Source organism: Mytilus californianus, unplaced genomic scaffold (genome assembly GCF_021869535.1).
Source record: "Mytilus californianus isolate M0D057914Y unplaced genomic scaffold, xbMytCali1.0.p SCAF_9, whole genome shotgun sequence".
In the NCBI taxonomy this organism is placed as follows: domain Eukaryota; kingdom Metazoa; phylum Mollusca; class Bivalvia; order Mytilida; family Mytilidae; genus Mytilus; species Mytilus californianus.
In genome coordinates this window covers 8393854-8497504 of record NW_026262745.1, presented here as the reverse complement: position 1 = coordinate 8497504, position 103651 = coordinate 8393854, and the positions used below count along the sequence as shown (strand labels likewise).

Here is a 103651-nt window from a genome sequence, read left to right as displayed (position 1 = left end):
TGCGCTTTCTCAATAATATTTTTACAGTGTGGTGTACTACTTTTGGGACAAATTATATTAAAATTTTAGAAAAGTTCATCAGCTCTAACTCAAACTATGGACAATTTTATGTTAAGGGGTCTTGAATTCTTTTGACAGCTTCCGAAATACTAATTTTTAACCTTTTTTAGCTGGACCAAATCACTACTTTACTTTTAAGTGTAATTTCACCCCTACCAGCTATTTGAGGTATAAAACATGAAGAAATAAATTTGGAAAGGGTATAACAAAATGGCAAGTAACACACTGTCCACAATAGGGACTATATTTGTAGACAACGAAAATCAAGGGACGATAACTGTGTTCCCAGACCAGCTTGTAACCGAGTCCTTAGATGTAAAAATAATAAGATGTGGTATGATTGCCAATGAAGCAACTCTCCACAAGAGACCAAATGACACAGAAATTAACAACTATAGGTCACTGTACGGTTTTCAACAATGAGCAAAGCCCATGCCGCAATGTCAGCTATGTTTGTCTGAATCTGTCACTAGATTTAAATTCAAAGGCTCCACACACTCTTTAAAAATACTGCAAGTAGGTATCGTAATGATGCAATGTGATGAAAATTAAGGTTATCAAGAGCTGTCATCTTTTCAATGGTTACCTTTTTTTTAATTCGAATCATTCGTTCTTTCTCTGTGTCAGATTTATTTCTACTCTAGTTGTCATTGTTGAGCAGCGGAATATAACGACTGAATTATTCGGGTTTCCTTTCATGTGAAAAAGAATCAAAACGTTTATTGTGAGACAATTTTTGCTTAGTTGATATATGCATGAGAGCTTCACATATTTTTCTTACTTTTCAGTGTAGTTTTGTGGGTTATCGTTGGTACTCTTGCGCGTGACTCGCCTCTGTCTTCAGGGATTGTTTATGAGTGTACAACGAAAATGCTTGAGTTAATTTGTCCAATTTACACATAAATATCCAATACATGTGCATAGTGCAATATATTTCATTAATTTAAATAGCAAATGGATGTAAAAGGGAATCAAAACAGGGTAAAAAGGGGTAATTCAATACGATCTAATTCGTTCATGAATGACATGGTGTCTTATTTGGGAAGCACACACATGTACTTATTATACGTACTTTTAGATAGTGTTTCGAAGCTAAATAAAGATTTTAAAAAATTAGCTGCGAAATCAAATGCTCCGGAAAAGTAATAAGTTCCTGTCCAACTGGAGACGCCAGTAATGTTTTTCATAACAGGTACAAATCCGACGATAGGACGCATATGGTGATCTCATACACGTAAATATGTAGAAGGTATTGTTGCACGATAAATTGTACACATCCATAGTTATCTGTGAAATTGGTCAATAAAAAGTTTGAAGATAGGAGTACACCTTGTTCTATTTAAACCACATGATTAATAATTTCATTGTCAGCATCAATCCTCTTTTAATGAAATCATAGTTGAAAATTGGCACTGTCCATGTTTAATTCAGAATATGAAGCAGAACAAACTGCTGTGGATATACAACTTCAGAATAAATGTATGTGTGGTATTATTTCAACATGAATGGAATAGATGCGATCAGTATAGCCATTAAATAAAGACTTATTCAAATCAGGGCAGCAACTTTAATAAAAGAAATTTAAAGTTACTTCTTACTCCTTTTGTGTAGCCCTTGTATGAAGTTTGCCTCATATGAATAAAGGAACTTGTCGGCGAGAAGAAAACTCATTCTGTTGGTTCCAATAGGAATACCGACCTTGTGTTGCAAAATACGAACAGTAAATATGCAAAATATGTAATTGATCAGAAACAAAGTATTTTGTTAACAAAATGATATAAATTATCCCAAAAGACCTTTTATCCTACTCCTTATGAGCCATACGTCACATATTACAGGTAATCAAATCAATTCGGTCCTGGGTTAGGAAATATGCACAGCATATCTAGTCACAGGTTTCAACTTCGAGTAATAGTTAGTGGATTTATGGATTTACTTATTTCGTTGATTGATGGAAAATTGATTTTGCGCGAATACTTGATTTCGTAGTTTTGACAAAATCTGCACACAAGCCTATAGGAAGAATATACGTTTATCAAAATAAAGTTACATGGGATTCCATTTGATCCAGTTTCATCAGCAGTTAGGTCAGAATTCAGCATAACGTGATTTCAGCTTTAATCAGCAGATGGGTCTAACTGTTTTAAGTATTGAGAGGTTATAGAAATAGAGATATATGGAAATGCAAGAATTTTAAAGTAACGCGTGTAGATACTTCATTTTTTCAATTTGTACATGTTAAAAAGATTTGCTCCCATTAGAAGAACAGGTACAAGATACAGGTCTGGATCAACTTTGCTAAAACTTGTCGACCATGACAGCTATGAGACATCATACAAACTAGATAAGTGAATTGAAAATGAAGAAAGATGTACTGTATTTGAATAGCCAGCACTAACACAGAAGATTTGGTATTGCGAATTAAATCTAAACGAAGAGTGGTAACTTGTGATTTGAAAAAAAAACAACCTTATGCTGCTTCGCATTCGACAATCGTCGTATTGCAAAAAAAAAAAAAAAAATTAGTTAAGAGTCAAAATAGTGTGACGTTCCTCGGGGATTATGCGAAACAAGAGTAGATTGTTGTTTTTAAATAAGCTTCTACAGCTGGGTTTTTTTTATATAAGGATCATCTAAAGCGCTTTTACAGTTTTGTTCAATTAAAGATTACATATTACACTATACAAAATGTTGTATCAGTTTTCTTTTCTTTCTATGCGGTATATTCAAAACGTTTCAGTTCTTATCATGTAGACTAATCAACATAGAAAGGAAAAGAAAGAAAAAATATATAGAAACATCAACAATTCAGAACGGTTGCGTTTACCAATCAGTTAAGTAATAAGATTAACGGTACAAATTGTACTGCACCAGCAGCGCATTGCGACAATAAATGACTCTTCAGTGATGCTCGAAGCCAAAATATGCGTAAAACCTAAACTTATACAAACGTTGAAGAGATGTTCATGCCAAAAATTAACTAAAACATAACAAAATCCGGACAGGAAGGAGGGAGATCTATACCTTAAATTTAAATGATTTCCAAAATTTGAAACAGAAAATTTCAATCAAACAATATCCGTACGTTCATGCCAGTACCGAAGTACTGGCTATTGGGCTGGTGATACCGTCGTGAAATAGATTCACCGAAACGGCCGGTACAAATATTTGGTTATTTGAAATAGAACAATGCTGCTATTCGAAATATTGTATTCAACAACAGGAGACAAAAACCGATTATTGCGAATATTAGTATTTGATATTGAATACCTTTCACTGGCAGATCGTTTTTCTCTCCAAACAATTGTTGTTATTGCAGCGCTCTGTATTGATACAATATTATTTACCATTGTTATATACTATAATAATATACTATTATATGAGGGAAAATAATGGATTTAAAGTCATTTATAAAGATATAAAATCATTGTAATGATAGGCACTGCAAGTTAAGTGATATAAAAATAAGAAGATGTGGTATAATTGCCAAAGAGACAATTCTCCACCAGAGACCAAATGACATAGAAGTTAACAACTATAGGTCATCGTACGACCTTCAACAATGAGTAAGACCCATACCGCATAGTCAGCTATAAAAAGACCCCGAAATGACAAATATAATACAATTCAAACGAGAAAACTAACGGCCTGATTTATGTAAAATAAATGAACGAAATACAAATATGATATACAGCAACAAACGACAACCACTGATTTACAGGCTCCTGATTTGGGAAAGGCACATACAGAATGTGGCGGGGTTAGACTTGTTAGCGGGCGCCCAACCATCCCCAAACCATGGACAGTGGTGTTACAGTACAACATTTAAACAAACTATAAAAACTAGTTGAAAAGGGTTTAACTCATCAGAAAAACACACAAAAACATAGACCGGATGTGGCAGGGTATTTATACATCCCTACAACAAAAAAGACACTAAGTAAAGGTCTGAGAGTATTCGCAGTTACTGACAGCTAGTTTAAAGCCAATAACAACTAATAAAAAAAATCGTGTATCTTAGATTAAGTATCAATCAGCACACATCCTACATCCAATGAATTAAGTGTAAAGACGTCAGAGAAAAACATGACCTTGTGCAATGCCAAAATACAGGTATCGACAGATTGTAGAACCATGAATGTGCATATGTATATGTATATAACAACAATAGTAGTTTGGTTTTAATTCACCACTGATAACAAAATCAATATTTATACCAATAAAAAAATGTTTAAAGATCTAATTAAAGTGTTGAATTGGTAACATTTTAGAATAAATTTACTTAAATGATCGATTAGTTTACCCGGATCGTATCTAAATTTCCGGTCTCAGTAAACAACATATCCGTAAAAATTAGGATGTGCTATCCCGTTTAAAATAAATTTTCAGTCAAGGTACAGTCAAACTTACAAACCAAATCTTTGTATCTATTGAAGAATTTAGTAAAAGTTATTTACTTTAGTAATAGACTGTTTTTATTCTAGTGCCACTGATGACGAAACGCGCGTCTGGCGAACCAAATTATAAGCCTGCTATTTTTGATGAGATTCAAGCATGATTAGGATAGATCAGAAAAAATACTCCTTTATCTTTAGACTTAATTTATAAACCTAGCTGAACAAAGCTTTAAAACTGCATTTTGTATATCATAGAAATGAAATTATCTTGATTAATAGAAATGATTATTATCTCCACGAAGAGCATCGTAAAATATCTTTTCTTCATTGTTGTACTCTATTAAGTGTGTCCGGTTTCGGTCAGCTTTGAATTATCAATATTATTAATGGTCTGATCGATATCACTTTTAAGTATGGGAATGTCATACGGACAGCTACCAGAAACTTTACTTGCCGAAATAGTTGCTTTTACTGTATCTTCGATTGGCGCTACCGAGTAATCTTTCTTCCTATGGTGATTGTCTTCTCTTCTGGTTAAGTTTTGATCTGAGAAATGGACTGTTAGGTCGCTGTCATTTCAACAACCTTGTCCTTTGAATTTGCTTTGTTGAACATTATTGGTTTTTATCAAATCAAAAAATTGAATGAATGCACTCTTTATTTGCAAAGCAGTAGTTACATGCTATAGCATCACAAACATATTTACATTGTCACACACAATAAACAGCAGAGAACAATATTCTAATATAGTACAATAGAAAAATAATCAACTAATTAGATGTGATCTAATCTGCCAAGCCGATTTCAAATAATTACAAAATTTTCCTACTAATGATCTAGATTTTTTTTCATACAAATACCTAAGTTTTGTCATATAAGGCCACGAACAATAATATTTTGTTAAAACTGCAACCTTACAAATCTATACACAGGACACACTAAAGTAAAATGGTAGTCATCCTTAACACTTTTCATATTACAGCAAGTACATAATCTGTTTTCTCTTGGTACATTTGTATACCGCCCAACCTCAACATTCAACTTCATAGTACTACGTAGCTTTGTGAAAAAATGTGAATTATAATTATAATATACGTAATCTTCAAAGCAAAAATCTAATTTTATAATTCTGTACATAGTAAGTTTCTTACAATTCTGTATAGATGTAAACCAGCTTTGAATATTTTGATCTTTTATCCTAGTTTTTATAACATCTAATGATATGTTTATATTAGACTGCTGATACCATACAAAGTTTAAACGAACATTAGAAACCCAATTATTTTTACCATTATTTGCATCTCTGAGTAACAATATATAGATATCATACACAATAAGTGGTTTATGAGTTACAATATTTAACCAGTATTTTATAATTTTTTGTTTTCTAATTACATACATTGGCAAACGCCCTAACTCCCCATATAAAAAACAATTTGGCGTACTTTTACCCAGGTTCAGAATAGATCGGCAAAAACAGTTATGGATGATTTCAACATCATTTCCACGATGAAAACCCCAAATTTCCGAAGCATAATTTATCACAGACGCAACCATACTATCGAACAAGTAACATTTCTTTTTCTTTGTCAAGTATAAACCATGTGTAGAATTATTTAGAGTTGCCAAAGATCGTGAACCTTGCAAGGCTAATCGCTTCTGTGTTTGTAAAAATTTTCCATAAGGGTGTATCAGCATACCAAGAGATATGTAAGAATCGACAATTTTCAGTTCTTCGTTGTTGTAAAAAAATTTTAACAGTTACCGGTTGCCAGCAATTTTTGAATACAACAACTTTCGTTTTGTTAATATTCACTTCTATATTCCATTTATTACAGTAGATAAGTAGTCTTGAAAAGATCTTTCATAAGAGTTAGCGACACGGAAGCTCAGATTTTGTTGATTGCTTACGTGGTATTTACTGTATGTTACTCTACTAGTGTCTATTTCATTTGAGGATTTTTCTGCTGGAGTACCTTGAAGAAAGATCAAATTTTGTTGATCGTTTTCTTTACATTTTCCTTTTCTGTCTATATTATATGCATCCGATTTGTCAGTAAGACCACCATCAAATCCAAGAAAACCACTTGAGTACTGCTGTCCGTATCACCGTCACATGTGTTATTTGCAGTAGTTACATCTGAATACATTTCTGAATATAATTCCTTAGATTCTCTTTTTTGTAAAGTTGTTAATATAATATGATCATCATTATTAATCCAGGGTGTTGGAATGTGGGTTTTTGTCGTTTGATATTCGCAGAATCAGACGTGGTTCCAGCTAAAATATTACTCTGTATTATACTGCTATCTTGCAAATTATCCACAGAAAATTTTGCACTCACTGGACTTAAGATATTCCTTTTATAGTATTTTTGTCTACTGTTTGGGACATGGATTTTTCTCCTTATAACTTCTGTTTTTTTTTATTTTCTCTGCTGATTGACTATAAAATTGTGATTGTGATTTACTTTGAATATCGTTATACTTGCTATTTCTGTGGAAATCGTTTTGTTCCAGACTTTGAGGATTGCTGGTTACATATGATTCAGTTTTATGTATTATACCGGATCCTCTATTCGGAGATATATTGACTGTTTTGACAACACCATCCGGTTCGAAACATTATTAACAGGATATCCAGTATTTGTTTGGCAACTGTCGATTTATTTAGAGTTCCTGGGTTTGCGGATTATCTATCAAGAGAAGTTGTCCCTTTTGATGCTTTCGTAGTTTTGCTGTCATATTTTACTCTAATAGTATTTGGTTCAGATTCCATATTTGCCGTTTGATATGTTTCAGTAACATTTGAAGGATGGATACTGTTAATTTTGTCACTTTTGTTACTCATTTCTGATTTCTTCACATCCGATTTTGACAATGGTTTATCATCATCCACTGATTTTGTCATATCAAATTCTGTTGCTTTGGTGAGTTGATGTCTTTTATGGTTGGTCTGATTCTTACCATTAACAAATAAACGCCCAGATGTGTCGTCTTCGTTATCTCTCTATTACCAGTGTTTTGGGTCTTTTTATTTCGAAATTATAACATAAGAGTCATGGTTGTCGTTCATGTCGTCAGTTGTATTATGGTTGTGAATATTCCAGGATAAAATTGAGAATGGAAATGGGGAATGTGTCAAAGAGACAACAACCCGACCATAGAACAGACAACAGCAGAAGGTCACCAACAGGTCTTCAATGCAGCGAGAAATTCCCGCACCCGGAGGCGTCCTTCAGCTGGCCCCTAAACAAATATATATACTAGTTCAGTGATAATGAACGCCATACTAAACTCCAAATTGTACACAAGAAACTAAAATTAAAAATAATACAAGACTAACAAAGGCTAGAGGCTCCTGACTTGGGACAGGCGCAAAAATGCGGCGGGGTTAATCATGTTTATGAGATCTCAACCCTCCCCCTATACCTCTAGCCAATGTAGAAAAGTAAACGCATAACAATACGCACATTAAAATTCAGTTCAAGAGAAGTCCGAGTCTGATGTCAGGAGATGTAACCAAAGAAAATAAACAAAATGACAATAATACATAAATAACAACAGACTACTAGCAGTTAACTGACATGCCAGCTCCAGACTTCAATTAAACTGATTGAAAGATTATGTCTTCATCATATGAATATCAGGCACAATTCTTCCCGTTAGGGGTTTAGTATCATACCATCATAACATATATGAGAAGAACATAACCCGTGTCATGCAAACAACTGGGTTTTGAATAAATGTGTTTAGTGCCGATGCAAAGACCCTATAAGTGAATCAATATTAACGCCAAAATATGCAATCTTTAATGACCTGACAACAGTATTGTAACTATATCCCTTCGTAATAAGTCTATTTAAAGGTTTTGTTAGCTTCAGAGGTGAATACTGACATTTTTGTGCTTTATAAAGAATATTTCCATAAAAAATTGGTTCACTTGATAAATTGTTAACATCTCTATCGGAACTGTCCGTGTACATTGATTTTGTTCTCGATGCGGTTTATAGCGATTTGGTGTTTATTTTCTTTCTCTTTTATCATCGATTTGGCTGTTTTCGTCATATTTTTAACTTTCATCAATATCCGTAACCAGTTTGTTGATTTTCAATTTGTTTGTACTACTTCCAATTTGGTGTTCATCTGTAGCGTCTGATGTATATCTCTTCTTATTGATCATGATTTCTTCCTTCTCATGATCATGAAACCTGTCATTTAAGTGACCATCACGAGTTCTACTTGTATAATCTGTCTCCTCATATTCAAATACCACTTTTGCTTTATCTACCCTATCATTATCATGTTTCTTTTTCATAGACGGCTCTCTTGTTTATTCTTTGTAATGTTTTCGGGAGTCGCTTATATTTAGATCTCTTATCTGGATCTGGTTGTTTTCATATTCGTCGTGTTTCTCAGAGTAATGCATCTGCTTGTCATCAACATTATTTTGTTTGTTCTTTGTACCCCCACTGCGATCCCGTAATTCCTCTATATTTCCTTTACCATGTTAACTTGTATTGTTATTTGAGGTTGATTGCTTTAGTATATCTTGCTTTTTTGTTTTATGTTTCATTACAATACTTTTGTTTTTCTCCGACATGCTCACGCCTGTCAACTCGTTTCTTTTTTTATTTGCATAGCTTTACTGTCTTTCAGGTTCAGTTGATTAGATGTCTTCGAATTTTGTTGATTTTAAATGTGATCATCGGTTTCTCTTTCGCTATTTTCATCGGAGTTGTTATTATTATCCTGCATGTTGTGATTATGACGTCAATTTGGCTATGTTTTCATCACCCGGCGTTCGTCGTTGTCGTCCATAATCCGTCAATCGTCGAATACTTAAAACAAATCTTCTCCTCTGAGGCTGCTTGGGCAAAAATACCAAACATTACCTAAGAATTCATTAGGGTATCAAGTTAAGAAATGGTATCCGTTGATTTGATCTTTCATCAAACAAAGTCGTTGTTGCTTGAAATAAAACATTGAGGTAAAATTCAGTTTTGGCTTATATCTCAAAAATTAAACAATTAGCGCAAATCTGACGGAATTGAAATGTTCAGCAGGTCAATGTCAATCTCTTGCCATATTTTCAGAAAATCGGACAACCCTGCTTGGTGTAATTGCCCTTTAAAATCTGAAGCAGTTAGATCAAATCTGAAGGGGAAGAGTTAATAAGTTACGATTTTGTACGATTTTTGCTTTTTTTTTTAGGAAACTTTCGTTGATAGAGAGAATCTTTCGATAGTAAAAACTTTCAACAAATTAAGATCGTCAATTGACCCCATATAGGAGTTGTTGCCCTTGATAAGACAAATTAAATCTTTTTGCCGTGTTTTCCAAAAACTGCAATAAATCCAATAGAGAGAAATTGTATGAAGCAAAAGTGTTCAGCAAAATACGATTCACAAATAAGTCAACTTGACCGAAATTGTCAATTGACCGTTTATATGAGATATTGCAATTGAAAGATTGTTTTATCTAAAAAAAAAATTGCAGAAACCATTATATAAAGAGAGAAAATTTAAATAGCAAATATGTTGAGCACAATGAGACCTACAAATCAGTCGACATGGCTTAAATTGTCAACCGACTCATAAGTTATTTCTCCTGAATGAAAATGTTTATCCAATTTTCCTCCATCTATGGAAGAATGCGAGAAATAGGGATGCTAATTTGTCGGGGCTACGGCGTAAACTATTGGTATAAAGCTTAATACAGTAATATTATCAATGATCCATGAAGATAATGTCAACGTTAGACGAAAACAGTCAGACGGACATGGTCCCATTACTATCATTTCATGCACCAAATAAATTTTACCTAAAATCCGTCGGCGGAGTAATGATGGATACATAAGTCTGGGAAAACGTGGTTTATTTATTCCTGTGGATTCATTATTAATCGTAGGATGCCATTTTTGTGGATTACGCAGATACAGGTAAATCTCGAATTTAAACGTTTAACGAAGTACAAATGATCTATATTCCTGTATTCAGACTTTGTCAAAACCACGAAATCAAGTTTCATAAAAAATATCGTTTTTTGCTCAGTCCACGAAAATTGTTATCAACGCGAATTAATGATTTCACAGTAGTTGGAGTTGCTTTCAGTAACTGTGAGTACTCTTAGATCGGCACTTTGTGTATTTTGTTTTTTTTACAGTTTGTTTTATTGGTGTAATGTGACACCACTGACCAACCTTTGGGAGACCCGGCGCTCACAGACAAGTTTAATCCCGGCAAAGTTATTATTAAGTTTGCATGTTCCCAGCCAATAGCAAGTTATACAATGGTTGTCGATGGTCGCCGTCTGTTATAAACGTTTTTGCATTTTGTTGTCAATTTTGTTATTCCAGAGGCGTACTACACGGTGAGATTTGCTACTTATTTGTCCTTTGATCTACTGTGGATAGTTGTCTCTTGGCGATCGAACTACATTTTCTCATTTGTGTATTGTACATTAATATCAATTCAGGAAAATGAAGAACCTTACATCCGTTTCAAGTAAATATTTTAGTGCTTTGTTCCTATTGCTTTTATTTTAAAAATTGAGAACGGAAACGGGGAATGTGTTAGTTGTTTTGTGCCTCGTACCGATATTTTGAGTTAAGCTAATTGCTTCTGATTTTTACAGTTTGTTCTTGTGTTGTGCTGTTACGCCACTGTCCCAGGTTAGGGGAAGGTAAGCGCTAACACACTTGTTTAATCCCGTCACATCCTTTATGTGTCCCAAGTCAGGAGCGTGTAGTTCAGTGGTTATTGTTGGTTCATGTCTGTCATGTTCGTTTTTCGTATATTGTTTTGTTATAAATTAGACCGTTGGTTTTCTCAATTGAACTATTTCACATTTTTCATGTCGGGGCCTTTTATAGACACCTATACAGTATGGGTTTTTTTCGTTGTTGAAGACCGTAAGGTTGTCTATAATTGCTTATATCCACTTAATTTGAACTCTAGTGGATAGTTGTCTAATTGGCAATCATATCATATCTCCTTATTTTTTATATATTTGTTTTGTCACTCGTTGGCTTGTAAGGACAGTATAATTTAAGTTGAGATAAATCAATAGTATAACATTATTTATTACCTATATAGAATAAAGTTATGTCGAAATGCGAAAGATAACAAATGCAAAAGACTGTTTTATGCTTTAAAACCATATGAAAAAAATTGGTGATGTAAGCAAAATTTACAAAAATGAAATGCATATGATTACAATGTCCATTTTATGGTCACGCGTATTGAAACACCGTTCAAAAGATAGATTATGTGAATAATCACATGGTGTTTATCTACCCATAGTTAGCTTTTATCACTGATTTAAAACGAGGTAAGCTATTTATATATTTGGGGGTGTAGAAGCAAAATGGCGTTATGTAAAGCGAAAACAGATAAAGAAGATTTATTTAGTTGTCCGATATGTTCTGAAGTAATAATACAACCAAATATCTTACCTTGTATGCATAGTTTTTGTAAACAATGCATCCACGAATATATTTCAAATATGGGACGCAACAAGAACAGTGAATTAACCCAATTTTCATGTCCAGTTTGTAGATCAGTCGTGAAACCGAGAAACCCGGAAGCACCGGTTGATGAATGGTCTTCTGCACTTCAAAATAATCTGATCCTTGCTATCATGATTTCTACAACAAAGGGAGATAAACAGCAAATTTGTAATGTGTGTGAACAGCACCAACAAAAATCAACTGCCAAGTTCTGGTGCAAGGGATGCGAAAAGACTTTGTGCGAAAAATGTAACACAAAGCACAACTGGCTTAATTTATCTTCACATCCAGTAATTGCATTGGAGAAATTAGGATTAACTATATCTGGACTAGATTTGCATGCAGTGTCTGAGAATTGTAATGAACACCCATCCAACAGTATTGGAGCTTTTTGTTTCAACCATGAACAGTTATGTTGTATTCAGTGCGTTACTACAAATCATCGAAACTGTAAAAGCCTCAAGTCAATAGAAGACATAGCAAACTCTAGTAATGTGTACGACACACTTCAAGATAAATTAGAATGCATTAAACAAGCAACCGTAAGACTTCTGAACGAAAAAGAAAAGCAAAAACGCGATCTTAAAGATAAAATGGAAAACACAGAGGATGATGCAGCAAGGTTTATCGAGCAAATTAAATGTAAGATAGACGGTTTATTTCAGACATTTAAGAAGCAGTTAAATGTATTTCGTGACGAACAAAATACAAATTTTGATATTCGAATACGTTTACTTGAACAATTCATTGGAAATTTAAACCACTGGATCAATATTAACACAGTCGTTAAAGAGTTTGGAACCAAAACACAGCATTTCATTCATGTTGAGACCATGAAAAACCAGATAAAGAAAAGCCTCAGTGAAATAGATACCGTTACCGAACATGACACAACAATTGATATCAAGTTTGCAAAGAATGAGATTTTAGAGAAACTCGAAACAGTTAAAAATATAGTTATATTTGACAAGTCAGAACATGATGTAGGCGATCAAGTGAAAGATATTCGTAAATACTGTAAAGCTTTGGGTATTATATATCAACCAAAGTTTAAGGATATCAAAGTGGAACTGATTCAGGTTTTTCACATTGAAGGATCGGACTTATCCTGCGGAGTATGTGTAGGAGAGGATCACATTATACTTGGTAACAGGTCAACAAAGAGCATATTACAGGTGCTCGACAAAAAAACTGGTCGTGTAATAAACACGGTCAAGTTCAGTGAAAATACTTGTCGTATGTGTTATGACAATGATCAAAATCAAATATTTATTTCATCTTACCAAAAGAGAAAATTATACAAAGTTGAGATAGTAGGAGCACTTGTTAAAGATCCGGAATTAGTTCTCTTTAACAGTGATTACGTTGGGGCATCTTGTAAATATGGTGAACACATTTATATAGTTGTTAACGATGCTATTAAAAGATTCGTCTCGACTGCTACACCACAAGAATCGGTAGAAATGACACAAGTCGTTTCTACTAATACATTTTGTGGAACAAATGGCATGACCATTATAAGAAAAACAATTATTTTTACAACAAAGTTGAACGAAATCAAATGCATAACAATTGATGGGGAAGACATTTACTGTTTTAAAGACGAAGCAATTAAAACCCCTATTTGTATGTGTGCTTTGTCATCAGGTCTAATTTTAGTTGTAGATCGAGATAACAACGGATCGTTACACGTCCTCTCAGAAGACGGTACTAAACACAAAACACTTCTTGACAAGTTTGACACTATCACGGGCCCACGCGATATCTGGTTGGACAATAATGATCGCGAAACATTTTACATAGCTGGTGGGGAGTATTTGGAGATGTACAGAATTACGTGTGATTAAAGCAATTTATTGTGGACTTCTTTTATATCAAAAGTAATATGTATACAACAAGCAATGAAAACGGTACATAAGCCTCATTAATTTAGCCACAAACTTTTTGAAGTTATATCATATGAAGATACTTTTATTATCGATAGAAACATGGTTTTGCGTAGTGTGTAAAATCCATATATGTATTTTAATTGATACTTTTGAAAAATTCAATAATTAATTTCCTATATTGTTTATTTTAAGATTCGTTGACATTATATCTACAGATGCATAAAAACTTACCTTTACTAATCTAAATCCTTAGAAATTTCCAAAAAATATTAGCCACCTCTGTAGACTGCACGACCACCAAGAAATTAAACTTACAAATAGAAACAATACGACACATATTTGATATCTTTCTTCTCTGTCTCTGTAAAATACCACCAGAACAAAACAAAAAAAACACAATCATACACATACGTAATAACATACATGCACAAAACAGCTATCAACAAAACTGCTATTGCTATAAAGGAATGAGGTACATACGACACATGATATACAATACAGGGGCAACACGTGTCCAACACGATTTATAATTTAGTTAATGCAGCCTTAGCTGTTTGTCTGAAACATTTTCTTGGTCTTTAAAGGTTCCTTAAACTCTAAACCTACTTTAGATATCGTAATGATGCAATGTGAAGAACATTAACGATTATCAATAGCTGTCATGACAGTGCGTCATTTTTACAATGGTTACCCTTTTCGAAACTCGAATCATTCAATCCCTCTCATTCCCTCTCTGTGACATATTCATTTCTACCATAGTTGTCACCGTATACCAGCTGAATATAACGACTGGATTATTCGGGTTTCCTTTTATGTGATAAAGAATCAATACGTATAATTGAGAGAAAATTTATGCCTGAGAGCTTCACGTAGATTTCTTTTTTTTCATTTTAGGTTTGGGGGTTATCGTTGGTATTTTTTTTTGCGCTAGACCCGCCACAGATTTCAGTGTGTTTTAATGACTGTACAGCCAAATTTCTACGTAAATTGGTGCAATTTACACATTACTCTCAAATATGCGGCACATTGTGAAGTTTATGCAATTAGTTTGTACAGCACGTGGGTATGAAGGGCGATTAACACAAATAAGAAATGAGACCACTGAAAACGATCTAATTCGTTCAAGAAATAAAATTTCAAAATACAGACAAAGAACATCATATTGCCTAGATAGCTTAACAATAACAAAAAACCCACCATATTCGATGGCGTGCAATAGGTTGTCAAGATGCCGAAACTACCCTTTACCGGTTATACCACTTGTGAATGAATAAAGAAAAAAGTAAAATAACAAAACTCCAGAGAAAAATTCAAAACGGAAAGTCCCTTATCAAATGACATCATCAAATTCACAAACACATCAAACGAATGGAAAACAACTGTCATATTCCTGACTTGGTACAGCCATTTCCTTATGTAGAAAATGGTGGATTAAATCTGGTTTTATATCTAGCTAAACCTCTCACTTGTATGACAGTCGCATAGAATTCTATTATATTGACAACAATGTATGAGCAAAACAAACAGACACAATAGGTAAAAATGTCAAAAATACGGGTACAGCAGTCAACATTGCGTTATAATCTTAATCACGATAAAAGCAAATAACTGTGTCAACAAAGAAAAACAGAATTGCATATATAGATAAACCACATAAGCAAAAATGAAGGACAAGACTACAAAAATGAACTTAGCACAATGGCACAGTGGCGAGCTACGCCAAAAAAATTACCAAACATGGACTAAACCCCAAGGTTAAAAATATACAAAGACAAATAAAAGTAAACTATGAAACGAAATTAAGATGATAAACAACATCAGTACTTAGAATCTTTATTTCAAGACCATCATGTATTATTTGTGAAGTTGATACGGAATATTTATCAACAAGGTCTTGGTATCTTCGATGAACATTTTTAGGAAAAAGGACGAGACGTTCTTTGACATAACCGTGGTTCATCAACTTTCTGCTCAGACACTTGGGGCGTTTAATAAAGTCTGAGTATCAGTTACAAACTCTTGAATACCGAAGGAGTTGGGAAATGTAGATCCCACATGCAGGTGAAGTTGGTATATTGCTGCTAAGGTGGGGGGAGGGGTTTATAATTTCAAAATTAAAATCGTCTCATTTGTGATAGATTCTGGTACTGAGATGGCCGCATATGTCACATTTGAGGTATAAGCCTAAAAAAGACGGAGGGAGCCGTGTCTATTGTTTCTTTAATTTCTAGTTCTGGAGGATATATTAATGGAACTCAATCAGAAAAGTTTAGGACATCATTAATATATCTGAATATGAAATTAACTGATCTGGCTTCTTTGATTTTCTCGTTTTTGACAAGTGTCTGAAGGAACTCCGACTCATATGAAAATGAGAAGAGGTCGACAAGGAGAGGCTCACAGTTCGTTCCCATAGGAATGCCGAAAAGTTTTTGAAAAAGTCTACCTCCAAATTCATCTAATATGTTGTCAATAAGAAACTCCAGCATACGTATCACTTGATGTGAAAAACACAAAAAATGTGCAGTACGTCATCTAATAAATGAAAGGTGGCGTCTGATTTGGAAAGTTAGCTGTGAATTAAAGTGCTCCGTAAAGGTAAGAAGTTCCTGTTCCACTAGTGGTGCCAGTCATGCTTTTCAAACAGGTAAAACTTCGACGAAAGTGACGCATTTTTTTATCTTATAAACTTTAAACTGAAGAAGGTGTTACAAGATAAATTGAACACATCCACGATAGTTGTCTTTGACATTCCATAATGGTTATCAGCCCAAATCATGATATTTCAGTAATAATTTTGAAGATATGACTACAACTTTTTCTTTTGTATTTAAACCCCTTGTTTATTAACTTCTTTGTCAAAATGAAGCCAGTTTTAAGGAAATCAAGTTAGAAAATACTTCTCAACCGATTCAAACTGTCCATGTATAATTGAGAATATGAGGCAGAACAAAATGTTGTAGATGAATTATTTTAGAACAAACTATGTATATGAGGCAATATCTGAAAAAGTCTAATTTCCATGTTCCATCTTTCACCACCAATTATATTTTTATTCAGGCATGCTTTTGGAAAATTTTAAGTTTCAGTATTAACTAGAGTATATTATGCACCAACTATTGCCAATTAAACACTCTTTCTTATATTTCTTCTAATATAATTATTATAATTTAAATGTCCAACCCCCCCTAAAAATCATGTTGTCCGGTGTTGTTTTACGACAACTAAATCATTCAAAGAATATCTAAATTAAGTAAACAGGCTTCCGATTTTCACAAATATGATATATAATATAGAAAACTTGTCCCTTAATGGTCTGATTTTGTTATAACTAAAGAATGTGATAAAATTTTGCATTTTTAAGGGTCTTTTAAATTTTGTCCCAAGGGGTAATTTCCCTCCTGTTACCACTGGGTTTAATCACCTGTGGAAACGTTTGAAAGACCAAGATTTTATTTCTTGTAATGCAATGAGAAGAGCATCATTTCCTGAATGTATGACCCATATGGCAGCCAGTTTGAAAAATCCGAACTCCCCAAAGATCAGAATTTAGAGAAAAATAATTTTGTTGTTCTCTCCTGTTACCTTCTGAGAATATTTCATTGTCAGCACTATAACAGTAAATGTGTTTTTATAGTATCTTATTAAATTGATATGTAGATGGAAGTAAACTTCTACACAATTCGAATAAAAGGACAAAAAGTACTGTGTAATTCCTTTCTGTTACATTCTGTCATGTTACCTGATAAAAAGTAACAGCATAACCATAATCAGTAACAGGAAGGATGTTAAAGACAATTTCACTGATGAATGACAAAGTTAATTTACTATCTGTAAAACATTTCATTTAATATAAGTTATGATCATCATATTAAATAAATCTCAACATAATATACAGTATATTAAATGAAAAGACAGGTTTTTTTACTTTTGATAACAGCAGAGAACATTGTGCAATTCTAGTATTAGATGGTAACAGAAAGGAATTTATTTTAGAATTTTTCATTACCTAGGCAGATTTTTCATCTTGCAAATACAGTTTCAATAGATAAATGACATTGTTTGCTGTTATCTACCAATTGTGACCAATCTGAAATGATGTATTTTTCTTAAACTATGAAATAAAGCAATTGTTTTCAAAAATGTTACCGACATATCGAACTATATTTTAGTATATTTCTTAACCTTTTGTATTGCAAATGCTAAAATAAATAATTGGCATTTGATAAACTTTTGCATGATATACTAGTAAACCACAAATAGTATCTTAAACTTATTCCTTATTCCCATTAGAAACTTTTCAAAATTGATTCACTTTGGTAACAGGAAAGAAATGGAATTTTTTGTACTTTTAAAAAATTTAAAAACAACACGTTTAATAATTTCATGCGTCCGAAGCGCTTTTCTGGATTTACCTTCATCAGGAACGCTCAAAGCCAAACATTTGAAATCCGAGGGATGTATAAGTACCGAAACAGTTGAAGAGCTAAAAATACCTAAAACAAATAGCCAAATTCATCTAATGTCAACTTTGCCTGAGGGAGTTGAAACTTTAGTTTCTTTATAATTTCAAAATTTAACAACGGACAATTTTAGAAAGGTTTGTAATAAATCATGTCAGTACCGAAGTACTAAAATTGCCATTATTACCACATTAAACATTTGTTTGAATTACAGACAACAGTTCCTAGATCCTCAATGTGTGTTCTTCGATTTGTGCTATTAAAATACCGGTTCTAAAGACATTTGTTTTGTTTTTTCCTATTGCCAAAAAATAGACTTTTTCAGATATTGTCTCATATGTATTATCCTCATTTCAACTTCAATAGGATAGATACGATCAATATAGCCTTCAAATAAAGAATTGTTCAATATCAGGGCATCATCTGTATAAATGAATTTTGAAATTAAAAGTTTCTTCTTACTCTTTTCTATGAATCTCCTGATACGAATAAAGGTATTCGTCGGCAAAAAAAGAATGCATGTAGTTGGTTCCCGTCGGAATACGTACTGTTTTTTGAAAAATACGACCAGGTAATATGAAAAAGTTGTAGTTGTAGTTGCCCTAAAACCAAGTATTTTGTCACCAAATAACACTTTATTCCACTTCGTATGCGCCTAATTGCCCTAATTCAAAGCAACTTGGAGCTTGTGTTAGGAAATATGTAGGGCATCCTCAGTCACAGGTTTCAAATTGATCTTCTAGTAACAGTTACAGTTGATTCGTTTATATTCGTTGATTGAGAGCAAAAGTATTTTTGTGGATACTTGATCTCGTAGTTTTGAAAAAGTCCCCGCGAATAAGATTAATTTAACAGTAATCAAAATTATGCATAACTGGATTCCAGCTTTCATCAGCGTGTATGTCCAGCTTTTTTAAGCCAGAAGATGTGATTGGAATGGAAATATCATAGTGAAATACTTGTATTTGAAAGTAATGCATGTCGATACATTGTTTAATTTGTATTTCATATTAAAATATTCTACTTGAATGTAAAGTAAGATGATGCAATCGTAACCGATACAAGATACCGGATCAACTTCGTAAAACTTTGTAGGACGTGATCGATACGAGACTTCACAAAATGTAGGGAAAAATAAGTAAAGGTCAATACAAATAGCCAGCATATAAAAAAAGTTTTGGAAATGCGATCTACATCTAAACGGAGAGTAGTATAAGGAGCTATGTAAGGATATTCTTATAAATCGTTTCCATCCCATGCATGGATTACTGAAGCCGAGTTTGGCACAATTTCTGTTTTCTTGTTTTGATTTCAATGCTCTTCAATTTTGAACTTGATTTAGCCTTTCAATTATCCGTGTGCTACTGATGAGTTTTATGTAAACGAAAAGCTCGTCTGGCGTATTGAATTATAAGCCTGGAAGTTTTGATGAGTTTTTTTTCTTATGCGCTTCGGATTCGGCCGTCGTATTGCCATTTTTTTTAATCAAAACATCAAAATCTATAAAATAATATTACGTAATTCAGATATATGTGAAACAAGAGTATGTTGTGTTTTTAAAATTAGAATATTCTACAGTGGTGGTATACAAATAATGATTAGAGCTATTACAGTTGTGTTGACTGATAACTTGCTTGCGTTTTATCACAGTAGGGGGGATAACACGGAGGTGTTCATTTACAAAATCCCGCTATTTGTAATTTTTTGCATTTATGTCCCTTCTTTTTTACCGATCCCACTTTTTTTGTCCCCTATATCCCACATCCAACTTTGTTCACCCCCTTAATCCAACATCTCAAAAGCGTGTCATCTCCCCCGTACAGTTTTCAAAATTGTTTATCAGTTTTTGGTTCTTTCTTTGTGGTAAATTCGATACCTTATAGTTTACATCATCATGGTGGGTAATTAACAAATAAAGGAAAAGAAATACAAAAAAGATAGATTTTTTTAAAGGTAAGCTGAATAATCTACAGTCTTTGTATGTACCTACCACTTAAACAAGTGCGTATTTCCTCGTAAGATTCATTGGAAGTACACGGTACTAAGAGTTTCCTATTTGAAACATTGTTTTAATAAACAAAGGACACAAATGTATAATGAGGATGTGTATTGCAAACTTTACACGTAATTGAATGTATTTAGTAGTGCATTCATTTGATATCCGAAAAATTGCTGTTCTTGCAGCTCAACAGTATATACCAGTATACTATAATATTATACTATTATTTGTGGTAAATGGGTGGATAAATAAAATAAAACATTGTAATGATAGGCACAGTCAGTGAATTGATAGGCTGCTTCAAGCATTGTTGGAACAGAAAAAAATACTCAATATCTTCGGCTAAGTTATCTAAAAATCAATTTTAACCCACCATTTTCATTGGAAAATGCATGTACCAAGTCTGGAATGTAACATTTGGTTTCTAGTTGTTCTATTGGTTGATATAGTCTAACGTTTGGTTTTATCAGGTTTTTATGGACTTCCCCCTTTTCAATTTACCTTGGAGTTCGTATTTATATTATTGCATTTTCTAGGCCGAACTTCTAAACCTAGCTGTATAAAACGAAACATAACTTTCAAAATTGTATTTCATTGTAAAGACACACTGTTTATAAAGAGTTCCGATATTATCTTGACTAATAGAAATGATTATTATCCCCATGAAGAGCATCATAAATACTTTTTCTCTTCACCGTTGCACTCTCTAGAGCGTGTCCGGTTTTGGTCGGTTGTGGCTTTGAATAATCAACACTAGGTGTTGTATTGTCGATCGCACTATATAGTACTGGAATGTCATACGGACAGCTACCAGAAACTTTACTTGCCGAATTAGTCGCTTTTATTGTATCTTCAATTGGTGCTACCGAGTAATCTTTTTTCCTAAGAAGATTTTCTTCTCTTCTGCTTAATTTTTGTTCTGTGAAACTGCCTGAACGGTGGCTGTCATTTCCATTTCCATGACCTTGTTCTTTGTATTTGTTTTGCTGAACATTATTGGTGTTTAACAAATCAGAAGATATATCAGAGGAGTTTGCAGAACGAAAGCTCCAATTTTGTAGATTGTTAACATGGTATTTACTATATGTATCTTTACTAGTGCTCATTTCATTTGAGGATGTTTCTACTAAGGTACCTTGAAGAAAGCTAACATTTTGTTGATCGTCTCCTTTATATTTTCCATTTCCGTCTAAAGTATATGCATCAGATTCTGAGGATTTGATAGTAAAACCGCATTTTGTTCCAAGGAAGCTGTCATTTTGGATATTGCGTTCTTTATATCTGTCACGTGTTTTATTTGTGGAAGTTGCATCGGAAGACATTTGAAAATTGGGACTTTGATATAATTCTTGAGACTCTCTTTTTGGTAAAATTTTTGATATATTTTTATCATCCTTATTTAATCCAGGGTCCTGGAATATGGGTTTTTGTCGTTTGATATCCGCAGAATTAGACGTGGTTCCAGTTACATTATTATCCCGCATTATATTGTTATCTTGCAAATTACCTACAGAACATTTTTCATTCACTTGAGTTGCATTATTCTGTGAGATGTAAGATATTCCTTTTATAGTATTTTTGTCTACTTCAATTTCTGTTTTAGACATGGATTTCTCATCGTATGACTTCAGTTTCTCTTTATTTTCTCCTTTTATATCTGCTGATTGACTATAAAATTGTGATTTACTTTGAATATCGTTATACTTGTTATTTATGTGGGAATCGTTTTGGTCCTGACTTTGAGGATTGCTGGTTACAGATGAGTCAGTTTTATTTGATATGCCGGATTCTCTGTTTGATGATATGTTGACTACTTTTGACAACACCATCCGATTGGAAGCATTATTAACAGGATATCCAGTATTTGTTTGGCAAATTTCGATTGGTTTATAGTTCTTGGTTTGTGGATTATCTATTTCAACAGAGGTCTCCTTCTTTTGTCCATTCATAGATTTTCTGTCATATTTTACACTGACTGTTTTGGGTTCAGATTCCATATTTTTAATTCGATATGTTTCAGTAATATTTGATGGATGGATATTATTATTTTTGTCATTTGTATTCATATCTGATGTCTTCAAATTCGATTTAATCATTCCAGTGGTCGACGGTTCATAATATGTTCGTTTATCATCATCCACAGATTTTGTCATATCATAAACTGTTGCTTTGGTAAGTTGATGCTTTTTATGGTTGGTCTCATTCATGCTTTTATCAACTAAAGCGTCCAGATGTGTCGTGTTCGTTCTCTGTGTATTTCCCGTGTTATGTGGTTCTTTTGTTTTCGAATGTATCACATAAGAGTCATTGTGGTCGTTCTTGTCGTCAGCTGTATTATGGTTGTGAATATTCTTGGGTGTTTCACTTGATTCATTGTTAATAGCTCTTTCGGAACTGTCAGTGTACTTTGACTTTGTTCTTGATGCGGCTATAGCGATTTGGTGTTTATTTTCGTTCTCTTTTATCGTAGATTTGACTACATTTTCATCATATTTATTACCTTCATCAATATCCGTTATCGGTTTGTTGTTTTTCATCTTGTTTATACTACTTCCAATTTGGTTTTCCTCTTCAGCGTCTGATGAATATCTCTTCTTATTGATTTCTTCCTTCTCATGGTCATGAAATCTGTCATTTGAGTCACCTCCAAGAATTTTACTTGTATAACCTGTCTCATCATATTCAAATACCACTTCTCCTTTATCTACTCTAACGGCATCATGTTTCTTTTTTATAGAAGCCTCTCTGGTTACTTCTTTGTAATGTTTTCGGGAGTCGCTTATATGCAGATCTCTTACTTGGATCTGACTGCTTTCATATTCTTCGTGTTTCTCAAAGTCATGAATATGCTTGTCATCAACATTATTTTGTTTGTTCTTTGTACCACCACTGCGATCCCGTAATTCCTCTGAATTTCCTTTACTTGTATTATTATTTGAGGTTGATTGCTTTAGTATATTTTGCTTGTTTGTTTTATGTTTCATTACAACAATTTTGTTTTTCTCCGACATGCTCACGCCTGTCAACTCGTTTCTTTTTTCTGTTTGTATAGCTTTACTGTCCTTGTCGTCTTTGAGGTTCAGTTGATTAGATGTAATCGAATTGTGTTGATTTTTAATGTGATCATCGGTTTCTTTTTCGCCATGTTTATCGGAGGTACTACCCTGCTTCATGTTATGATTATGTACAATAACAGTTTCATTACCAATTGTTTGTTGTGAAGAACGTTTATCACCAATATCAGTACTTTGACTCGGATTGTTATATTCCTTCTTTCTGTCATTTGAGTTTCCGTTCATGACAGTACTTTGACTCGAATTGTTATATTCCTTCTTTCTGTCATTTGAGCTTCCGTTCATGACAGTACTTTGACTCGGATTGTTATATTCCTTCTTTCTGTCATTTGAGTTTCCGTTCATGACAGTACTTTGACTCGAATTGTTATATTCCTTCTTTCTGTCATTTGAGCTTCCGTTCATGACAGTACTTTGACTCGGATTGTTATATTCCTTCTTTCTGTCATTTGAGTTTCCGTTCATGACAGTACTTTGACTCGGATTGTTATATTCCTTCTTTCTGTCATTTGAGTTTCCGTTCATGACAGTACTTTGACTAGGGTTATTATATTCCTTCTTTCTGTCATTTGAGCTTCCGTTTATGACAGTACTTTGACTAGGGTTATTATATTCCTTCTTTCTGTCATTTGAGCTTCCGTTTATGACAGTACTTTGACTAGGGTTGTTATATTCCTTCTTTCTGTCATTTGAGCTTCCGTTTATGACAGTACTTTGACTCGGGTTGTTATATTCCATCTTTCTATCATTTGAGCTTCCGTTTATGACAGTACCTTGACTAGGGTTGTTATATTCCTTCTTTCTTTCATTTGGGCGTCTGTATTTTTCATTATATTGATTCTCTGTATTATTGTTATTATGATAACTTTCAACGCCATGCTTTGACTTTTCTGTAGAATGTTTGGTGCCTCCATTATGTACAAGTATAGTTTTAATGCCAGTATGATGTTGTGAAGAACGTTTATCACTTATATCATTACCTTGACTCGGATTATTTCCCACACTGTTATATTCAATTTCCCCGTTATTTGAGCGTCCGTTCATTGCAGTATTTTGACTTCGGTTGTTATATTCCTGTTTTCTTTCACTAGAGCTTCCGTTCATGCCAGTAGTTTTGTTGCTTCCCTTTGCATCTTTATATGGTTTATGCGCAATAATTTCTTTGCTTTTCAAACTTGTTGCCTGTTGATGGTTGTCATTGGTATTGGACTTTTCGTTTCGTTTTGCCGAATTCTTTTTCCTAGAATAATTCAAATCAGAAACAGCACCAACTAAAAGTATATTTTGTCTTCTCTGGCCATGCGAGTTATTGCTGGAATTACTTGAATCATTTTTTATATTTCTGTTCTGTTTATTATATTTGTTCTCTGTATTGTGGTGATTATAATCATTTTCAACGGCATGCCTTGAGTTTCCTGTAGAGTGCTTGGAGTTGACATTATTGTCATTCCTATCGGCTTCTATCTTTTTATTGTGTTTTTGGCTTATCTTGTGACTTCTTGGTGACATGAACAAGATTTTATCTAGTTTGCTGACAGTATTTCTAAACGATTTAACAGTTGATTTTCTAGCGTTCGTATAAAGGCACGTTTCGTCTTCAGGATCGTGTCGGTTATGTGCTAAATAAATCAAAGGTTTTAAAAAGAAAAATAGAATTGCTACAACTAGGGTAATAGTATAGAACCCACTCCATATAGTTGCGTGCAAGCTATCGTAAAATGTTACAATGAAATACGGCAACCAGCAAAGTATTATTGTTATCCAAATAATAAAAACCGTGACAGCGAGTTGAAACTCATCATTGCTGTTTCCCAGAAATATTTTACGACTTGTTTTGGTTACTGTTCGGAATTTTCGTTGTGCATTATTTAGCTGTATCAAGATTCCATTGGATTTTTCATTTTTGAGGTTCATTGTATTGTTCGATTCCGGTTGTCCAGTATTTTTAGGAACTGGTTTCAATGTTGATTTGGTATCGCAACTATTGTTTTTCATGTCTTGTTTTGTACCTTTATGTTTATTAGCACTACATTCTTTTGTTCTATTATCGGTCGAGATTGATTCCTTTGATTTTCGTTTTTCTTTTTCGATCTTTGTATTTAACATACAAGGAAATGTGCATATTCCTATGATGAATACAACCCCTAGACTTACTACAAATATACCAACCAGGTAGTATAAACTTCTACTTAACTTAGGTATACAAGCAGCTTGGTACGTGTCGTAAGAAATTTCAATCCAACCTGAAAGTGGAATGGCGGCTATTCCAAGATTTAAAATCCAAACAACAATTGCGATCACTGCTGGTTTCCATTTAGGCTCGAATAACTTTTGATAGAAACCTTCATTTCTTACTTTAATGACTCTTTCAATGCAAAGTAAAGCTACAAACGCACAGTTTGATAGATATACAAAAATGAATACTACACCTTGCGCCGAGCAGAAGTAACTTGTAAGTTCCCATGATGCCATAATACCAACAATGCATATCGGAATTAAGATGGTGAAACAAGACAGGAAATCCAAAATGATAAGTTGTAGTAATAGCTGGTGAAATGTTGTGTGCAGTTTATTCCTTTGTTTTATCGTCGCAATCAAAAGACTGTTTAGACTGATACTCGCCATTATTACAATTACAGAAACAGATACTAAACTGTACGGAATTAATTTAGTTTCAATCCACTCCGAAAATGATATTGCCATAGCTATTTTTAAAACTTTTTTCAAAGATTCTCACTACATACTAATAAGGAATATTTTAGTTAATCAGAGACATTTACGTTGTTTAAAATATTGTCGCAATCTTCCTGATGTTTAACAGAATCATTATTATGAATGTTGATATATACACCAGCCTTCGCTAGGACAGAAAACCTTAAGAAAGAAGTATAATATACTACTAACATAATGCAGTTTATATATATCTAATATATAAACATTTATTTAATTTAGAAAATAATCTTCTTTTGATGAATTGTTACTGAAACAATATTTTCTTATAGAATGGACTGGTTAAATATTGCTAGACTTTTATTGATAATTGGTCATTATTTAACAATAAAACACATTTTAATATGATCTGGAATGTATAGCTCGTCTTAAAATACACAGCATATGCGGACGAGATAACGAGTAAATCGTTAAGTTACAATGTTAGTCATACTAACAACAAAAGATTAACTAAAAGTTTGATAATTATCAGTATGAGGTTACATTTAGACATATCTAATAAATAGAGAATACTATATGGCCTTTTCAATATCACATCGGTATCAACCCGAAGCATCAATATAATCTCAAGAGCTCTGCTCGAGGGATTATATTGGTTGAGGGTTGATACGGTGTGTTATATTCTAATTCGTAAACTCAAACGAACGTAAAATATTTATCAAATAACCACAAACTCTAACATCGGAGACGCCACTTGCAGAGACAAGTGCATATTTTATTATTCATATTTGTATAATGAAATAAGAGAGTAAGTTCGTGTAAATACACCGAACATTTTCAGCTGGTACTGGTTGCCGCATACTAGTGGTCAACAAATCTGAAAATAAATACTAGTAATATAAATTATTATATTATTTATTTGGAAAAGTGCTACTGTTCACTTTGACTGCAATGGCTCGAATGACTTTAAACTACCCAAATTCACTCGTGCATGAAACTTCATACCCCGATTCAAACCGACCTTACTATGAATAACCAAACACGTGATAACTATAAACAAACGACACTCTTACATGTTCGAATTTTTGTACAACTTTGATAAATACATTGATATTGAAAAAGCCATATCATATACACTTTATTATAAACTCAAGGAGATGGTTTTCTTTCACGACACGTTACGTAACATAGATTAGGGTTTTGATAAAGCCTTTGCCACCGTGACTGATATCGATGACGTAACGTCATATAGATTAAGGGTATGATAAAGGCTTTGCAACTGTGACTAATATCGATATCATCACAGAATGCTGATACAGCACGATTGCCATTGGTTGTATTACACATGCAATTTTCATGCATTCACTATTGAGTATATAATAAATGAATATATCTGAAAGCAAGCTGAAAAATGTTGTTAAAGACCATGTGTTGCGCTCAATTTATCATTTGGTTTTTATGTCGTTAGGTGACTGTCTAGTTAATATATTAGCAACATCTCCTTGTATTTATATGCACAAAATGTATTCATGTGTTGTTTTTAGTCTTTGTTTGTGTGTCTTACTTTTCTCGGGTGGTGGTGGTTGGTGAGGTCTGTTCTACTGTCCGATATTTTTGATAATTTCTGTTATACTTTTCAATCAATATACTTAGTAAATAGAATCAAGTTTGTGATTTTATTGCATTTTACATTTTTTAATTTTCAGAAGAAGAAGAATGCGTTGTCTTGCTAAGTATACCACTCTCATGCAAAGTTTCTACAAACAGGTCTGAGGAAGTGGTGAAATTGGGTGATAGATCCGAAAAGCCCGCTCACATTAGAACTTAATATCACTGTCGAGCTGATGACCAAATAAGCAGTCATTTTGTTCAGCAGTTCCATGTTCAGTAGTTCCTGAGAAATCAATGGTGAAAATATTTTGGTTTCAGTAAACATACAGAGAATTCAAAGTAAAGCAAACAGATATTAGTATGCTGACTGATCCGAAAGCCCACACATGTAACAAATCATCCCTGTCAAACTGACTGATCCGAAAGCCCACACATGTAACAAATCATCCATGTCAAACTGCTGACCAAATGTGAAGTAATTTTTACTGAGAAAAGTGTAACAAAAACATTGTTGAACAAACAGAAAGACTGATATGGTGATTGCAATATAGCACTCCACGCCTGGATCGTTTTTTTTTTTTTTTTACAAATGTTCATAAACAAATCCGGGTCAGTTTACAGTCGGGTAAACGGTACGTCCTGAAACCCGGACCGGACTGGACTCCGGACCCGGACTTTGGTATGAAACCCGGACCCGGACCGGACGCCGGACCCGGACTAACTGCCGGACACGGACTGGGTAAAAATTATTGGGGGAAAGTGAATTTTCTTCGAATTATGTTTGCCTTATTTATTCATGAGAAGGGAGATAGTTTTTGGAGAAGTGTATTAAGATGCATTATGATAATAATAAATCATACCTACAGTATGTATATTTACAAATAACTTTAAAACACATGGAAATATTGTTTGGATAAATTTGTAGGAGGAAAGTGAATTTTCTTCGAATTATTTTTTCCTTTTTTATTCAAGAGAAGGAAGTTAAATTTTTGGAGAACTGTAACAAGATGCATTATAATTTATAATAATAAAAATAAATCCTACCTACAGTATGCATAATCACAAATGACCTTAAAACACATGGAAATATTTTAGGATAAATTATAGGGGAAAGTGAATTTTCTTAGAATTATATTTTCCTTTTTTATTCAGGAGAAGGATGGTAATTTTTGGAGAACTATAACAAGATGCATTATAATAATAATAATAATAATAGATAAATCATACATACAGTGTGTTTATTTACAAATTTGTTATACATAAACAAGTGGTAGTAAATTTGCCTCATATGAGTTAAGAAATGTATCGTGTATCACTGTCGGACTCAAAACAAACAAAATGTGTATGTATATTACACCTGAACGTTCCAAACTACCGGCCGTGTATTCTGATGTATACACAGTGGTATATATGGTCAGTAGTCAGCGATGCATGAACCAGCATTACGTAATTGTATAATAAGTGTTTTTAGTCCGACAGGAAATCGCTTGAATACGTGGTCATGTCTCCTCACAATACCTCTGGCAAGAAATCCGTAGCCATATGCTGATGATCAAATTAGGGAAGGACCGAATTAAACAAATTTATTAAATTAAAGCGTTATGAACAAAATCAGATTTTGAAAACTTTGTTTACACGGAACACCGCTAGTTTGACTTTGAACTATGAGATAATTTATAAAGTGATTTTATCTATTATTCCCATACATTTTAAAAACGACTGACTATATTTATTTAAAAAAAAAACCAACTTGTTCCGTATCCCGTATGAAGTTTATTATACAAATAGCTTGCCGATAGGTAGAAACCTTGTCTGATATAATTTTTTTTTAAACTGTGTATGCCTATTTTTTCCGATGACAATCAAATAAGCAAAAAGTTAGATGAATAAAACTGAAAAACCTCTTTTTATCAAATAATGTGTAAAGTTTAATATTTCTATCGATGTCTATATTTTGCAAATACACCTAGTCCGGGGTCACTTCAGGTCACCACCCGAACTCGCCTATTACGACCAACATTTGATTATTTCTATTTACACATAAAATCCAGCTGTCATTAATGAATAATAAAACACAAATTATACGGACTAAAAACTGTTTATTTCAGACCTTCAACCATCCATTGCCTCAAGCAACTTTAAGCGTTTTATATATAGTCTGTAGCACATCTCCCTAGTTTTGGCTTCTATCTTGTTCATTATATTTTTATTTGTTAGTATTTGTGAGAAATGACTGCAGTCTATAATTAGCCTGATAATGTTTGGTTTGTATTGAAAGACACTGTGCCAGACTTCTTCTGTTGTATGTTGAGTAACATAGTCCTTGATCGGTTCAAAATATGTGTTTCTAGTTTTGGATAACAGAGGACAATCTAGGAGAAAATGAGAGATGTTTTCCTCAGAAAAGTTACATAATTGACAAATTGGAGAAGGTGATTGATTAAATTTTGCTCTATCTGAATTTAGTATAAATGTTCCTGAAACTATTCTAGTTTTAATAATAGCTTTTCGAACTTTTGTTTTGTCAAAGATATTCCAAACTAGATGGTTTTTGCCAATAAGTAGATGTTTAGTTTCCATATATCTTAGGGTTGATTTAGATTCAGCATCGTCTTTTAAAGTATTTAGCCAGTAGGTATTCAATTGCTTTGTTACCAAAGATTTCCATTTCATTTTTGAAGGGAGAGATTCCTGAAGAAGATGAATCGGAGGCAGTCCATACTTCAGTAAGATTTCTCGAATTGTAGAGAAAAAGCTGTTCGGGTTATCATAGTTAATCGACATTTGTCTAATGATAATATCTTTAACTCTTTGAACGTTCGAAGAAAGTAAATTGTGAAGAAAAGACAATTGCTTTTTGTGAAGTTCCGCTTCGATTGGGAGTCCGCCAATCAAGAGGTATATTGCAGCTATTGCCGTACGTTGAGGAAGAGATTGGAAATGTCTTAAATTCTTTCTATGAAAAGATTCCAGCTGTGTTATATTGGTCTTATTTTAAGGAATGGCTTCCAAACCATAAAGGAGTCTTGGCAGAACATATGTGTTGTAGATTTTATAAGACGTTACTGGATCCAAACCATTTGTCCCATGCACCCCAGAGCCCATTAGTGCATACAAAGTTCGTCTTGCAAGCTTAATTCTATTTGCCACATTTATTTCTCCTTCCTTTTCCAGCTTCTAGTTATACCTAAATGAGTTGCTTCTTTTGATACTGTAACCGGAGTATCATATAGAGTCCAATCAGGGTTTGTGACCTTTCCAAATGTGGCAATTTTTGTTTTTGTAGGATGAATTTTGTAGTGGTGTTGGTTAGAATATCTTTCTGAAACATTGAGCATAATTTGAAGATTGACTCTATTTGTTTCAATAAAAGCCATGTCATCAGCGCAGGTAGGAGTACCGACAAAAATATTTCCAGTGTTTAAGCCTAAAGAGTTTCTTTCTAGTTCTAGGAGTAGATCTTGTGCGAAGATTTTGTAGAGATGAGTTGATAAAATTCCACCTTGTCGTACGCCTTGGTGGACAGAAAATTTTTCGCTAAGATCGCCTTGCCATTGTACTTTTGTTGTCAAATTAGAATATAGATCTTTAATCACCAACCAAAGAAAGGAGGGAATATTTGAGTCTAATAATTTATCTAGAATAATGTCATGCTGTACCACGTCAAAGGCTGATTTGACATCCAAGAAACCCATATAGAATTCACTGTTTATTCTTGTTTGATCATATTTTGATTCAGATATAATGAAGCTAGAGATAAGAGGATTCAGGCCTTTGGTGAAGCCAAACTGTAAATCCGTAATATTTTGAAGATTGAGTTTTGGTAAAATGCAGTATTCGAAGACTTTTCCTAGAACTGGGGTTACTGTGATACCCCGGTAGCTGTTTACATCAGAGGGATCCTTATCCTTTTTTAAGACGGGGAAGAGAATGCCAGTTTTAAAGGTACCTGGAGTCCTTAGAGTTACTATTATATTGTTGAAAAATTTAGTTAGATAAGGTGCTATTTCGTTTTTGCAAAATTTGAGATGTTCAGCACAAAGTCCAAATTCGTCACTACTTTTATTCATATTTAATTCTTCAATAGCTTTAATTATATCAACAGCTGTAAAATAATTGGAAGGTATTTCCTGGTCTTGTATAGTTTTCATCATTTCTTTTTGACGGATTTTGCATAAATTTACATATAGATCATCGTATTGTTCAGGTTTTGGAGCACTTAAGTCTTCGTAATAGCTTGCAAAAGCTTTCCTTTGGTCTTTGGCCAGAAACAAATATTCATTCCCATCAGTTTTTATACAATTTATTGCTGATTGAGAGTTGTCACCATATTTCTTCTGATGATTCTATGGAACATTTGTGAGCTAGAGGTGTTCATAATTTGGCTATGAATGGTATTTCTGTCGATAGCTTGTTCCATTCGTTGGCGTTGCCGAAGCTTTGTTTTATGGGTCCTTAATTCAAGAGATAACGGATGTCCAGTTGGTTTGCCCAACTCTGCCCATTTGTTGTAGAGAACTTTACACATCTTAAGCAAGACTGTAACTTCAGGGGAAGCCTTTCATTTTGGACCTTTCAACTGTGTTATTTTGGACGGAATAAACTGTTTTTGAGCGTTTAAAAGTGAATTTGAAATAATATCTATTTGCTGATCAATTTCCAGTGTTGGAATATCCTTATGAAGCAACTCATTTAGGATTGTTTCCCTATATTTCTCTTCGTCCCTTTTTTCCCACAAGACTTTCGTTTTTGTGATTTTCTTTTGACTTATATTGTTGACAAGAAGAGGGATGCTGATATTTGTTTGTAGAATAACTGCACAATGTGCTGAAGTGTTGGCATAAAATTTATCTAGAATACAGTACTTTTTAGATAAATTATTCCTGTTGGAAAGAATATAATCAATCTGTGAGGAACCATGGTGAGCATGATGGAAGAAGGTAGGTTGATTGCCTATATCGGGTCGAAAAAGAGAAACTTCCTGGACAAAGTCCCTCAACAATCTATCGTGTTTGTTTGTTCTAGTCTGAAGAAGGGTCCCATTAAGATCGCCAGCCAGAATTATAACATATTTGGATTGATATTTTTCAATGATGTCGAAGATTATATCCAGGCATTCAGAGTATTGTGTTTCAGAGTTAGTATTTATTGTAGGCATATATGCGTTGATGATACAAAGCATAGGATCGGTTGCTAATAGCAATGATTCGTTCATTTCCTACCTCCAGTTTCTTAATTTTGCTAGACCATTGTCTGGGCCACAAGATTGAGACACCAGCTTGTCCTCTTGGTGCTTTAAAATTTGAGATAGGTTCATTAACATCATGGCATCTAGTAAAATTTTCCAAAGATGGGATTAAATTTGACATAGTTTGTTTTTGGAATTCCCAGAGAAAGTGTTCTTGGAGGCAGATAATTGTATTTTGAAGATCCAGAGTGTGTAGATATTGATGATTTGACTTGATGCCTTCAATATTGCAAGAAAGAATATTTATAGTCTGGTAGACCTCAGTATTACCCTTTGATCTGGGGGATATATGAGAAAGCTGGTTTGACGAAAAGGATGAGTAGTGATCCCTTTAGTATTGTCGTTTGATGTTGCTTGTACATTTGAGTCAAGAGAGAGTTCATTTGATTTCGTATCATCTAAACTTGGTGTGAGTGACGAATCCTGAGAGATAACATTTGTAGAGCAGTGGGAGACTGCTTCATCCTGTATTATGGTTGTGTCTAAGTCTTTGGTATTTGAGGACGATTGTAAGGACGTTTTGTTTCCTATAGTTGGTGTAGGGAGGAGTGCAGGACGACACGTCGTGGATAATCCCACTGTTGGTTGACCTGACTTCCCCAATCTTTCATTTGAAGGAAATTGTTCAGTTGCAGATAGTTTTTCAGACTTTTGATGAGCCTTATGCAGAACTTGGTTAGTTTGATGATCTGAAAGTTTGTGTTGAGAAGAAAAATCCACGATGTGAGAGTTAGTTGGCACACCGGAAGGCTTATTTTGTGAAGATTGTGAATGAGATTGTTGTTGAGAATTATTCACATGAGATCTAGGTTGTCTTGTTTGACTTTCAGAATGTGGGAACGGAAATTGTCTTAGAAGTGGTCCGATTTGTGGATGAATGTGTGGCTGTGGGTGTTGTACCCGATCGTGCAAACCACTGATGTGCGTAGGATTAGTTGTTGGATGAGCCATATGGACGTTGTTTGGATGTAGTCCATTTGTATAGTTATAGGCTGGCGGTTGAAACTGATGAGGAACAAATTGATGCTGATTATAGGCTGGAAAAGATGAGATAGGGTGCATAGGTATGTGGCTAGCTGGAAAATAACTAAATGGAGATACTGGATGTTGAAAATGGTTTGACGGTGGTGGACCCCAATGCAAGTTTGATTGATGTGCCGACATTGGGTAGATTGGTTTTGCTTGCATTGCAAGCTGTGTTGTTAGGGCTGTATTAATACACATATTTTGAACCATTTGTGTTTCGAGCATTCTGATCCTTTGATCCATTAGTTCCTCTCTAATTTTTTGTTGACAACACGTGTTTTGGTTGTGTTGGCTTTCCTTTTGACCGTATGGGTTAGAACTTTGCTCTTGAATTCTAGTAGTATCAGTGTTTAGCTGAAGAGGATTGGAGTTTGAAGATTTTATAGCCAGACTATTCACTACATTTTTAAGTTGATTAATTTCATTTTCTAAGGTGAGAATTCTTGTCTTTTGATTAATTATAATATCTTCCTTTTCATCCTTTGTTTTATAAGCTCTTTTTGTACTTTTAAGTTTATTTACCTCTACATTAATGGCAGTATTCGTCTGATTATGGTTCTGGGATAACACAGTGTCAGATGTTGTTGACGAAGGGAAGTCAGGGCAGCTCGTCGTGGATAAGCCCACTGTTGGCTGACCCAACTCCCCTTTAATGTCATTAGAGGAGGAATTTGCTAAAGAGTTTGGCAACACCTGTTTCTCAGTATCGGAAGACTGTTCAATTGCATTTGCATTTGGTAATATAGAACTTTTATGTATATCCTCATTATCTTTGTCAATTTGACATAAGGTCTCATTTGAGTTACGGTCTTCATATAATAAGTCATTGTTGCAGAGCAGACATATAAATTATTCCCCCTGAATGCTATTTAGGTTTGTTTTGTCTTTGTTTATGCCTGTGCATTCAAAATGGAGCCAGTAGTTACATTTGTCACAAGCTATACCCTCCTCAACAACGAACTCAGAGCACATGGGGCAGATTTCGGTTAGAGGCTTAGATACGGACGAGTTCAATAGAGCAGGTTTTGGAGAACCAGTAGAAATGTCCAATGTTTGTGAAGATGGTGGAGGGGAGAGTGCAAGGCAACACGTCGTGGATGTTCCCACCTTTGGTTGCCTCAACTTCCCTTTCAGAATAGATGAAGCGGAGTTTCCCAAATTTTGTTCTTTATCGTTATAATTAGCATTCATCTCCTCCAAATAGTTTGAGATTGCATTGTTTAAAATATCGAGAGAATCAAAATGTTTGCTTAGGTATGCACAGAGATCTTTGAAGATGTCATTTACAAATAACTCAACTCTACTGCCATTAACGTTTATAAGGCTAGTTGTATTGTAGACGTTTACTACATATTTCAGTTGTGAGCCAATTTGACCGTTATTTTTACGATTAAATATACGGTAACAGTGATCTACAGTAATGTGAGTTGAGTCAATATTTTTCTGCTCTTTAACTGCCAAGTTGTTGTTGAAATTATCCGAAGTAAAATGGGATAATAGATAGTTTCAAAGAACCTGCGCCACTTCCAAATTGTAAACCTGCATATTGAACTTGTCCTTTGTGGCTTTTCTTTTAGCTTTTGTTAAAAAATAAAAGATACATTGTATGTACATTGTGTGTATGAAGCAATAAATATAATTTTAAGCAACAGTTTATATTATCTTGCTTGTGCTGAAGTCTTACATAGTCTTTGTAATGTTCATTAAGCTGTTAAGGGAAATTTAATTTACTGTTTTGCAAATACATACATACACTGATTTTACTGTTGGAAAACCAAATCTATATTTTATTAAAAATAAAATGTTTTAAAATAAAAAACAAATTGTTGATTCCAAAACCTGGACCTGAACGAAAAAATGAAAAGACCTGAACGGACCTAAAAATCTATGGTCGGACTTATTCAAACTTCAACAACTTTTTAAATATTCAATGGATTTCCTTCAACTTTAGATTTTGTAAAATAAAAAATATAACATTTTATTAAAATTAGAAATTAAATAATAAAAAATATGTTTTGGGTGACAAAACTCGGACCTGAACGAACAATTAAAAATCTGAATGGTCCTGAAATTCCACTAATATTTTGCTCATTGTTGTGGGCCATATGGTGACCTATAGTTGTTAACTTCTATGTCATTTGGTCTCTTGTGAGAGTAGTCTCATTGGCAATCATACCACATATTCTTATTTTTATATTCATATTGTATGTTTGTGACAAAACTAGTACCTGAATGAAAAAGGAAAAGACCTGAATGGACCTGGATATATATAGTTAATTCAACATAGCTTATAAAACATTTCATTCCAGAAGAGTCAAAAGTAACTTGTGATAAAATATTTAATTTTAATGAATAAGCTTAAAATGAGCAGTTGTAAACGTGCAATGTCGTTTTTATCAGTTACACATTATTACATAATTATACACAATTAAAACACATTACACTTAACAATGAAAACACCAAACAATTATTATAGAACAAGCTAATTAATTATCATGTAATCACGCATATATACAAAATAATTTCAATCTAAAAAGTTAAATCCTAGGCTTTAATTTCATCAATATTCCTCGTAAATTATTATTTAGACTAATGATACAATTAACACCTTATATCAATACAAGGTGTGAATTACAGCCGGCACACGTTCATCATACGGTAATTAAAACATTCCAATCGACGAACACGCGTCTTTAGATTACATGGTTTATGTGCAAAAATGATACTTTTATTTTCAATATAGATAAATGAGATTTTATTTTCAATATATAAATAAGACCTGTTTATATAAATACAATTTAAACAAGTTAGTTAGTTTGAATAATTTCCACGGACAATCCTGTTTTCTCTTTAGGCCCGGCCAGGTTTCAACATCAACAAGGTATTTGTTATTTAAATATGTTCCTGTATATATATATATATAAAGTCATTCTTTCTCTTAAATATAATTTAATTTAAAATAAAAACAAATTGAAAAATTAGGTTCTGTCAGTTTAAATACATCTACCAGTATGATCCATTCAGGTCGGTCTTTCAGTTTATTTCCCCGACAAGGTCCGATTTTTGGAACTAAATAAATATTTTTTTATAAAATTCTTTATCATTTCAATGAAATATTACACCTTTTCTATAACAAAATTCATATTTCAAGGAGATTGATTGAAAACTAAAACAATTATAGAACTTGAATAAATCTGAGCGCAGATTTTCAGGTTAATTCAGGTAATTTAATTTCCCGTTCAGGTCCTATTTTTGACACCGGAACAATATTTTTATACAATTCTTTTTTTAATATTATTAATACATTAAATTTTTCGTTTCACAAAATCTAAAGTTGAAGAAAATCCATTTAAAAAACAGTAATTGAAGTTTGAATAAGTCTGATCGTAGAATTTTAGGTCCGTTCAGGTCTTTTCATTTTTTCATTCAGGTCCAAGTTTTGGCATCAAAAATTTGTTTTGTTTTTAAAACATTTTATTTTTAATAAAATGTGGATCTTTACATTTAATTAAATTCTAGCTTGAAGAAAATCCTTTGACAAATAAAAAAGTAATCGTATTTTGAAGAAATCGAGTAGGATATCTTCAGGTCTATTCAGGTCTTTTCATGTCCACTTTCAGGTCTTTAGTGTAACCCTGTAAAAAAGATAAATAATTTTCGAATCAATACCGGTTTATAACAGTTGATGAAATACGTATGAAACTCAAACTGATAGAGGATACATAACTATAATTGAATTCATCGATCATCTTGAGCATCACATGTTGCTCTTCATAACTTTCATAAAGTACATTTATGTATTATTCACAAAATAGATTAATACAGTGAAAATAACGATTTATTAATTTGGTGCATCCTTATTCTTTTGTGTATAAGCTTCCTATGACAGGAACACCTCTAATAAGGTAATTTTGTTAGGAAATAAATATACTTGTTTATTTATTTATTTTGTTGTTGTATTGTATTTCGTCAAAATATGTACAACACACTTCACTCTATGTCGATTTGTTCCATGAATTCACTTTAGAAGTTATTTCTTGGCCGTGCCGCATGATATACACAAGGTCATGTTTTTCTCTGACTGTTAATGACGTCTTTACACTAAATCCATTGGATGAGTACTGATTGATATTTAAGTCTTACAATAATGATTTTTCTATTAGTTGTTATTGGTTTTGAACTAGCTGTCAGTAACTGCGAGTACTCTCAGATCTGTACTTTGTAGTGTCTTTTTGTTGTGTTGATGTATAAGTATACCCATCCACGTCCAGTCTTTGTTTTTATTAAAATGTATTTCTATTTGTTTCCATCTGATGAGTGGATACATTTTCAACTGATGTTTATAGTTTGTTCTTATATTGTACTTTTACACCACTATATCCCAGGTTAGGGGAGGGTTGAGCGCTCCCGTGACAAACATGTTTAACTCTGCCACACTGATAAGCAGTTATGTGCCTGTCCCAAGTCAGGAGCCTGTAGTTCAGTGCTTGTCGTTGGTTTATTCTGTCATATTTGTTATTTCGTTAATCTTTTTGTTATAAATAAGGCCGTTGGTTTTCTCAATTAAATTGTTTCATATTTTTCATGTCGAAGCCTTTTATAGCCGACCTTACGGTATGGGTTTTTCTCATTGTTGAAGGTCGTACGGTTGCATCCACTCCATTTGAGCTTTAATTTTATATAGTTTAATAGTCCCAGGTTATATACAGTTTTGGCTTTTAATTTGTTTCCTTATTACAAAACAATATTATTTGACAGCTAGTGTCATGTACGTATATACATGTCAAAATAAGTAAATCGTCCAAAGTGCATATTTTTAGCTTACCCGACCAAAAGGTCCACAATGAGCTACATGTATTGTCTTCACTAATGAGTTTTTTTACTATTTATTATTTTTTATGTCGTTGGCTTTATCTTTGGCTTTTATCTTGAAAACTTTAAGAGATAAAAGGAAAGTTTTAATAGCGAAAATGATCATGCAGGTTAGGGGGAGGGTTGTGATCCCGTTAACATGTTTAACCCCGCCACATTCTGTTTGTATGTGCCTGTCCCCAAGTCAGGAGACTGTAATTCAGTGGTTGTCGTTTGCTGCTGTATTACATATTTGTATTTCGTTCATTTTTTATACATTAATTAGGCCGTTAGATTTCTTGTTTGAATTGTTTTACATTTGTCATTTCGGGGCCTTTTATAGCTGACTATGCGGTATGGGCTTCGCTCATTGTTGAAGGCCGTACGGTGACCTATAATTATTAATTCTGTGTCATTTGAAATCTTGTGTAGAGTTGTCTCATTGGTTGTCATACCACATCTTCTTTTTTATATGCAGTAAGTTCAACTTGGTGAAATAGATTTTATAATTTATTTATTAATCCTTTGTTAGTCTTAAATGGCTTTTTATCAATTTTTGCGTTTTGTGTCCGATATTTTAAAATTACTTGAATTTGTAGATTACCGAGTTTTACCTTCTCACATCCTTTCGTCTAAGGTGCCAGATTACGTCCCAAAGAAGTAGTTGCCATAAAATTACGTTTTCTACCAAATGTTATCAATTTTGCATTTTCTCTTGATAACTATCATATATAGAGAGAAACTTTTCCAAAAAAAAAACCGCAAAAATGATTATCAGGACAAGATCTACAAATCATAAGTACTTAGGGACAGGACAATTTTTTTAGCCCTCCCCCTTTTTTCAAAATCCGTTATTTTTTTTTCATTTATTTTCGCGCTTTACTGTATAATATGAACATAAATATACTAGAAATAACTTATATTTTCTATTTACTATCAATTCCAAGTTAACTATCCACAGCGGTCCCTGAGTATATTATATTGAGACTCTACGGGTTAATATAATTGCATGGTTTATATACTGTTCCGTAAATATGTTTTGTGCACTGATGTGTATATGCTTTATGGAGAAATAAAGTGTGTGGACGTTCATGTATTAACTCTTCTGTATTGCTATACGACAACTTCCCGGTATTGACACTTTGTCATCTGAAATTATTAGACTAAGCTAAGTCTGCTTTGGATGTACACCATTGTCAGTGTCTTTTCTTATTCGGACTTGTCCCATGCTGGATATATAAAGTGCGACCGTGACCATGAAATTGTAAGGAACAAACGTAATGACATTTGTTAATCACGTCATTTGAACAAAAACTATAGAAGGTGCAGAGAAACAGTTTACTATAAACAGTAAAATGATCAGAAAAAGAAGAGCTACACATAGGTTACATAGCTGAAATTGTTAGATGACTCCTTATAGGAGTAATTGCCATTTAATAAGGATTGATACTTATCTTTATTTTGCGAAAACTTTAGTAGATATATAAAAACTCTGGACAGCAAAATTGATCAGAAAGACAAAATCTTCAAGAAAGTTACCATAGCCGGAATTGTCAGTCAAAGAACACTTTGTAATAAATTATGGCAGTACCGAATCCCAAATGATACTGAGCTAATGATACCACCAGGACTAACATTTCAACAGCAGCGGCCATATCGATCCATGCACTGCTAGCAAATTAAAAATTAACAATAATAGGCTTATAAATTAATGCATCCAAAGCGCTTTTCTGGATTAAGATTCATCTGGAATATTATGCTCAAACACAAAAATGACAGTCAATGAAGGACTTGGGTACGCGATGAGCTAGTATGCACAGAGGGTGTAAAGGATCTAACGTTAATTTGATTAAGGGAGTTGAAACATAGTGCAGGTAAGGGAACTTACTTTGCAACATCCAAATAGACTAAATTGAAATTTTATTTGTATGTCATTATTGGGTTACAAAATAAAAATGATTAAAAAGTAAAAACTGACACACGGACAGAAAACGATTAATGCATAAATGGTATACCGACATCATAGAATGTTCATTGGCTGTTGGTGGCAGATTTCTTATTGTTTCGGTTTAATTGCTCACAACTTCTAATCGATTCAAAGGAATTTGATGGTAATGGGTGCATGTTCAACGTTCAAAAGCAATCTAAATACATATTGAGGACGATAACATGTAACTGCGAAATGAATATATGAACACACAGCCTGCTTTGTACGAGACCAACACACTGAGCCGGATATTTAACGTGCTTTCTGACAAAATAACAGTTTTTTTCTTATTTTACTTTTATTTATTTATCAGTCTTTTTGTATTTTGTCATCGCCTGTCCGTGCGTCCTTCCGTGGTCTGCTAGTCCGTCCTCCCACCGGTTTGTCTGTCCTTCTTACAAAGTTTAAGGTTGCATTTTTTTTCAACGAAACTACAAATGATAGGTTTCTTTTATTAAGTTTTAAGTAAGCGTGTTTTATGTCTGATGCATTTTCAAATTCGTAACTCAATATAGTCTTTCAAATAATGGCAATGCCTGAAATTTTCGTAACATTTTTTCTTAGGAACTATACAAAATCAAGGCTTTCTGAATCTGGAATGAACCTTCCGATTATTTGACCATATTATGCCATGTGATAATTTTTAAATCTTTCACTCATCAACTTACTGCTTAAACATTCGTGAGTTCTGAAATTATATTTTAATTTAAATCATGACCGGTTAGAAAATATATCTGAAATTTAAAAAGAAGACACTGTGACAAACGATGGTCTGCATATTCAAACAGTTTTCAGTATGAAGCAATTATTCTCCACCAATAATGACTGTGTTTAAGATTATGTTTAAAAGGGTAGGATAATGTATAGGAAAGTAGAATATCAATTAACATAACAGGTAATAATGCTGGTTTATGGTATCATGTATGGTCCATGTAAGAAATAGTCAATGACCTTATTGAGGTTTTATTGACTTTTATGAATGAATGTTAGTGTTGCATATAGAATCTGTGGGTAAAATGTTTAAATGGGTATAGTAATATAGATTACTAGGACATCCTTTAAACTTGAAAATAAAAGGCGAAATACTTAAAAGTCATGTAAAATATATCTTGTGTCACGAATTTGGTATATTAGTTGTGTTTTATAACACGGTGTGGGTGTTTTCAATTTTCAATTTCAAATTTGACTGTTTTAAATTTTTTGAATTTGGGTGTTATAAATTTAAGGGTTTTTACATTTGGAATCTATTTTAATGGGATTTTATACTAGATATGATAGGGGTTCAAAGACCAATTATGTAGTAAGATATACAAAACAGATTAAAAAAAAGTGTGCTACAGCGCAGTGTTTCTGGAGTGTCCTGTACCATTCGATAAATCAGGGTTTCTCGTCTAATTTGTTATATTTATTTTTAATCTGGGGTCTTTATAGGCTTAATTTAATAATACGGTATGGGTTTTGCTGATTGTCGAAGGTAAGGTTTTTAAGAAATGAATTTCATGTCTATGCCATGGGAACAACAATTATAACATATCAGTTAAGAAAATTATTTGTAAAGACATATAAATTCGGAATCGATGTATTGACATTGTAGTTTTGAGTATAAATTTTGATATTTCCTGTCTCGCTGAGTGGACTTTTGTTGCAGAAGATACAAAACCCATGAATTACAGTATGACACATTTATCGCCAGATCCGAACATTCACTCATTCGTCAGTCAAACATATCGTACATCAATTAGCGAAAAAATAAACTATCGATACGTTGAAATATATTTCAAGTATATAAAAAAGACATTCAATCCCCAGTGGTGTTTCACAAATCTTTGATTTGGACCCTTTGACTGAAACAAATACATATGAAATTATCCCTGCCTCTTTCGTTTGCGTTGTACAACAGCATGAGTGATAGTGGAAACTCAAGTAGCATTGAAGTCAATACGTCGCATGCAAGTTTTCCATTGTAATTTTCGAATTCTACTAACACTAGTCTACCCTGTGATTATATGCTTAGGCTTTCATTTTAATTGAAGTTTTTTATGTAACTTTGCTCCCTGATGGTTAAACAGAGATTTACAAACAAAACAAAACAATTACATTTTTACAGTTTAATAGCTTCCAATTTATTTTTATTTGAACTTGATAATTGCAAACTCATTCTATTCAAATGTTTCTATTCTAAAACAACGAAGATGAAATCAGGGTTGATATATCTCTTCCCTGAAATAGAAAAATATAGTTTAGTTAAATATAAAGTATGACCATACAAAGGGGAATCAAAATCGTTTTAGTCAACTAATAAAATTTAGATTAAACGCCAAAGGAACAGACATAAGTCTACAAACCCTCACTACTTAAACTGCATGCACGAAGCACATTTAAAACTAATTAACTAAGGGGCTTTGAAATGTCAATAAAGCTGATCCCCAAGTGGCAGGAGTCGATTTCTCTAAACATGTAAAATTAATGTGAAGCACTAGTTCTGAAGTAAATCGTAAAAACCAGGTTCAAAATGCAGTTGATGCTGAAATTCTTTTCATAAAAATGGATAGCTTATTATCGAAAAATTTAAGTTGTCTGCTTGGCATCTATATTACTAAATGAATTCATTTCAAGATCTTTTGGGGGGTATTTGGGGGTTAAAATCGGGAAAAGGCCAGTTCGGATCGACCGTCCTTCACGACTTTCCGCTCTGAAATTTACGTGCCGTCATAATTTCCGTCATTGCACGTCTGCCCGGCAAAATTAAATTTTATTTCGTAGCAGATACGGTAAATATTGACCTTACACTGAAACACTTTGTGATACACATTCCCTTGACGCTCTCAGCAATTTAACAACAGATTTTTACACGTCAAGAGCTTTTCCTTCCGGGGAACCGCATCAATTCGACATGAAAAGAGTGGGGGGATTACTTCAGTTTTCGGTTAAAAATGGGTACCGAAGTGCGGCTGGAATGTGACCAACCCCCATTCATATATTAATGCATAAAATTTTCAGCCCACTCTTATATGGGGGTGGTTCTGAGAACGGAAACACCAGAAATCAGGTGCGGATCCAGGATTTAAAGTTAAAAGGGGGGGGGGTGTGCAAAAAATATTGTTCTGCGGAACGGAGCATGTTGCGAAATATTTTTGGATAAATTAGCAAAAATGTACGTGCCGTCATCATTTCCGCCTTGTCTGCAAGTATTATGGTCTGCTCAGCAAAAAGTATACCCTAAAGGGTAGGGGGATTACTTCGGTTTTCGGTTAAAAATAGGTACAGAAGTGCGGCTGGAATCTGACCCCCCATTCACATATTAATGCATGAAATGTTCAGCCCACTCATATATGGGGGTGGTTCTGAGCACGAAGTGGTGGTATTTCGTCTGTGACACGCTTCAAAAAGATTCTAGATCTTAATATCGCCTTACACCAAAACTATATATCTTCAAATCATGAACCAAAGTATATTTTGCGGGTATTTTCTAGTAAGGTATAATCAAATAAGACATTTACTTTCTATTGTAAATCGAATTAAAGCTTATATTTTAATACTAGCAATTTGTTCCTGTGTTGTTCTGTTACGCTATTGCCCCTAGTGAGGGGGGAGTGTTGAGCGCCCCCAGCATTTTTAGCATTAACATTTCGTATGTGCCTGCCCCAGGTCAGGAGCCTGTAATTCATTGGTTTTCGTTGGTTGCTGTCTGTTCGTCTATTGTTTTGTCATAAATCAGGCCGTTGGTTTGTTTCGTTCGAATTGTTTAATAGTTATCAAAGGTACCAGGATTATAATTTAATACGCCAGAGGCGCGTTTCGTCTACATAAGACTCATTAGTGACGCTCAGATCAAAATAGTTATATAGCCAAACAAGTAAAAAGTTGAAGAGCATTCAGGACCCAAAATTTCAAAAAGTTGTGCCAAATACGGCTAAGGTAATCTATATGCCTTGGATAAGAAAATCCTGTTTTTCGAAAAATTCAAAGAATGGTAAACAGGAAATTTATAAAAAAAATGATAGGTCACCGAGCTTTTTCTCAAGCTACAGGTTGTGGAAAAATGACACATATTGTATTGATTATACAGGAAAAAACATCAATCTGTGAAAAGAAGCTAAACTAAATAATAGAATTGTAAAATAAAATACGAGAAGATAGCTTTTAAAAACTGCTTTCAGAATATAAAAAAAAAAAGATATGGTCACCGTACGTTTATTCCTGCTAAAACATAAAATAGCAAAATTTCATGTAGATTCCTTTAGAAAATGTACTATTTCAGAGTTACCTCCCCTTAATACGCAATTTCAAAAAAACATTGAAAATCATTCAAAAATAGCCGTGCGAGGGCTGTATGGCCAGTCTAGGTCGTTAAAAACTTCCATCATCTACTAGCTTAACATCCAGGACACAATTCAGTCAGACACGTCTCAGTCATTACAACTGAACGGACGTGCTCGGTCAGCTCCTCTTTACCCGCTATCCGCGATGTTGGTTTACTGATAGATGGCTTAACGACTTACTACTTTCGATGACAGAAACTAATCAAACGCTGAACAGTCTATGAGAAATGTTTTTGAGAAACACTTTTTAAAGAACAATATTCTGGTGCAATAGACTGAAGGTGTCATAGCATTTAATTTTTGATTATCATTGTGTTGATGATATATGTTGATCACCACACCAATATACTTTAAAACATTGTCTTGTGATATTTTTGTGTAAGTGTAATATGTAATTTATCTATTGTTCTATTGTATATAAATGTCGAATAACTGAAAAAAGATAAAAAAAAAAACAACGGTGGGTTGGATAATGGACCGCCATTTCACTGTCTCACGACATTGGTCCTGATAATGCTTCCTGTCATCGTTATTACTATGTCCGAGACTCATCGGCCGGTATTCCATCATCGTGGTTAGCGGGCTGCACAGCTGACCAACCTGGCCCTGAAAGCAGCCGTTGTGAAGGAAGTAGACTGCAAACCAACCAAACAACAATAGTAAAAAACCAAATAAATCCAGCAAAACCAAAATGACCGCCTTGTTCAAACTTGACAACAACAAAAACATTTAAATTCTCACCAAACGCCTTCGGGCACCAAGCCGACCGTGCGAGGGCTTACCAGCCAGTCAAGGTCGTTAAACACCACCAGTACTACCTTAAGCAGAATATTTCATTTTTGTCAATCTTCTCTCAAACAAGACAAATTTACTTTAAATAAAAAAGCTACCATAGTTTTCTCTCGCATATGTAGAATTCCTTGACTCTTGGCATATTGTTGAATGATGAAATGTTAGGAAACGAATATGCTCCCATATCTTTAAAGTAAATCCAATCTCCAGTAGATAGCTCAGGTAGCTTGACATTGTCTATAATTAGATCCAGTGCATCACAAGTTGGTCCCCAAATAGTACTGTTGTATAGCTCTTCATCAATAGACTAAAAAGTAATAAGTATAAAATCCATATATTCATGAAGAAAAAACATTTGCTCATATTTGCAAAAAAAGTTCGGTATGCAATTAAGAAAAAAATAATCATAAATATTCTGGAAGAAGTCAAATAAGAAGTCTGAACCATTTGTTATATATTTTCCAAATAAATACTGCGTGTAAACTTTAGAAGGTAATTCATTAAATTTCATAAAAAAGAAATTAGATATTTCCTTTCAGCATTTTCCTCGTTGAAGGCCTATGCTTGCTAGGTCCTTTTTAAAAACTTGCCATGAATTTGGCCTTCAAACTAATTTGATTCGAACGCCATTGGCAGGTCTTATGTAGACGAAACATGTACAAAATTATACACTTAGTATATTTAATGATTTTTTTAAAGGGTTGTAACAGATTAAAGAATTTATGACAAGAAATAACTTTTTTAGATGTTTGACAAAATTTGAAAAAAAAAACGGTTGCAATGGTGGATATGTCTGTTTATATATCCGTGTAATTTGTATGAAACTTTTTATTTTATAATAACATACATCTTTGTATACAATGTACATTTTTTTCTGAAATTCACCAAATTTTGCTATATTTTTTTATCCTTGTTTTTTTGTGGGGTGTGACAAATTTAAAATTCTTTAGTTTTGCAATTGGCGTATCACTTTTAATCGATTGTGTTTTATGAAACTGTTGTTTGTCTTTTGATAATTTTTTCGTTATCAGCCATGGCGTTGTCAGTTTGTTTTCGACTTATGAGTTTGATTATAAATTTGATATCTCCAGCTACTCTTTTAGAACTGACAAGGCTGATAACAGATCGAATCTCTTCAGAAATTTAAGTGCTAAAGGATACAATTATAAAATGTTCCCCTACCTTAAAATGTGAAGGTACATAACATCTTGGGTCAACAAAACATGCGAAAAAGCATCCGTATATGCCATCATTGATAATATACATTCTGACGGGTTCATTCTGTGTTGTTGGATCGTCAACACATTCTGTTGAATCTGAAGATGAAATTTGGAAAGCTAGACCCAATGTCAGACTCTTAACGATTCAGAGGGTACATATTGTATAAAGATTGACTTTTTGTCGAAGACCGTACATTGACCTAGACATTGTTTTATGTCGGTAGGTCAGTTGCTGTCTCATTGCCGTGCGCAAAACATCTCCTTTTAGTCATTCTTTTAGATGACTTGTACATTATCTAATTTTGTTGGGGTTCGTGTTGCTCAGTCAGTTTTCTATGTTGTGTTTTGTGTACTGTTGTTGTCTGTGGGTCTTTTTCTTTCTTAGCCATGGTGTTGTCGGTTTATTTTCGACTTATGAGTTTAATTGTCCCTTTTGGTATCTTCCAACTCTGTTTTACTGTTCATTCAGTTGTGTTTAGAGATACCACTGCAGTCTGTATCTTGCTCATAGAATCTACATTAATAGTAAAAGTACACTCTACAAAGTGGTATTGTTTGATACTTGCTGTATTTTTTTCCTTGCATATACACTCAAGTGTCTCATAAAGAACACATTACAATTATATAAATGTATATAATCACAAGTTCATCTATAATATCTATTATTTGCTACATTTCAATTTGTTTGATTTAATGAAAAGAATACGTACTTGGTTGTACGATTTCGTCGTCCATAACGATTTTCTTTGTAATAATATTGACGGCAACTGTAAATGCCGATGCGACGTAGTATTGTCCTGGTTCCGCTATAATGCGAACATCATTTCCGGGAAAATATTTATCTAAGGATTTGTTTGCAACTCGAGCTATCTGCCAAAATAAAAATAAGCAAAAAAAAAAATAATAAAAAAATAAATGAAAAACGACAAAGTTAGATTTAATAGACTGTTCTTAATATTCTCTGTCTATTCTCCTCATTACTAAATTCTACATTAACTTGATTATTTCCTGTAAATCTTGACTCTCCGCATCGTTGGAATATTTAACAATATGTCACAGACGGCCATTTTTGATCTTAGTTATCGCACATTTAAAATCGTAAGCAGATTTAGAGGGTGTATTTACTCTAAAGACATTTTAAACACTGAATTATTTATTAGACAAGTTAAACATTATCATAAAAAAATTAATACAATAATCAAATGTTAAAAATATTAAAGAATGAATACGGGGAATGTGTCAAAGAGACAACAACCCGACCAAAAAAGCAGAAAACAGTTCAAAGCCATAAATGGGTCTTCAACGTAGCGAGAAAATTCCACGCCCGGAGGTGGGCTTCAGTTTGCCCCTAAACAATGCCAGATGTATACTAGTTCAGCGAAATGGACGCCACACTTTATAAAGTAAAGTAAAGAAATATTAAAACACATATTAAAGAAAATGACAAGTTGAGCAACAGAACGCTGATAGTTTGCAAAACACTCCAGGTTTTACGGTCATTTGGCATCTATGCATAATATTGATTCCTGCCCTGGACCAATTCGGTGAAACTGCAGTTCTTTATTGGAAAGTAAAATCAAAACAAGAAGTTTTGTGATCCGATTTGATTAAGGTAACACGATACCGAATGACGTTACGCCACGAGTTATCGTTCCTGACGTTATCGAATAACGTTCACACATACAAGCCAATGCAGCAGGTTCTGCAATCACAAAGTCATTAAATAATAAAAAAAATATTTTTGGTAATTCATTATGTGACATTTTTAACGGTAACTTTCCCTAGATGTAGAGTGCTGAGAGTTTTGATGCAATACGTAACGGTTAACTTATTTGACATAGATTGCTTTATCGTTTTCCGGCAATTCTTCTGCTCATTGTTAACCTTTAAAAATGTATTACTTTACTTTTAAATATTGTGTTTCTTTAATATTTAAGCATCTGCACGATTTATCTTATATATGTTTTTATGCATAACAGACTGAGTTTTAACACTTTATTTTATTCTTGGTTTATTTTTGCAATAAATACTTATTCATGATGCGCGCCGTATCGCCATGAAATTTTGTTTTGAAAGTCGAAATTTAATCTATAGACACTTGGGATGATGTGTGAAAAAACAACTATTAATTCGTGTTAAAATGGTCGTCAAAAACACCGCTCGGGCAAAACGGAACAAGAAAATTTATCGGAATGAGAATACGGATAGAATTAGGCGAAAAAGCACAATATAAGCAGACTTTGATACTCATACAGAAAATAGTTTGTTAGTATGGAATGTAAAAAACGTGGTTTAACTTGCTTATTTTGCCGAATAACTTTCCCTATGTTCCAAGTGTAAACAGTCTCTGAAAATCATTGGTTTGTACAGAGTAAATCCGATATAGTTTCGGAAAAGCCCGAGGAGTTTCACAGTCTTAAAAGGAGTTTTTAGAACAAGTATAAAAGTATATCTATATACATGTAAAAAAGAATTGTTTTTATTTCTTTGTGTGGATAAATATACTATATATATATATGTACATTGTAATATAAAATGTATGTGTACGAGCTTTAGAAACACGATGAAAAGCGAGACTCGCCGACCTTTCCACTTGTTTCGTAGTGAGTACAAATACATTGAATTTTATATTTCTGACAATGTACATAATTTTTATATTTTGTTTTTATTCTACAATTTACACCCCAAGGATGACTAGGAAATAGAAATATGGTCACTTGGTCTTCTTCCGACCTGCAGTCAGAAAATGCTTCCAAAGTGGGGCGTCCATTTGGCTGTGCGGGATGTATCAAGTTTGCAGCCACGTCCGGTCAGAATGGGGACGTTAAATCCGATGCCTCGTGTAAAGAGAGTTCTACGCTCTTTGAACATTAAGAACCCTTGAAACAACTCTTTGAGAGGTCCGTAGGTGGCCTGTTGCGAAACAAAATGTCTGTCCCTATCCAATATACCCTCATTTTCCAGTGTCAGTCCAAATTTTCTCGACCATCATCCCAGATTGCCTCTATTACAAAACCTAGCTATTGTATTTATTGTTAACTTGTTCTCGTCCTGAACATACATGAACTATTTGCCACTGGACGTTAGGCAACCAACAATCAATCCTATAATTTACACCCGTCACTTATAACTTTAATTGTTAAAATTCAAATCATTGCCTCTAATTTTTTCAAAGCAATCGACCGCTTGCTCATTATGGAAGTGGGGTAACATGAGACTTTATTTGTAAAAGGACAAGTACAAATAAAACAAAAAAATATATGGTACATGTTTTTTGTACAAAAGTTGGCTGTTATAATGATAAATGGAGATATGGGATATGCAATTTATAAGATAGCAACATCTGGACATTTAACGACATCAAAACCAAAGACCTCAAGAAAATTGTGACTAATGCTAATTGGACGAGTATCTTTTTATTTCTAATTTGTAGTTTTAGTAAACGTTGGTCCCCTAAATTGGAAAGTATGTGTAGTATAATTATCACAGTAACATTTCAGTCTCTTAGTACATATTTGTTAAGTCTTAAAACTTTTGTTCTTCTTGAGAAAATTCAAACCATAATGAAATAAGGAGATGCGGTAAGGTTGCCAATTAATCAACTTTCCACCAAAGACAAAATGACAGAAATAGTAGCTTGCTTACATTGCTACTTCATTTTAGATCTCCAAATTACCATTCCATTATATGAACTGCATATTCAAAAATATGTTTTGTCACCAAAATTCCAATAGAGCACATATCATCATATTGTTTCACCCGTGTCCGTTCGACCGCCAATCCCGCACTTGACATATATACATAGGGTTTATACATACGGCTAATTATTAAGGACTACAGTCTTTTTGCTTCAGGTTTAAATTATTTACCTGGTGTTACTACTCATATTAAAGGTACGCATGTCGTCTGGATTTTCTTTATTTTTTGGTCTTGACAGGTTGCTGGATTAGGCATTTTGATAACATATAAAAGGAACGCAGTGTACAGACTCCGGCTTACATCTCCTACATGTGGAATTTCAAGCTGGAACTTTTTTATTTCGCGGTTTGCTTTACTTATAAAGAATGAATATATGATCTCAAGATTTGTTTTGTAAATAATTTTCCACAAATGACAGACTGTTGAACTTTGTGAAATTTTGCATACAGTTTGCAAGGTTTGTCCGACTTGCTCAACCAACCAACTCACACATTTACACCACGTAGAGTACACTATACTAATGTATGTACCAAGTCAAGAATATGACGGCTGTTTATCATTCTTTCGATGTATTTGAGCTTATGATTTCGTCATTTGATAAGGGACTTTTAAGTTTTGAATTTTTCTTTGAGTTTTGTTATTTTATTTTTTAGAATGTGTATTTTATCAGGATCATTATTTTCCCTCATAATTTTCACAACTAACAGAATGTTTAACCTTTTTTGACTGGTGCATCAAATTTGTCTTTTATAAACAACTGTTTTCCAAATTGTATTGTATCGTCCCGAACATGCATGAACTATTTGCCACTGAACGTTAAACAACCATCAAAAACCAAGCAATTATAAATCTGTTAACTGAATCAAATTTTTTAAGTACTCTATTTCTGCATGGATGCAGCGATGACACCACCAATGTCTTAAATGATGGAGTTAAAAACTCAGTAATTCAAATGAACCACACGTGAAATTTTTCATGTTATTTTCACGTGAACTTTACAAACATTTGGAGGTATTTTTCATGATTTTAATTAAATTTAGAATAAAGATATTATTTGAATAATCTTATTATAAAAATTTACGTGAATTCAACGTGTACCAAATTCCGTTGATTTATGCATGATGAACTATTATCATAAGATTCACGTGGAACCAACCAGTTCAAGCAAGTTTCAAGTATATGCTCGTTTGGTGTGTAATTCAGACGAGATTAATGTTAATTCATGTGAGTGAAATTTCCATGTGCAGGACGAAATAAATTTATATCAGTAGAATTTCATATTGCATAACTAGGAAATTTACGAAACCCGACAGGGGAAATGAAAATAAAAAAACAACATTCAGATCCTGACACATATTTTGTTTTCCATATCTCTGAGTAGAAATAACGTTATATTCTGTATTCAATAACGTCATACGTTTTCGGTCAAATTCTAGGCATATCGATCAACTTTGAAGCCATTTATCTCAAAAACAAGGATAGTGACATATGAGTTTTTTACGTGTATGGATTCAGTATGCAATCCTGGATATTATGTTAGTTTTTTGTTTTTCTCCGTATATAAGAACATATCCATCCATTGGAAAATCTAAAAAGGAAAGCCGAAAAAAAGCCATTTCTCCTATATACCTATGTAAATTTGTCGCCAAAATTGACGTATTCCTATCAAAATACCAAGAAAACAAAAATGGTGACCCCCAATTTTTATTACATATTCCGATGTAATTCGATTCAAAGAACACGTGTGTCAAAAAGTTTGGAAATCGGGAGATATGCCATTCGGTATCGTGTTACCTTAATATCGCCAATATCATATGCTAACTTTTTTTAGTGTATTTTTTAGTAAGGTTCTTTGTAAAAACAGTTTAATAATATGTAGATATGGTGGTTATTTTAAATGTCTGACATTAGATGCGACAGAAAAAGTTTGAGGTCAAGTTCAAGCTTGATCCGGAACGAAACTCACTTACGAAATGTATTTAATCATCCACAATTATAATATATGAGCAAATATTAAGAACGCCAAGCTACGAAAACATTAACACAATATTGATGCAGTTATGATATTGGAAACAATTTTTAAGTATGATGTATTGCAATATTTCTTTGAACTATACCCTTAAATTAGTTTAAACTAAGAATTAAAAACTGTTGGTGCCTAATAAACAATGATAAAAGCAATTCATAGTCTTTATCACATTACATAAGTCGTTAAGATGTCTAAGTATTCTTAGCTTTACCTCTTCAAAAGTAATGTTCGTTTCCACATTTTGTATTTTCTGTCCAGGAAACCCACCACCTATGTCCAGGAGGTGCATGTTAAATCCCATAGCTAACCCAATGTCAAATACTTTTCGTGACTGCTCAATTGCTGCCTCGAAAGCTCCTGTTTCTAGACAACCACTCCCAACATGGAAACTAGTTTTTAAAAGATTCATACAAAGTTATTGTCAGAAAATTGAGATTATCTCAAAAACTATAAACTATTTTATTCAGATTGTATTCGGTTTTGATTTTATGTGATTGTTACTCAACTTCCATGAACTACTTACTTAACAAAACGCATTGAGTGTTACGTTATTTAAAGAAATCCCCCTCCCGTATTGTTATTTTCTATCCAACGTACACAATGACTTCCTTAGAACTTACATATTTTTCTAATGTTATGCAAATTCAGAGGGATCATTAATGCATTCAGTTTATCATCAAATGGCCACAATTAGATTATTATATATATGACCAACATGAACATTACGTTCAGTGAGTTCACGAGAAACAACAAACACTAGTAACCTTTCTTTTAAGTTTAAACCAACCGTCACAAAGTTTGAAATGTAACAATCATATCCACATTTTCAAGGTAATGGTACATTAATGTTTGCTTTTAAGGAGATTGAACAATGTAAATATCACGGAATGTGCGTATGTACTGTGATGGAGGGCCTTTAAGTCCTTTGGTAAGTGCTTGTAATCTGGGTTAATTTAAACATATTAAAATGTTCAGAAACTAAACAAACTGGGTTGATTGAATGATTCAGTTTTGTTGATATTCAATTCAATTATTTGTAAAAATTATAGTTTGGTCGTTGACAAATTATAAATATTGTTCAATTCGTGGATTTCTGGAAGAGATTGTTAATTTTTGTTGGTTTAATTTATTGACCATTTGCCTTGTCTAGATTCGTGGCGTTTTATAACTTAAAATACTGCACTGTAAATAACTGCGGATGTATATTTGTTTATCTAGGTTGCTTTCTCATTTACGTATACCTCACAGCTCGCTTTTGTAGTACGTATACTGCACAATAGATTAATGTAAACCCTGACTTTTCTTTAGGAGAGACAATCGTGTGAAACAGGCTCATTCAAGACAAAAATATTCACAAATTAAGGGAAAGCCACACTTTATTTTTAGAATAAGATGTCATTTAACAAACTATACCTATTGGCACTTCGGTTAATTGTTTGCGATTATACACCGTATCTCGATGGCCTTACCTTACACCAATCACATTTAATTTGAGTTTCATAGCAACTTGCAAGAGTTCCGATGCTCTCAAAGGATGGCATCCAAACTTTCTTCCTAGGTGAAATTTAACTTTGTAGTTTGATTGTGGACTGATTCTAAGCACCAATCTACAAATAAAAACCCAGTTTTGTAATAAAACAATTTGTTTTTAGGTTTATAGACATCTTTTGATTTTGTTATTGCAACCCGCTGTCAAACCACACCAATCACAACCAACCCACATACATTCCATTCATATCATAATTCAAATCAAGGTCTGAATAAAAAAAAAACTGTTACTAACTTGTACAATTTTTTATAATCTTTTCTTCAAACGATCATATCCAAATCAATTTGCCAATTAAAATAAAGATCCTAATTATTTGACCCTGACAGTAGAATTAAATTCGAAAAAGTCAAAATGTGACAATATGATGGGCTTCAAAATATATATATATTTATATATATTTATATATTCTTAATATGTTTAATAAAATTCATTGAATAAAATAACACACGGAAATATCTATCAAGAAAATTATACAAATAAGTTTTAGACTGATTGTTTTAATTCAAGGTCAAGATTACATATAAATATAAGTACATGTACACATGTAGGCCATATGCTGACATGTTATCCTGTAATAACAATTAATTAATGAACTGGACATACGCAAGATTCACAACTATAAATTGTCCAGATTGGTAAAAACATGTCAATTAAAGTCAGCTTGATAGATATTCATCTGTGTATCTTTAAAATAAAAACTATTATTGTCAAAGTAATAGAAATTTTTGATAAACTGTTATATTCAAATGAAATTGTATATAAACTATTGCTTGTACTGTTAGAGGGAGACCGTCCTTTATGGACACTGGTCCAGACCGGCTTGAATAAATTGTTGTTCCAAATAACATTGTGTTGTGTTACAAAAAGCGATAAACGATATAACGTTTTGATAGAAGTTTTTATGTAAAAACCAACATAATATACAAATTATCATATTTTGCATGTATTTGAAGATGGAGTAAACACTATACATTTAAAAAAAAAAAAATTCAAATACTACATACTTTGCCTCTGGGTAGACTTTCTTGATCTTTGTTAGTTCATCCTCACAATCGAATGTCATCAAAGAAACACAATTTTCAGCAGCAAATTTGAGAAATGATGGTTGTTTGAATGTGTTGGCGTAAATAATCCTTGATGGATCAACTCCAAGGTCTAATATCTTCTGTATCTCAATCTGTAAGTTGCATTGATAAGTATAACGTATAATTCTATGTTTTATATTGATTACTAAGGTTTTCTACCTCCGGGTATATATTGCCTTCGCAGTATTTGGACAATTTTGAATATTTTAGCTTTTAATGCTCTTCAGCTTCATGTTTTATCTGACCTTCGAATTTTTATTCGAGCGCCACTAATGAGTCATATTTAGACAAAACGCGCGTGTTGGGCAACACATTATAAGCCTGGTATCTTCAATGAGTTTTTACTAGTATCTTTAAACCAATATAATATATTTCCAATAATGAAACTGAATTTCATTCTTCTGTAAATTTGTTACTTATATCAATGCAGCAAACAAAATAGTTTGTTAGGACATGATATATGCTGATTTATAATAAAGACACTACTCAGAAAATTAAATACGTAAATAATTGTCTTCACAAGCATTTCAAATTCATTGGGTTTCCTGCTGTAAAAACATTAACAGTACCAATTTTTCTGCACCAGATGAACATTTCGACAATAAATGTCTCTTCAGTGATGCTCGTAGTAAACTATGTTCTATTATTAGTCATTATGATTACATTAAAATGTCCCAAATTATTAGCAAGTCATGGTTAAACATTTTCAGCAACCATGTTTTGATTATCAAAAACAAGTTCAATTACCTTACTTGCACAATCAAATGAAAGTCCCATATCTGCTAGGATCCTAATGACAGGTTCAACATCATTACATTTTATTGCTGTAAACAGAATAAATAACACTATTAGGGGGAGGGTTGGGCGCCTGCCACAAGCCAGGAGCCTGTAATTCAGTGGTTGTCGTTTGCTGCTGTATACCATGTTTGTATTTCGTTTATTGTTTATTACACAAACCTGGCCGTTAGTTTTCTCGTTTCAATTGTTTTACATTTGTCAATTCGGGGCCTCTTATAGCTGACCATGCGGTATGGTTTTTGCTCATTGCTGAAGTCCGTACGGTGACATATAATTGTTAGCTTCTATGTCATTTGGTCTCTGGTAGAGAGTTGTCTCATTGGCAATTATACCACATCTTCTTATTTTTATACTATATCAAAATCGAAACATTCTTATGATCAGATAATTTTATAATTTCAAGCAGGAGGATGAAACAAATGAAACTACATACACTTTAAAAGGTATGAGAAATAACAAAGAATCGAACATAATAAGTCGGATCGGCTTCAGAATAAAAACTAAAATCACCTACTTCAGTTTAGTTTTGTTTGGTAGAATGGCTGTAATTACTTTCCAATTTCTTTTATATCATTTATAAATATTATGTGACAGGGAAAAAAATAAATATTCATACCATATTGAAAAAAGATTGTCTTTATATTTGTCAGCATTTTCAGTAACATTAAAAATCTTATTTCGTGTAAGAGGATACAGAACATCTAAGGAAGTTAACTCTTTAAAAATCAGCTGAACGTTTTAATCACATACAATAGTAAAGAGAAATCAAGCTTCTCAATTATTAAAATTAGTGTTCGTCAAACTGCTATCTATCCAATGAAATTATTTCTGTAAATTGTGTGATTCAAATGTCTTAAAATTTTTATAGTTTTTTAAGCAGGTCAAAGTGTATTTGTCAAAGTTTCATGAAAATTAAACGAGCCAAATTTATTCTAGTCGAAGTGTTGGGTACCCCTTTAAACATATCGGGGGCATTTTCTACTGCGCCAGATGCACATTTTAACTTTAAATGTCTCTTCAGTGATGCTCGAGGGCAAATTAAACATTTGAAAATCCAACACTTCTCACATTGAAATCTTGAAGAGTTGATAAAGCCAAAAAGGACGAAAGGCATTGCTTAACACGAACAACGAATCACCGCTATGCATGATTTAGATACATTTCTTAATCTTACATGATTTTGAAAATTTCAAAAATTCAATTAAACTTTTTCTGCATTTGCCTTGCAGAACCGAAGTTCTGGGTACTACAAAAAGGGGATATTTCATCGTCCTTTATTTTTTTTTATCTCACCTGGCCTAATGTTTACACATTATGATTTTGCCAGTTGCGTAAATGCCTACTTGATCACAAATGCTAAAAACTAAGAACGGAAATAAAACATCATTCCTCAAAATTGTAAGAAGCAAATTTTCCTTTACAGGATTTCAATCAAACGGGCATGGTATCACATTAATATAAATTCTTAAAAAATTTCACTCGACTGTAATTTAAAAAAAAAAAGATTAATGTTTTGGCTATCCAGCTACTCCATGCGTATATATTTTTAATTCACGTTTTGTTCTTAAAAATGTTCTGGTTTCAAACACTTCATACCTTCGCATTTTTAATCTTTATTTTGCAACATTTTCGTGCATTCAGTAAATGTGACATCTACTCTAAACGAAAAGTGGATTGATTATCATTTTATTATTAGCCATTATGAGCAATAATTCACACAGAGACATAACACAATGATATTATCCTATAGCAATTATGTATAGAAGGAATGTTGGTCTTGTCTCGGTTCGGATAAATGAATTAAGGCGAATGACTCCCTCCCCGGGGTTCACTAATCAAACTTTTGTTACCACTGTTTTGCGTAGATAAACTGTTGATAGGCCTTTTTATTAGGGCCCCGCCGAATGGCGGACGCCCTATAGTGACCAGTCTGTCCGCCCGCCCGTCTGTCTGTCCGTCCGTCCGTCCGTCCGTAACAAATTGTGTCCGCTCTATATCTTAAGAACCGTTAGGATTTCAAAGTTTATACTTGACATGTATATTAACCAACACCAGAGGGTGTGTCATAATGTATGTACAACTTCCTAGGTCAAAGGTCAAGGTCAAAAACTTTGGTTTTATTTGACAAGCCCATGTCCTATGGTAAAGATCGTGTCCGCTCTATATTTTGAGAACCGTTATGATTTCAAAGTTTATACTTGACGTATTTATTAACCAACACCAGAGGGTGTGTCATGATGTATGTACAATTTCCTAGGTCAAAGGTCAAGGTCAAAAACTTTGGTTTCAGTTGACAACCCCATGTCCAATGACAAAGATAAAAAAATTTACCACACATTATTCACAGCTGGGCCCACAGAGATGGTTCCCATCTCAATGATACCTAGTTCACTTACTTTTCATTTATATTAGGCTTTTGAATACGTACCATAAAATGGTTCTACTCGAGGGAAATACTCTTGCCAATGTCTGTGTTTTCTTATGATATCTCCAAGGTTTCCGATAGCAAATGCATTGTCCTGTAGTAGTTTAGATATATTAAGATTTTGAAGTTATCATATAGAATGCTTATATATATGTATGATAAAACCCGACAACATCGCGAATGCCTTATTCAAAAAATCTGTATTACTTCTTTTCATCAGTTATATTGATATTAAGTTTGGATTTTTAATAGATTGTTAGTACAATTGAAACTTTAATAGCTCAATAGTAGGAAAAACTTTTTACTGTATGGTGGCATAATTGTGTTAACAATAAAAAAAAACACAAATATTTCTTTATTGTTTTAAGGTTTGAAAAATGCAAAGCATATCATACTACATGGACGAAATCGTTCGAATTTCTGTAAGTTTGGAACTAAATATTAGTAAGTAAGATTAAATGATTAAGGGGTTATAATTCATTGATTTAGAAACTCAATGACAAAATAAATCCACTTATCTTTATGAATAAATTAATTTTATTTTGTTCAAACTTCAAATAAATTATGTCCCTTAGCGCTACAGCAATGACACTAAGATTCCTTCTTGTAGTGATAATTGCTATTGAAACCAGGGGGTTTAATTAGCGAAAATATTATACATTTATATTTTGTGTTAGTTGCACTTTAAAAAGTATTTTCAACAATCCGCAATCCACAATCAACAGGCCAAATGTTTACTCGATCAACGTAGATCATAAACTTATAAATAATAGAACATTAATGTCAAACTGATGATGATGATGATCTTAAAATCTTTTGCACTTGATCATTTGTTGTGATGATTAATACAGCCATCACCATCTTATGAAAAAGAAATCATTTCCTAGTTACATCGGGAATATTATCAAATATAAATGAACAAAAATTGATAACACTGAAAGTATAACATATTGATAGACAGACAGACTGTTCCACAAAAAAAAACAATATTTTCTATGTTCAAAAACATTCTATGTGGTGAATTTCACTTGCGCAAATGTGAGGTATATAATTTTATTTGACTTCTAATAGCCACACATTGAGTGTTCATTCTGTTTGGTCTTCATTAGTTAATATTTATTGTTTATTTTGTTTGTTTGTTTCTAATTTGTTGCGTAGGGATTTATTGTCTCCGTCTTGCAATCGTTCATAAGTAAATTAGTTTTCTTTGTAGCACTTATCTTTTGAACACGTTTTAGTATTATTCATTTTTAATTGATTTAATATTCATACTATTTTTATTCATTCTTAGCTATATGATAGTAAAAAGTGTATGAAAAGCAACTCATTACCTCATGCCCAAAAGCTTTAATTTTCACCTGGATTTGGTTACTAATGGGTGGTAATTTTTCCACTATTTCTACACGTGTATTAGCATTTACATTGTTCATATTGAATTTTTTTTTAGCCTGTAAAATATGTTAAACGTTATAAAAATCATACGATATTCTACATGTACATACAAAGATTTCTCAAAACTATAGAAACATAAGCCGCTCAAACTAAATTTTCTCTTAAAAGAGATTGTGACACACTTTCGTAAGCAATTACGAGTTGTCTGTTTTGTAACGTGTATGATGAAAATACATGTACCAGTCCTGTCTATCCTGTATTCATGAGTAACACGACGGGTGCCACATGTGGAGTAGGATCTGCTTACCCTTCGGAGCACCTGATATCAACCCCGGATTTTGATGGGGCCCAGTCTTTAGGTTTCTTTGTTACGTTTTTATACTATTGTTTGTGATTTGGTATTTTTCTTTTTTTTCAATGGCGTTGTGAGTTTATTTTCGACTCACGAGTTTGAATGTTCCTTTGATATCTTTCGCCTCTCTTTTCCTACAAATTTGGATGTTCATATCGAAGTTGCATAACTGGTATTACATAAAAAGTAAAATAACAAAAATACCGAACTCCAAGGGAAATTCAAAACGGAAAGTCCTGTATAAAATGGCAAAATCAAAAGCTCAAACATATCTAACGAATGAAAAACAACTGTCATATTCCTGACTTGGTACAAGCTTTTCCTTATGTAGAAAATGGTGGAATAAACCTGGTTTTATAGCTAGCTAAACCTCTCACTTGTACGACAATCGCATTGAATTCCATTATAATGACAACAATGTGTGAACAAAATAAACAGACATAATAGGTAAAAACAACAGCAGTCAACATTGTGTTATAATCTTAATCACTGTAAAAAAAACAACAAATAGCTCTTTTAACAAAGAAACACAAAATGGCATATAGACAAAGTACATAAGCAAAAATGAAAGACATGAATTCAAAATTAACAATAACACAATAACACAATTGCGGGATGTAGAAGTACCGAGCCACGTCATAAGTATATTATCAAAAATGGACTAAACAGTAAAGGTTAAAAATATACAAATACAAAAAAAGGGAACACGTAGTTAAGATAATAAACAACGTCAGTACCGAGAATCTATACTTCAAGACCATCATGTATTATTTGTGAAGTTGATACGGAATATTTATCAACAAGGTCTTGGTATCTTCCAATTAACCTTTTCAGAAACAGGACGAGACGTCCTTCGACATAACCTTGTCTCATCAACTTTTTGCTCAGACACTGGTGACGTTTTATAAAGTCTGAGCAGCAAAGGCAAGCCGTTGAACACCAAATGAGTTATGCAGGTGAAGTTGATATATTGCTGCTTAGGTGGGGAAAATTTATATTTTTTAAAATTAAAATCGTCTCGTTTGTCATAGATTCTGGTATTGAGATGACCGCTGATGTCAAATTTGAGATATAAGTCTTAAAATGAGGTAGAGGAAGCCGGGTCTGTTGTTTCTTTAATTTCTAGTTCTGGAGGATATATTAATGGAACCCAATCAGAAAAGTTCGGACTGTTAATGGAAAGAACATCATCAATTTATCTGAATGTGAAATTAGATAATCGGGCTTCTTTGATTTTTCTTGTTTTTGACGAGTGTCTGAAGGAACTCCGACTCATACGAAAATACGAAGAGGTCGGCAAGGAGAGGCGCACAGTTCGTTGCCATAGGAATGCCAACAACTTGCTGAAAAAGTCTACCTCCAAATTCAACAAATATGTTGTCAATGAGAAACTCCAGCATACTGATCATTTGTCCTCTGTGTAGCATGTTTCATCTTTTTATTCACTATTAACAAAATATGCCGTATGGTGTCACAAAGCAATACATTTATAGCGTGTGCTGCCATTTTTATATTGAAAAGCATTGTGGATTATTTCTTTTAGACAATAAAGGTTAGAAAATTGAATGTACAGACGGTTTATGAACTTGGTAGCGTCGTTTGGTAAGATAAGATCATTTGACAACTGGCAAAATAACGGATTTAGTAGGAGGCTAGGAGCTACACGGGTAACAGATAAACCTTACTGAGTTTACTTTTTATATTACATTATAATTTATGATCGTGACTTATTTCCTCCTATTTTTCAGGAGGACAACCGTACATTCAGGGGTTGATTCTAGTATAATCATTATAGAGAATAATCCCCCACCCCCCCCCCCCCCCCCCCCGAATAGTGTTGAAATGCTTTCTTTATTATTCATATTATTTCAAAGAACTTAATCGATATAAAATGCAAGACCGCTTAATAGCTTTTGAAAGCTCTGTTAAGTTAAGTGTAACAAACGCTTATCAATACTACAAAGGAAGAGACCGATTTCATTGAGCCGCAACTCCTCTGAAACCATACAAAGTCGGAAATATTAATTTTGTGATATGACGTATAAATGTAGTGTTTTGTACTTCCTAAATTTGTCTTTGGTCAATCTTTTTTCCACAGAAAACGCCAATTTTTGAGAAAATATCCAAATTCGGAGACCGTTATCGATCCGTGTCTTATACGCTATCGCGCATGCTCAGTCGAGATACTGCCCGCGAAATCTATAATACTAAAATAACGAGATCATAAACTTCGTACAGGGATTAATACTACTAAATTCAATCTTTGTCACATGAATTTTCCGGTTGTAGTAAGAAAACCAGGACGGGTTCAAACAGAAAGATTATGATAGCAGATAAAACTACATGTATGCACCTTATAATCAGCACGACTTTAACAGATGACAATACGAATACTAAAATTCCAGGCTTAAAATAAGGTGTAGGTACTTTAATTTAGTCACGGATTCTCGATGTCGCGGGTGTTTTTTTAGTATTTACTAAGTAAAGGTTTTGATAAAAAAAGTATGACACAAATACCGAACTCCAAGGCAAATTCAAAACGGGGAAGTCTATAAAAGCTGACAAAATCAAACACTATCAATCAATCGAAAAAATGAAAAACAACTACACGTTCCAGATTTAATAAAGACATTTTCCAAAGAAAATGGTGGGTTATATAGCTGGCTAAACCTCCCACTTGTATGACAGTTGTTTATAGTTCCGTTATATTGTCAATTTTTTTAGCAACCCATACAGACATAAAAGGGTAATGTGACAATGATGTGGACCCAGCAGTCATACATGTAACTGTGTCAACATACATCACAAACCTACAAATTATTCTAACAAAAACGCCAACCAAAAAGGTTGAGTAGATAATAAACTGAATGTTTGATTTCAACTGATACAGTTTTAATGTCATGTGCAAAACTATCTGACTCAAACAATAAGTCCTCTTAAACTAATACCAGGAGCTATATTTATATTTGGTTCACATTTTATCAACAAACTGACTTTTAATCGTGAGAGACAGTGTTTATGCAGGGACTTCTTTAGACCGCTAAGAAGCTGTTATTTGCCTTCTGCGTTCCGCTACATCGAGAATGTCCCTTACTAATTTTTAGATACAATTTAGTTTCTTTGATCTGTAATTTTACCGACTGTGTCTTATTTTCAATAATTACATTTTGACTGATTGTGGATTTACATGGCGGGTGCTGCATGTATAGCAGGAGACATTTACTCTGTCGACCTAAATGATATCGTTCCTTTTGGAGTGCATACAAATTGTTCTAAAATAATCCATGATGCTTTACAACAATAGTTAACAAACAAAAGCTTACAATATAGACATTATAAGTAAATCAAAAGAAAACGGAACATGAATACATTTATCAAAAAGTAAAATCATAAAAATACTGAACTCCGAGGAAAATTCTAATAGGAAAGTCCCTAATCAAATAGCAAAATCAAAAGCTCAAACACATCAAACGAATGGATAACAACTGTCATATTCCAGACTTGGTACAGGCATTTTCTTATGTAGAAAATGGTGGATTGAACCTGGTGTTTTAGCCAGCTAAACCTCTCTCTTGTTTGACAGTCGCATCGAATTCCTTTATATTGACAACGATGCGTGAACAAAACAAACAGACACAATAGGTAAAAATGTCAAAAATAGGGATAAATTATCAACAAAACTTCCAACTTTACATTTAAGTTGACAAATAGTCTTAGATACATACTTTCTTTATTAGATGTTATTGACTTTGAACTAACTTTCAGTAAAAAGTAAAATAACAAAAAAAACGAATTTCAAAGAAAATTCAAAACGGAAAATCCCTTATTATATGACAAAATCAAAATCTAAAGCACATCAAATGAACGGAAAACAACTGTCGTATTCCGATACAGACATTTCCTTATGTAGAAAATGGTGTATTAAACCTGGTTTTATAGCTAGATAAACCTCTCATTGTACATGTTGCATGACAGTCGCATAAAATTACATTATATTGCCAACAATGTTTAAACAAAACAATCAGACATAATAGGTAAAAATTTCAAAAATTGGAGTACAGCAGTCAACATTGTATGTTGATCTAAATCAGTAAAAAAACAAACAACTATATCAACAAAGAAAAACAGAATGACATATAGACATGCTCACAAACAAAAATGAAAGAAAAGAATACACAAAAAATTACCATAGCACAATAACACAATGGCGGGATGTCTAAATACCTAGCCACGTCAAAAGGATATAATCAAAAATGAACTAAACAGTAAAGGTTAATAAAATACAAAGACAAATAAAAGCATACTATAACACGTATACTAAATAAGTAAGATGATAAACAACGTCAGTACCTAGAATTTATACTTTAAGACCATCATGTATTATTTGTGAAGTTGATACGGAATATTTATCAACAAGGTCTTGGTATATTCCAATGAACTTTTTTTTAGAAAAAGAACCAGACGTTCTTTGACAAAACCCTGGTTCATCAACTTTCTGGAAATGTATATCCCACATGCAGTTGAAGTTAGTATATTGCTGCTTAGGTGGTGAAAAATGATAATTTCAAAATTAAAACCGTCTCGTTTGTCATAGATTCTGGTACTGAGATGACCGCTTATGTCAAATTCAAGGTATCAGTCTAAAAATGAGGCATAGGAAGCCGTGTTGTTTCTTTCATTTCTTGTTCTGTAGTATATATTAATGAAACCCTATCAGAAAAGTTCGGATTGTTAATGGTAAGAATCATCAATATACCTGAATGTGAAATTAAATGATCTGGATTCTTTCATCTTCTTGTTTTTGACAAGTGTCCGAAGGAACTCCTACTCATATAAAAAAAAGAAGAGGCCGGCTATGAGAGGCGCACAGTTTGTTCCCATATTAACACCGAATATTTAGAAATTAATTAGAAATATATGTCTAATTTTATTATTGTTCTTCAATCTGTTTTATCGTTCAGATTGTATTTCATCTTGAATTGTTACTTCTTTTTCTTTATAAAAAAAGCGAACCTCTCCTTAATAGGTGTCAGTCGATTCCGGTCTGTCACTACAGCGACAGCAATGTCCTATACCATCATAGGCATTGTCCACGGCTAGTCTCCCCAAAAATGGAAAGGTTTAGTTTCTACTCTCACAGAAGTCGCACTTCTGTTGAGAGTAGGAGAAAACACCACAACACAAAGATAGACCATGCTATATTACGCAGATATCAACATCCCATCATTTATTTATTACAATAAATGATGGCGGACCTTAAAAGCTGACACCAACATTCTTTTACACAATATTTTTACATAAATCAGGCCTTTAGTTTTTTCGTTTGAATTTATTTACATTTGTCATTTCTGTGCCCTTTATAGCTAGCTATGCAGTTTGGGTTTTGCTCACTGTTGAAGGCGGTACAGTGATCTATTATTGCTTACATTCTACGTCATTTGGTATCTGGTGGAGAGTTTTCTCGTAGGCTATCATACCACATTATCCTTATTTCTTACTCAAAATATTAAGAAACTTACCGTTCACTATACGTTATATTGAAACGTAATTCGTTTTAGGTATTTCCCTTTCGAATTATACAATTTCTGTCCTTACATATACAGATTATGACTTATATATGTCGATATTAGATAACGTTAAATAGTTTATAGTTCACTGACCACAATATAAAGTTAGAAGAAATAATCACAAGAAAAATAAATAAAAATTCGAACATAACGAAAACCCTATAAATTTTCATGCTAGATTTTATTAGAGTTATTTGGCTTTAATGGTGAGATTTTAAAGCTTTTACTTAATAGTTATATTATTTGAAAACAATAGGCGAAAACAGTAACTACTAAAATTCATAAACATGCAATAGACTTATAATTCATCTCATATGTCAATAATATGTTTTTTTTTATTTCATTCATTGCAAAAAAAAAAAACACAAATATAAAAATGACATATAATTGCCCGGTGAGTAATTCTGGTCCTTAAAAGGTGCAGTCTTTAAGTTTTATAATTCAATTATATATCAACATTATTTGTTTTTTCTTACTTTCGTATGACAAATACGTATCACTATGCATTGCCTTAAAAGTATTTTTATACGAGAGTATTGTTCACTTTTCTCAAATATCACCTGAATCAAAAATTCCAGAGTCAACAACGAGTGATCCTTGTTTTTCAAAAGTTTTAGTAGAATCTAAAACGTTATTCATATATAATATTTAAGATAACTTATATTCTATATTTTCACAAAGGCCTTACAAAATCTAATACAAATATAATTATATATCTGCGCTTAACACATATTGTACGAAATTCATTCTGTCTTCAAAATTTGTTGTGTGTGTCTACACATATCAAATACTAACTTTATGTAAAGATTATAATAATTAATAGATATGAAGTTGCATCTTAAGTCCCAATTTCCAGACGTATATATACCTAACATAGAACAACGATCAGATAAAAGTCAGATGAATGGACTACAGGTTATGAAAATACGGCCTACAATGTGGTGATTTTTTGCTCGTACCATACCTACAGATGAATGATACTTGTTCCATAAACCCTTATAATGTGCATATAGAATATGTTTGATTAACTATCTGTTGATGAATGTGTGTATGTGTATAGAATATGTGTATACGCGCATATTTGTACGTGCTCGTATATGTGTGTATATGCAAATGTGTTTGTTTTTTTATACCTTGAAATTGTATGAATAAAAAAAAGATAAATCTAAAGAAATCTTTTTTATTGCATTAAAAAGTTTGTTAAATATATTTTTATATCTGTTCAAAGAGACCGAAGGCGGGCATGATACGTATAATGAAAAGTAAGAATAATGATATAAACAAAATATGTATTCCATTGTATATGGTTCACTGTCTTATTTGCATATAAGTCAGTTCGTCATTTCTAAGCAAGTCATTCATTGCTGAATATCAAATGAAGAGCAACCAGAGAAATCTTAGTCCTTGAAGGCATCGCTGCAGTTTTCAGATAAAGAAAAACGATAAAAAAGCTGTTCCTCTTTTTCAAGTGCACAAAGATACACCTTTCCTCTTATAAAGTACATAAACACAAGAACGAAGAAAATATTGTTTCTTCTTGTACACATAAACCATCTGGTCAAGAAATATTGCATATCTCAGAATGATTTATTGTATACATTTAAAAGAATATCATCAACTGGTTATATTTTGTACATCAAAATACCAGAGCTAAAATATGTATTGTTTTCCGTAAATACAATGACACGTATGACCTCATTTCCTCAAGTTAAGATCAGTTATGGGAAGATGTGACTGTTTTATTTATTCGACATCACGCAATGTGTTTATCATTCCCTTTGTGTAGTCTTGATGAGACGACTTTGCACTAGTGGATATATTTCCTCCCTAAAATAATCAAAAAAGTTCTCATTTATTAATGCACAATTATATCATCAAAATATCTTAAAGTTTTTCTTTGGGAAGGTTAAATAATACGTTGATATTTTAGATGTTTTAGGCGTTTGATTAACACATAAAAAAAGGATAATAAAAATTGACAATATTTTGGATAGTACAGCACACCTCACGGTCCAAATATCCATACATGGTAGAGGAACAAAATAATGTTGGGTTTCACCAGTTATTCATTTTATGAGTAGACAAGATACGCCACATATGGACAATTCTTAAAAACCGGAAGCGCTGTAGAAAATTTTTCAGTTTTATTTATCTTCGAAACGAATTTTAGTGGTACAACTCCCTGGGCAAAGTTTACTTATTAAAACGGTTTTGTCGAGATTGGTCCCTTTGGAGATTTTAAGTTGACTTTTTTCCAACATTTTATGATTTTGATTTGACTTGCATTAAATCTAGAATTAGGTTCACTGACATCGCTAAACTTTGTCTCTTAACCTGTGTGTTTTAAGAATATTCAAACAGAATTCTCGGGGATCTAAACTTTGAAATTTTGAATGTATTATATATATATATATATCTATCTCGGCATAGTAATGTCATCCGGGGGTACTGTGGTAGATAAAGTCTCCATCCATATATTTCATTATTACTTGCATGATATACGACGCATTGACTAACTAATGGAATTATTAAATGATATATACCAATCACCTCCTTATATGGGTTTAAGAAGTGGCTACCTTATCTTTGACCTAAATTAATTGGGCACTTTACTTCAAGAATATCTCAAGTACATAGATTTGGGATATACAGTCGCCAAATTATCACGTGACACGTAGGTAGACTGGTAGATTAAGTCTCCCGAGATATATAGATTATGTGACGTCACTCACATAGAAGTAGATAAGGTGTTCATTTGGGCCTACTTCGAATCGTCCAACTCGGGTTACTCGAGTTAAATTTTTAGGTTTGATTGCGCATGCGTCAAGAGCGTATTAATCGAATCAAAAACACTGGTGGAGAGTTACTCGATGTCCATTGTTTACCTTACAGCTATTCTATAAAGCATGCAAAGCAAACCATTGATCAACTTGCTTGCTATGTTTGTTCGGATGTTTGTAAACACCAGGTAGGTAGTCTGTTTACTATGTAGTGGAATTTGATTGGACAATAAACATTAACTTCAATTCATGTCAGGTTTTATTGTCCAATCAAATCCCAGTATATATTGAAACTCCGCCTACCTATTGTTTTCAAACATCCAAGCAAACATAGCAAGCAAGTCGATCAATGTTTTGTTTTGCATACTTTTATAGAAGAGCTGTAACAACATGGATGAATTTACGATACGAAAATGCAAAGTTTTCGTTGATTTCGGATCTCGGGATTCGATGATATTTTTTTCCTAGAATGCCAGGATCAGACCGCTTATAACCACCCCAAACAAGGGTGTGTGTAGGCTGAGTATATAGGATATAGTACGGAAAGGGGGCAAAGAGGGTCCTAATAAGAGCAGAACAGTGAACTGATTTTGACAATAACAGTTAACAGCTATTTTTTTTTTACAATAGCCGATAACAATGAATAAAAAACGCCCAGAACGCAAGAACAGTCAAACGTCACCTTGCCCCCTTTCTGAAAAGTATAACGGAGGTACACATGTGTATATTTTAGCGAATATTTACAATTGATGGACATTGATGTAATACAATAGATATATATTGTGGTGTTTTAATGTATCTATTGTAATAGACTATTTTCATATTACTGACTTTTGACTCCGGATTATATAATTTGTCGACTGGTTACCTTGGACATCATGGTACCAAGTCAGGTAAAAGCAAGCTAAAGAAGTAAAACCAAGCGTTCAATCGGTACAATTTTGGGGGAAAATTACTCGCTTAACATTTTTTTTTCACTACAAAATCATCGGAAAACAGTAAACTTTCCCATCAAATTACACCGATTATATGTTTGATTTTACTTATTTTGGTTGCTCTTACTTGACCGAGTACCAAGATGTCCAAGGTAACCAGTCGACACATTATATAATCCGGAGTCAAAAGTCGGTTACCTGTTACCTTCTGTAAATCCCTCCTCTATCAGGAGAACCTGGAGTTCATCCAGTAAAATTTTGTTTCACTATATTTACAGTCTGTTTCCAGTCACTATACATTATCTTTTTTAAACAATTTTATCTATTTACAACCTATGAATTTGGTAAACCTTACAACTTATAAATGTTTTATTTACTTTCAAGGAGAGCACTACGTTTTTCATGAAGAGAGTAACACAGACTTCTTGTAATCGATTCCACCAAATTAATGTCATTTTTCTTTAACACATAGTACCAATCGAAAAGACTACAGTCCAGATTAATTTTACCATTTTTGAGTTGCTAACACATATGACAGACCATGCAGCAGTTCTAATCTTTGGTACAACGACTGTATAAAGTTTTGAGATAAAAATGTCCGTAATACTTGTTAAGGTAGAGCACACGACGAGAAAATGTTCTAAGTTTTCAGTTCCTTCCTCACACAGTGGACAAATTGAAGTTTTTTTACCATTTGAAAATTTTGAGCGGTGGTACTGTAGAATGTATGTATCCAAAAGCATTTTGGTCTTATAACAGGCTTTACGTATACACATTTGTTCCGAACCTGCACTCTTTCATATAGAATTAACAGCACCAATTTTACAGTTTTTGATATTCAAGTACCGTAATGACGGTTTTGATTTGGCTTCGGTAAACAGTTTTTCGGACCAGAAGCCATCAACAGACTTCTTTTCTTTCATTTTCCACTTGTATTTTGTCTCTGGTTTAAGTAAAATCTCTGAGGCACACGGTAAATTATATTGTTTCAAAATCTTGTCAGCCCTTATAAACCAGCTTTTTGAATTTTTTCCTTTTGTAGACAGTTCACGTTTAGCAAGATCATTTTCAACAGAGTCGCTTCTAGCTATGGTACCAAACGTTATCAGGATCTTTTGATGTAGAAGTGCAATGATAGGTAATTGACCTAGAAGTAGATAAGCTCAAGCGTTGGAGGCTCTAGCAGGAAGATTTTGAATTTGTTTCAGAAAGTTATTACAGAAGATATCCAAGCGGGAAATATCTTTAGCACTAAGATTTACTATTTCAAGTCCAAATATCAAACGTGGAATCACATACGTTGACCAGAGTTTACATGACACCTCTGGGTTAAGTCAATTTAAACCATGCAGTCCTGAGCCCATAAGTGCGTAAGACGTCTAAGATGTCCTTGTTGCCTCTACTTCACGAGAGTCTCTATCAACTCCTATATGTTTATAATTTTCTACAGTTTCTAATGCTTCTGAGCCAATGTGGAACTTTTCCATTTGATTTTAAAGGTTGCAATTTAAAGATGAGTTCCATATCATAACTTTAGTTTTTTCCTTACTTATCTTATACTCTTCTGTCTCTGCAAAATGGGAAGTATAGTTTATCATAGACTGGAGTTCATCAGGTTTGGAGGAGACAAGTAGCAGATCGTCTGCACACATTGGAGTGCCCACAAAAAAATTTTCCAATTTTAAAACCCAAACTGTCACTTTCTAACTTCTTTATTAGTGGATTAACGAAAAGTTTGTAGACGGAAGGTGACCATACGCTGCCTTGACAGACGCCTTGGAGTTCAGCAAACGATGTAGATAACTTGCCTTCCCAGCGGACTGCAGAGTTCATATTTGTGTACCAATCATTTAAGATTTGCCAACTTTGTCCAGAAATTCCACTTTGAAATATCCTTTTTAGCAGAGAGGCATGCCAAACAACATCAAAAGCGGATGACGCATCGACAAAAGTAGTATATAGTGTTTGTCCTAATTCTTTTGCTTCTATGATTGCCTCAGTAAGGGGAAGTGCTGCAAAAGTAGGATTGACCCCGGCAGTAAAGTAGTTTATGTTCCTCTAAATAAAGATGTACCGATTCCATCAGTTGTCCCATTACAGGAGAAGTTGTAATACGTCGATAAGATTTTGGTAGGCAGATAGGTTTTCCATGACCTTTGAACAATGGTGAAACAATACCTTCTTTGAAACACTGTGGTACACGCTTAAATTTGAATGCTTCATTTATCAAGTTTGTAAGTATTTTGGCTATCAATAATCAGACAGTTAAGTAGGCGTTTTCCACTCTGCCTCTGACGGCGAATAATTTTATAAAATGTGGCATTGTCACCAGAATGAGCATTCATAATGTTCTGATAGAGAGAATGTCGCTCTTCAGCATTTAATTGTCTTTGAAGTTTTCTAAGTTCTCTTTTCATATCTAAACGTTTTCTGTTTACACGGTCGTTTTTGTTAGACGGACATCCAAGGGCCTTCCATTTCCAATGTGCATCCTTGCTTTGTTTACAGAGTTGTTGCAGCACAGAATTCCATGAACGTTTCCTTTTTCCAACAGAAATTGTTGGTGCACATTCAAAGGCAGTTGTAGTCAAGATATTAAAAAGTTCTTCACAGCTCATTTCGATAAATGAGAAAATACTGTTATCAATAAACATATAGCTTAGTCTCTGTTGAAGTAATTGTTCATATTTTTCATAATCAAGTTTTTTCCAGTTCACTTTCTTCAGTGTTGCAATCGATTTTCCAGACTTAGTAGTTTTTGTAGAAAAGAAACATGACAAGGTTGCTTGCACTGACCTATGAGATGAGGTGTTAAGCGGTTCATCTATCAAGACTTTTATATCTGAGATTTTATCTATTTGAGTTGAGGATATGAGTATATAGTCAATCTGGGAGGATTGTTTCCCACTATGGTGGTAATAAGTATGGTCTTCTGGTTAGTCCTTTGGCACGGACAGATGTTTCTCGTCCAAAAATGACTTTAAAGCTTTATCTTGGCGATAACCCTTTGACCTATTCACACTGGCATTCATGTCACCTAATATTATAGTTACTGAGTTACTATACTTTGTCATAGTTTCACCTAGTTCGTCCAAAGTACTTTCAAATAAGTCCATTGAATAATTTTGACATGGCATATAAACACAATACAGATTAAAATCTAAAATATCATCACTAAGTGTCACTGCACTAACTCTATGACTCCCCTCATTCAGAACAGTAATTTTCTCTGTTATTTGATTTGACCATAACATTGCTGTACCTGCCATACCTCGCGGTTTTGCATAATTAGAAATGGGATCGGTATCATCAATACACTTTATAAGACAACTCCAATTATTTTCAGAACAGAATTTTTCCAATTTTGATTTTTCACAATTATACAGAAAATGTTCCTGAATGACAATTATTGAATTGGTTTTCATTAAAGTTAATAAATATGCCTTATTGGATGTAAAGCACTCAATGTTCAGTGTTGTAAAACTCAATCGTTTATGTGTGTTCCTGGAATTCTCGGCGGGTGATTTGATGTTTGGCCTTTCTCTAAAAAATGATTCGTGGGTACAGTTTCATATTCCGCATCTACTGCGCTCACTATCGTGTTGTTTGGAGTGTTATTTATTGACATATATATATGTTCAGTTTTCTCGGGCATGTTCTTACTGATTTTTAAGTTCGTATCTTGCTTCTTACTATGGGCTTTTGCCCCCACATGAGTTCCCTGTGGTCTTATATTGTTGTTGTTATACGTAGAGTTGAATTGTGAATGGTTCCTTGTTGTAGGGCCAAAATTTTGGTTGGTGGGCATTTGGAAGACTTGCGCTGGTCTAGGTTGAGCTGTTGGAACATGTACAAAATATGGTCGTACAATAGAGGTGCCTAGAGTAGGTGCAAACTGCTGAGGATGAGTTACTGGTACAGTAGTTGGAGGTTTCCCATGTTAAAATGCTGACTCATATGGGGTTAAGCTTGATGTACATTTTGTTGAGCTAAGTTAAAGTTATTTGATGCTAAAAGTTTATTGTTTATCTTTTCAATTTCGTGCTTCATTGTAACCTTTTCTACTTCCAGAGAGCAAATTCTGGACATAAATTCATACAGTCTTTCGGACTGAGTAGCTTGCATTCGCAGAAATTCCATTTGAGTATCAAGTAGCTTTTGAGTTTGAATGTCTGAGTTTTTAAAATTATGACTTGCTGAATATTGAGATGACATACAGGTATGATCTTGATTTAACAACGGACTAGAGTTCATAGATGTTTCATTGGATTGGCTTTCTTGGTTTTGTTTTGTTCTATTAGAAAACGGGATTTGAGTAATCTATTTGAATGATCTAGATCAGTCACAGTTTTTTCCAATGCTAAGATTTTTGAACGAGATAGAGCTAATTGTTTTGCAACTGCTTTTTGGTCGTATTCTCGTTCTTTCAGTTCTTTTTCCCATTTTCTTACTCTTTTTCCTTCTTTTTTAGCTTGTTGTTCAAGAATAGTGAGTTCCGAGTTTTCAATGGCTGGCATTGGTGATGCAATATGTAACGGTTGATTGACATTGCAATGACTTGGTCTTGCATTAGGCTCAGATATAGTAACATCAGTACCATGACTTTCATAAATAAGTGTATTATCGTTATCCTTTGCTAGTTCAGAGATTGTTGGAGAAAGCAGGACATGATTGTCGTTAGAAAATATAAGGTCAGAGTTTATATCTCGAAGTAAATCTATGTCTATAGGCGACGTGTTTACAGATAAGGAACACATTTCTACACCACTGACATCTGGAGTTTCAGGTACCGATTGAGAGTCGAGTGAGGGTCCTCGAATATGATCACATTGGAGGTCTTCAGTTAATGCGTTATAAGATATACCAGAAATTGACAGTTTATTTAATTTTGGTGAAGTAATTCCCCAGTTTCCCTCAGGCTGTGTATCATGACCAATATTAGGGTTTGTTGGTGTTTCTAATTGAGAGAGACCTGCTAGACATGCACTTCTGATACTTTCATTTATTTCCTTAAGTAGTGGATTTTTATCCAGAGTCTCTAACACTTTTGGTAGGTCCACCTTCACGAACTCTAAGAACTGTGAGCCATTGACAAGAATACGAGATGTTGTGTTATAGAGATTGATTTTATACAGTTGTCTTTTTTGGTTGACTAGTTTAACAGAGATATTTTCTTCCACTGTCAGACCTTCTTCATCAATAGTTTTAGTTATAGAGTGAACTTTTGAGCAAGACGGATCGTTAAAATGTCTATAAAGTTCTATTTTGAAAACCTCAAATAATCCGGCATCACATTCAATAACCATTGATAACTAAATTGCCCTTTTTTACAATCGCAACTACTGAGAATTCCCTATCAGAAGCTTCAATTTTCTTTTTCAGTGCTTTCTTTTTGTTCAGTGCGTAAGTTTTTGTACATATATTTTCACTTTTACTTTCTACACACAGTTGGGGCCTTGAGGGTGTAAAGACTTGTGCTGGTCTATGAGTCCTCCTTGATCGAATTGACAGGTGTGACATGATGATGATACCAAGTATTGAATACAAGTACGGATAACTTTACTCTATGGGTTGAAGTTAAAAGTTCATAGGTTGTTTTTTTTAAAAGTTAATAAAAACTATTTTGGCATTGATAAAAAGTTCATAAAAAACTAACGTGATGATAACAATGTTCTAATATCGTAAAAAGTATGACTTCTGCATTAAAAGTTCATCAGGAGTACAGGCTAGCACTGCCGGTAAAAAATTGTTCTAAGTGAATATATAAGTATTTTCGAAAGTTCATTTAATTGTTTCCCTTGATGATAAGATCACGACAGCTATGCTAGTCTAAGTTAAAAGGGGTACCAAACTCAAATTGTTTTAAACTCATAAGGTGGCCGCCATTTTGGCTTGCAAAAATATAATACAGGTGCGTGGGATAAAAAACTTATTGTGCACAATAAAAGGGAGGAATTCCTCACTGTGAAATATTGCGTAGGTGATTAATGTATATATACAAGTGACTTTACTAAAAAGTGATGGAAAAACAGACTTAGTCTATTAAAAACACTTTAAAATTCAAAAAATCTGTGAGCTGTGAAAAAGCGTGCTGCTATACAACAGGAACAACAAAAATATTATATGAAAAATAGTCTATTGAACACTTAAACTTCTATTTCGTCACATAAAATGGCTTAAATCCGTTTAAATCGTACAAAAATATTTTCGAAAAGCACTCTCGTCTCTTTCGTCGCCATCTTGCCGTTTAACTTGACTCGATTAAACCTGGTCAGGGGCAGGGTTGATATCGAGTTAACTCGAGGGTTGTAAAATGATAAAACTCGAGTACTTCGATTGCAACTCGAGTAACTCGGGTTACCCGAGTTAGACGAATCGAAGTAGGCCTTGTAGTATTTTAGACCGGATTTCATACCAAAGTCCGGGTCCGGAGTCCGGTCCGGTCCGGGTTTCAGTGCGTACCCGGGTAAACCTGGTATAATTGATATGATTTAATTCAATATCAACAGACGAAGAGAAATCTTTTCCGACTCAATTTTATATTGAACCCGGTTTGAATACTTATTGAAAGTTACTTTAAATCGGACTACAGTCTAAAATAAATATACAATATTAGGTCAAGAGCAGAAAATATCAACTTTTTTGTATGAGGATAAGAAAATGGGGAAGGGGGAGGTTTACTAGAGTTTTCTGGTTTTGTTTTTTCTTATTTTTCGATCTTTGTTAGACGTTGGTTGTGTGTAGCTATTTTCTTTGAAAATATTGTTTTGGAGTTTGTCATAGATTTAGATCTATGCCAGGCTTGTTATAAATAGCTATTTTATCTGTGTGGGAAATGGCATTTGATTTGTCTTTTCATGTTTCAATGTTGTGCTTAAATTTCTTGCATATCATACATTTTTGCAGACTCTTCTTTTTTAAATTGCAACTGAAACATAGTTAAATCAAGTGATGGTTCCAGCAATTTCCTCTCTCAAAGTCTGTAATTGTTTTCATGGTTTATTTTAAGTTTGGATGTCTTGTTTACTTTTTTATAATTTGGATCAAATGTTTCTCTAGCTTTTACTTTATTGTTTTATTGTTTCACAATTGGATTTCGCTTAAACTAGCCCTTCTTTTCATAAATTTATTTTGGCTTTGTCTACGATTCATGCATATATGGGCCTGGACTATTTAACTATATTAGTATAAAAGTCCCAGTGCATATCCTTGTTCATCAAACTACAATGTAAGAAACAAGATAGTATTTGCACTGAACCAACCATGTGATTATAAACGTATGATTCAAATTTTAGTGCAAAAGACAAGTGTCTTCAAGGAAATGTTTTTGCTATGCAGTGTGTATAAATGCACTGTCATTTTAGAAATGGTTCTGTATGCCATTTTAATTATAAAAAAGAAGTAAAGTTCAGGTGACTTCCATGAGAAGGACACATTCACCTTTTTTTATATATAGACCAATTATTATAGTTGACATGGATAAATCATGTTGGACCTCATGAAAGTTATTCCAGAAACATCTATTGAACACATTGGCATTTTGTAAATCAAGAACTCTTTAAACATAATTTTTGGACAATCAAAGATGGAAAACAGATGGGGAGCCAAAATATCAGCAGTGGTTCAAAAGAAAAAAACAAAATATCTTAATATATCTTTTGTTGAGGGAAGTAAACTATAAATCATAACTAACTTTTTGAATTTAATATCATATTTTTTTTTTATTAATTCGTTAACAAGTGTATATAATCAACAAGTAACACCCCATAATGTAATTTGTATACAGAATGAAACAAAAATGGTGATGTAAAAAATATCATATTATATAAACCCCTAAACCATGTGAAGTATACAGTAACATATATGAAACAAAATCATAAACAATCATATTCTAATAAAGCAATTTACACTTTTGATTACAATTTAACAATAATGCTGTGCAAATATTTCAGAGACGATTGATAATTGTAAAGTTTGATACATTCTGAGCACTGACCATGCTGGTAACATATAATTTTAGTGACTAATGAATACATAAAATATTGCACTTACAGTGATTATCAGTAAAGGCAGAGAGAATACAAAAATTGTTCTAAAAATTGTTAAAATAATGAAAATACTGGAACATTTTTATTTCAACTAGAACTTCAGAAGAAACAGTTCACTTTGATGTTAATAATTGTGTAAACAGAAAATCTTATGGTGTCTCTAAAGAAGAAAACACTTTAAACAATATAAAACATGGTAATTGGTAAAGTTCTTTCATGTGTGATTATGTAAGTCTCACTGTGCAATACAACCATATTTCTAATGTGTTAATTGTGGTTTATCTATTTACCGACCAACAACTGCCAAAACTGAACTTTACTAAAAAAAACAAATTTTTATGCTTAAAAGATTTTTGAGACACTTTGAATTGAAAATGTAATATGATTATTGCACATACATGTAGATGTAAAAGCTATGACATTTAAATTACATTATAATATTCCACTTACTTTTCAGACAACCTAACTAAAATCTTGTATATAACACCCATCATGGGTTTGTTTAGTATTTCATATTCAGACTCCCTTGAAAGCACAGATCCATAAATTCACTAAGGTGTTTCAAAATGTATTAAAAAGTCTACTTTTTTTTTACAAAATGCAAATTTTACTCAAATATCAGATAGAAATATCATCAATTAGAAAGGTTGGATTTCATATAAAAGTAAAAAGTATATTTGACCACATTACGTATGTTCTGTGTTATATATATCCTAGTAACTAATAATTCTATTCCTTTTGAGAAATAAATATATTGGTTTTGTTGCAGATATTATATATCAAAAGAAACAATCTAACAGTCCACAAAAACTCATGAATATAATTTTCTTTCTTCTGATTTATGAAAAACTGAGTATTTCAATATGTCTTCTGAGTCCAATTCAAGATGAAACTTTTTCCTTTTATCCAGGTTTTATACCAAAGGCTATTTTAAATGCAAGTTCTACTGTGCTCTGTGGTGTGCCATCTTTGAAACAAACATAGGATTCTGTTAAACTTCTTTGTCTCCTGAAAAAAATGTTAACACTGTTTACGATCAATTGTCTTCTCTTATTGACATGTATGTAATCGTATATTTATTCACTTCATTTATAATGACTTAGTCATGCCTTGTTGCACTGACATGGACTTATGAGCAACAAAACCCTTCCTTTCCATTTAGCTTTTCAAGTTTATATCATTTCATTGTTTCATCATAATGAAAAAAAACCTTATTGAGCAAGCTAACATACAAAACATTCCACAATCAATATAGATGGAATTACACTTTTCCAAAACTGGTTCTCCATTTTCTTAATCTTTATATGGGTCTCATCTGAAGTTTGATAAGCTAAACATTTTCTCATATCTTAGAGAGTCTGACAAGAAATGATTATCCTAGTCAGGTAGGGTTCCTAAGATCAAGAGAAATATACGTCTCACTATTTTAAATCACCAGTTTCTATAAACATAAATGTTTGTACCCAGTAGCATCCCTAGTATTTTAGAAGTAAGCTTCTTTAACACATCAGAAGAAATAGTAGTATCAAGAGAACAAAAAATACGTTAACTTTCTACTTAGGTCATTTAGCTTAACAGCCCTTCATTCTGTACAATTCAAATGATTTGAACAGAATAAACACAACAACACCAAAATGAACAAAGATATTACCAAATAGGCTTCAAATAAAATAGTTTACTTCTTAACTTACCCAACAACCCAGTATGAGATGGGGGACTTTTCCTGAGGCTCCTGACTAGCAATATTAAATAATACACCTTCCTCTCTGACATTTCTGAATGTAGGATCTTGTCTTACTGGTAACATATGGTTGTTTACTGTTACTTGATCTGATGTTTTCTAGAAGAAAATAACCCAAAATTTGTCAAATATGTACTGATCACATTAATACAAGTATAATGCTTTTAATTTACAGGTTATATGTAGCAATCAAAACTTAACTATTTTTTTTCTTCCATTTTTAAATTATTTTTTAAAGTTTATCCTGTATAACCCTCAATTGTCAAAATATATAGCAACAATAACTTAGCAAATAAAATAATAGCTTTATCTTCCCACCTTCTAAAAATATAAGAGACTTTCACCTACAATGCTTAGGCACAGGGTCATATCACCTAGTAAAAGTATTATCTAATTTTATGCCTATAGATGTTGATTGTCTTCTATAATATAAAAATATTTAGCAACTAACTTGCCTATGCATATAAAATTTTAGACTTGTACAATAAATTTACTCTTCCCCTCTGCCATTAGAATTTAGAATATCTCTGTGAAATACTTATATATCTACTTACTTTCTTGAACCTATATCTATCAAAGATATATTTAATCCTGGAACAGGCAAGGGAGAAGTTATGAAGAATTTTGGAATCCATTTCACCGGAGTCTGATTTAATATAAACACCTTCATGTTTGTCCACATGTAAATAATGCAACATGCAATTCTCAATGCCTACTGACAACCTAAAAGAAAAAAAAATATTATTAACTTTGCTTCTGAATTTGTTGGTGTCAGATACATTTATCAATACATAACCAAAATTTAAAGGAAAAATCTTTTTACAACTAATGCAATCACATTTTTAAAAATCTTTCGATATGCTGATACAATTCAGTAAATGACTTCAGTAAAATGCAAATCAATGTTGCTTGGTTAGCAATTCACATACATTTACTCCATTTCCTTCCTGGGGATTATATTGTGATAAAAATAACTACACTGTACATATTTTCTTTGTAGCCAACCCTATATTTAGGTACATACAGTTAAACTAAGGATATCAGTGAAATGAATTACTGGTCCAATGAATTTTAATATGGGGGTCAGGTCAAATTTTAAGTGGATTCAATAAGAATATTGATCTTTGGCTGTTAAATACAACATTCATTTTCTGGTGTACTAACTTTTAATATTACTTGGATATATTATATTTCGATGTATACAAATTTTAAAGGATTTTATGGATATGGGTAAACCATATATTCAAATATTCAACAAAGTACAAATTTTCTATAGGTTGTAAGCAGACTCTGGCAAAACCACGAGATCGACTATCCAAGAGAATTGGTATCCATGAAAATACATGAATTCATAGTATCAGGATAAGGTTTAACAATTCATATTTTAGTTACCAAAATGTTTGTTAGTGGTATACTGGCATTTTTTATATTACAAAACAGCACATTTAGAGAAATGTTTGTCAGAAAACTAAAGTAAGTAACCTTACTTGATATCAGTTCTAGGTAATTCTAATGCATGATTCAGGTCATACAGATAGCTACCCTCTGTGCTGTGATGATATAAAGATGTCTTCTGAAAACAAAACACAATATCTTTTATTGATTGTAGTTGAAAGGAAACACCTGTGAACACTAAATAAAAATATGGACTTTCTGATTGCATAAAAAACTTGTCACACAGTAAAGTGAAAAAGTGTACATCAAAAGCAACTATGGACACTATTGTAATTAAAACATTAATTGATTGTATGTACCACAAACAGAGCGGTTTTCAGTCCTTTACAGAGCACACCCAAGAAGTGCATGTCTGTCACAACTGCTTGATAAGCATTCCTTTGTCTCACATTCTGACACATGTTGCAGGCTAAAACAAAACTTACTACAACAATGTTGTTTAATAACATTTAGTACCACAAGGGTCTTATTGGGTCAGTGACAAAAAACACGATTGATGATTTTTATAATTTTTTAATAACATTATCTCTAGGTGGTATAATAGAAGTCTTCAAGGTTATGTTAACTTCTTCAAGGTTATGTTACCTTTTGGCAACATACACTTGAATGATCAGATTGATGACTTTTGTCCACAAATCATTGATGGTTGCCAGTTTTCCCCTCCATTAAATTGTAAGAATGTTTTAAAAAGTTGTGTGATCAAACAATACCTAACCTTATCCCCACAAACATGATCATACAATCCATTACCTTGTTCCCACTGTCTACACTCGATCCACTGTCAGATGAAGCACTAGATCTAACTGAGGAATCTCTATGAAATCGGGCAGATTTTCTGTGTCTGTTAAATATATTATTCTTCACAACTTCTGTGTAAAATAAAATTCACTTGTATGATATGTTGCCTAAAAATCCTCAGAATATATTTGCATATATGGTTGAAAAATAATTCTTATTTATTATGTAGCTTGATTGACATTTATGAAAAGAAATTATGCTCAAAGTTTGAACTATTACTCTGTTAAAGATCTCTGAGACTTACAGATGAAGGACATCAATGCAAAGTCTGTTCCTTTGTTTTGCAGGTGTCAAGTAGGAGTAGGCATTTTGTGTTATAAATTTATACACCTTAATACACTATTCATCCTTTCTTCACAATCGTTTTTGAAAATTTCAAAAGATGTACAGTTTGTAAGCCTACTATGCTAATATTATTAGTTATAAATAATATTGTTTTCACAAGAGCATTGATATGAAAATAAGAAGACGCAGTATGATTGCAAATAAGACAACTAATCATCAGACACCAAATGACATAGACATAAACAATTATAGTCAATTTTCTACTGCATTTCAAACGCAATACACACCATATCCTTACTAAAAATTCTGTAACTAAGAATAGAAATTCAAGAAAAGCATATTTACCATTCTGCAGACTGGTTGGTTTCTGTGAAGTCTCTGATAGATGTGTTATTAAAGATGATGTGTACTGTTTGGAACTAAAAAATAGAAAACATTTGTTAACCATAGGTTAGATTCAATAGAATTTTACCTCTAGTCTTTGAACACCTGATATTTTTCAAATCTGCTCTAAGAAAAATCAAAATATAATTGAACATTTACTAGAAAATTTGTTAATATTTATATATCTGAAGTGAAACTTATACAAAAATCTTATCTCCTATATAACCTATAAATCTAAATACCAAGGCAACTTATAACAAAGCAGAAAGCAAAATCAACAGCAAGTCCAATAAAACACTTGCAGTCTTAAAATCTATCAACAAGACAAAACCATGTTTCAAAACCATTCTAGTCTCAGCCATATGAAATAATCTTGTAAGCTTTTTTTTGGTAAATCAATTTTTTTTTAAAGTGAAAGAATTACAGTTATGACCAACCTTTATAAGAAAAAGATACTAACCAGTGATCCATTTGTTTATACATATTGAGGTTGAAAATCTGCATCAGCGTAGCCTTGGCCTGGTCAATCAAGAAAGGGTCAGGATCTAATATTACATCTGGTCTGAAATGGACATTTAAAGAAAAGTGTTGAATAACAAAATCTGTATCACCACAGTAATCAATTATATTTCTCATATTAAAATCAAAACTGATTTTAAGATTATTTTGTAGCCATCAATGATGCAAAATTTATTCAGTAAACGGTTAACTGGTCAATAAAATCTAGGGGAAAACTACAGAATCTAATTAAACAAGCTGGGAGAAAACACTTTTAGGGTAGAGATCTCAAAAAGCTAGTTTATCCATGCAAATTTCCATGTGCCTGTCCTGATGAGCCTTATGAGTTATTGTTGTATGTCATATCTTAATGTATTTCATTTTTTTTTCCATTTTGGTTTTAATGGCATAGCTTTGATTGTTTCTGTTAAATTTATTGTTGACTGTATGCCTTTGGATGTCTTTTTTTGTTTTTTCTTTGTTTTCCAGTTGCTCTCACTGACATACCAAACATCTATATTAATTTATATCTATATTCAGTTTTTAAGAGCTTCAAAAACTGTAAGATGAAGATAATGCACAACAAATCTGTAAAATAAAAATATCATACATAAAATATTTTACTCAGAATAATTACTAACCTTGTATGATAACCATTTGTTTCCAACATTGAACATAGGATTGTGTGCTTCTGCAAAAAAAATCAACATAAGTAAAGTAAATTCCACATTTATTTTATGTATTAAAAAAAAAGGGTCCACATTTTCATACCAAAAAACATTTTGAATGTGCCAAAAAAAAACCCAAGCAAAAACCATGAAATACAATTAGAACATTTATTCAATTTATTATGACATTTTCAAAATTATGAGAAATAGTTTTAATTTCACTCAAGCTATTCTATATTATTCCAAATAAGGTATTGAATTCAAATTTATACTTTTAAAATAAAACTCTTACATAGGCTACAAATAACCAGACCCATCTGGCTGAAACTGGTTCTGTGTAACCAAACGGTTCTTCTTCAGGCAAATTATAGAACTGCCTTGTGGGAAATATTTCCCTCCAAATGACTGTCGTCTGCACAGTTTCTCTACAGCAGACAGACATAATGTGTTGGTACTTCAGATAGAGGTAGATATCCAGCAAGTCATCATGTGGCAAGTGGTTACATACTAAGGAGTCCTAAAATAATTAAAATGTTAGATATTAATAAGTATTTCCTATATATAATGTGAGGCTATATTATTCATTTTGAGCCCAGATAAGCTACTTTTCTGTAGTTAAATTTAAATGTATGAATCACATAAATGTTTGGCATCAAAATGATTTAAAACTTAAACAAAACTCTATTTATCTGAACTGTGACACAAACAATAATTTAGTTCATGAGTAATGAGGCAGCTAAAATTCAGATAATTATTGAAGTATAAGAACCAAACAGCACAAAAAGCTGAACTGATGGGAATTAAATGGACGATTTGATTGGCTTTTTCTGATTGATTTGTTTATTACAATGTTTTGGTCAAACAATAAATATTCCCATATAGGGTTTCCTCCTTTAGAAAAATATGATAGGTAGGTAGGATTTTTTTTTGGCTGTTTTATACCTGAAGTGTCTGGGGAACACCTACAATTTTGTAATAATTCACTACTAAAAGTGTCTATAAAAAGTAGGGTAGGCATTTTGAGGCACTAAAATAGGGTAGGAATATGATTATTTTTAATTTTTGCCCAAGTACTGTTGATAACTTAATCAGTACTCACCTTATAAAACAAACAAGATCCTAACACTGTATATGTTCTTCTATAACCATAGTAACTTTCAGACTGAAAATAGTGAGAATAGGATTGTAATTAGGAATAATGATTACACATATACAGGTCATTAATGTAACAAATATATAGACATTATCTTAATCTTTGTTCTTTTCCAGAAAAGAGTTGAAGAAAATTAATATTATATAAAAGCAAAATAACTTTTGACCAGCAAATTTCTTTTCACCATAACTGGACAGGTAAAACTGAAATGGACCATCAAATGTGCCTTATAAGAGTCCAAGTATTCAATAAAACTTCATGCAACATAAATATTCCACTTAGCTGCATTTTTCACATAGACCTACCATTTCTTTACAATCTGGTGCCTCCCATCCAGTCACTAATCGATCAATACTATCCTGAAATAAAATAGATACAATTATTTACCACAGATCTATACTCATTTAATCAGTATTTCATTGGAAAATTTAAAGCTAGTACACATTACATTTCTTAAGTAAGCATATAAATGAAAGCTTCATAGAAATAAAAGGATGACATACCTGTTATTTCTCCAAGAGTTAGAGCCAGAAAAGAGCCATCTCCTCAAAAGTTTTTAATCTCCATTGATTGATATAAATTTATCACTCAAACCCCTCCCCTGACAAAAATTTCATGCCAAGCAAAAAAGTAGTTGTTTTTTTATACTCAAAACTGACAAAACATTTTTCTGAATGCTTTTATTAGACAATTTCTTCCCTCTTTCTTTTCCTAAACATCATGTCATTCCTCATGTTAATACATTATTTAAGAAATAATTTCTTCATGTCATGCTCTATGCTCATTTTAATGCCTACCCATGTTAAAATGAGCACAGAGCATGACATGAATGAATTATTTCGATTCTAATAGGACAAATACAGTGTTTTTATAGTTTGAAGCGTACGAAAATACCTTAGAAATATTTGGCTGTTCCCATTTACTCCCCATGCAGTATGTACATTACATTTTCATATTTAATAAGATTAAAAACTAATAGCAGGGAAAATTTACGTTGTTTGATAAACAATATATAATAAAAGTTTATGTAAGCAGCTAAAATGTATATATTTTATTAGGAAAAACATGAAAATAACGAGAATGTAAACAGTAAGTTTGAGCGCATGTGTCAAACATATTTTGTGCTAATTAGAACACGGCTTTGTTTACAAAGCGTAATAAGGATGTCATATTAGAACACATAATAAGTTATGCCATGTAATTTGGAATAACCCATCTAACATTATACAACTAATTATATACTTGCATTAAAAATAGAATCAAGATGAAGATATTGCACTGTATTACTACAACTACTACACTGGTCAACATCAACAGATGATGTAGACGTGTCCATCTGATGAAGAACTGAGGTCAGTAATGCTGATAAACTTGGATGATTGTCTCGATGAGAAAATGCTTCATGTAAGGAATTATATTGCACTCTTATAACACGGATTAGATTCTGTACAACTTTGGGCAGTAATAGGGGATGAATCCTGCAAAATAAATGACATATACCTGTAAAATATTCTTAAGGTTTAGGTTGTGTGGTTTGTGTCATACATATACATGTATATCCATTATTTTACTTTCAGATTCTACAATAAAAGAACTGTAATAGAATACCAGGAAGGTCAAAATCAGATGTACAATAAGTATATTTAATATTTTGTCATATCTTCAGCAGTATCAGAAGTTATTATTACAGAATTGTTTTTCGGTAAACTCTATGAAGTCATCTTTACACTGAATCAATTCATTTAAGGTTTTAAGGTAGATCATAAGTATATATTTTTTGAGACAGAATTTTTTTATAATTTGCCAAAATGAAGATTTTACTATGCTCTTTTCAAAAATATAATAAAAAGTATGGGTCACCGTGCTATTTTTCAAGCTATTAGTCGTTGAAAATTGCCTAAATTTGGTTAGATTGTTCATGAAAAAACACATTTGTGTGCATAAAAAAATTTCTATGAGATACAATTTTGAAATAAATTGTGAGAAGATAGGTTTTATAATATGTTTTAAGAAAATAAAAAGAAAAAATGGTGTCACCGAACTTGTTTTCTTGCTACAAGTAAAAATTAAAAATTTCCCTATTAGTCCAGTATAAATTTTTTACTAAAAGAGTTATCTCCCCTTAAATGGCTCATTTGAAAAAATGATTCTAAACACAAAAAAAAATGATATTTGTTTAAATATTTTGAATAATACAATTAATCACCAAATCTTCTTTATATAAATAAATAGTCTAACCATTAAATTGCAAATCTGTCTCCAAATTTGCAGATTTAGGCAAATAACTAGACCGATTTTGTACTGCGATTGTACAATCCAAGATGGCGGTATACCATGAATCTACCTTAAGCATACTATTTTTTGCTTATTTTTGCTTGTGGTCTAGCATGTAGACATTGGTACATTAACTTTGTTTTTCTTTGTCTTAATTTCATAATAGTGTAAAATACTGTAAATTCAGAAATTTTTGTGTGCATGCATTTATTATTTCAATTTACAAAAACGTGAGGTAAAATTACTATGATAAGACAAAGTCATACCTATCTTGTTGAAATATGACTATAAGAAGATTGTTTTCTTCTTTATAGTAGGAGGCGTTCATCAGTTTGTTGTTGTACATAAATGTTGATCTGAAATTATATTAAAACCACAAATTCATGACTATTCTAGTGAGTAATACTGTAAACTCAGAAATTATTGCGAGGTTTTTATTAATGCAAATAATGTGACTGAATTAGTATCGCAATAATTAGGACTCACATTCTTATATCTGATACATATAACTGTATGCTTTTTTTCCTGAAATCACAATAATTAATCTCGCATTTAAGTCCATTCTACCAAATTCGCAATAATAAGTGAACGCAATAATATCTGAATTACAGTATTGACATTGATCTAAGACATTTCAATCTCCACTTAGTTCTGACTTTACTTCTACTGTGGATTCATTATCATTCGTGAAATACCAATTTTCATGGGTACAGGTGAACCACAAATTCAAATGTTCAATGAAGTACACGACTTCTCTAGTCTTGTATTTGTGCCCATGAAAAAGGTAATCTTGATAATGACATTTTTGCCCTTTTTTTTATAAATTCCCTACATACTAATTTGCCTATTATTTACAACAATTTATTTTTGCAATTAAAACACTGGTTGTTTTAAATGGAATCCTTTATTACTTTTTTACACAAAATATAATACACACTTGTTTGTGGATGAAGGTGAAATCTCAGCTAATGAACTGTAGATGGTAACAAATGCCCCTCGCATTCCTGTTAAACCACTACATTTTTCTGGAAATTGGAACAACAGATCTTCCTACAAATAAAACATGATATTATAGATAATTTCAATTAACATACTTCAGTAATTAACCTGTTAGCTTTTATTTTCTTTTCAAACTACTGCGTGACCTATGCGTTTTTATTATTAGGATCTTTTTCTAGTGGTATTTCATAGTGAATGTGTAAGCTGAAAATTGTCAGAGAATAAGTGGAAAAATGTCTCGGTTTCAGATTACAGTATTGACATTCCCAAAAAACATAAATTGCCCTGTTTTCATCAATTATGTTTTGAAAAAAATCTGTAATCTGCCAAATGTAAGGGAACAACTGAATTTTTTTTTTTAGATTAGTGTTGACATCTTAAAAAACAATAAGTAGCACTCTTTTACAGTGATTTACTTTGCATAACCTAATTGTCAAGAAAAGCTATTATATATGCACTTGTATATACATGTTTACAACTTGTTATATGATTATTTGTCACTTACAATATGGGTTTTATAGAATTGAACTGAAATGACAAAAGTTTTATACATGTTTAAAAGCCTATCAACTTTATTGATGCCACTGTACTGTTAAATATTGGTCACATGACCATGTAAGTCAGTCTCTTCAAACTCATCTGCATTTTAATTATTTCACTGTATGTCTATCAGTTTTTTGGCTGTGGATGTGAATAACAACAGGGATATGAGGATAGGAGAGTATAAATGTACTCTAATCGGCTCATTCAACTTGGAGACAAACTTTCTCAAATTTCCTTGTGCAGCCAAATGTGAAGATATTGGGATATGAGGGTATTAAGGGAGTATAAATGTACCCTTATTAGCTTCGTCAACTTGGAGACAAACTTTCAAATTTGTTGTATCCAAATGTGTAGATAATATAATTAAAACTGATGCTGAACCTGAATTACCTTTGAATAACCAGCTTTAATCTGTTCATTATAACTTGTCAGATGATTGCAAAATTAATTAATTTTTAATGGTAAACAGCTTATAGGAAAGCAGTTAGACTAGAAGAATATAGGATACTGTATATGATTTTTTTTTAAAACATCTACATTGATTTAAAAAAATATGAGGGAAATTCAAAGCAATTTTTAAGGCCAAGAAACACAGCTGATAATTGACCTTATTTGATAACTGTAATAATGGGTGAAATTAATCATAAGCCAACATATGGTTAAATTGTTTTGTCATCAAACAAGTCTACAAGCATTAATGTTATAACAATTTATATAATTTTCAAGTCACAATCTATATAATGGCTAAACTTACATCTTTATTGTTATTTTCTGAGTTCAGTTTTTCTAGATCCACATACATGACAGCATGTAAGTTATCTGTCCATTGTTTTCCAAGAGTTATGTCCTCTTGTTTAGGCAGCAACTGTACTATCCCAGAATCCTTTGTAATGGTCTTTTTCAAAACTTCATGATGATTTGGTTTTGAAGACTTCTTAGAAACTTGTTGTACAACAAAAGATGCCTAAAAAAGTTCAATAAATTTATGTTGCAGTATATCAAATACCTTTTCCATGCAGAATATAGGCAAATAGCACAACTTTAAATGGTTTGAATATTGTCAGTCTTACAATTACACTTTATTTCTTACATAGAATATGAAGATGACCTGTGGAAACTAGGAAGTTTTAGATGATCTAAGAGCAAAATAAAGTTTTTGATGAAAACCTTATTGTAGGTTTTCAAGCAAACCAAACATAGATAATAGTTTTGTTTTAAAACTATTTTAATAAGATTTATACTGCAACTGTGCGATATGCACATTCAAAGCACATTAACTGTATTAACATTTGTAATTTACAATCAATGACAATCAATTTACAATCTGTGACATTGATATTGTGTTTCTTTAGTCTTTTGATGTCATATCAAAGAATGAGGAATTTTACCTCTTTCGCCTCAAAATTCGTTTTCATATTTGTTGATTTTTACCCAAAATATTTCATTTGGAACAGTTCTTAAGAGTAACAGTATACAGAGAACAACTTCAATTGTCTCAAAATATATAAATTATTTGTATTCAGCTTGTAGTAGGGTATAAATGCTAGGCAAAGCCTCACATTCTATCTGTTTTTAAGCTGTGTACAAATAAATTTTATATTTTGAGACAATGTAAAGACAGTTATTCTTTTTTTAATTCAATAAAGCTCAAAAGAGTTTCAATACCTTTTCACTTTTATAATGATGTTGAGACAAATATAGTGTCAAATGATTTTTAAACACTGAATCTATTTTTCAAAACACTGTCACAGAATAAAAGTAATACAAAACAGACATACATAATATGCTGTTAGTATATAATATATGTAAATAAAATGTATTTCTTCATTGTTTAAGGCATAAAGGATTGATGGCACACACTAGGTGTCATAATAGTGACTGGTGAGTCTAATTCTTACATCATTCTTATGTATTTACTATACTTCATGTACTTGTAAAATCAGGAAATTTTATAATCAATATAATTTGTCATACATACATGAATTCATGATTTCCATATTGACTGTTTTTTTAAATATTATTTTCACATAATTTTCAGCATAATTTTTTTTTTAAACACACATGTGTATATATTTTAATGAGTATTTAATTACAGAAAGGTAACTTGTCCTCATTAAGGACCAACATTTTTATCTTTTTCACATATTCATTCTAAGACAAGGTTAACAAATTAGGCCATTTTCTGTTTTTATCTTCTATTCTCTAGTGTTTTATATGGTTTGTTTTACCTTTTAATTGCAGTGTTTATCACAGTTGAATTATTTTTGTGCTACTATCATATGCATGTAGTGCCAACACTAAGTGGACAACCAAAGAATTTGTTTTTAACCTGCTATTGTTGTTTTTTATTTAATTTTGTGGGTTATAAAGAGTAAAAATGTTGATGTTGATTGGTCATTGAGATGAACTGTTCTAGAATATTTTTTCATGGATCTTTAAAAGCAAAAATGTTTAATTTTTTTTAGAGCAGCAGGCCTAGGCAATTCACAAAGTTATATGTAGAATTATGCAGGTGGTTTGATTTAAAGACTACATAGATATTTATCTGGGACACTAATTGGGCTAAATATCATTAACAAAACATATAGCATGACCCTTAAAGTTCAAAACTTGAAATTATAGAATAAATAATCCTCAATTCTTTATATCATCTATTATGAGCTTCATATTGTGTGAGTTAATATTCATCAACAATGAAAATGATGGGAGCTTCAGTTCTTTATTTCTCTTTTTATCTATATATGTTGTTAATTGCCATCTTTGAAAAACATCATCCCCCACATCTATCATACGGAATATATATGCATAAAATAGTTTCCCCTATATTAATTATGTTCTCCATTTATGTAACCACTTCAGTTTTAAAATACAGCATTCATTTACCTATATATATTTTTTTTAAATTAGACAACGCACTCCTGTCATTTTCCCGTATTGAAGTAGTGTCAAAATATTTGAAACTGTGTTAAAAAATCAACAAAAGTAACAATGAGAATAAAGTAAAATCTTCTGTTAGGCTTATAGTTAAATACACCAAGGGGTAAAATATGTAGCCTCAGGTTTAGTTAAATAAGCCGATTTAAAATAAGACTCTAAATTATTTATCAAAATATTTTTTCATCTTAAGACTTAATGAGAAAAAGAAATGAAAAATACCTTGGTGTTTGTTTTTATGAGGTACGAGTGGTTAATAATTCAAATTGAAAAAAACTTGTGAAAATAAACTGAAGAAATCTAATTAAACTTTAAATTTCATGATGTTTTGATAGTTTCGGTCAGTGTGTGGCCATTTATCTTTATCAAGTTTATAGAATATTTGTTCAATGTTAACCAAAACAACTACATGAATAAAGTGGGCAAAGAAGTGAAAAACATGTAGTTTTGATAAAATACAGATATAGTAATTATATACTATCAAATTAAGAAATTCAGTCAATCAAATAGAGACTTTCAATTCAAAGGCCTGATTGCTGCTTTGCAATTTTCTTAACTTTATGACAGTTTTGAGACTTTCAATTGAAAGGCCTGATTGCTGCTTTGCAATTTTCTTAACTTTATGACAGTTTTGAGCTAACTACACATGTTACTAGAAAGATGACCTGTTCAAATGCCACAGATAGCCTAAACCTCTATCCTACAGTCTTGTTTTTCTTGCAAGGAACTAATTCATTTCCTTTACATTTTACTCAATAAATAATTACATGTAAGAGGTTTTTGAACAGTAGCATTATCTAATTTTTACAGTACTTTTGTACTTCAATCAATGGAAAAGAATCAACACAAAAGTATCAGACCAGTCTAAATAAACTTGTACATTAACTTCAACTTTCCCTTTTTTCATGAGACAATGTAATGTTATTCTATATTTACAACACCCCAGTTGTTCAACTGAACATAAAAAGCTTTTAAAAAAGTTAAAAGGAGCAAAAATATTTACACGAGGACTAAAGCACAGAGCTCTAAATAAAAACAAATACACAACATATAGTAATCTCTACCTTTCATATTACATATATTATGTTTTAACAGTTCGAGTCTTAGATGGCTTGCAGCGAATAACTTCACTTTGTTACATCAGACACACAACAATTAGCAGGGGTATTGTATTCAAAATATAATCTGGGGCCAAAAACAAAATATGTGTGTTTGGGTTTCCTTCCTAAGATAAAAGGTTGGTCACATGTTGATAGGTTGGTAAATTTTTGTCATTGAACAAAGTGGCAATATCTTAACATGCTTTTGATTAATTATGTCACCATGGTCATGCATTTTGGTGAAAATAACTTTGTAGTTCTAAGATTTACATGTTAATGAAATTCCTCATAAAAAACTAAGGGGACCACACTAAGAATTAGGGTCCTTCCAAAAACCCATGGCACATACTTTTTGTTTATTTGGTCTGAACTATAGACTTTCAATCTGATGCTAAAATGCAATGTCCTTATCTTTATGGGTCTTTTAAATAGATTTGGATGAACATAGCAAATTCTGGTTTTTAGAGTGTGCAATTATAATTATCTGTTGATACAATATATTTTCTTTATACATGTATTTTCAACACAAATATCTGGTTGTCCCATGTTGTAGGGATGCTTGCTCGTTTACTTATACCAGAAGTTTTCCTTTCATTTAAGTATTCAAATAGTTTATAAATCTAAAAAGATTATATATTACTTTATCAAATTAGGAACCATAACATAGGGTCCTCATACAGCGTACCTACCTCTAAGGATGAACACAACCTGGTGAATACTTCATCAATATTATAGGGTCCTCCTCATACAGTGTACCTACCTCTGCAGAAGAACACAACCGGGTGAATACTTCATCAATATTATAAGGTCCTCATACAGTGTACCTACCTCTGCAGAAGAACACAACCTGGTGAATACTTCGTCAATATTATTCCATGTAATCTCTTGTCCATTTACAAGTCTTAAACAGTCACCTGAAAATTTTTCAATACCTATATTTGTATAATTCAGACTGGTAATTTTCAATGTTAAAATGTCTAGGTGTCCATTGAGGCATGGACAAAGAATTGGTGTGCACTTTTTCAACTTTAAAAAACAGGAAAGCCTAAAGCCACATGAAGTAAGCTATATGTGCCATTGTCACATCTAAATGGGGAGAGTTAATTTGGAAAGAGGTTTAATTCACTTAAACAATTTTAATAGGATAATATTTGATGAAAAAATGGCTTATCGGTGCAACATTTGGTAAAACCTCAAAAATAATATTTGTTACTATTAACTGCATGCATGTAAATCTCACCTATCTGGATATGTTTTTTCTTCAGAATGTCCCTTGTTGGATCTAATCCTCTGATGCATAGTCTCTGGTTACTGCATTTTGAAGATTTGAAATGTCCTGGTATTATTCCAAAAAGATCTTTGCATAAAATTCTACCAACATAACTATGTGGTTTAGGAGTATCACCCAGTATTTTTGTAATATTTACATGTTTTATTGGAATTTTAAACTGCACTAAATTATCCATTCTGTAAAACTCCAAATTATTATCATTTTGGTTACATCTACAATTAGCAATATGACATCCTTTTGAAGGAAGATTTCCATTAGGGGAAGTATTCTGTTGATTGGCAATATTGTGGATGTTATTCACTTCATTGTCAGTACCATATCCAACATCGTCTATGCTACTTTCATGACTGTTGTTTATTTTCAGATGTTTACATTTTTCAGCTATCTCCACATAAAATATATTTCCTTTTTCATCTGTCTCTGGGCACCATGAATTACCAGGTTTACTGAAGGAACTGAAGAAAAAAAACAACAAATAATTTGTACAAGTACAATGTAGGTTAACCAGATGTGTATACATGTATACTGTGAGTAGATCTCTAAAAATTTATACCAACACTTCTACCATACCAATGTTACAAATATATATGTCAATAGGATATCATGCCCTGCTCCTATTATTACATTTCCAAAGTTCACATCTTTTAATGAAATCGTAATTATTTTTTGTCAGGCGACTTGCAGGTTCATCACAGGTTCAATTCCATCAAGGTTCTATTTATAATTAATGCACAGTTCAGTTTTTATGTATGTCATGTATGTAGTAACAGCTCTGATGCAAATGCACAACTAATAAATATACAATTAATAACTTATAACTTGTGCAACCTAAAGCTTTATGCTTTAACTATTTGCAGAGACGCGCTGATTGGGGTCCAGGGCACCCCTTATGGACCTTCATTTATTCATGGTTAATCCGGTTCCACTACAAATTTTGTCTAGTTTGGGGTTCAGCGGCTCCCCTCCTTTTCTAAAACCTGGATCCGCATCTGACTATGGGGATTACCTACATGTACAGTATACATGTATATATACATTGTACACAAGGTGATTCATTTAGAAATAACTTAACCAATGATGTATATATGGATCACTGAGATTTCTGATGACTGAGGGTGATATAACAGACATACAGATTTACAATAATGTCAAATAATATGTTTAACCTAGGACTATTATACTAACGTCAATATATTGTATCCCAGTTTTAACATACGCTGTATTAACAATTAACATAACAGAATAACTTTATGTTTTACACCGTCTACAGAAAATATGTAATGGCTGAATGTTTTGCATTTGTTCTTGGGAAGCTTACTGACCATAATAGTAGAAATTGTTATTTCCTTTAAATATGTGTTTTAACCCCTGTATAAACTTGATGTATGGGTAGAGTTCTACAGGGTATTCAGTCTACCCCTCCCCCTTTTTTCAATTAGCTTCATGGTGTCTACAACAGTCAAATAATAAGTTTTGCAAACAAAAGAACAGTACCTACATTTAGAAAAGTTGTCCAAATAAGTAAAAAAAATTACGAAAAATGTACAACAGCTTGTAACAGTACAAACTTAAGTTTGGACAAACTTTTTATTTTTGTTCTGCGGAGATAGTAAAACATGAGACCAATTCCGGACAATTTACTTCCGAAAAGAATCTTCATTTTTGTATTAAATTTCTGATCACAATAATCATTTGTAAACTTAGATTACAACTTTAATTTTGCTCTGCTCCTTTATGACTGAGACTACTAGGGCGTCATCATCGATCTGTATAAAAATGTTAGTTAGTTTGCTTTGGGACCACTGAGATATATATTCATTAACTTGATCTCCTTATACCGTGAGTAAAGGCCATGATATTTGTATTAGTCCTGGTATACACTGTGTATATAGTGGTGTTTCAATATATAGATATATTTTTGGATTATTAACCAAGATTAGTCTTTTTTATGTCATTGTTTTGTATTGTTGCTGATTACAATCCTATGTTGATTCTATACCAACTTAGTAAAATAATTCTTAATTCACGTTTAAATTGGGGAGCTAATTTGTATTTGTATTTAATTGAAAGAGGAAACACCAAAAAGTGTCACTTTTGTAACATTTTTAATTAGACAAGTGAGCCCCTTCCTTACCGTATTAGTCTTCTTACGTTATAATTTATGAATGGAGAACCAATTTTTAGATTCAAGATACAAAATCTTATTGTGACTTTTGATTTCAGATTAGATCTAATGCGATGAACTTCACCGACTTTTATTATTGTACACCGTCCGACTTAAAGCATTAGGTTAGTGTGTATGACGCTAAATGACCCTTAGTAGCATTAATTATTGTACTTATTATAACGTTAGATCTGCTTCAGTGGAAGGCATGCCGCCATTACATACTGTCTAAAAACTAAATGTTCCCGAGATCACAGAATTAGCCATTAAAAATAATCGTTTACATTATATCTTCTAATATATCAGTAATAAATTTACATATCTGACCTTATTTAATAAGTTTTTACATATATTAGTATACATGCATGACCTCACTTGGGACCTCTGAAAATGTTCACTAAGCCAAGGAGAACAAGCAGTGAAAACGTCTTTTTCAGTTTAAAGTTGTGAAATGTTGTCATACATAAAGAGCTGATCTCAAAGATTGTTCAGTCTGTATTATGGTGTGCCAACACAGTATTACGGTCGTATTCAGCTTTTTCTGCAAGAGGTCTAGGGTGGAATCCTGATTTTCATTTATATTTGCTTCTAAGGAGTCGAGAGTCCAAGGTTTGACAGGGGTATAGAAATGTGGTAATTAATTCCTGGAGTTCCGACAGTAAAACCCTTGCTATTTTCAAGTTGCTTTTGCTAAAATTGGGGGGGGGGGGGGGGGGGGGGGGTGGGGTGGGGGGGACCGTTCTATCGGAATGGGGATGTTAAATCCGATGTCTCGTGTAGGTTGACTGCCACGCTCTCTGAAAGAACCCATGCATCAACTCTCTTAGGGGTACACAGGCGACCTCTAACAGGCCAAATGTCTGCCCATATACAACAGATAATCTTATATCCCAGTGACAATCGAAACTTTCTTCTCTTCATCCCGGTGTTCCCACCTTGCAGAACATACCGATTGTATGACATGATGATTTGTTCTGGTCCTAATTATGCATGAAATAATTGACACTTAACGTTTAGCAAGCAACAATCAATCCAATGAGTCGATGCCACATTTGGTCATCTTTTATCCATGAGGCTATCATACCACTACTGGCTTGTATCACACCAATGGTCAAATTTCCCAATTTTTTAACAATAACTAAGTGGTCCCAATTCTCCAAAAGAAATCTCTGGATAGCTCTTTTTCGCACATTTATTTTTGTCTTCTCCGTAATTATTATCAAAGACGGGTACATAACCTGCGGACATCTAAAGGTCAAAATACGAATTTTCAACAACAGACTTGTAAACTTTTAATGTGCTAAGACTTAGATAGCATCAAGTTTAGAAAAATGTGAAAAATAATTAAACAGTCTATACAATATCTATCTACACCAAATGCCTAGCTATCTTATAAAAAACAAACACATAATCGCATTACTAAAGACAATAACCGAGAGTTTCTTGACTTCGAATAATTAGTTTTTTTAAGGATTTATCCCTCTCGGTACAAGGCAGATCGTACAATCAAAACAAGTTCAGAAAAGCGCTTATCTTTTTCATAGACAACAAACGCACAAGTATCAGTAAAACAAAACTAATTAATACCGTATCAAGGAATACAGATATACAAATCATGCCAACCTACTTTGAAAGATCGACAGCCATACTTCCGAGTAGATTTCATCCAGCAAAATCACGAACAATAAAGAAAGCCGGACATGATCTTGTTATGTGCAATACCAAGTTTAGACTTCATATAGAGAAAAAAGTAAAAGAAATGTGAATTTCTTGTTTCAAACCATATAGACCAAATGCTAGACAGACAAAAATATAAATATAATCTTCATCAACAAAACAAATCTAATAAACCTAAAAGAAGGATTTGTAAGACATTTAATTTAACACGCGGGCAAATCGAATTAACTGACAAATGTAAACTCTAAATAAGAAGAAACCAAGGCAACATAACCACCAAAGAAAGTGGTAAATTAACAGTAGGAAAGGAAAAGTCGTCCAGTTTATCATAAACTTGGGAAACACCGTGTGAAATTCATATATCAAGGTCTAATCAAAATCTATTCTTACTTCAAACGATGGATTTGATAAGTATAATTTGAGTTGGTATATAATATAATATGTAGAAAACACTTGATTGTATGCAGATAGTATATCGTCTAAATATATGCTGGTATTGTTGAAAATAGCTACAAAATATGGACTCGTTGATCTTCATGAAGCTAAAAAATTATCCATAACTTGAGTGCGATTTGTAGCATTCAAGTAAATTTGTAATTGGAGAAATAGAGTAAGTCCCCATCGGAATGCCTATCCCTTGACGACTTTATTTCCAAAACGTAAATTTAATAAAACAAACAATTAACACGGAATATCAATAATTTAAAAAAAAAAACACAAATAAAAAACAAAACAAAAACAAGACAAAACAAAAAACAAACAAACAAACAAACTTTAATTAATTCTTTGCATGTCAAAATAGTGTTTTTAAAGATAAGTTAAGTTTATTACTAAACATTACAACAGGTTTTGTTACACCAAGATTTAACGAAATGATTATTAGCATTGTGTATGAGTTTCATAAAATTTGGATGAGGAAAAATAGAGTAAGAGTGCTAAAACGAAAAAAAATTTCCAAGTTATAAATGGGCATAACTCAAGAACGGTAAACGACTTACTGCCCAAATTCGAACTCTGTCTGCTAGTTAAGGGTCTTAGCATTGTGTTTGAGTTTCATAAAATTGGCATGAGGCAAACTTAAACTAGAGTGCGGAAACGAAAATGAGACGGACGGAAGAACGACGAACGAACACTTAATGCCCCCGTTGCGTACGGCGGGGGCATACAAAATAACATTTACGTTTGATACTACATCTACAAAATGTATATTTATTTATGTGTGTCCTGTTTTTTCAGACTTTTAGTTATGAACATCTATGAACCACAAAAGCCTGACACTTTAAATACATTGAAAAAGTATACTTGATTTTGCATGATAAATATCGAGACGTTTATGTTATCCACAAAGCACAGAAAATAGAAACCGTAATGATTGATTGATTAATTGTTGTTTATACGCCACACCAGCACTATTGTGCTATTTCGTGGCGGTCAGTTTATATTGGCAGAGGAAGCCGGAGTGCCCGGAGAGAACCATCGACCTTCGGTAGGAAAACTGACAATCCTAGTCAATTAAGATTGGAGTCGAACGCACCATAGAAACCTATAGTTTTTCTGTTTCTACACACACATTAAATGTCTTGAATTATTTTAATATCCGTTTGATATCTCTTCTACCCGTACACAATCAATATCTATTGATATTCTTGCTTTGTCCATTTCCTTCCAAATTAATAATTAAGGTAATTTTCTACAGAATCAATTTGTCTATTGTATTTATTACAGAATGAAGGTTAGTCTAATTGTCAAGTGTCCACGGTTAGAGGTTAACTTACGTCCCGGGACACCACAGACAAAATAGATCTAATTGACCTTTGAGAAGCAAATTAATTATTTGTACTCCATTTTGACATTAATTATGTTTTGCCTTGATTTACAATGAAACGTAAAAGTTACTGCAAAACAATTTATCCTTTGTATTAGATATTTAAATTAAATTACAGACGATTAAAATTTTATCCTTGGCAGTTTGGTTTTGTTAAAATGATTTGTGCGGTCTTAGTGAAACTTAATTTTGTAAGATTCAATAGGCAGAAATGGTTTACGAGTGTAATTTTTTAACATATTGAACTTGAAAATATTTATCTCGTAAATGTTGTAGTACAAAACTCCCGTACATACAATATGACCATTGAGCTTATTTTTCAAATCAAATCTTTATCATAAGAAAAGACATTCGTTTCAAGAGCTGATGTGAACATAGAGGAAATCAGAGTTTTATTCATCTTAAATGTTATAAATTAATACTAGTCGTTTTTTAGCTCCAGCTGAGTTACATACATGTAATAGAGGTTGCCTTTCAGCCGAGTTACATACATGTGATAGAGGTTACCCTCCAGCCGAGTTACATACATGTAATAGAGGTTGCCCTCCAGCCGAGTTATACATGTGAAAGAGGTTGCCCTCCAGCCGAGTTACATACATGTAATAGAGGTTGCCTTCCAGTCGAGTCACATACATGTGATAGAGGTTGCCCTCCAGCCGAGTTACATGTGATAGAGGTTGCCCTCCAGCCGAGTTACATACATGTGATAGAGATTGCCCTCCAGCCGAGTTACATACATGTGATAGAGGTTGCCCTCCAGCCGAGTTACATACATGTGATAGAGGTTGCCCTCCAGCCGAGTTACATACATGTAATAGAGGTTGCGCTCCAGCCGAGTTACATACATGTAATAGAGGTTGCCCTCCAGCCGAGTTACATACATGTGATAGAGGTTGCCCTCCAGCCGAGTTACATATATGTAATAGAGCTTGCATTCCAGTCGAGTTACATACATGTGATAGAGGTTGCCCTCCAGCCGAGTTACATACATAAAATTTAAGTTTTTTGTTTCGTGCTTGATCTTTCGTGCGACACCAATTCTTGTCAGATTGTATTATACGTAGAATGGTCAGAAGTTTGAGTCATACAAAACACAAAACATCCCACCAACAACAAGCTTATGAAGGTTTTGTTATGTTAGCTTTCAAATGAAGATTTTGTGTCACGTATAGTACCGACATATTTTTTTTACATATATAAAGGAACCGGTGATTACTAGCCCATTTAAACTTAACAAAATACTCGAAGGGCAAAACAGGAACGTTGAATTGATGTATCGGAGAAATACTGGGAAATAACATCACAAAATCACGTTTTATTGTTTGTTTATGATAAGCTGCTGATGGGTTTAAACGATGAGTTAAAGAACAAAATGTGGGGAAACGGGGTATCATGTATAAAGATCCGGTATTTTTAGTCCATCAAAGTAACGATACAAACGGTTAGGGTTGAACAATTTGTCAAATAATAGTTTCATGTTCGAATGACGCTAACAATGGAGAGGAAATGCAACCTCTATCAGAAACATCTAGAGAGAGGTTTACCTTCCAATATTATTATTCGTTTTTGTGGAGAAAATTTAGGCAACATGAAGAGATCTGCAGAAGTATTTGATAAATTTCATAAAGTATTGAACTCTTGACCGACAGCTGACTTATCCTCAAAGATTTACAGTTTTCGGTATACATTAAATCAGAAGAGAATTTGCAGTGAAGATTATATGATAGATGTTATTATTTTTTTAGATTTTGTCCGAATTTTTTTATGCTAGGTTTGAATCTTACCTGTTAGATAAAATAGTATTGATACTGTCAAATTCCGAGGAACCAATACTTTGACATACGGGAACTTTTAATCCAAACATCTTGTAAACTGGAAATAAAATCAACATCATATATCCAACATTTTTAAAGCATCCGGTTGTTCATATGAAAACTTTCTTCAATCAAAACACGATAAAGCTTGGTGTATTAGAGATACAAGTTCATGAACTACATATTAAATCTTTTGAAGATAAAAATCATATATTGCCGTTCTTTGTATGAGCGAAACTTTATGACCACAACTTGTGAAACATGACAAAATATAAACGTTAAGATGAGCGTTCATAACATTTATCCTTCGTTTGACTTGTGTATGAACTCTAATTTTGTTCTGTTTTAATATCTAGAAATCTTTAAAGAATAAATTTAAAATCACCTTCTAATTCAGATGAAATTACCCGTAAAATTATAAGGATGTGATCATTATCAAGAATGAAATTAGAACATCTCAGTTTGAAACGTTTCTTTGGACCATTTAAAAATCAAATTATTTTAAGATTACTGTAAAATTATCAAAATTCGATGAAAACGATTCACAAGCACGATCGTTTTGACATTAGTTCGAATTGAAATGTCATTTTACAATGCAAGATTTATTTACTTGGCCTCAATTTGCATATTAAGAATGAAAAATGTAAAAACGATCTATTATGTGCCATGATGAATGGTAGACAATGCGATTTTATATGTCCAATAAACGAGAATACAAAACTCCATCTGTGATTTGCTAAATTGTTTCCTTTAATCTAAGTTACAGTGATTTTTTTCAAATTCCATATTTTTACATAAAGTGGAAAACTTAATAATAGGATTAATATACTTACTTGTTTGTCTTTATTTTGAATACATTTCTTAGTTCACATTGAAAAATTTACACTAAATATTTTTAAACATATAATCCAAAAAACAAACTATGCACAAGAAGTTCAACAAGTGTCTTCAAAGTTTTCTTATTGCCATTGAAAAGTAATCTCTCTCATTAAGGACAAAACCCCGTTATCGATAAAACAAATAAGGTAGATTGTCGTAGAACATTAAGTTACATTTAACATCCAGTTCACATTCCTGACACTATTTAACTTGCTATGAACTATAATAAGCTTATCATTTTCATACATCTACTATTATATCTAAACAGAAGATTATAACCGTATAAATATCGATCTGATAATCCCCTAATTATTTACCGATAGCATAAATACTATAATCCACGTATGATTGTATATTTTCGCTTGGAGTTGTTTTCGCAGCGTGTATCCTGTCACATTTCAGTTTTTAGTAATTAAAATTTTTCGCTCTAAGGCATTTTCACTCTAAGTCATTTTCGAAGCGTGTGTCATTCTGTCACCTTCAAAATTTCCAACAAAAAAAACTTCAAAGACTTAGGTTCTAACTAAAAAGTTTGTAAATCATGCAAGATTGAAAATCTCAAGAATATACATACGAAGCTTCATAATCTAATATGCTTTGTAAAACATATGGACAGGTTTAGAGTGGATCAATTTGTGTGTATATTATTTTTCTTGCATATTTGAACAAAGATTTTGGTTAAAGAAAAGAAAATCTTCTTTTATGTGAATGAACTAAGGATTTGGAAAAGGTTGATCGGCACGTTGTTTAATATGAAAGATAAATTCCGCCAAGCAAAGGGAATTCACCCATTTTAAATAAACAAACTTGAAAATGGAATATTTGGTTAAGATAATTCTTGAAGGAACATTCTTTGAACGAAAACCCATCCAAACAACTTTGTTTAATGTTGGAATATTGACTGATAAATCGATGTTTATTGATTGACAAAGCTGCGTTCAATACAGTCTAAGATAATTTACACAAGAACAATTCGTTAAAACTTCATGGTGTTAAATAAATCTTACTAATACCAAATTCCCTTGATTATCTTTGCATGTTTCAAGTATAAAACTCGACAGATAGTGACGAAAAAGGAGAACAGACATGTTACAACGGTTCTTATACGGCATCTGCTTTCAAATATTTGGTTATTGGAGTTTCTTATGAAGGTCAATCCAGAAAAGCGCCTCAGACGCATAAATTAAAGTTTATAAAGTGTAATTTACATATTTATTACAATATCATATATAAGATATCACCCTACAATATCATATATGAGATATCACCCTACAATATCATATATAAGATATCACCCTACAATATCATATATAAGATATCATCCTACAATATCATATATGAGATATCACCCTACAATATCATATATGAGATATCACCCTACAATATCATATA

At 32.7% G+C, this 103651-nt stretch overlaps 2 protein-coding genes across 4 annotated transcripts; both read right to left on the bottom strand.

The window, feature by feature from the left end:
• Positions 1–42905: 42905 nt before the first annotated feature.
• On the bottom strand, positions 42906–59564 carry LOC127715771 (ornithine decarboxylase-like). The gene is made up of 10 exons (XM_052221918.1): positions 59493–59564; positions 58707–58797; positions 56228–56304; positions 55400–55572; positions 54316–54453; positions 53058–53235; positions 47829–47988; positions 47081–47214; positions 45997–46205; positions 42906–43004 (listed from the first exon to the last, which is right to left on the bottom strand). Exons 1-10 carry the CDS (start codon positions 59562–59564, stop codon positions 42983–42985), a joined length of 1254 nt encoding a protein of 417 aa, XP_052077878.1. The 3' UTR covers positions 42906–42982.
• An 18446-nt stretch (positions 59565–78010) lies between these two features.
• LOC127716605 (protein inturned-like) lies at positions 78011–101435 on the bottom strand. Of its 3 annotated transcripts, XM_052222844.1 has the most exons (18): positions 101351–101435; positions 93850–94355; positions 93438–93523; positions 89330–89539; positions 87971–88083; positions 87300–87389; positions 86006–86237; positions 85065–85118; positions 84706–84768; positions 83899–84123; positions 83580–83629; positions 82901–83002; positions 82402–82475; positions 81724–81842; positions 81006–81091; positions 80073–80241; positions 79469–79617; positions 78011–78785 (listed from the first exon to the last, which is right to left on the bottom strand). In XM_052222844.1, the coding sequence occupies exons 1-18, from the start codon at positions 101428–101430 to the stop codon at positions 78680–78682; spliced, it is 2514 nt and encodes an 837-aa protein (XP_052078804.1). In that variant the 5' UTR covers positions 101431–101435; the 3' UTR covers positions 78011–78679. The 3 variants fall into 3 exon arrangements, with proteins under 3 accessions (XP_052078804.1, XP_052078805.1, XP_052078806.1); XM_052222845.1 differs by lacking the exons at positions 93438–93523; positions 93850–94355; positions 101351–101435 and adding an exon at positions 93370–93391; XM_052222846.1 differs by lacking the exons at positions 93438–93523; positions 93850–94355; positions 101351–101435 and adding an exon at positions 93299–93336.
• Positions 101436–103651: the final 2216 nt, after the last annotated feature.

Coding starts and splice junctions, on each gene's coding strand:
- LOC127715771 (XM_052221918.1), bottom strand. CDS start 59,564: ATGGTGATGGCTGTATTAATCATCACAACAAATGATCAAGTGCAAAAG. Junction 53,236..54,315: donor TTAAATGTGATTGGTGTAAG/GTAAGGCCATCG, acceptor TTTAAAAACTAG/TTTCCATGTTGGGAGTGGTT. Junction 46,206..47,080: donor ATGTACCTTCACATTTTAAG/GTAGGGGAACAT, acceptor ATTACTTTTTAG/TCTATTGATGAAGAGCTATA.
- LOC127716605 (XM_052222844.1), bottom strand. CDS start 101,430: ATGTTTGGATTAAAAGTTCCCGTATGTCAAAGTATTGGTTCCTCGGAA. Junction 87,390..87,970: donor TCACCTTCATCCACAAACAA/GTGTGTATTATA, acceptor ATATAATTTCAG/ATCAACATTTATGTACAACA. Junction 79,618..80,072: donor ATAGATATAGGTTCAAGAAA/GTAAGTAGATAT, acceptor ATTTTCTTCTAG/AAAACATCAGATCAAGTAAC.